The 144,179-nt window shown below is 45.4% G+C and overlaps 3 protein-coding genes across 7 annotated transcripts; all 3 read left to right on the forward strand.

Annotated features, from left to right (window-relative positions):
- Positions 1–5,087: 5,087 nt before the first annotated feature.
- On the forward strand, positions 5,088–56,014 carry LOC144109662 (uncharacterized). Its single transcript, XM_077642471.1, has 4 exons — positions 5,088–5,372; positions 6,553–8,926; positions 39,985–40,310; positions 47,367–56,014. The coding sequence occupies exons 2-4, from the start codon at positions 8,142–8,144 to the stop codon at positions 48,134–48,136; spliced, it is 1,881 nt and encodes a 626-aa protein (XP_077498597.1). The 5' UTR covers positions 5,088–5,372; positions 6,553–8,141; the 3' UTR covers positions 48,137–56,014.
- LOC144110628 (uncharacterized) lies at positions 23,267–44,469 on the forward strand. 5 transcript variants are annotated; one of them, XM_077643662.1, is made up of 4 exons: positions 23,267–23,832; positions 25,081–31,815; positions 35,798–36,209; positions 37,097–37,243. In XM_077643662.1, the coding sequence occupies exon 2, from the start codon at positions 26,398–26,400 to the stop codon at positions 28,111–28,113; it is 1,716 nt and encodes a 571-aa protein (XP_077499788.1). In that variant the 5' UTR covers positions 23,267–23,832; positions 25,081–26,397; the 3' UTR covers positions 28,114–31,815; positions 35,798–36,209; positions 37,097–37,243. The 5 variants fall into 5 exon arrangements, with proteins under 5 accessions (XP_077499788.1, XP_077499792.1, XP_077499789.1 ...); XM_077643663.1 differs by lacking the exon at positions 23,267–23,832 and adding an exon at positions 38,862–44,469 and having other exon boundaries at positions 26,098–31,815; positions 37,097–37,191; XM_077643664.1 differs by lacking the exon at positions 23,267–23,832 and adding an exon at positions 39,817–44,469 and having other exon boundaries at positions 26,098–31,815; positions 37,097–37,191.
- A 5,821-nt stretch (positions 56,015–61,835) lies between the features above and the next one.
- LOC144109663 (uncharacterized) lies at positions 61,836–68,319 on the forward strand. The gene is made up of 5 exons (XM_077642472.1): positions 61,836–61,839; positions 62,442–62,633; positions 66,502–66,622; positions 66,799–67,037; positions 67,867–68,319. The coding sequence occupies exons 1-5, from the start codon at positions 61,836–61,838 to the stop codon at positions 68,148–68,150; spliced, it is 840 nt and encodes a 279-aa protein (XP_077498598.1). The 3' UTR covers positions 68,151–68,319.
- The last annotated feature ends 75,860 nt before the right edge of the window (positions 68,320–144,179 follow it).

Genomic DNA, 144,179 nt, shown 5'->3' on the forward strand with positions numbered 1-144,179 from the left:
TGTTGAGGAGTGCATATTATTTCTTTATTTGCAAAGAGGGAGTGGTTTAAAGATACTTATTTTGCAGTGGCTTCTTTCTTGTGAGCCTGTGGTAGCAGGCAACGCTAATTCGCTCACATTTTGAGTCATAAGTTCTCTCACATCGTGAATTTTGCTGGATTCAAAAAGCTTAACGCCTTTATTCGATTTTCCATATCGAAAGAAGCTTGTAAGTCCATTGACCGGCTGAAACCCCCTGCCTTTACAAACACTCTAGTGGGCAGCGGAGGCGGCCAGTGGCTTCGACCACGCCATCGTCTGCTACGGTACCTGGGTTTGCTTTCGATCACTTATCGTGCCGTTTGAGAACTTTTCATGTAGAGCTGTCTTGGCTGTCCAGTTTGAACGACTGCATCAGTGAGAAAATATAGCGCTTGCTATATTTGCCTTTGGAATGACATTGCACACTTTGTCGGTCATCTTCAAAGTGCTTGCCAACTGTAAATGAATGCCTGGCACCACAAGTAGACTGCGAAACGGAAAAAATTGTTCTGAAGTTTTGTTACGCGTATATTGCACTCATGCTTGGCGCTCCCAGCCAATGGTGACATGCGCTGCCCCGTATTGCGCTGCTTTAAATATATGTCGCCTTTGAAACGACTCTTCAGACTTTCACAATCTGTTCTAACGGAACCCGGCTTTTTTGCGAAGGGACAACATCATCAGAGCACTGTGAAATCGTAAAACTGATTAGAAAATTTTTCTTGGCATGTATTCTTATAGGGCACTGTTATGATCCGGATGCACTCCAGCTTAAGTGGATTAAGGTGCGAACTCCCTCAACAGGGTTGACCACAGCAGTGGCGGGGACAGGCCACAGAGGCAGCGTCAAGTGGCCAGTCTGTGCTTGGGTCGTCAAACAGAGCGATGCTGTTGAAAGGTTGTGCTGAGGATGTTAATTGAAAGACGGCTGCGACCTCGGCAGAAGTCCCGCGTATCGGACAGCGGGCGGAAGAGAACTAGGACGTTCATTCACGTGCTGGGAATGGCGTGGCATTCCTTTCCCACGGAAGCACCGACTGGAAAGTATTGGTGACGTTGACACAACATTGTTCGCAGATTCCCCTTTCCATCGACCGAGCTATGAGAGAGTATCAGCACTGCCTCCTGCTTTCGGCATTATCACATTTGGCCTCTTCGATTATCCGCCGCTGGCTGCCTCCTGGCTGAATTTGGGTTGCAAGAACGCGGAGCCAGGCGCTCGATTTTTTCGGACTGCCCCGCACACTTCCGGTGGGTGCCCAGAACGTGTTCGTTTTTTTTTTTTTTTTATTGTGACAGTGTACCTACTGGCTGGATGAGCGGTTTCGGGCTGCCACCGGGCAGCTAGACTTGCCTGGACGATTTTGTGCTGGCAGTGCTCGGGCAACTAGCAGAGGACGAAGAGGTGGTATGGTAGCGGGAAGCGGTTGCAGTCATTTTGATATAGATTAGAAGGACCACGGTTCTTCGTGCGATGTTTTGCTCGATGCAGGCGCTTGTTTCGACTAGACCACAGGGCTTATCGTCCGTGTCACCAGCAGTGGCCACCTTTTGTGGTATGCCGCTGCGGTGGCTGAGTGGTTATGGCGCTCGGCTGCTGGCCCGAAAGACGCGGGTTCGATCCTGGCCGCGGCGGTCGAATTTCGATGGAGGCGAAATTCTAGAGGCCCGTGTACTGTGCGATGTCAGTGCACGTTAAAGAACCCCAGGTGGTCGAAATTTCCGGAGCCCTTCACTGCGGCGTCTCATAGCCTGAGTCGATTTGTGACGTTAAACCCCCATAAACCAAACCTTTTGTGGTAGTTCTCGCTGTTCATTCATTTGTTTTGCGTACGTGTATGTGATTCAAGTTCAATCGTCTCACCACCTCGGAAGCACAAATTTTCACTTCATATTACGATTGCATAGATATACACAAATATTTCTGCTGTTAATTTCGTGCACCCAGCTGACATTGCGATCCTGTTCGAGGCTTTTCACGCGAGTGACCGCAGATTCCTGCTCCCAGTACGCGCGCATATATGCATGTGCTGAGTGTGTTCAGTGAGTTGTAGCATTGATACGGCAGCGTGTCTGCATTCGCTGCATTCTGCACAGTGGCAAGGCAGATATGCTTTGAGATATGCCTAATTGATTGAAACATGTCCTTTTTTAAAAGCCCTCACAAGCGCATTGCTCGAGGCATCTATGCGGGCATATATGTGGGCACGCAGTTTTCACATTGCAGCAGACGAGGTGCGCTCATTCTGTCGTCGGCCACTGTCGTGCAGCTTGATGCTCAAGCCTTCTGCCACAAATGCTTAAAACATGTGAGAAGTACCGTACGCATGCATCTCCTCGTGCCTGGCTAATAAAGAAATAAAGAGAATTTTCCAGCGCGGATCATCATGCAAGCAAACGCGCCGCCGACACGCAAGGCAGGACTGTAGCACCTTTCATTCGAGTGCTATCATCTCCAGTAAAGCTGCATTACATACAGATACGGCACGCACTAAATTTGTACAGTACAGCCGCTTGCTCCAGATGCGTTCACCGCAGCGGTGGCCAAGCGGTTGAGCATCAGCCTCGCATGCGGGAGGTGCGGGGTTCGATCCCCATTTCTGCCGGGTACCCACTGCTGATACAATGGGTACAAACCTTCCCGTGGTCTGGTGCTCGGCTTTAGAGTGAAATGCTTGGGAAATGGGTCTTTGGCCCGACCTTGAGAAATGAAAAATACCTTGTGCCTTAGTGCTCTTTGGCCGTAGATGCCGTTGCACCATAAAATACCATGCTCATCATCATCTAGGTGTGTTCAACCAGCTGATATGCACTTTTGTCGAGATAATGTGTGCATTCTTGGCTGCCAGCAAAAGATAGCACCTGACAGACTACATTTGAATGAAACGTATCTTGATTATTTCTGATTACAGCCTGAGAAATGAAATTTCGTCAATTCGTGTTTTGGTTCAAGGTAGAGGTCTTCCTTGAAATTTCGGAAGGACTGGGCATTTCAGTAGACCCCACTAAAAAAGAGAAGCGACTTTGGGCAATATGCGGGCGGAGGATTTGACAGTCGAGGAGGCAGACGAGACTTTCAAAATGATTCTGGAGTGAAGGCTCCGCAAGGAGAAAGAACAGGAAAGGCAAAAGCTTCGCGAGGAATGAGAAAGAGGATGGCAAGCCAAGTTTTGTGAGAGATAGGCTGAGCTAGAGAAACTGCATGAACAAGTGCTGAAGGAGCTCACACCTAGAGTTCAGTTGATAAAATGGGAAAAAGCGAGAGCTCGCTTGAGAAGTTTTCGAAGAGGAGAAAGTTTAACAACACCCCTCGCAAATTTCGTGAAAATTTACGCCGAGGAGGAGCTAGACCATGGCTGCTGGTTAAAGACGTTGCTGACCATACTCCTGGGTGATGTCAGCGGTGTATTAGTGCACCTGACCGATGTGGAGGTCAACAACTATGAGACAGCGATAAGACTTCTTTACGGGTATTTTGCCATTCCTGTAGATGCACACTCTAAAGTAAGAATTGATGGAAGCGGGCAGCACGCCCATCCGAGTGTCATGCGACCAGCCTAGGAGCCCCGCTTGGTCAGCTAGTGACACAGCCGTTGCTCAGGAGAGTAATGACACGGCAGGTTTCAGCCCAAAAAGGTACGCCAGTTCGGCAGCTGCAGGGGTAGCATTTGTCAATTTAGAGGCGGAGAAAAAATTTTTCAGCTACCTCATCGAAAACAAAGCCGAGCGACCTGCTTCGTTAGCGAGCACTGATGACGCCAACAAAGCCAAAAAGTGCCTTTCTCTAGCCCCGAAGCTGAGGCTGTTTTTACAAGTGAGGCTGATGCTTTCTTTCAAGAAGAGGGTAGTCAGTTTGCAGGCCAGTTCAGTAAAGGATACAAAGGAGACCCTCCTTCAATGCGGCTGGCGAACAATAGTAGCAAAGTATTGGGGACAACACTTTGCTGTAAAAGAGTGACAGCGAGTCACTTGAATGCACCACTGAAACCTCGGGCCAGAACGCAGCTTTGGTGTAAGAGCGTGGATTAGATCAAATTGCAGGACAGGAAGTTAGGATCATAAGGTCGGATAGCAAGCCTCAGGAGAGCAAGTTGTTAGGCTCAACAGAAAGTAAAGTGCAGTCTAGACAATTTGGGGGAGACAAGTGGGAAATGCGGCTCGGTGCTGCGTCAAAGAGCAGATGTGAAGGATGAGCGCACTGCGAGAAAGGGAGGTGCGCAGCACAGAACAGCGAAGGCAGCGTCCAGAAGGCGGCTGTGTGCAAGGAGAGCCAAGCCATGCGGTAGTCTCCAGAGAAAGGACAAATTACGGGCCCAAAACATTGTAAGGCCAAAGGCCGGTCAAGAGTGTAATCGTCTAAGACTCACCGCGGCTCTCCAGATACGATAGGCACCGCACTAAGGCCGAACTGACCAGACAGGTTCAGAGAAAGCGAAAGCCACCTGCCATGTTGTGGCGACACTGCAGTTTTTGCACGGCAAGTCAAACTTGCAGCAAGCCACAGAGTAGCATGCACTTCTCGCCAGTCAAAATTCCGGAATCGAGAGGAATACATACAAGCATTTCTTTCATGCTGCCCAGGTATTGGGGACATGCGGCCGGAGTGCGGAACAAATTACTGTTCTATGGCATGTGGAGCCCGCAGGTGCCAACGCGCACTTAAGACCTTCAGTATTTCTCATGTCACAGCTGCTGAAGCCTGTCTGCGACCCCACAGGGTGCGGCTCGCGAAAAGACGACCTCTTCTAAGGACTCCTGCGCTGGAGCCTCGCTTTGCAGCGTGCACTTGTACATAGGTTTACCTGCGCATTGTGAGAGTGTCCGCTGACGAGCGGAAATACAGGGAAATAACTAATGGGCCAAAGTGGCGTAGTTTCTTGCGTGGGCACTACGAGATTGCTTCGATGTTTAGTTGTCACCTTTGTTATAAGGCTTTGCAAGTAACGCTTTACCTGCAGTATTTGCTAGTTGCTAGTGTCTACTGACACGGAAGCACAGCCGAGGCCTCCCTTTGACATTGTATCTAAGGGAGCTCGCGACAGCTCCTAGAGATTTGCAGTATGTTGTTGCTTCTGCACTGTCTACATCTGCTCACTTGATTGGGCATCGGAGGCATTCTCATTCGCTCTTACTTGTATATTATGTAAATAGTTGTGTAGAGTTTCCCTTGCCTTTCTCATAATGCCGTCTCTGATCTTCCTCGTCCCTTCTCCAGCCCCGACCACGCTATCTGAATCTCAACAGCACTGTTCCCCTCGGGATGCAAAACTGGAAAACTGGCCACTGGTGGCCCAGTGTAACAGCCTGTAAGCTCGAAAGAGGCGAATTATGATTAGTATGGTCGTATCCGAGTAAGTCTGAAGTGAATCTCTGCCTACATTCATAACCACTGCACAGAATTTTTTGCTTAAGGAAAAGCAATCTGTCAAAGCATTTCTTGTTACTTGAGAAAGCTAATCACACACTAAAAAAACAGTGGGGCACTCTGTGTAACAATGGACGGGACGCTTGGAAGAGATGATTTATGACTGGTATGTTTGGAAAACACTAAGTCAGCAGTGCAACTGGTCAGATTAATGATTGCTGGACAAAATTTCTGTGTGATGAAGATACAGTCTGTTGTTAAAGTGTTTACTTAAGAAAGCTGATCACACGACTTTATTATCAGCTCAAAAGTTTTGATGTGTCTTAATTGTTCAACATAGTAGATCATTAGAAAGCTAATTTTGTTAAATGTTAATATTGGTCAGTGGAGTAATGTGGCACATTTTTATGTTGTACCCAGTGCACATAAATTGCACAGGCCTCTCCAAAAAGTGTTTGATCACTATTAACAATTTTTGTATTGCTATAAGGCCGCAAAACTGCAATAAGTGATTGTGCAGTTGCTTTCATTTGATCATGTCTTCTGTGTTTTGTAGCCCATGCTATTGAGTAGCTGTCTAAAACTGTGCTATTAAGGATAAAAATTAATTGCCTCAAAGTGTGCCATAAGGCTTCATGCTAATTCAAGCAGCTTTGCGGGGATGCTTGTCGGAGATATGGGATGATTGTTAAAAGAGCTTGGGAGGTTACTTTATTCAAATATTGCTATTGTTCTTGCTTTTTTTCTTGCTTATGAGTCGCGTGAGGCACGAAAGAACTGCGATAAAATTTGCTGGTTCCTCGTTTAAATTCACTTTAATGCTAAACCTAGCCTGCCTCAACTGATATAATGACAACGAATGCAGAAGGAGCAATCATATTGCAGTTTTGTCATGCCTCACGTGATCTATATACACACGTTGACGTCACAGTCAGCAGGCAGCTGTTGAAACAGAAGAAGCATGACCGAACAATTTGACTATAAATTATTCACTGTTCATAGGCAACTATCACATGGTGATTCATGCATAGTAGTGTCTTCTGCATCACTGTAGCGAAGAAAACCTGCCATCAAAATTGTGTTTATACTTCTTTAACAAAATACTGTGGTGGGGAGCCTTGCAGTTCTTATTCTGAACAACCTTTTTGTTCTGTTTCGTTTTGCAGGCATCGAAACGAATATTGGCGACCTATGAGTACACAAGCTGCCCAAAGGACCATCTTCTAAAACCACTGCTTCCAGCATTTGCAGGCTGACCTGCTTGATGTTCATAATGTAAAATAGCATAGCCAGTGATCTCGGACTGTGGTGTCATTGCACAAAATCGGACGTATCAGACCCTGCCTTGTTAATGCCTGGAACACTACCTCATCCTTACAGCAACCAGCCAAGGTGTCTCAGCAGTTAGGGTGCTCGGCTGCTGACTCGAAAGACACGGGTTCGATCCCAGCCGCTGTGGTCACATTTTGATGGATGCAAAATGCTAGGATGCCATGTAATATGTAATGTAATGTAATGTGCAGTTTCAACCCTAGGTGGTTGAAATTACCTGGATCTCTTCCCTATGGCATCCCTTATAGCCTGAGTTGCTGTGCGATGTTAAACACTATAAGCAAACCAACTGTCTTTCCAAAGTGAACAATGGATATTGTGAAACATTTTTCAGATGGAATTTTGCATGATTGCTGAGGAAACCTTGTGATCCAGTAGACTGCAGCACAAGTTGCAGACGCAAGCTAGAGGGTACAGAGCAAAAAAAAAACTGCAGTATTAAAAGTGCATCTGTTTGTGTGGCTGTGCCTTTTCTGCATCATACTCTGTCTTGCCTTTTGTGCTGTAGTCTCACCAGTTTAGCTCTTCAGTTTCCGTTGTAGTTCTGTCACCCTTTTGAGCTTCCGTGTCTCATTATTTAATGGCTTATTGTTTTCTGTATGCTTCTGCGTACAACTTCTTTATAGTGTGAGGTGTGCACAGCAGTAGTAATTCCTTTTGGTATGCCTTCAGATGATGTGCGGCGATTTTTATCTCTACTGTTTCATCTGATGTCTATAGAAACTTCTGATGCTTGTGCTTCTGATCCTATTTGCTTTGGGAAATACTTATCTAGTCTGGTCTGTTGTGATTTGCTATTAATGATTCATGTTTATCTTTAGTGCCAAGCTTTATTTTGGTGACGCTGCTGACAGAATTGGTTTTGTCCTTGAGGTTTTCAATGTGAGTGCTTCCGTTCTGCATTTATTTCATCGAACCACCAGCCATCACTATGCTAGATTTATTAGAGGAGTTTCACCTGCATAATTTTTTTACTTTACTTTAATAGAGAGAAGGAATACGCTCATTGCCAGTGTACTGTGTTTCTAGTGAAAGCTCATGGATATTATTTGTCAAAAACTCTTGGGCAGGCTTGGCAGATCTCCATTAAGGCAGGTATTACACGAGCACTTTGTCTAAGTTGCTACGACTTAAGTTGGCTACAGAGTATGCTCGTTGCTCTGAGTAGTTGTTTGAAAGTTAAAATATTCTCCCTCCAGCTTCATGGAAATTTATAAATACTAGCAAATTTTATTTAAAAACTCTTCTTTTTGTTTTGATGGTCAACCCATCCACCTTGAAAAAAAAACTTAAGTTAAATGTGTAATATTGCCAAATTTGTTATAACACGCATGGTCTCGTATTTCTCTGAAAACACCCTGCCTTTCTAGGTGCAGTCCTGGTCACAGCTGATCCCAAGCTCGGAGTGCTGTCTGGGGAGAACATGAGTCAGCAGCTGCACCAGTCCCCCCACTGCAATCGGAGCTTCACAAAGAAAAACCGCCAAGAGCAGCATCTTCCCAACCATTTGGATGACCGTCCCTCCAAGTGTAACCAATACGGAAGTAGCTTTGCTCAAAAGGTCAGCCTGAAAAACCACCCACGTACGAAGACTGGTGGGCATCCATACAAGTGTGGCCACTGTGACAGCAGCTTTGCTCTCAAGAGCACCCTGAGGATCCACCTTCCTACCCACACGGATGAGCGTCGATACAAGTGTGACCACTGCGGGAGCAAATTTGGTCAGAAGCGCCACCTGGGCCAACACCTTCGTACCCACACGGGTGAGCGTTCATACAAATGTGACAACTGTGACAGCAGCTTTTCTCAAAAGTACCACCTGGTGCCTCACCTTCGCACCCACACGGGTGAACGTCCATACAAGTGTGACCACTGTAACAGCAGCTTTGCTTTAAAGGGCAACCTGCAGCAACATCTTCGTACCCACACGGGTGAGCGTCCATACAACTGTGACCACTGTGGGAACAGCTTTGCTGAAAAAGGCACACTGGTGAAACACCTTCGCACCCACACGGGTGAGAGACCATTCCAGTGCCAGCTCTGCCCCATGGCCTTTACACAGAGTACAACCCTTGCTAAGCATGTGCGAGCCCATAAGAGTGAAAGACCTTATCAGTGTCAGTTCTGCACAATGATGTTTAAAGAAAAACAGAGTTTAAAACGCCATGAGAACAACAAACACGCTTCAAAAAATCACAGTTCCTCAAAGTTTTGATACCTTTTCGCAAGATTAGATGTTAAAATCATTTCTAGCTATCTTGTCTTTATTTTTAATTTGCCTTCTTGAGAAAAAAGTTGCAAATTTGCATGCCTTCAAAGTACATCCGCATAGGGCAATCCTTCTGTTGCTTTCACTCCTCCTTAAGAAACCTGAGCATACCAAGCTGGTACTATCATGAATGAGACTGAAATCCTGGCATCTGCAGGTGTGATCGTGTCATAATTTTATTAGTTTCAGCGCATTGAATAATGTGCGTGAATTGTGGTTGCAGTGTTTGGCACTAGCTAGCAAACTGACTTACTTACGTCAGAGCAATTTAGCTTTTTTTTGTGAGTTTGATGCCACCAGAGAAGCATGCTGTTTCATTATTCTTTCCATGCTCATGTTGTGGCTGTAGGGAATTAAGAGCAGAGAAACAAACCTTAGCTGCCTGATGATAAACATTGCTCGCTTTTGTTTTCTGGTTTTCAGAGTTTGCTCTTGGTTTAAGTTTTTAAAAATGAAGGCTTTACTGCACTAGATTATTATTACCATTATTAGAAATACTGTCAACCTTCAGTTGAGGGTCATTACAAATAGGGATGTTACACATAACATTCATACTAACATAAAGAGCCAGATACAAAAAGAAATATGCACATGCACTGCAGTGTCCTATGGATACAACACAGGATACGATATACAGGCTATAAGACACGTATTCAAACGATCAGCCATCTGCCGTACGCACTAAACAGAAAAAAAAACAAAAGAAAAGCACTGCGATATCCACATGGTACAGATGTTAGTAATGGACCTTGAATGCATTTGCAAACAATGCGGTATCAGAACTGCAAACAATTTCTGCAGGCAGCTTGTTCCACAGCTGTATTGCCTCTGGGAAAAACGAACAACCACAGGCATTGGTTTCAGGACAGTTACGGTTGAATCGCTTCACTATGATTTAAGTGGGAGCTCTGTCTGCCTGGAGGTTTTAAGTACAAATTTTTATTATTTTTTAGTTTGCCGTGAATTATTCGAAATAACGTTTTAACTCTGCTTCTTGCACCTATCTTCCAATAAATCAAGACCGCAAGAATTTCTGTCCTTCTATATTTCGAACAAATAAAGCGTGCCGCCTGGCGTTGCACCTTCTCTATCTTGGCCCACAATACCTTTTGATGGGGCGCCCATGCTGCTAATGAATATTTTAGGGAGGGTCGAATAAGAGATCTGTAAGCCAGCAGCTTAACATCTTTTGTTGTCTTTCGCGGTATTGCTCTTAGAAAACCCAGTTTCTTTTGTGCTGCTGAGCATACTCTTTCTACGTGATTGTGCCATTTTAAATCGTGCGACATAGAAACGCCAAGATATTCGAAACAAGAAACGTTAACTAGATTGTATTCTTGAATATCATGCTGAAAAATAAAAATATTCTTTTTTGCAGTGATATGCATGTGTTGTGATTTGCACATTCATGTGCATTATCTGTCGAGTAATCCGCTGTTCTATCATGTGGCATATCTTTATTACAAATTGCATTGCCAGTCTTAACAAACATGCTCTATAGATTTGAAGGCAATCACCTCACTGTCTCAACAGCAGCTGTTGTTCTCATTCCATTTTACAGTGTCAGTTTCGGGATATTTCAGCATTTCTGTAGCATGCCCTTGTATATTATGCTCTGCTTACGGAAATTCAAGACAACTTGCTTTGGTGGCTGGATTTCTCAAGATGCCATTGAGATAAACTATGTCAATTTATAAACAGCTAGCGTAGTTGCATTTGTTAAAAACCAGTAATCTTGAAGAAACATCTACCCCATCCTTAGATTTAGCTAATGTTGTGAGCATTAATACTTTTGAAAACAGAGGCGCCAACCAGAAAAAAGGTCTTACTTGATGCTTCTGCCCCCAGCATGGGGTCCTTCACAGTGAAGATGTAGGCTACTTGTTGGTGCGTCTCTTTGTTTTCAGATGAACCCCCCGTGTAGCCAGTATTCCATTGCACTCTCAGATTTGCTCTTCAGTATTATATCTGCTTTTTTTCATAAGGTTGGTTAGGTCACAAATGGTTTATTTGCTGCTTGGGAGTGTTTTATCAGTTGTAATTGTGTGCTGTAACAGTTTCCAGGATTTGTAATCAAATCAATAAAATTTTTCTCATCCATACAAAGTATAAGGATGTGGTGCCCACAGAAAGCTAAAGATGTCTGCAGCTTTGGTCTCAAGATCACCCTGATGCACCACCTTCGTAACCACATGGCTGAGCGTCCATGCAAGTGTGAGCACTGCAACGAGGTGACTGCCTTTAAACATGGTGGGAGTGCAAGCACATTGTGGACATGACACAGACATACTCCGAATATCAACTGGTCGCTCTATTTATAGTGTTTTTAAATTTATGGGCTGAAAGATATGGCACTAGAAGACAGAGATGAACTAAAAACAAATAAAAATTATGAATTCAGCCGTGCTTAGAGTGCAGATGTTGCAAAGATCGACGGGTCAAAGAACTGAAACAAAACAAAACCAAGCACTGCTACTCTTATTGATGGGATATGATTGCAAGCATTTCCTTCTTTATGGATCCAGAACACTTTAGATAATTTGTGTGCGCACATCTGCACGTTCGTCGTCTTCGTCTCGGCAAGGAATATTTAAGTTTGCTGAAACAGAAATGTTGATTGGGCAGGTTGGTTCATCACTATATGGGGTGGCTGCACTGTGTGAACAGCAGAGCTTCTAAACCTGTTTTAATTATATATATATGTATACATTTATGGGGTTTAACATTCCAACGGTACTCAGGCTATGAGAGATGCGGTAGTGGAGGACTCCGGAAATTTCGACCACATGAGGCTCTGCGTACCAACATCGCACAGTACACAAGCCTTTTGAATTTCGCCTCCATCGAAATTCGTCCATTTCGGCCGGAATCGAACCCGCGTCTTTTGGGTCAGCAGAAGAGCCACCGCATTGGCCATATATATATATATATATATATATATATATAGTTATGAATACCGTTATCCCAGCAGTTCTATAAAATTATCGGCATTTGTTTTCGTTCTCTTCTTTCATCTGCTCACAAATGAGACGTGTTGATTGACAATGCTCTTCACTTTCTTTTCCTGAGGAAAGTGAGTCTTTCTACCACAACCTGATGTGACATGCAAGGAACAAGCAATAAACTAACGGAGAAACTAGTGAAATATGCCTTACACGTTGCATGCAGAAGGTTAAAATCATACACAACCCTGGGGTGGCAGCATCATTTAGGTGGTGTTGCTATTTAGTTTGGCATCCTCATGTTCTTGATGGTTGAAAAAGAGTATTGAAGTAATTAGAGACACCTCAACATAAAGGGTTTATTTGGTGGAATGGTACTCAGCTGTACATTCAAATCAATCGAGCATTAAATTCCGGTTTTACACTACTAAGCACAAATTTGCATGCCTATTCAATAACCAGTTAGGGGTGGCAGAATATTGTAGAAAATAAATTAAGAAGTGCATAGGATTGGGCATGTTGGTCAGACATGCTAAAGGGAAGAATGGCGCAGCATCAAGTAACAAGGACAGCAGGAGTGGACACGTGTGTGGGGCGTGTTGCCTTGTATAAATTGGGTGTAGTGGCAGCCAAACAATGTTTATAAAGTTGGCGTTTTTGTGTGTGTGTACTTTCCCATTGTCTTCATTACTTGACGCTGCATCATTCTTCCCTTTAGCTTTCCAAAAATAGTCATGCAAAATTCATGGAGAGCATGCCATTAAGAAAAGTGAAATGTCAATGAAATGTCGGCCACTGTTGTAGACCACATGGCTTCGCAAATATAGCAGGATAGCTAAATTGTGAAAGCTATAGGTGTGGGATGTAATTGCCATAATGATTGAAGATATTTAAGAAACTTGTGTCACACAACTGCGTAGATATGGGCATGCACTTTTTGCACTGAAGGTTTGTGAGTAAGCTTACTCTTAATTACTACATATAACCTAATTCTGTGTGTCCTTGGACAGTAGTTGAGAGGAGGAAATGCTCCTTTTGCTCTCAAGTGACTTCATGTCCTTTGTGTTAATTTCTGCTCAACATAGAAAAAACAATATTCCAAACAATCATGGTATCGGGCTGGCATATTTCCGAACTGTTGTTGGTACAGCGGATGTAAAGAGCAAAAATGTGAGATCTTTGCCTCCGCCCCTCCCCCCCAAGTCTTCTGGATTTCCCCTTCCCAGCATCTTCCTCCTCGCTCTCTTATGCTGGCCTCGTTAAAGAGAGTGGGGAGCAGGTTTTTCTGCCCACTCAGTGGCTGCAGGCACCAGAATGCCCCTTCACATGTTCACCGTGTCACCAGGAGGTGCAAAAACTTGTTTTGCTTCTTTTTATTTTTACACTGTCGTGATTAGCCTGCATCATGCAGTGTCCGCAGGCACGTGCCCACACTGCGTGTTGTGGTGCTGCTACGTATTTCAATGTTAAAGCGGGCTGGAAAAAGATTAACTTTATTTTGCATTCCTTGAGGGAAACGCGACGAGCTGCTTATAAAACAATGGCCACACAACATAGGAAAGATGGACTTTGTCCCGACGAAAACGACTGTTTTGTGTGAATTACTGTGTATCTCTTTATGTTCCAGAATGCTTTGCGGAGCATTTGCAAAATTTAGAAACCGCATTATATTTGTCTTCTCAGGGTTATTTTTGTTTGTGTGACCATTTTCAGAAAAGTTGATGTCCACTCTGGGTTAGGCAGTATAGTGAGAATAGTAAACCCAGGTGAACTTGCAAATCAGCGGTAGCAAAGCTGCAAACTTTCACCGTTTATGACTCTAATGTGCATATTAATTCATTGTAATCATTGGGCACATCTCTTTTCTGGCTGCTGAGCTCTTATTTATGGAAGTGGGCTTTCTGCGGTTGAGAACAGGGAATCCAGGTGAACTCGCAATTAGTGGTAGCAAAGCTAAAGACTAATATTATTTGTGAATCTAATGCATGTTTTAATTCATTTTAATCATTGGGTGCATCTTTATTTTGGCCTCTGAGCTCTTCCTTACACAAATGGCGTTTCCTCTCAAATTCTTTGTAAATGGCATTCAACATTGCTGGTAATGTCTACATTGTACTAAACTAAAATCTATGAGATGTCTTTTGGACACCAAAATATCCTCACAGTTATATTTACAAAAGCTTTTTTCAGCGACATGTATCATTATCACCAGCAGCAGTAGCAGCAGCCTGATTACGCCCACTGCAGTACAAAGGCCTCTCTCATGTCTCTCTAACCAACCCTGTCCTGTGCCAGCTGCAGCCACCCTATCCCTGCAAATGTCATAATCTCATCCGCCCACGTAACTTTCTGCTGCACCCCACTACGCTTGCCTTCTCTTGGGATCCAGTCTGTTACCCTTAGCGACCATTGCTTATCTTGCCTTCAGTTACATGCCTGCCCAGGCCAGTTTCTTCCACGTGAATAAGGCTATGATGTCGTTAGCCTTCATTTGTTTTCTGACCCACTGCGCCTTCTTTCTGTCTTTTAATGCTACACCTATCGATCTTCTTTGCATAGCTCGCTGCGTTATCCTCAGTTTAAGCTGTAGCCTTTTCGTTACCCCGTTTCTGTACCATACGTAAGTATTGTTAAGCAGATACAGCTGTTATATATGTTTCTCTTTATGGATATTGGTAAACTGTCATTCAATCTGAGAGAACCTGATAAATGTGCCCACCTCATTCTTATAGTTATAGTTACTTCAATCTCGTGATCCAGATCTGCAGTCACTACATGCCCTAAGTAGACATATTCCCTTACTACTTCCAGCACCTTGCTACCAATTGCAAACTTCTATTCTCTTTCGAGACAGTTGAATATAACTTTGGTTTTCTGCATGTTAAATTTTAGACGAACCATTCTGCTCTACCTGTGTAACTCATTGTTCATGTTTTCACTTTATCTCCCGATTTACTTATCAAGACAACATCATCAGCATTTTGCAGATTACTAAGGTATTTTATGTTGACTCTTATCCCCATCTGTTCCCAATCCAGGCCTCTGAATACCTCCTGTAAAGAGGCAGTGAATAGTATTGTTGAGATCGTGTCTCCCTGCCTGAAATCCTTTCTTATAGGAGTTTTATTGCTGACGTTATAGAGGACTGTGATAGCTATGCACCAGTTATGGATGTCTTCCAGAATTTTTATATGATGCTCTTCTACACCCTGTTTCCGCAATGCCTGATTGACTGCTGAATTAGTTTTGACTGTGTCAAAGGCCATTAATCTATAAAGGGGGTGATTATACTCTGCACATTCCTCTGTCACCTGATTGATGGTGTGAATATGGTCTGTTGTCGGCTACGTTTTAAGAAAGCCAGCTTGACCATTTCGTTGATTGAAGTTTAAGGTTGTCCTGACTCTATCAGCAATTAACTTAGTAAATACCTCATAAGAAATGGATAGTAAGCTAATGCATCTGTAACATGTTTTCTTTCCGTTAAGAGTTCTAGCACTGTGTTCCAAATATTAACTGTTTTTCTATGCATTACTTTTGTATTTAGAACTGTTGTATTGGAAGTAAGCTGTATGTATGCGTGACATCTTACAGCCGTTTACAAGGCGACCAGTATTGTGACAATAAAATTAAAAATGCTACTCAGGATTATTTTCTAATCTGTAATAGTGTTTGTCGACACATTTGTTTTGTGTCTGGAACTGCATGTGTTGTAATTATTTTGTACGTGCCATTTCTTACGGTCTTTAAGGGCGACCAGTATAGTGCCAATAAAAAAAGATGCTGTTTCGCACTAGTCACTTTGCTGACCAATAGATTTTTGAGAAGAAATAAAAATGACTTTTTTGCATATGCGCTGCCTCTGATTAGTTGTCGCAGAAGCTTACAGATTGCAAGCTGGAAATGAAACCATGTGACACTTGACGATCTTGCTTCATACATTAGCCAAGTGGGATGTCAAAATCAGCCTGTGTATCGTTCAAGCACATAGATTCAGAAGAATTCTGAAGAGGCTGTTGGCTCCATTCAATGTCTTCTGTCTGTTGCCCAAGACTGAGGGCAGCTTAAGTTCCTACTCAGTTTTACTTTTCCCGATGCCTCAGTGTACCTTAGAATGATACTGAATTGCAAACTTTTCTTGCCATTTAGAGCGTGCCTTCTGGTTTGCTTCTTTGTAGTCATGAGGGAGACGTGCCACTGCAATCTAGAGTAACATTTTAAGGCGATTATAGTACTTGCGCATAGCAGTTATTAAATGAACAGTTTTAAGTGCCAGAACAACACGCCCTGCCATTGACCCTTCGGCGGCGTCTGGTGCATGTAGGCAGGTTTATTGCCGTGCGCAGTGCAGTCGCCGGTGAGAGAGTGTACTTCGAGAACTTAAGAGCGAAGCAGCAGGAAAGCGGTATATGTCACGCGAGAGTTAAGAGGCAGATGGTTGGGACTATACAGAGCAGTAACTCCCCTCTCTGCAGTATGTGATGCATCCTTGGACAATATGCACACTGCAGTCAGATACGTGGCTGATAATGACGGGGAACAGTGGGGTGATTGTCTGTGAGCTGGCAGTATGACAACAGAGCGAATGTCTTTAAACAAAGTTGAAGCTAGAGAATGTTTGCAAGCTCTGTTTGCCACGTGTTGGTCGATGAGTTCACTTGGTGTGTTAAGTTGGGCGAACTCCTGTGGCACTGGTATGAGTGTTAAACGGGCCAAATATTTTATGGCACGCATAGCGTCATGACTGATTGCTTAATTCAAGGGATTCCCACTGTCTGTAGGTGAGATGTTGAAATTGTGCCTGATATATTATCAGTGCCTGAAGGATGAGCGCACAGCCTAGTGGGCCGTGTGAGCATGCGCGCCACCAGAGCACATAGCTATGCAACGAATCAGACCTACAGTAGTGTGAGCCGATTTATGGGTGGCTGTTAGCCATGGGAGCCAGTCCCAGAATTATGAAGAAGGCCAAGAATTCGAACAGTTTCTACCTGAGGAATCGGAGAACTATCTTAAAATTTAAGGAAGAAGCTTTCCGTGAGCCAGCTTTATTTCCATTCCAAATGAAACACTTTTTAGTATGTGAGAGGTTCAGACCTAGAGGTGGGAGGCAAGATTTCAATACATCCAGCGCGGGCTGGAGGATGAACTTATGGATAGTCGCATCTGGATGACAGCACCACAAGGTTATATCATCGGCATACGCAAGCGCACTGATTGGAAGGGACAGTGTCTAGGGCTCGGACAAGACGAATAAAAGCTACATTAAATAATGCAGGGGCAAGAAACGAGCCCTGGGGCACTCCTCTATTGAAAGTGAATTAATTTACCAAAAGTCTTTCCATAGACACGCACACTGAACGTTTGATTTGCTAAAAGGCGTGAATGGAGAGGACAAACTGGTGAGGGAGACTGAGTTCGAAAGGAGGCAGGAATGGCAGAGTGAAGGATGTTATATGCCTTTGTTATATCTGACGATCACATACGATTCGAACAAGACTCTGCGGAGAGTGGTGAAGCACGTCAGCAGCTAAAGTAGCAAGACAGTCCTCCATTCCATTTTGTGGGCGGAAACTGATTTGGAAATTCGGGTATCAATCATGGGATTATAGCCACCATGACAAACGTACGGCGAGAATGAGCTTGCAGATGTTAGGCATGAGGGAAATTGGATGAAGGGCCGAGAAAGATACTGGAGGCTGGCCTGACTTGGGTACTGGAACCACTATGTAATGCTTCTATTCTTCTGGCATGACGCCAGAATGGCACACTTTGCTGAAAGTATATATCAAGTAGGGCTTGCCAAGCAGTCCTTCCTTTACGGAATCAGAAGTTAGGTATATGCTGCTGTGCCCGGGAGTAGTGGTACCCATGCAACTTATAACTTCTATAAAACATCTTCAAACAACTCCAAACATCTAGTAACATCTAACTCTAGATTGAAACATTTAATAGGCATCTCAGGAATAGAGGTTTATCCACAAACATTTTAAAAATGCACTGACAAAAGAGGTTTATTCACAAATGTTTTAAAAACATGACAAAAGAGGTTTACTCATAAACGTTTTGAAAACTTCTCTAAATACACATTTTCCACTCAATGTTTTAAAATTTCTCTGACGAGTTGTTTACCTGAAAACGTATGCAGATATGAAACTGCAGGTATGAAACTTTTCTGTATAAGAGAAGTCTGGAAGGCGGCCCCTGCAAAACAAGCATCCTGCTGCTTCCAGTTTTAATTGGCAAGCATTTTAGTTTTTTTTATTGCACACTTATATAATAAACTATGTTCAGAGACTGATGAAATGGGTTTTCTTGCCTCATTTGCATAGTGTATTTATGCTGCAAAGGGCAGCTTCCCGCCCTTTGCAGTTTGACCTCTGCTGCACATATCTGAGCAAACAAAATCTGCAGCTCTAAAAAAGCATGCGCACTAAACCTAATGAAATAGCCCAGAAAAAAAAAGAACAATGGGTCCAGTAGGGCATACCATTCGATTCCAGTTGGAATCAGTTGGACCCAAATGGTTAGCCAGTTGGGTTCATGAACCCAACTGGGTAGCCTATTTGGTTTCCCTAGTTCCAGTTGGGCATTCCAATTGGTTCCGCGTTTCCAACTGGATTACCCAACTGGTTTGTGAGGTTCCAATTTATTTCGGCACTCCCAGTTGTATCACCCAACTGGAACCATTTGAAACCAATTGGGGTTCCTTGTTGTACCCAAGAGAACCAATTGAAGCTGATCTCCCAACTGGAAGCTCCAGTTGGTTTTAACTGGGTGATCCAATTGGAAAGTCTAAGTCAATGATGTCCTTCATTCTGTATATATATTTAGCTGGCTATAAAACACAACACTAGGCTAATTACGTTCTTGTAAAAGAGATATAGTAGCCGCTTAATCTCTTGAATACTTTTCATTACTTCCATCGTCACTGCCGGCGTTCTTAAATAAGATAGCTTTACTTAATGTTCAGCCACCACTGCCTCCAGCTAGACGGTATATATAAATGACTGCAAAAGTGTGCTTTGTGGGTATACATTAAGACCTTGTGTTTGTATACAGTGTTTGACTCCTTGTGTGTAATGCATGTTTGTTGGTGTCTCTTGATTTTCATAACGATGTGTATTTATAATAGTTCTCTTGTAGAAATGTTGGCAGCAGTCTCACAGCAGTCATAGAAGAAAGGCCATTTGGTTACAATGCAATTATATATTTTTTTGCTGACCAGTTCAAACCATTTGAGTCGAATAGGTATGCCAACTTAGTTGGTGGGCCATTTCGTCTGGTTGGGTGGCCAATTATTTCTAATTGGAAGCACCAGTTGGGCTCAACTGGTCGAGCCCAATGGGTGCTGAAAACACATTTGGTTTTCGACACATTGGTTTCAAGTGGAACTTTTCCAACTGGACCCATTGTTTATTTTGGCTGGGATCCCAATGGTTGATTTTAGAGAGTTCTAAATATATACATAGTGATCTTTAGTCTAGGCTTCATATAAGGAGCCATTTCCAAAAAATAAAAATGTTTAAATGTGTTCTTAAGAAGTTTTTACGAAGAAGTTTTCTAGATTTTTTTTGGCGGGGCATTGCGGCCGGGCACGGCACGCATCCAAACATAGCCTTAAATGTGCTCATCTTTGCCTGTCTGCAGGTTCCGCTACTGAACGGTTCATTTACAATGTCATCTACTATGTTTACTGAGCTGGATCCATGGAGTACAAGCCGATTGCCGAGCCTTAACTTCAGCCGCCATCAGTGACGGCAAAGTGCGCTGTCTAAAATTTAATCCAGAAGCATTCACCAATCACCGTCGACCACGGTTCCGCCGACTGTCTACATAAGCAAGCATCTGGATCCTACTCAGTTGTGGGCACGGCACACATCCGAACGTGGCCTCAAATGTGCTCATCTTTGCCTGTCTGCAGGTAAGACAGAGTGCACCTTCGTTTCGAATCAACCATTTGTCTCTTATTGTTGTGCCGTGCCCATGCACACTGTTCTTGATTTTAGGTGATTGCTGGTTCGTATTTCTTAAGCTTTTAACAAGTGGAGATGTTGAGTTGAACCCGGGTTCCCCTAACGTTGATGAGAAGCTGGAACAAATTCTCCTAACACTAAAGGAACATATGAGAACGTTTGGTGATATTAAGCGCGAGCAGTGCAAAAGCAAGCAGACGAGCGAGCAGTACAAAAGGACGCTGAGGAAAATGGTACTGCTATAAAAAATCTCGGAAGACCGTCTAAATAAACTTGAATCTGCACTTTCCACTGTAACCGAGACACAAGAAGTAGTCAACGACTTAAGAAAAGACATCACTCAGCTTTCCAAAAGGGTTGACGATTTGAAAAATCGCCAGTGGCGTAATAACTTGATCGTATTTGGACTGCCCAAACAAGAAGATGAAACCCCTGATGATCTGTCAAAAGCTGTAAATGAAAAGCTATTCACTGTGGTTGGCGTCAACCCTACCAGTCTAAAACGAATGCATCGCATAGGAAAAAGAGGGGCATAATGCCGGCCAGTGATTTTCTGATTATACGACTTCAAAGAAAAGATTGCAATTCTGCAAAACTGCAAAAAACTTAAATATATGGGCATTTCTGTCAGTGAAGATTTTGCAAATGGTATGATTTATCGCAGAAAATATCTCTGGTAAAGTGCCAAAAATGACAAGCTGAATGGAACACGTGTGTGTCCAGTTCACAAGTTATATGTCAATGATAAGGCGTACTACTGGGACAATGATTCTGCGACGCGTGTGGCTTATCAGGCCTCTCGTCACAGCTCAAACGATAACACTCCGGAGCACACAGAGTCGTCTTCCTGACTTGTTAACTGTTATAAATTTGAATGTGCAAAGTTTAGAGAATAAGACCTTACATTTCGAAAGCATCCTTTTTGAGCATGAACCAGACATAGTCATTGTAACTGAAACGTGGCTAAACGAGTTTGTGGATAATACAGAACTTCTCCTGCCTAATTACACAGCTTGCCGTCAAGACCGGCGGAACCAGAGGTGGAGGTGTTGCCATTTTTTGCAAATCTAGTATTATTTGCATTGAAATACTGTCACCACCAGACCTAGAGTGCGTCTTGTGCAATATGAAAATCGATAATATTTCTTTCACAGTCACTGCGGCGTATAGAACTCCAGGTAGTACTGAAGATTATACACAGTCACTAAAGAATTTTTTAATACCCCTGTTTGCTAAGACAACAAAGAAAATTATAACGGCTGGGGATCTCAATCTGCCCCATATAGACTGGGAAAATTTCAAGGAGAGTACGGTTAATGTGGCACTATCCCATGCCTTTTTAGATCACATATTTTTCCTAAATATGGTTTAGCTTGTCAGCATGCATACAAGAAATGCTGAGTCCGGAAAATCCCTACTTGATCTAGTCTTTCTGAGTCAGTCGGCAACACAATATCATTCACGCTGTGATGTCATGAGTGGTCTTTCCGACCATATGACGGTAATCGTCCGGCTGTCCATCAAGTGGCAGAAACCGCACCCCGCAAATACTGCGCTAGTCTCTGCTTTTTCTAGAGCAGACGATGTAGGAATACGACTGTCTAGAACAAGGCTTCGACGGTTTCAGTAATTTTGTAACTCTTGAATCAACATCTGTAAATCAAGCTTGGGAACAGTTTAAATAAGTATAATTCACAAGAACATAATATCCTTCATTCCTACGTGCATCAAGAAAGTTTGCAAGAGAAACCCGTGGATATCTCTGAGTATTATTCACATGAAGCACCAGTTGAAACGTATGAGAACAAAACGCACAAATCCAACCTCAGATGTAACAAAAGAAAGGATTAAAAACCTTTCCCAGGCATTTAAAGCAGAGATTGCAAGAGCAAAATAGCGATTAGGAATGAACCCTTGACTACATTTATTAAAACATCTCCGGGAAAATTCTGGCAGTACCTGTCAAAACAGAAATCCCCCATTCCATTCTTGAAAACCGCTACTTGTGCAGTTAGTGATAGTAGTGAAATGGCATGCGTTTTTAACGATAATTTCGAGTCAGTATTTACCTGGGATGATGGTACAACACCGCATCTAGAATCACCCGATATACCGTCTTTATCGGATATAAAAATAAGTCAGGACAGAGTTCTTAATCTTCTTCATAATCTCTACACGATAAAATCCGTAGGACCGGTTGAAATTCTATATACCTTCCTAAAATGGTACTCAGAATGGGGTTCTTACTATCTTGTAGAAATAGTTGTCTCTTCTATCTGATGAAGTCCTTGGCGACTGGAAGTATGCCAAAGTAATACCAATAAATAAGCAAAGAGCAATACATGATGTAACAAACTATAGTACCGACCAATATCTTTGACGAGTATGTGTTGCAAAACATTTGAACACATTTTAACTGAACACCTAATGGAATTTGCTCAAGCAAATGGGGTTCTGGGAAGCCACCAGCATGGTTTCCGACGCGGATATTCCACTATTATCATATTAAGTGAAGTTGTACATGACATTGCCAATTAATTGTATTGACGAAAGATGGCAAATAGATATCATCTTTATCGATTTTAGGATATCTCCTTTGGTGGGATATTCTATAATACGCTCGAAATTTCACAACTTATTGAAGAATATTATTGTAATAAAATGGATTGAGGTATACCTAACCCATAGACAGCAGTTTTTTTTCTCTTGACAACGTTGCCAGTTCAAATAAAAAGGTACGATGTTCCACAAGGCTCTGTGATAGGTCCTTTGCTTTTTTCTTTGTATGTTAACGATATGAGCACCGGCTTTTCGCCAAAGATAGCGACTAAACATTACGCAGATGATACTATCATTTATTGTAATATAAAATCTTGTGATGATCACAAGAGACTGAATGACCATCTGGATATAATCAATACCTGGTGCCAACAGTGGCAAATGGACATGAACACAGAGAAGACCGTTTGTATGCATATGATGCGTAAAAACAACCCCTTGTATTTTCTTATAAAATTCGTGATGTCATTCTAAAAGATGTCCCTGCGTTAAGGTACTTGGGCTTGTGTCTCAGACATGATCTAAATTGGTCATCGCAAGTTGATCAAGTTTGTGATAAGGCGATCAGAAAGCTTTGGGTGCTACGGAAGAAGCTTACTGACGCCACGCCAGATGTGAAGTTGCTAGCATCATAGACCTACTGAACTAGAGACCTGTGACGAGTCTGGATGCCCGCTCGCCTCCGCTTTCAGTAGGTTTTGGTTTCGGTTTTCACAGTTTTGCGATTTTTTGCTGGCAACATGGGTACCTCCGAAGCCAAATCCTCATCCATCCAAAGTCTAAGTGTTTTCCTCTCTCTTTTGTGTTCATTGCGACCTCCGGCACATCGGGCTCAACGCATCGTTGCGTCGTGTTCTTGTTACCTCGCTCGCAGTGTATTGATTCAGTGCACACGATGGCAACGCGTCGTGCTCAGTGTGACGCTCGTCTTAAGAGAAGAGGGATCCTGTTAGCTGAAGAGGTCGGGAATTCTGCGGCAGCTGGAAGACTTGACCTCAACGGGTCAACCATCCGAGGATGGCGCCTGCAGCTGGAGGGGCTCTTTAAATGTGAGCCCGACTGCAAAGGATTTCGTGAGCCTCGCCACGGCCATTACGCCCAGCTGGAGAAAAAGTGGCGGACTTTGTTATCGAGCAGCGCAATTGTCTCATGGGGCTCAATGTCGAGCTGATCCGTTGGAAAGTTAGAGACGTTGCTCGGGAGATGGGAAGTTCAGAGCATCTCGTGGTCGGGTGCAGACGTTTATTGAGAGAGGAATGGATACTCTCTGCGGCGAACAACATCGATGCGGCAGAAGTTACCCGGGAGACTTCGATAGCGAAAAGGAGGACTTAGTTTCTGAGAACTCGGCCTGCGAAAGCGAGGAAGGTGAGTAAGCATGTTCGCCACTGTTTTGCGTCCCTATTTATTTTTTTCCCGCTGGGCAGCATGTAAAGTCACCCCTCGCGTTACATTCGAGTAAATACGGTATTTTGAAATGTGAACGTCTGCAGAACATAGCTCAGGTTCACTCATAATGCTTATTCTAGAATGCAGTCAGTTTCAGACCTTAGAAAAACGGCTGGACTAACTAGCCTCTGTTAAGAAGAAAATGGAACACAACAGGATTGTTTTCTTCAATCATATTCTGCGTGGCTATTACAAAGTAAACCTCGAAAGGTACATTATAGCAGACAGTTCCACCCATTCAAGGACAAAACACACTAAAGATATCAAACCACTGACTTGCAGGGCAGACTCTTTTCATTTTTTTTTTCTCGTGAGGACAATAAATGACTGGGAAAAACTGCCGAATGAGGTTATAAATTCTAAGACTACGGGCTTTGAAGCTGCACAACGGGAATATTCTATGAGTGCGTATAAATGTTTTTGTGTGCTAGCCCTGTTACCTGTCATTGCTGTCTGTTTTCTTTTTGTTAACTTCTGACAGTCGGACCTGCCCTTAATTACAATTGTTTGTACTTTGCTATTACGGCCATGCGCCTTCTTGTCACATCGCACCACTGCGGCTGACGTGTGCACTGTTCAAATATTCGTTTCTGTGTGTACATTTGTTTTTCTTGTTTGTCAACATTTTGTCATATCACGTGCTGTCAGTGCCGTGCAAGAATTCCTAGTGTTCAGAGTTCGTAATTTTTTCAGTTTTTGTTGTATTTTGCATGCAACAGTTCTAACAAAATGTGTACTGGTAAAACTGCAACTCCTGCCTTGGCCTGTGCCGGCAGCAGGAATAAATAAATAAATACATATAACACTTCTTTTTGCCTCATTGTTTGCAGAACATCTGAAAACAGATTTCTTCCAGACATAATCGTATACTTTTGCAGACGTTTGTTACACGTTGCGTAGCCCTTCTTGTGCTTCGTGGGGTAGTTTTTAGGCATTCGGTGGAGGCCAGAAGCTCTGCCATGGTTAGGTCAGAAGTAATCCCATCGGAGGGCTCTGTAACGGATAAGTCAGCAGGAGATGTAGACGTGCAGTCGTAGTGTGGAAAAAAACTGACAGGCTGCTTGTTGTGCAAATGTATCCTCATCCACATTCAGCGCGAGGCGATTGCTCTCTGTGTAATCTGGAACCTGAGAATTGGTCGCTCCATGTCTATTGCCCTGCGTACAGGACAAGCGGGCACACCATGCACCCCAGCGTCTCCAGTTGCCTAGCCGCTTTGCAGAGCGCCGTGCACGTGCGGTAGCCCGGTGAAGAGCAGGAAGTGCCGATGGGTCGCCGCGTTGACGAGAAGCATAATGATCTGCCTGGCGATGGAGAGTGCACAGATTCAGGGGGTGTATATCCGGGTTTAGGTAGTCAATTTGCAGTAGTGGTAATATATAGTGGGTCGCAAAAACAGCAGAGTACAGTGCTAAGACGGGTTGAGTGCAAATAAACTATTGTCTGCACGTACAGAGTCCCATGATGTTATGCGTACGCTGCGACATATTTTCCGTGGACTCGAAGTAGTGAGGGAGATAAAAATGAGGTTGTGATCAGAACCCCAAGTATTTGAATCAGCAGCCAAACGAGGGTTAGCGGGGACTAACCACCAAGTCATATCAGGTTGTCACATATATTAAGGAGCCTAAATTATATTTTAAAGGAAAAGGGTGTGAAGAAGACGACGCAAATTAACAGAAGAATAAAGAGGAGGAAGGAGAAGCATTCGGTGAGGTGGAGAGAGATGATTGGTGGAGAAGCATTCGGCGAGGTGGAGAAGAGAAGACTACGGAGGCTATAAAAGGGCGAGTGAGAGCGAGGCATGGGGGGAACAGCTGAGAAGCGGAGGCTCCGGCGGGTCAGGGACACTTTGGCTGGAAGAGAGCGACGCCGGCTACTGCTCCGGTGAGCTCGCGTTCTACGACATCGCATCGTAGACTTCCTGCCGTGCCTGAGCCCGTTCCGGGGAGTCAACAGAGGACGCTACCACCTGCTACGGCCAGGGGTGTCTCCAGTGCTGTTGACATCCATCCGGGTGGTGCCCTAACACCAACAACACCGGCGTCACCTCCACGGGCGCTTGGACCGGGAGCTTGTACGATGCAGCCAGCGACGCCAGCCCAAGCACGGCGAACGCCGCCTCGACGCCGCCTGCTGGATCCATACAACGCTGCAGCCACACCGAACCAACCGTGAGCACGAACGCTGACCGCTAATAGTAGAACATAATAGTAGACGCTAGTAGCAGTGTGTCCGGGTCGTGTGTATTTATAGTCTGTGTTTTGTGTTAGTTTTGTTAGTTTTGTGTTTGTGGGTGTGTGCCACGTAGGGTGTATTAAATGTGCGTTTGTCTGGGTACACCCGTCGCCTAGTCCATCCTTTCGGTCCGAGTGTTCTCCCGAGAGATCCGTGACAAAGATAAGTGGCGAGCCTGCCAGGATACATTTCCTTTTTCTTTTTTGCTTTGTCTCGGATTTTTCCGATCTCTCGACGGCAGAAAGTATGGACTTGGCAAAAACCTTAGAGCTGGCGCTCAAGCTAGGGTTAAGCGAGAAAGAAGCGATGCGTCTCTGTGACGAGGAGAAAGAAGAGGCAAAAAGGCAGATTGAGGAAAGGGCGCAAGCACGCGCAGACACTCATGATGCAGAAGAGCGTGAGGCGAAAAGAGCTCGCGAGGCAGAAGAGTGCGAGGCGAAAAGAGCTCGCGAGGCAGAAGAGCGCGAGGTGAAAAGAGCTCGCGAGGCAGAAGAGCGAGAAGCTAGAAGAGCCCGCGAGGCAGAAGAACAGGAGAAAAGAAGGATAGAATGGGAGAAGGAGTTTATTTTGTGGAAACAGGCACATGTCGCGGGAAGATATGAGGAGATCACGGACAATGATCAGCGTTCCTTAGCGGGTACAGAATCTCCTAGACCAGCCAGAGTTTGCCCACGGAAACTGATGGCTCCTTTTTATGACAAGAGAGATGATTTGGATGCATATCTGCAACGATTCGAGCGGATAGCTTTGGGGCAAGGCTGGGAGCGCAGTGAATGGGCCACGGCATTAAGCATGTGTTTAGTCGGAGAGGCGCTGAATGTGTTTGGAAGGATGCCTGCTGCTGATTCCATGGACTACGAGAAAGTTAAAAAAGCACTCCTCCAAAGATTCAGGCTTACGGCAGAGGGTTTTCGTGAGAGATTTTGCACCGCAAAACTTGAGGATTCGGAAACTGCTAAGCAGTTTTCCTGCAGGCTATCCAACTATTTTGATAGGTGGCTTGATATGTCAAACACAGAAAAGAGTTTTGAAGGGGTGCGTGACAAGCTGGTCACAGAGCAATTTTTAGCGTGTTGCAGCTCAAAGCTGGCGCTATTCCTGAAGGAAAGAAAGTTGTGTTCATTAGAAGAGTTCGCCGACACTGCAGATCAATTCCTCGAGGCTCAAGGGCTAAGAAATTTGAATAAGGCAAAGGAGGAAACCCAAAAGGTCCTAGAGACAGATGCAAGGTGGGACACTGTCAAGGTGGCAAGGCTCTGTGGCAAGGTGGGACACCGTGCAGCTGGCTGTCGGACTAGTAGTGCTGCCCAAAAAACACAGGTTGTGTGTCAAGGTTGTAAGAGGAGGGGTCATACTTTGGATGAGTGCCGATACAGAACACAGGACCGAGCTGCATGTGTTGTCGACTCAAGGGTAGAACTTGTCACGCCACCCGAAGTTCCACAGCTGAAAGGAGAGCAAACGCCGCTGGAAAATGAGGCAGTGAGTGGAACACCCAAGTCGAAAGCAGCAATGCCACTGGTGGTTGGGCAAATAGGGGACCATCCTATATTGGTGCTTAGAGACAGCGGAGCTAACACAGTCTTGGTTCGTAGAAGCCTGGTGAAGGACGAGGATCTTACAGGGAAAGCGTCGGCCGTCACTCTGGTAGACAGCACAGTAAGGTACCTTCCTGAAGCCAGGATCCTAGTGTCCACGCCATATTATACTGGGCAGGTAGTGGCAAAATGCGTAGACCAACCCATCTACAATCTCATCTTGGGGAACATTACGGGTGCAAGAGGTGTCGAAGACCCCGATCCCGAGTGGAGGATGCTCGACGGTGAAGAACATCCAAAAGAGGAAAGGCCTGTGACAGCTCAGACGGGCGCAGTCAGTTTTTCGTCGGCAGTGAGACAAGAGCTCAAGCGACAGCCCGAGCAACGCAGCATCCGCTCTCTGCTTCTGTTACGATGTGCCTGAGCGTAACACCGGGCGAAATTGCAACTAGGCAAAAGGAAGACCCGAGCCTGAAGACCTGCTTCGAAAGAGTCGGGGAAAAAGTGAAAAGAAAGAAGAGTCGCACGTCCTTCGAATATCAATTGGTAAATGGTCTTCTGCACAGGGAGTGCATATTTAGTTCAGGAAGGCGGGTCCAATAGCTGGTGTTACCGAGAGATATGCGAGAGGCCGTGCTGCGCTTAGGTCATGACGCCATTATTGCCGGACTCCAGGGTGTTCAAAAAACGGTGTCTAGGATCACCAAGGAGTTCTTTTGGTCGGGTGTTCAGTGACGTTAAGCACTCTGTTCGCTCATGTGACGTGTGCAGTGCAGTTCCGAAGGGAAGAGTAGGTTCCGTACCTCTGGGCAAGATGCCAGCCATCGACCTACCGTTTCAGCAAGTGGCTATTGACATTGTGGGGCCAGTCTCTCTAGTATCCGCCAAAGGCAATAGACATGTGCTTACTCAGGTTGACGTGGCCACTCGTTATCCTGACGCTATTCCACTGAGAACTATTGACAGTATCCAAGTGGCGGAGGGTCTCGTGGAAATGTTTTCGCGTTATGGGTTTCCGAGGGAAGTTTTGAGTGACCGGGGCTCGAACTTCACATCGGAACTAATGAAGGAGGTTAACTGCCTTTTGTCAGTAAGACAGTTACTGACGACGTCTTACCATCCCATGTGTAATGGGCTTGTAGAGCGGTTCAACGGCACTCTCAAAAATATGATCAAGAAAATGTGCCAGGAGAGACCTACTGATTGGGATAGATATCTCCCAGCTCTTTTGTTCGCTTACTGCAAAGTACCACAAATGAGTTTTGGTTTCTCGCCCTTTGAGATGCTGTATGGGAGAACCGTTAGAGGTCCACTTAATACTCAAGGAGCTGTGGGCTAATAAAGAGATTTCATCAGATCTTAAGACAACATACACATACGTTCTTGAGTTGCGGGACAAGTTGGAAGAAACATGCAGGCTTGCCCATCAAGGCCTGGAAAGGGCGCGCGAACGCTCTAAGGGCTACTATGACAAGAAAGCCACTCATAGGAATTTGAATCCGGGCGACAAGGTTCTCATCTTGCTACTCGCGGATCACAATAAGTTACTGATGCAGTGGAAGGGCCCTTACCTTGTGACGCAGAAGAAAAATGACATGGATTATGAGTTACTGATAAATAACACCAAGAAGGTGTTCCATGCAAACATGTTGAAAAAGTACGAAGAAAGAGTTCCCGTTCAGTGCGCCCCCAAGGTAGCATGCTCGGTAGTAGCCGAGGAGACAGATGATGTTGTCGAGATGCCCACATGCAGTGGGAAGAAAACTGTAGGTTGGGATAAGGTGCTGGTTAACCCCAATTTGAATGAAGACCGAAGTTCACAGATAAAGGCCCTACTCCAAAACAAAGAGGATGTGTTTTCAGATGTGCCGGGCAAAACGGATGTCATATGTTGCAGACTAGATCTCTCTACAGATAGACCAATCAGCATGAAGCAATACCCACTACCTTTAGCAGTTCAAGAATCAATAGAAAAGGAGGTGCGGGATATGTTGGAGCTTGGTGTGATTGAGAGGTCGTGGTCAGCATACAATGCGCCTCTTGTGGTTGTCAAAAAACCCGATGGTACTAACCGACTGTGTGTAGATTTTCGGCGGCTAAATGACATCATAGTACCCGATGCAGAATCCATACCAAGAGCGGACGTGGTGTTCGCTAAGGTGGCTCACAAAAGGTTTTTTTCTAAATTTGACTTAGCTAAAGGGTATTGGCAAATACCAATGGAAGATTCTTCTAAAGAAAAGACTGCCTTTTCGTGCTCGGCGGGTTTATTCCAATTTAAATTCATGCCTTTTGGTTTGAAGACAGCATCTGCAATATTTACGAAGCTGATGAGGGAGGTTTTGGATGGGCTCCAAAATGTAGAACACTATATTGATGACATCCTGGTGGCAATAGATACGTGGGAAGAGCATGTAATTACATTGGAAAAACTATTTGATAGAATTCAGCTAGCCAGGTTGACCTTAAAACCGGCGAAATGTGAGGTGGGCTTTGAAGCCATTTCTTTTCTCGGTCACAAGCTGGGGATGGGCCGCATTGCGATGAAAGACGACATCTTGGACAAAATATAGCAGGCCCAGACACCGATGAACAAGAAGGAGGTGCAGTCGTTCCTGGGGTTAACGGGATACTACAGGGACTTTATTCCCGATTATGCCCACATAGCCGACCCGCTTGTCGAACTCACTAAGAAGGGGGCAAGCAATAAGCTGACTTGGACTGCTGAACATGAAAATGCATTCGTGATGTTAAAAGGGTGTATGGCAAAACCGCCTGTTCTGCTTGCTCCGAATATGGATAAAGAGTTTGTGCTTCACACTGATGCATCAGACCGAGCTTTAGGAGCCGTACTCTTGCAAGAAGAGAATCGCGTGCTACATCCGGTATTTTTTGCAAGCAAGAGATTATCGGCTAGTGAATGCAACTACTCCACTGTTGAAAAGGAATGTTTGGCGGTGGTGTGGGTGGTAAAAAAATTCCACATTTATCTGTATGGGAGACATTTCAGGATTCAGACAGATCATCAGCCGCTTGAATACTTAACCAAGGCCGAAATGAGCAATAGTAAAGTTATGAGATGGAGTTTGGCCTTGCAAGAATACTCATTTCAGGTGGAATGTATTAAAGACAGAGATAACGTTGGAGCGGACTTCATGAGTAGAGCCCACTGAACAGCTCTAGGTATCTCTGTCATGTATCTGGTTGTTGTTGTTGTGTTAATGTATCTCTGGGTCGTATCTTGTTGTTGTTGCTGTTTTTGGTGTTATGTGATTATACAAGGGAGTGTGTTGGGGACACGAACATGTTTATTAAGGACTCTGTGCGGACAGCGGCAGTGGTGTGTTAGCGTTCTGGAAACGCAAATTGGTGTGCTGTGTTAGTGGTGTGCGTTTGGTGTGTGCTGTACCTCTGCGGTGTGGTGTGTGCTGGGTTCAGAATCGCTCAGAAGATAGCCGGTTGGCTGGATGGCTTGGAGAGGAGGGTGACGTGAGCAGTTTTTCATGGAAAAACTCTTGAGAGAGGGGGCCCTTGTCACATATATTAAGGAGCCTAAATTAAATTTTAAAGGAAAAGGGTGTGAAGAAGACGACGCAAATTAACCAAAGAATAATGAAGAGGAAGAAGAAGCATTCGGTGAGGTGGAGAAGCATTCCGCGAGGTGGAGAAAGATGATTGGTGGAGAAGAGAAGAAGACGACAACAAGGCTTACGTGGACTAACACTGAGGCTATAAAAGGGCGAGTGAGAGCGAGGCACGGGGGGAACATCAGAGAAGCGGAGGCTCCGGCAGGTCAGGGACACTTTGGCTGGAAGAGAGCGACGCCGGCTACTGCTCCTGTGAGCTCGCATTCTACGACATCGCATCGTGGACTTCCTGCCGTGCCTGAGCCCGTTCCAGGGAGTCAACAGAGAACGCTACCACCTGCTACGGCCAGGGGTGTCTCCAGCGCTGTTGCCATCCATCCGGGTGGTGCCCCAATGCCAACAACACCGGCATCACCTCCACGGGCGCTTGGACCGGGAGCTTGTACGACGCAGTCAGCGACGCCAGCCCAAGCACGGCTAACGCCGCCTCGACGCCGCCTACTGGATCCATACAACGCCGCAGCCACACCGAACCAACCGTGAGCACGAACACCGACTGCTAATAGTAGAACATAGTAGTAGATGCTAGTAGCAGTGTGTCCGGGTCGTGTGTATTTATAGTCTTTGTGTTTTGTGTTAGTTTTGTTAGTTTTGTGTTCTAGTGTGTGTGCCACGTAGGGTGTATTAAATGTGCGTTTGTGTCGGTACACCCGTCGCCTAGTCCATCCTTTCGGTCCGAGTGTTCTCCGGAGAGATCCGTGACACAGGTGAGGCCACCTCAGAGCGGTATTCGGGCGGCTTGAAAAGTTGACAGGAATGATCTGAAAACCTGCCTTAGATGAGTGCACCCCTTGAAGAATCCTATGGGCAACCCCACGCTCCGTAGTCGGCCGGCGTAAGTGCCATGAGAAAAATATTGCCCAGCTTACACGCTCTATGATCTAACAATGCTTTAGTTGTCACCCAATCAAGAATTTGCAAACTGGCAGCCAGCTTATAGCTTTCACGAGCCAAATGTTGTTGTTGCCTCAATACGATGGCCAAATGTGCAAAACAGAAGAAAACAAAACCATAACCATAGCCCCTGGCAAACCACTTGCAAGGTTGACACAGGAAAGAAAGCTGCATCGCTATGAGCATCAACACTTCCAACAAATCCGAGTCGCGAGGTGCGTGATCATAGAATGCAAAAACTCTCACATTTGCGAGTTTATGCTCTGCAATTTTATTGTGTGCTTATACTGCAGGTGTGGCTTCATACGGCTCAATACATTTCAGGCCGCAGCATGTCGCTGAAGAAATTGTCTTTTGCCTTTGTGTGTGCTCTGCGGGTTCCTGACATGTTCGCACTTTTACCAATTGGGGCAAAGCTCTGGAAATGTCTAGCCACAGATGCAAATAAATTTGCCACGGCCAAAGCTATTCGGGTAACCAGAGTTGAGGCAGTTGACTTTGATGCAGGTTGAATTAAGTACTTCCATTCATACTGGATAATGAGTATCGCGTGCGCCAGCGGACAAGTAAACGCAAGAACTGCTAAGGCACTGACTACACTGGTGTCTAGCTGCTAAAAATTGAATGAATCTCGGTGTTTTTCTCTGACAGTCTTGCTGACACAGTCATGAGTGAGTGTTTCGTAGCTCTGGCGGTCGTGACTATCGATGCACCATTTACTTTGTTCCCTTCTGCCTTTGATCGCACAGCTAGTGCAATGTTGCGATTGCCGCGCTGTTTGCTTTTGCGAGGTGGCCATAAAAGTCCTGGTACACATGCGCCGAGCAACTGTCGTAACTGTCATTGGAAGCTCTGCTGTCTGTTCTGGGGCCCAATGGAGGCGATGCATCCGGCGGTACTAGTAGCCAGCTGATCAATTTCGACAAGAGACTGATTTACATAAAGTTACAATTTCGTTATCTATAGTTTGTTGAAGGAAAGAGCCTAACATATCAACATTGATGTTTCAGCAAAGAAACCAGGCACTCTGCTGTAATGGATTCATGCAATGAATTACGATTGTTTAATAGTCGGAGCCAGGCCAGAACAAATCCTCGATACCTTTCCATTGGAGTATTTATTTTCCCTTCTACGTGCCCTCGAAGCATCTATGGTAATATTGTTAAATGCACGAGGCATATAAACATTGCTGATGGGGCCTTGGAATTTTCATTTGGACTTCTTTGCTCTCTCTCATTTTGCAGGTATCCTAACTGATGTTGAAAACACGAGGACTGCGATTTTGCCAGCATAATCGTAAAGGACTCACTGGTTGATGCTCGTATCCTGTAAAACAGTCTATCCTTTGATCTGAATATGTGTTGAGCATAGTCCAGTGCAGTAGTAGTAGTAATAATAATTTATTTGGGCATACTATACAATATATAATGCGTCCTCGAGGTGAGGCTAAAGGAGAAAGATGAAGCATGCCTCCTGACGAGGCTTACACACCAAATGATACATCTAAAACAACGGTGGCCTCATGGACAACAGAAAAACACTTTCACAATAATAAACAAAATTTATCACAATAGAAATAGCAAACAATGATGAACAATGGAAAACATGCTGAACAACAATTAGCAGTAAATGAAAACACTTTCATGATATGACATTCGGGTAGAAAAGTAAACAGCGCATAAAGTATGCCGAGTTAAAATTTATACACGAGGAAAAAGAATCCAGTTTTTTCTTAAACAAAGATACACTATGATTTTCTACAGGAAATTCTACTAGAGCATGATTGTACATAAGGTTACAGTTTGGTTATCTATAGTTTGTTTTCCATAGTTTGTTCCAGGTCTTGCATTGATGGGGCAACCGCACGTAAACCATGCATAACGTCTCTTGAATTGTAAGCATTTTGGAAAGAACTGAAATCGTGCTTAACTTTATAAAAGCCAAACTGAAATTGTAGGAATAAAATAAATTACAAACATGAAATGTTTCGAAAAGATTTGCTTCGACAGCTGGGCTTGAAAATAATGAACGTAGAGCTGTTTTCAGAAGTGAAAACAATTTATACGAATCGGTTTTTTTGGAATTACCCCACACCAGGTACGAGGCCAAAATATAATTGTTTTTTAACCTGTTGCGGGAACAGATGCTTAATATGATAGGTAACACCAACAGACCTGGCCATTTTCAGTCTAATGCAGTTTACATGATCTGTCCAAACCATATCACTGTAAAAATACACACCTAGAAACTGGCAAGTATGCACTTGCTCGATGTTCAAGTCATTAAAAGCGAATTTGATTTGATGATCTAATGGTTTTTTTCTGTATGCAAGAGCATAAAATTTGTTTTGTTGACGTTTTATTGAAATCGGTTGACAAAGAGCCAAACCGCTAACTCGTTAAGCCAGATATTAGATTGGTGTTCAAATACTTGAAGACTGGAGCCAGAAAAAAGGCATTAGTATCGCCGGCATACAACATTTTTAGGAGTTAATGGAATGTTGACAATGTTATTGATGTATAAAATGTATAAAAGGGGTCCCAAAATTGAACCCTGAGGGACACCTAAATTTAATCTACCAAAACTGGATTTTACACCGTCAATCTGAGTATACTGGATCAGGTATCCTACTTTCCAAAAGTGCATTTCCAACTCGGCAGATCCCATAAGTTTCGAATTTGTAGTGTTGAGTGCTTCACAGATTCAAAGGCTTTGCACAAATCAAAGAAAAATTCTAACAGAAAAAAGCCTATTTTCAAAATTATTAATTGCAGATATTTAATATCTAACAGTGCTGATTGGGTTGATTTACCAGCCTGAAAGCCAACTTTTGGGGGCAGATTAGATGTTCAGATTGTAATAAGTTATGTAGTGGCCTGAAAAGTATATGCTCGGCTAATATTGAAAACAGAGGCAATACCGAATTAGGACGACAATTGTTCAGGTTATTTTTGTCGCCCCCTTTGAATAGCGCAGCAACATGTGCAACTTTTAATTTGCTGGGGAATACACCAGAGAACAGCATTCTATTGCAAATATGAGTAAGGAATTCAGTGATAGCATTAACAGCACATTTTATGGAAAAAACAGCAACTTCATCAACTCCAGATGAGCACGTGCTTCTAAATGCGTTAATGATAGAAATATCTACTCAAATAGGGTACAAAAGTATAGAATCAGTATTGCAGGATGGCAAGTAAGAATCTGCAGTCTGAGCTAAGCGGCAGCTAAGAGAAGATTGGTATGCTCTGGGCAGCTAAAAAGTGTTCGTTGAGTATATTAGCAAGTGAGTCTCTGGCATAATTCACCCCATTGATTGATTCTTAGCTCAGAAGGAAGGCCATTTTCCCTGTTGCCTTTGATGATGTTAATATCTTGACAAAGTGATATTGGGTTGTGTAACACAAAGACTTATTAATATATAAATTTTTGTCAACGAAATTTTTTAGCCTAATTACTGTGTGAGATTGCCTTGTTTAATTACAGGTTACTGCCCGCACTATAAAATAAGCTTTAACATGAGTGCCTCCGCCTTTCACTGAAAGTACCCTGCCTTTCTTGGTGCAGGCATGGTTACAGCTGATCCCATCGTCACAGTGCTTCCTGGGGAAAATACGAAAAAGCAGCTGCACCAGTCCGCCCACTGCAGTCGGAGCTTCATTAAGAAAGACCCCATAGAGCCGCACCTTCTCACCCAAACGGGTGGCTATCACATCCAGTGTGACCACTGTGGAAAGAGCTTTGCACGAAAATATGACTTCATGAGACACATGCGTACCCATACTGGCAAGCGTCCGTACAAGTGCCAGGTTTGCCCCATGGCTTTGCCACCGAATGCAACCCTTGCAAGGCGTGTGTGAGCCCGCAAGAAAGAAAAGCCATATCAACGCCAGTTCTCTACCAAGGCATTCAAAGAAAATCACCTTTTAGAACGCCGTGAACTCAATACACACTCTGGAAAAACCTTAGCACTGTAAAGGTTTGTTGCCTTTTACTGAAATTGATTATGAGAGCCATTGCTAGCTAAGAATATATTAGCCTTATTGGCTAAAAGTATGCTAATTTGCATGGCTTCAAAGTAATCTGGCACTGGGCAATTTTTCATGTCCTTTCTCTTATCCATAAGAAGTGTGATTATACTGAGCTGCTACTGTAATTGACTGAAACTGGCATGGTATGTGCATGTGAAATCTTTCATTGGAACATGGTATTTTGCAGCAAGATTAAAGTTTTGCTGTATAATTTAGTAACAGCTCGTTAATTAAAACTTCAATGGACCAGTAAAAATGTTTGAATTATTCAACCACTTTGAAAAAGACTGACGCACACCGCTTGTATAATAGCAAGTTTACTTGGTAAAAGATTGGGCAATAGTCGCCGGCTTTTGCGATGAAAACAGTGCAAAAGTGATTGTTTTTAACATTTCCATCAACTCATTTTTGCACGTGCTTTGTCGGGGTGGGGTATCAGAGGAGAATAATTCCAAATGGGAAGGGCCTCCCCAAGAGAGGTGTGCGGGCAACTTCGCGGGATGCATTTAGGTTTTAATAGGGCTTTTTTGTCAACCGCTTGCCGTGCTGGTCATTCCTACATACAGCCTGCTTTCGGAGCCCATTCTAACTAACCAATACGAAATTTGTAGCATCCGAATTAGTGGGCATCCGATGCCACAGACTTGCATAGGGATTGGTTCCGACCATGCCAGCAATTCAAAGTATTCGGAGTTCGAAATTAACAAGGGTTTAATTAACAAGCTTTTACTCTGTGCATTACTGACATTATTTCTAGTCCTTCCACCATCAAAAGCATAAGCAGGTGAAAGAAAAGTGTTTTACATTGTGTTGTGTTCTTTTTTGTGTTTTATAGTACCATGAGCGCATAATGCTTGCTGTCTTATTGGGAGACAAGGACAAGGAGACAAAGCCCAACCTCCGAATGATATACGTTTCTTGCTTTTACTGGTAGGTTCTGAGTGTGTTCTTATTGTGTAAATTTTAGAAAAAAGAAAGAAAACTCCGCCACACCAGTCTTGTGCGTTATCATTTGTCAAATACCGTATTTACATGATTGTAAGTCGACTTGTATGTAGGTTGACCCTCCATATCACATTTCAGAAAAAATAAAAATTTGGAGGTTGTTTAAGCTTGGCCTTTGAAAATAGAATGCGATAGCATTATCCTGCGGCCGCCACTTATCACCAGCTGCTATCCGCTGCCGCGTGCGGGCGTGCCCTTGGGCACATTCAAAAATGAAAATGTATCAGTCACTGGAAAACTCCTCCACACTTGCGCCATCGTCCAACTAGCGCTGCCATCGTGATCGTTGTTTAGAGAATTCCCGCACTTCGCAAACAGCCACATCACGACATTGCGCGGAACAGCTGGAAATTTTGCCTCGCTGCAGCTGCCTCACCTGTATTACCCGTTGCAAACGTTGAACTTCCACCCCGGTGCACAGTTTGTTTCTTCAGCGTGAAGAACGACAGCAGTCTTGAATGTAGAAGTGAACGAGTGCCGGTCGGAGCACAATTGACAACTGACGAAGCACTACATTAAAAACTTGTGAAACATGACTGGGAGTAGTCAAATGCGTCAAAGGCAAAGAAGAACTAAGAGTGAGCGGCGTCGGCTCTTCCATATGCTACTGACACTCCCAAGCGCCGCTGCCATTCCGAGTGGCGGTGCCGCCGCGATTGGAACAGCAGCCCTTCCATCAATTATGATGCTCCCTTGAGCGCTGAGTGCGCAGTTAAAAGTGAAAAAACAAACAAACCCAGAGTATGTTTGTTAAGAGTAGAACACGAGTGAGTTATTGGGCCGCCGCCGCTTGTCAGCAGCCGCGATCTGCAACCACATGTGTGGAGTGGAGGTGGCGGGGGGAGGGGTGTGCCGATTTCCTGCTAACCAACGGCCGCCATAGGCCGCCGCACGCAGGACGGGGATGCCGGTTCTGCGCGTTGACATAGCAGCTGCTCAAGGCCAGCACCAAGGGCGATGCGACACAGCCGCGCAGTAAAAATGCTACCATGCTGTAGCATGCCTGATATATCGTTTATCTCGCCTTTATTTATAATGTCATGCTTTGGTTTCGATTGTAAATCAACTTACAATCGTGTAAATACGGTAGTCCTCTCTTGAATGTGGTGCCAATTCTTGTTAGACATTGTATCCCCAGCAAAGTCAGTCTTGCCAAATGTTATTTAAATTAGGCGAAAGGGTTTTGCGTTGCTGTCACAAGAGCACTTCTTGTCTTATTCCATTTGACCTTAGTGACTTTAACATTTCAGCATTTTTGCTGTCAGCCCTAACATGTTGGGCTTATCGAAACTCGGTGAACTTGCTTTGGCGATTAGATTTGGCGGGTGACTATTGACATAAAAATTATCGTAATTTAGAGCAGCTTGTGAAAGTAAATGTTTCAGAAATAGAATTTGAACAAAACATTTTCTCCTGTGCATTTAGATATTCAGCAGTGTGCTGTGGGCTCTAATACTTCAGCTGCTTTTTTCATGTTGCCGGTTAACCAGTGTTTAACTGCATTGTAGTTGGGAATTTTTTATTAGTTGTAACTGTATGTTGTAATTTATGAGATTTTTGTATAAATCAATAAAATATTCTGTTCATCCTTGCAGAGTACAAGAATGGATTAGCCCTAAAGAGCTGAAGCTATTGATAGCTTTGTCAGGCAACTGCCTGTACACGATGACAGTGGAAACACGTTATAGACATATAAACTTGTGTCATGTGGCATTGAAGGTCAATTAGATGCCGATGTATTTAGTATTGAGGAGTGCATATTATTTCTTTATTTGCAATGAAGGAGTGGTTTAAAAATCTTTATTTTGCAGTGGCTTCTCTCTAGGCAGCTTGTGGCAGGAGTCGACGCTCATTCGCTCCCATTTTCAGTTACAAGTTCCCTCACATCGTGAACACTGCTAGATTCAAAAAGCTTAACGCTTTTATTCAAGTTTCCACATCGATAGAAGCCTGTGAGTCCATTGACCCCCAAAACCCCGCTGCCTTTACAAACACTCGAGTGGGCGGTGGAGGCGGCCAGTGGTTTCGTCTGCTCCTTCATCTGCTACGGTACCCAGTTTGCTTTCGTTCGCTTATCATGCCGTTTGAAAACGTTTTATGTAGAGCTGTCTAGGCTGTCCAGTTTCAACCACTGCATCAGTGAGCAACTATAGCACTCGTGGCAGCATGCGGGATACCACTAGAAGATCGGGGTTTGTCCTGCTTCACAACAAGATTGCGGTGTTTTAAAAATATGTTGCCTTCGGATTAGCATTGCACACTTTGTCAGTCGTTTTGAAAGCACACGCCAACTGTTAACGAATGGCGGCCACCGTGAGTAGACTGCGAAACAAAAAATTGTTTGGAAGTTACCCAGTGCATTCTTTCCGAGCGCTCCCAGCCGAAGGTGACATACGCCCCCATATTGCGATGCTTTAAATATTTAAATATGTATACGTATATATATATATAAGGTGTACTCGGCTTTTCTTTACGAAGAGACGATATCTTAAGTGCACTGTGAAATCATAAAACTGCTTTGAAAACTTTTTTTGGCATGTATTTCTATAGGGTGCTGTCACGGTCCGAATGCACTCCTGCCTAAGTGAATTAAGGCGCGGACTCCCTCGACCAGGGTGACCATAGCGGCGGCAGCGACAGAGGCAGCGTCAAGTGGCCTGTCCGCCCTCAGGTCGCCGAGCAAAGTGATGCTGGTGAAAGGTTGTGCTTAGGATGTTAATTGAAAGACGGCTGCGACCTCGACAGAGGTCCCGTGTTTTCAGACAACACGCTGGGGAGTACAAGGACATTCATTCACCTGCTGGGAATCAGGGTGCCATTCCTTTCCCACGCAGGCACTGACCGGATTGCATTCATCACGTCGACACGACAGTGTTTGAGGACTGCCCTTTCCATAGACCGAGCTGTGAGAGTATCAGTGCTGCTCCTTGCCGTGGGTGTTACCACATTGGGCGTCTTCAATTATCTGCCTTGGGCTGCCGACTGGCTGACTGTGGGTTGCAAGATCACGGAGCCAGGTGCTCAATTTTCTCGGGCTACCTCAGGTACTTCCAGTGGCTGCCCAGAACGCGTTCATTTTTCTTTTTTTGTTTTTGTGGCAGTGCACCTACTACCTGGCTGAATAGTTTCGGGCTGCCATCAGGCAGCCAGACTCGCGAGGACAATTTTGTGCTGGCAGTACTCGAGCAACTAGCAGACACGGAGAGGTTGTATGCTAGCACAAAGTGATTGTGGCCATTTTTATCTGGACTAGAAGGACCGCTGTTCTTCGTGCAATGTTTCGCACGATGCGGGCACTAGTGTCGACAAGACCACGGTGCATATCGTCTGTGTCGCCAGCAGTGGCTCCTTTTGAGATAGTTCTCGCTGTTCATATATTTGCTTTGCGTACGTGTGTGTGACCCAAGTTCAATCGTCTGACCACCTCGGAAGCACAAATTTTGGCTTCATATTGCGATCACATAGATATGCACAAAATATTTCTGCTGTTAATTTCATGCACCCAGATGATATTGCGATAGTGCTCGATGCCTTTCACTAGAGAGGCTGCAGATTCCTGCGCCCAGTATGCACGCATATATGCATGTGCTGAACGTATTCACTAAGTTGTAGCATTGATACGGCAGCGTGTGGTATACGCTGCGTTCTGCACAGTGGAAAGGCAGATATACTTTAAGACATACTTGATTGATGGAAACATGTCCTTTATTACAAGCTCTCACGAGCACATTGCTCGAGGCATCTATGCGGGCATATATGGGGCCACGCAGTTTTCACATTGCGGCTTACGAGGCGTGCTGATTCTGTCATCGTCGACTGTCGTATAGCTTGAGGCTCGGGCCTTCTGCCAGAAATGCTTAAAATATCTGATAAGTACTGTACGCATGCAGCTCCTCGCGTATTTCTACAAGGGTGAAGAGTATAAAGAGAAAAGAGATGAGAATTTTTCATCGCGGATCATCATGCAAGCAGAAGCGCCGCCGACAAGCAAGGCCGAATTGTAGCGCCTTTCATTCGAGTGCTAGCATCTGCGGTAAGGCTGTATTATATACAGATATGATACGCAGCTAAATTTGTCCATTACACCGGCTTGCTCTAGATGAGCGTTCAACCATCTGCTATGCGCTTTTGTGGAGATTATTTGTGCTTTCCTTGCCGGCAGCAAAAGATTTCGGCTGACAGACTACATTTGAATAGAACTTACCCCGATTCTGTTTTACAGCCTGGGAAATAAGATTTCGACAATTTTATGTTTTGTTCACTTTAAGCTGAGGCTTGTGTTTTTGCAGAGATCAGCGGCACAAGGTGTGATCCACGATGGATAAGTTCAAGGCAGAGGACCTCCTTGAAATTTTGGAAGGAGTGGGCATTTCAGTAGAGCCCACTAAAACGAGAATCCATTTTGGGGCGTCACGCGGGCAGAATAGGTGACAGTCGAGGAGTGAGACGAGGCTTGGGAAATGATTCTGGAGTGAAGGCTCCAGGAGGAGAAAGAACAGGAAAGGCAAAAACTTCGCGAGGAACAAGAAAAAGAATAGCAAGGCTAATGCCGTGAGAGATGAGCTGAGCTAGTGAACCTGCACGAAAAAGAGCTGCAGGAGCTCACACCTGAAGTTTAGTTGCTGAAATGGGAAAAAGCGAGAGCTTTTTTGAGAAGTTTTCGAAGACGAGAAAGTTTTACAACTTTCCTCACAAATTTTCAAGCAAATTTGCGCTGAGGAGGAGCTAGACCAAGGCTGCTGGTTAAAGACGTTGCTGACCACACTGCCAGATGATATCAGCGGTGTATTAGTGCACCTGACCGACGAGGAGGTCAGCAACTATGAGACGGCGATAAGAGCTCTTTAGGGGTATTTTGCCATTCGTGTAGAGGCACACTCTAAAGTACGAAGTGATGGAAGCGGGCAGCGCTCCCACCTGAGTGTCATGCGACCAGTCTAGGAACCCTGCTTGGTTAGCTAGTGACACAGCCGTTGGCCAGGAGAGTAATGACAGCGCAGGTTTAAGCCCAGAAAGGACCTTTGGCAGCTGCAGGGGCAGCATTTGCCGATTTAGAGGCAGAGAAAAAGAGTTGCAGCTACCCCATCAAAAACAAAGCCGAGCGACCTGCTCCGTTAGCGAACACTGATAACGCGAACAAAGGCAAGGCGCCTGTCTCTAGCCCTTAAACAGAGGCTGCTTTGACAAGTGAAGCTGAAGCTTTCAAGAGGAGTGTAGTGAGTTTGCAGGCCAGTGCAGTAAAGGATACAAAGGATACTTTCCTTCAATGCGGCTGGCGAACAATAGTAGCTAAGTATTAGAGACAACGCTTTGCTGTAAAAAGAGTGACAGCGAGTTACTTGAATGCACCGCTGAAACCTCGGGCCAGAACGCAACGTTGGTGAAACAGCGTGGTTGAAATCAAGTTGCGGGACAGGGAGTTAGGATCATGATGTCGGATAGGAAGCCTCTGGAGAGCAAGTTGTTAGGCTCAGCAGAAAGTAAAGTGCGGTCGAGGCAATTTGTTAGTACGACATGCAGTGACTCATCGAAAGCGTGAGCCAATTGTTAGCAAAAAGCAGATGTGAATGGTGAGGGCAGTGCGATAAATGGAGGCACGCAGAACAGAACAACCTTGGCAGTGTCCGGAAGACGGGCTTGCACAAGGAGAGCCAAGTCATGCAGTAGTCTCTAGAGAAAGGACAAAGTATGGGCTCAAAACATTGTAAGACTGAGGGCTGGTCAACGCTGTAATCGTCTTAAAGTGTCAAAGCGGCTCTCCATATGTGATAGGCACTGCACTAAGACCAAACTGACTACACGGGTTCAGAAAAAACTAAAACCACCAGCCCCGTTGTGGCGACAGTGCTGAAGTTCTTGCATGGCGTGTGAAACTTGCAGCGAGCCACAGAGTAGCACGCCCTGCTCCTGCACGAATGAACGCAGCAGAATGCGTGCCAGTCAAAATTCTGGTATCGAGAGAGGAATACATACAGGCATTTCTTTCATGCTGCTCAGGTGTTGGGGACGTGCGGCCGGGGTGCGGTACAAATCATTGTTGCATGGTGTCTTGAGCTCGCAGGTGTAAACGCGCACTTAAGACCTTCGGTATTCTTCTTGTCGCGGCTGCTGAAAATAGTCTGTGACCGTGCAGGGTGTGGATAACGAACGGACTATCTCCCAAGAACTGCTGCGCTAGAGCCTCACTTTGCAGTATGCACTTGTACATAGGTTTAGCTGCATATTGTGACAGTGTCCGCTGACGACCGGAAGTACAGGGGAGTAACTAATGGGCCAATGTGGCATAGTTTCTTGCGTGGGCACTTCGAGGCGCAGGGTGTCTATAAGTGAATGGCAGGTCGTTGATCTGCTGTAGAAGCATTAAAGACGACAACACGGCACCCTGTGTAGCAACGGATGGGATTGTGGAAAGAGGTTAATTAGGATTGATATGGCTGGATACCTGAGACTGCTTTTCACATCTAACATGTCTTGGTCCAAGCACATCAATCTAACTTGCAGTAAAGCACTTCAGAGACTTGGGTATCTACGGTGCACATTACGTGCTGCACATCGTCATACAAAACTTTCAGCCTGCAAAACTGTAATCCGACCGCTTATCAAATACTGCTCTGTTGTTTGGAATCCGTATCAAGAATTGTACTGCGAGAAAATTGAATCTGTTCAACGCAATTCGTTTTATCTAATGTTGCTTCGACAGTGAATTTTCACCCCTGTCTAATCTCACTATCACTCACTATCTCTAACATCACTGTCAAGGCGTAGTAGGTACTCCGAGTGCCCCAGTCATATATACATATTCATTAGCTGTCTGCACCTCATGGCAATGAGCACCCATGTTAATTCTTCTACTCCATTATCAACTGGGTGCCATCATAGTTTAAATACTTTTCCACTTTACACATGCACTGATACATGTAAATAGAGCTTCTTCCCACATACCATCAAAAGCGGGAAATGCCTGCCGTGCGAAATTCATTCACTTGAACTTCAATATTTTTTTACTGCCATTGAATGTCATTAACACCTATGCTTTGTTCATTTTATATCGTATCTTGTACGTACTCCTATATATGTACGCGTGCATGAATCAACATATATATGCAACTGCCTACCATGTATCTTATGTCTCTACTTCTGCAATATCCCCTTAGGGGCTGCAGTATGTATAAATAAATAAATACGAATAAGTCCACAATGCAACTCTGCCTACGTTCATGACTGCTGCACAGAATTTCTCAATCACAAGGAACTAGTGTCGTTTAAGTGTTTCTTCTTACGAAAGCTAATCACGCCCTAAAGATGAGAGCACGGCACCCAGTGTAACTGGCTGGATGCTCGAAAGAGATGAATTATGATTAGTATGGTCGTATACGACAAAGTCTGAAGCGAATCTCTTCCCACATTCATAACCACTGCACTGAATTTTTTCTTTTAAGAAAAAGCAATCTGTTAAAGCATTATTTACTTGAAAAACTTAATCACAGAGTAAAAAAACAGTGCGGTACCCTGTGTAACAATGGACGGGATGCTTGGAAGAGATGATTTATGACTGGTATGTTTGGAAAACACTAAGTCAGCAGTGCAACTGGGCAGATTAATGATTGCTGGACTAAATTTCTGTGTGATGAAACAGTCTGTTGTTAAAGTGTTTACTTAAGAAAGCTGATCACACAACTTTATTAACAGCTCTTCCGCCTCTTAATTGTTCAACACAGTATAAGTTTGGATAGCTAGATTTGTTTATTGTTTGGATTGGTCAGTGGAGTAATGCAGCACCCTATAGGTAATATTTTTACAAGTTGTACCCTACAACAGTGCACATAAATTGCTCAGGCCTTTCCAAGAAGTGTTTCATCCCTGTTAACAATTTTTGCATTGCTTTAAGGCTGGAAAACTCTGCAATAAGTGATTGTTCAGTTACCTTCATTTTATCATGTCTTCTATGTTTTGTAATTCATACTTCTGTGTAGCTGTCTAAAACTGCTGTTGAGGATAGAAATTAATTGCCTCAAAGGGTGCCGTAAGGTTTCATGTTATACGTTCAAGCAGCTTTGAGGGGATGCTTTTCAGAGATATTGGATGATAGTTAAAAGAGCTTGAGTGGTTACTTCGTTCAAAAATTGCTATTGCTTTTTTCTCGCTTGAGAGTCATGTGAGGCACGAAAGGACTGCGATAAAATCGCTGCTTCCTCGTTTTAATTCACTACAATACTAAACCCAGCCTTCCTCAAGTGACGGAACAACAACAAATGTAGAAGCAGCGATTATATTGCAGTTCTGTCATGTTGCACGTGGCCTATATACTCACGCTGACGTCACAGTCATCGTTCATCGTTCGGCTGTTGGAACTGAAGAAGCAGGATTGAACAATTCGACTATAAATTATTTGCCAGTCATAGCCAAATATCACGTGGTGATTCAAGCATATTAGTGTCTTCTGCATCATTATAGAGAAGAAAACCTGCCATCAATATTAGGTGTTTGTACTTTTTTGCTGTCTAACTTGTCTCACTTTGTTATTCGCCTTGCAGTTCTTATTCTAATCATCTTTATTGCTGTGTTTCATGTTGCAGGCATCAAAATGAATATTGGCGACCAATGATTACACAAGCTGCCCGAAGGACCATCTTCCAAAACCAATTCCTTAAGCATATGCAGGCTGAACTGCTTGATGTTCATGATGTAAAATAGCATAGCCAGTGATCTCAGACTGTGGTATCGTTGCACAAAATAAGACGTATCAGACCCTGCCTTGTTAACGCCTAGAACACTACCTCATCGTTGCAGCAACCAGCCATGGTGTCTCAGTGGTTAGGGTGCTCGGCTGCTGACTCAAAAGACACGGGTTGAATCCCAGCCACTGTCGTCATGTTTTTAGAGGGAAAATGCTAGGAGGCCATGTAATGTGTGGTGTGAGTACATGTTGAAGAACCCCAGGTGGTCGAAATTACCTGGAGGTCTCCACTATGGCATCCCTCATAGCCTGAGTTGCTTTGGGTTGTTAGACCGTATAAACCAACGATCATCGCAACTTGAACAATGGATATCATGAAACATTCTACAGGTGAAATTGTGCATGATTGCTGAAGAAACTTTGGGATCCAGTAGACAGCAGCACAAGTTGCAGATGCAAGCTAGAGTGTACAGAGAAAAAAAAATGCAGTAGAAAAAGTGCATGTGTTTGTGTGGATTTGCCTTTTCTGCATAATACTCTTGCTTTTTGTGCTGTAGTCTCACCAGTTTAGCTCTTCAGTTTCTATTGTCATTCTGTCAGCCTTTTGATCTTTCATGTCTCATTATTTCATGGCTTATTGTTTTCTGTATGCTTCTGCATACAACTTTATAATGTGAGCTCTGCATCGCAATAGTAATACCTTGTGGTGTGCTGTCAGATGTGGGGCGATTTTAATAACTACTGTTTTATCTGATGTCTGCATAAGCTTGTAGTGCCTGTGCTTCTGATCCTATCTGCGGTTGGGAAATACTTATCTAGTCTGGTTCATTGTGATTTCCTGTTAACAATTCATGCTTGTCTTTAGTGCTGTGTATTACATTGGTGACACTGCTGACAGAAATGGTTTTGTCCTTGTGGTTTTCAATGTGACCGTTTCTGTTCTGCATTTATTTTGTCAGACCAGCAGACCTCATTATGCTAGATTTATTAAAGGAGTTCTGCCTTCCTAATATTTTTTGCTTTGCTTCTGTAGACAGAAGGAATACACTCATTGCCGGTGTACTGTGTCACTAATGAAAGCTCATAGACATGTTATTCGTGCAAAACTCCTGGGCAGGCTTGGAAGATCTCCATGAAGCCAGGCATTATATGAGCACTTTGTGTAAGTTGCTGAGACTCTTAAGCTGCCTACTGAGTATGCTTGTTGCTCTGAGTAATTGTTTGAAAGTTAAAATATTCATGCTCCAGCTCTATGGAAATTTATAATTACGAGGAAATTTTATTTTAAAAACTCATCTTTCTGTTTTGAGCGTTAACCCATTGACACTGAAATAGACTTGAGTTAAATATTGTGTAATATTGCCACCACCAAACACGCATGGTCTCGTATTTTCCTAAAAACACCCCGCCTTACTTGGTGCAGGCCTGGTCACAGCTGATCCCAAGCTCAGAGTGCTGTCTGGGGAGAACATGAGTCAGAAGCTGCACCAGTCCCCCCACTGCAGTCAGCACTTCACGAAGAAAAACTGCCAAGACCAGCACCTTCTCACCCTAACGGATGACCGTCCCTACAAGTGTAATCATTGTGGGAAGATCTTTACTCAAAAGATCAGCCTGATCCGCCACATCCGTATCCACACGGGTGAGCGTCCATACAAGTGTAACCACTGTGACATCAGCTTTTCTCGAAAGGGCCACCTGGACCGACACCTTCGCACCCACACGGGTGAGCGTCCGTACAAGTGTGACCACTGTGGAAATAGCTTTGCTCAAAAGGAGACACTGGTGGCACACCTTCGCACCCATACGGGTGAGCGTCCATACAGTTGTGACCACTGTGACAGCAGCTTTGCTCATAAATGCCGCCTGGTGCAACACCTTCGTACCCACACGGGTGAGAGACCATACAACTGTGACCACTGTGGGAACAGCTTTGCTGAAAAAGGCACGCTGGTGAATCACCTTCGCACCCACACGGATGCGAGACCATTCCAGTGCCAGCTCTGCCCCATGGCCTTTAATCGGAGTACAGCCCTTGCTAGGCATGTGCGAGCCCATAAGAGTGAAAGACCTTATCAGTGTCAGTTTTGCACAAAGACGTTTAAAGAAAAATGTGATTTAAAACGCCATGAGAACAAACACGTTTCAAAAACCACGGTTCCTCAAAGTTTTGATACCTCTTCCCAGCATTAGATGTTAAAGCCATTGCTAGCTGACTTCTCACTTTTTAATTTGCTTTCTTGAGAAAAGAATGCAAATTTACATTTCTTCAAAGTACGTCTACACAGAGCAATCTTTTGGTTGCGTTCACTCCTCCATAAGAAACCTGAACATACCAAGCTGGTACTGTCATGAATGAGACTGAAATCGTGCCATGTACGGATATGATCATGTCATTTTATTAGTTTCAGCGCATTGAATGATGTGCATGAATTGTGGCTGCAGTGTTTGGCACTAGCTAGCAAATTGACTGACGTCAGAGCAGTTCTGCATCCTATAGCGAGTTTAATGCCACCAGAGAAGCATGCTGTTTCATTATTCTTTTCATGCTTTTGTTGGGGCTGTATTGTACTCAAGAGCAGAGAAACAAGCCTAGCCGCCTGATGATAAACATTGCTCGCTTTTGTTCTTAGAGTTTTCTCTTGGTTTAGGTATTTAAAAATGAAGGCTTTATTGCACTACATTCCTGTGGATTATCTGTTGTCGAATAATCTGTGATCGTTGCATGTGGCGTATTTTCATTACAAATTGCATTGTCAGTCTTGACAAACATGCTTTATAGATTTGGAGGCAAACAATCATCTCACTGTCTCAACAAAAGTTGTTCTCATCATGGTGGGTGGAACAGCGCGAACAGATGAGAGACGAGAAGAGAAAGACACAGACAAGCGCTGACTTGCAATTAATGTTTTTATTGAGAACATACATTTTATACCACAAAAACACGTGGCATGTCAGTAACATAGCACTTGAGCTGGCACTTTCAAAGGTTACATCGCTACACGCTTATCAGCCACAAGGTACGCTCTCATCAACGAGCCTCCCCCATCTTACTTTCACTTCGTGAAATATCTAAAACCGAAACCTCCTTATCAACCTGAAACAAGGAAGGCTCGCTAACACACAATGCTTGTCTTTTTCGAATGAAATATGCCTCCATTATTTCCCTGATTGTTTTATTTGTGTGGCGAAACAAAATCCTTGTTTTGGTGACCAAGGGGCGGCATTTTTTCTTTTTCCTGTTTTCTGCACTCGCGGCAGTTTTCTCTCAGATGGGAATGACTTGAATCCGAGAGTGAGTTCAAGTGTTCCCACAAACGAATACTAAATGCAACGGCCGGTTTGGCCTATGTAAACTTTCTTACAAGAGAGTGGAAGGTCAGAAACAACTGAGCTGGCGCAATCGACCAACCGTGACCTGTGTGCCACTTGGCGTTGGAACGGGCTAACACTTTTTATTTGTTCATGTTAATTGCTAATGGCTCGGCATAGCCCACACAACTTTTTCGTTGCCGAAAAAAACGACGTCGACTTCGAAACGTCCAGCCACATTTTTCAAATTGTGTGCTATCTTGTGTACATACGGAATAACAGCCAGTTTGTTATGCAACTTTTCGCTGTTTGGTTTCACACATTCCGCCTTTACCAGTCGCAAAAGCTTTTCGCAAGTTGATGAAATAACATTGTGTGGAAAACGTGCGCTTTTTAGCCTGCGGACTTGTGACAGCACACTATCTGGAATACAATGATGACACGAGTTCTGAAGACTAGTGCGAATGAAAGACACAGCAATTTCGTTTTTTACAATTATCGAGTTCCCGTATAAATGGCTTAAAACTGGTTTCTGGGACCTTGCTGAATGCTCCCAACGCACTTGGACATTTTTGAAAAACAATTTGAGGCTTAAAAACTGGATAGCATTGTTTGATGGAACCTCATACATGAATGACAGTCCCTTTGCACTCTCGCGAAAGAGCTTCAAGATTTCCGCTATCCTCCTGCTTAAGTTTTCTTTCTCAACCAGCACCAGAAAATCGTCTACAAATCTGAAAATTCGTATTGCCAGTGCATTGATGTGTTTGTTAATAGTTCTGTCCAGTTGACCTAGAAAAATATTGCTTAATGTGGGCGCCATCTTTGATCCAATACATATGCCCTTTTTTTCCACATACACTTCACCTCGCCACCCAACGTATGTGGACTTTAAATAAAACGACAAGATTTCAAGAAAAGTCTTGACAGATCCTGCAGTGACCCATAAAACGCTTCGTCATTTTCTTCAGCGATGCACTTTTTGACTGCTTCCAACATGCCTTTGTGAGGCAGAGAATAATATAGGTCTTCAATGTCGACACCGAAGCCTGAACACAACCCCAGATTACTAAGCTTTAGGAACTGCACCAACCTATCTGTTTTGTCAACCATAAATGGATCGTCCACAACTGACTTTGAAAGATGCTTTTGCAGCTAACTGAATACCGAGTATTGCCAAGTGCCTGCTTCCGAAACGATGGCTCTGAAAGGAATGTTGCTTTTATGAGTTTTTGCAGATAAAAACAAATCTAACTTATCACCTTCCACTTTTGGGGTCGCCGTCGCCAAGGACCCAAAATTACACTCGTTTAGCAGTGAAACATGGTTTAGAAGAACTTTTTGTTGGGCTAGATGGTGCATTTTGAAACAAAAGAGCTGTAGCGCAACCCAGACAAACACAAGAAAGAGGTACACAGGACTAGCGCAAAACTTCATCTAACTTTATTCACTGGCAGCACAGCAAATATAAGGAAAACCAGATCATGTGCAGATACCAGTTCACACACACCATTATCAACAGAACCGTCTCCGATTTCTGCCGCTTCAGGGCACTCAAAACACTAGCGCAGTGCTGAGGAAGATGCGCACCACTTAGGTCTTTCAGTGAGCGCGCTCACGTTTGAGGCTGCATCAAATGATGCTGTCCAGCTTTTAAGCTTCAAATTGTTTTTCAAAAATGACCACGTGTGTTGGGAGTATTCACTAAGGTCCCAGAAACCTGTTTTAAACTATTCATCCGGGCACTCAAAAATTGTAAAAAACGAAATTTCTATGTCTTGCATTCGGTCTGGCCTTCAGAACACGTGTCATCATTGCATTGCAGATAGTGTGCTGTCACAAGTCATTCGGCTAAAAAGCGCAGGTTTTCCAGACAGTTTTATTTCATCAACTTGTGAAAAGCTTTTGCGACTGGTAAGGGCGGAATGTGTGAAACCAAACAGCGAAAAGTTGCATAACAAACTGGCTGTTATTCCGTATGTACACAAGATAGCACACAATTTGAAAAATGTGGCTGGACGTTTCGAAGTCAACGTCCTTTTTTCTGGCACCGTAAATGTTGAGTGGCTATGCCGAGCCATTAGCAATCGCCATGAACAAGTAAAAGTGTTAGCCTGTTCCAATGCCAAGTAGCACACGGGTCACGGTTGGTCGATTGCGCCTCCTCAGTGTTTTCTGAGTTTCCATTCTTTTGGAAGAAAGTTTACATAGGCCAAACCGCCCGTTGCGTTAATATTCATTTGTGGGAACACTTGAATTCACTCTCGAATTTAAGTTATTCCCATCTGAGAGATCATTGCCGCGAGTGCAGAAAACAGGAAAAGAAAAAGAAAAAAAGCTGCCCCTTGGTCACCAAAACAAAGATTTTGTTTTGCCACAGAGATAAGACAACCAGGGAAATAATGGAGGCATATTTCTTTCGAAAAAGACAATCAGAGTGTGTTAGCCAGCCTTCCTTGCTTCTGGTTGATTATGAGGTTTCATTTTTAGATAATTCATGAACTGAAAATAAGGGGGGTGAGGGGAGGCTCGTTGTTGATGAGAGTGTACCTTGCGGCTGATAAGTGTGTAGCGATGTAACTTTTGAAATTGCCAGTGCAATTGCTATGGTACTGATATGTCACGTGTTTATTGGGTATAAAATGTATGCTCTGCTCAATAAAAACATTAGTTGCGAGTCAGCGCTTGTCTGCGTCTTCCTCTTCACGTCTCTCGTCTGTTTGCATTGTTCCACCCACCATGAACTGTTACCAACTCGCTCAACTTTCCATCCTTCTTCAGTGTAGTTCTCATTCCATTTTACAGTGCCAGTTTCAGGGTATTTAAGGATTTATATAGCAAGCCACTGTATAATATGCTTTGCTTACGGAAAGTCAAGTGAACGTGCTTTGGTTACTGCATTTCTCAAAGCGCCAGTGACATAAAAAATTATTTCATTTTATAAACAGCTTTTAGAGTTGCATTTGTTAAAAAGCAGTCAGCTTTAAGAAACTTCTACTCCATCCTTAGATTTAGGTATGTGTTTTGAGCATTATTAGTTTTCAAAACAGAGGCGTCAACCAGAAAAAAGGTCTTAATTTACGTTTCTGTTCCCAGCACAAGGTCCTTGTTCACAGCGAAGTTGCATTCTACTGGTTGACGTCTCTTTGTTTTCAGGTGAACCCTCTGGCTAGACGGTATGCCATTGCACTCTCAAATTTGCACTTCAGTATTATATTCTTTTTTTTCATGAAGTTGATTAGGTCACAAATAGTTAACTTGCTGCTTGGGAGTTTATTGTCAGTTGTAATTGTGTTCTGTAACAAGTTTCCAGGATTTGTAATCAAATCAATAAAAATTTTGTCATCCATGCAAAGTATAAGGATGTAGTGCCCACAGAAAGCTGAAGCTGTGGGCAGCTTTGTTCTCAAGAGCACCCTGACGCACCACCTTCGTACCCACATGGCTGAGCGTCCATACAAGTGTGAGCACTGCAGCGAAGCGACTGCCTTTACACATGATGGCAGCACAAGCACATTGTGGACATGACACAGACATACACCGAATAACAACTGGTCGCTCTGTATATAGTGTTTTTAAATTTATGGGCTGAAAGATATGGCACTAGAATACAGAGATGATTTAAAGACAAATACAAATCATTATTTCAGCCATTCTAAGATGGAGTGCTCATGTTGCAGAGAGAGACGGGTCAAAGAACTAAAAGAAAACAAAACCAAGCACTGCTACTCTTATTGATGTGATATGAGTGCAAGCATTTTCTTCTTTATGGATCCAGAACACTTCAGAAAATTTGTGTGCGCACTTCTGCATCTTCGTCGCCTTTGTCTTAACAAGGAATATTTCAGTTTGCTGAAGCAGAAATATAGATTCGGCAGATTGGTTCATCACTATTTGGGATGACAACACTGTGTGAACAGCACTTTTAAACCTGTTTTAATTACCCTTATATATATATTCATACTATTATCCCAACAGATCTTTAAAATTAACGGGCCCTTGTTTTCATTTTCTTTCATCTTCTCAAAAATGCGACGTGTTGATTGACAATGCTCTTCACTCCCTTTTCTTGTGGAAAGTAAGTGTTTTTACCACAACCTCCAGTTAATGCAACGAAAAAGCACGAAACTACCGGAGAATTCCCACGAAATATCCAGAACATTTTTCATGCAGAAGGTTAAAATGATACACTTCCATGGGGTGGCAGCATTAATAATGTGGTGTTGCTAATTTAGTTTGGCATCCACATGTTCTTGATGGTTGAAAAACAGTAATATAGTGATTACAGACACCTGCACAGAGGATGTTATTTGGTGGAATGGTACTCATTTGTACGTTCACATCTCTCCAGCAGTAAATGCAGGCTTTACATTACTAACCACATAACTTTATGCCTGTTCAATAAGCAGTTAGGTGTGGTAGAATATTGTAGAAAATAAATTAAGAAACGCATAGGCTTGGGCAAGTTTGTCAGACAAGCTAAAGAGAAGAATGGCGCGGCATCAAGTAACGAGGAGAGCAGGAGAGGACACACTCGTGAGTGTGCATGCACGTGTGTGGGGCATGTTGCGTTGTATGACTTCGGCATAGTGGCATCCAAACAATAAAGTCGACAGTTGGCACTTGTGCATGTGTGTGCTCTCCTGTTGTCCTCGTTACTTGATGCTGGGCCATTCTTCCCTTTAAATTTCCAAAAATTGCCTGCAAAATTTATGGAGAACATGCCATAAAGGAAGGTAAAATGTCAATGAAATGGTGACCGCTGTTGAAGACCACATGGCTTCACGAATATAGCACGAAAGCTAAATTGTGAAAGCTATAGGTGAGGGATGCAATTACCATAATGAGTCAAGATAATATTTAAGAAACTTAAGTCACACAACTGCGTAGATATGGGCATGCACTTTTTGAAAGGAAGATTTCTGAGTAAGCTGATACCCGATAACTACATGTAACCTAATACAGTGTGTCGCTGGATAGTAGTCGAGAGCAACAAATGCTCGTTTTGCTCTCAAGTGACATATCTTTTGTGTTAATTTCTGCTCAATGTAGGAAGAACACATATTACGGTCGTGGCATCAGGCTTACGTTTTTCCTAACTGTTCTTTGTACAGAGCACGTAGAGAGCAAAAATGAGAAATTCCCCCCCCCCCCCCCCCCGCATCTCCTGGATTTTCCCCGCCCTGCGTCTTCCTCCTCACTTTCCTATTGCTGACCTCCTCAAAGAGAATGGGGGCAGGTTTTTCTGCCCGATCGTTGGCTTCCGGGCACCAGAATGCCCCTTCACATGGTCACCACGTCACCATGAGGTGCAAAAACTTTTGTTTGCTTTTTAGTTTTACCCTGTCGGGATTGGCCTGCATCATACAGTGTCCGCTGGCACGCGCCTGCACTGCGTGATGTGGTACTTTGGCATATTTCAATGTTAAACAGGCTGGAAAAAGGATTAACTTTATTTGCACTCCTCGAGGGAAATGCGACGAGCTGCTAATAAAACAATGGCTGATCAACATAGCAAAGACAGAGTTTGTCCAGACGAAAAGGACTGTTTTGTGTGAAGTACTGTGCTTCTCTTGATGTTCCAGCATGCTTTGCGGAGCATTTGTGAAATTTAAGAAACCACATTATTTTTCTCTTCCCACAGTTGGTTTTGTTTGTGTGACCATTTTCAGAAAAGTAGTTGTCTGCGCGGGATTGTCTACGGTGGTTTGAGAACAGTGAACCCAGGTGAACTCGCAATCAGCTTTAGCGAAGCTACAAATTTTTACTGTTTATGGTTCTAATGTGCATCTATATTGATTTTAATACAATATTCTGCATGATCAAAAACAAAATACACATAACAGGCCTGCTGAGGCCACAGAAGACTTCACTGGCAGAATCATTAGGTGCATCTCTTTTCTGGCTGCTGAGCTCTTCTTTATGGAAGCCGGCTTTCTGCTGTTGAGAACAGTGAACTCAGGTGAACTCGCAATCCACGGTAGCAAAGCTGCAAACTTCTATTATTCGTGAATCTAATGCATGTCTAAAATAAATTTAATCATTGGGCGCATCTAAATTTTGGCATCAAGGCCCTTCTTTACGGAAGTGGCTTTTCCTTTCAGCATCTCCGTAAATGGCATTCAACATTGTTGATAATATCTACATGGCACACACACTATGAGATGTCTTTTGGCCTTTAAAAAACCTTTACAGATGCTTTTAAGAGCTATTTTCAGCAACATGTACCATCATCAACAGCAGCAGCAGCCTGATTATGCCCACTGGAGTACAAAGGCCTCTCTCGTAGCTCTGCAACTAACCCTGTCCTGTGCCAGATGCAGCCGCCCTATCCCTGCAAACTTCTTAATCTCATCCGCCCACATAACTCTAACATCTTTTCCTTCCCTTAAGAGTTTTCCGCATTGTCTTCCAAATATGTAACTGTTTTTCTGTGCATTGGTTTTGTATTTTGAACTGTGTGTTCTGAAAGTAATCTGTATACACCACATCTTACGGCCGTTCACAAGGCGGCCAGTATTGTGACAATAAAATTAAACTTGCTGCTCGAGATTGTTTTGCAAATCTGTAACATTGTTTATCGACACATTTGTTTTGTATCTGAAAAACTGTGTGTGATGTAATTATTTTGTACGCGCCATGTCTTACGGTCCTTCAGGGCGACTAGTATTGTGCCAATAAATTAAGATGCTGTTTCGCCCGAGTCACTTTGCCGACCAATAGATTTTTGAGAAGAAATAAAAATGACTTATTTGTGTATGCACTGCCTTTGATTAGCAGTCGTAGGAGCTTACAGTTTGCAAGCTGGAAACGAAACCATGCGACACCCGACACTTTTGCTTCGTACATTAGCCAAATGGGATGCGAAAATCAGCCTGTGTATCGTTCATGCACATAGATTCATTTTTTTTTGTTGGACATAGATTCAGATTTCTTAAGTGGCTGTTGGCCCCATTGAATGTCATCTGTCTGTTGCCCAAGACAATGGCAGCTTAATTTCCTGCTCAGTTTTACTCTTCGTTCCCGATGCCTCAGTGTACCTGAGAATGACGCTGAAGTGCAAAATTTTTCTTGCCATTTAGAGCATGCCTTCTGGTTCACTTCTTTATTGTCATGAGGGATACGTGCCACTACAACCTAACGTAACATTTACAAGGCGATTATAATACTTGTGCACAGCAGTTTTTAAATGAATGCTTTCAAAAGCCGGAACAGCAAGCCCTTCCAGTGACCCTCCCGTGGCATTGTCTCCTGCGCGTAGATGGGTTCAGATTGCGTGCCCAGCGTGCCCGCTGGTGGGAGAGTGTAATTCGAGGAGGAAAGCAGCCGAAGGGAGAGTGTTGCTACTTTCACAAAGATAGAAAGAACAAACCCAACTGCGTCACCTTGTGAAATAGACTATTTCTGAGAACAGATAAGTGCAGTGTTACCAATGGGTCCTGAAAATTGGAAAATTGGTTTTTGAGGAAAGGAAATGACGTAGTAACTTGCTCACGTATCTCGGTGGACACCCGAACCCCCACCGTAAGAAAAGGAAAAAAGGTGGGAATGAAAGGAGAAAGAGGTGCCGCAAAAAATGCCTGAATAATTTCGAACACCTGGGGATATTTAGCGTGCACTGATGTGGCACAGCAGACAGGTGCCTTTTGCGTTTTTCCACCATCGAAACACAGCTGCCGCGGTCGGGTTCGAACCCGGGTACTCTGGGTCAGTAGCCGAGTGCGCTAACCACTGAGCCAGCACAGCGGCCTGCCATTTCCTGTTTAGTGCAGCAGGAAGAGGTAAGAGAGACCTACTGCAACATGACAGCGACATGTGGTTGACCGTGAGGAACTAAGAACGCCGCAGCACGTACCCATAGCAATTTATGCTTTTAGCAGTATGAATCCTTTGCACTTTGCCGTAGTTTTTTGTTTTTATTCGAGAAGCGCGCCATGATGAATGAGTTGAGAAAAGGGGAAGGAATGCAGGAGATAGAAACATAAAAGGAGTGAAGACCCGTTTTGCTGAGTTAGCCAGAGAGGTTGCTGATGATGACGATAAAAGAAATTTCATGGTCCACTTCATATAGTCACGTTCGCAGTTCTGCTGCAGGCCCTCCTCCCAGAGGAGCCGTTTTCTAATAGCAGCCGTCACTGGGCATGTCCACAAGTGCCGCACATCACAAATGTTCAGTGCAGCACCACAGTCAGGGCACCTGTCAGTTGCCGGCAGATCTTTTGCACGCCACCAATGACAGACAGACGATGTCAAAGCCGCCCTTGTCGGAATTTGGTGCACAGATACCTCCGCCTGCCGAGTAAGACTAGGGGGAGAGGGTGCGAACATGAAGCAATGAGAGCGCGTGTTCGTTGGCAGAGAACTTGGGAATCGGCAACATGGGACAGGAACGGATCTGGGGGAAGAGGGCAAGGTGTGCGGTCGTCTAATGTGTCAAGGTGAGTTATAGAATGTTATATGGATCCTGAGCATCGCCGTGAATCAAGAGTATGCGCACAGGACATAGGTACTTTGTGCAGAGCGCATTAATTGATTGTGTAACTGGAATGTACATTGAAAAACATTAAGCTGTTTAAGGGCGGCAAGGGAGTCTGTGTAAACATGAACTGTATTGAATGTGAGAACATGCGAAAGAGAAGCAATGGCACTGTAAATGGCCTGCAGTTCCAATGTCTGGGCCAGACAGACAGAAAAACGTTATTGTTGCAAGTGAGTTTTAGACCGTCTGGGGAGTGCACTATCGGTAGTATATATGTCGCGCGAGAGTTGAGATGTGGATTGGAGGGATAATACAGAGCACTGACTCCCCTTTCTGCTGTATGTGATGCATCCATGTACGATATGCACCATTCAGGCTGATACCAATGGGGAAACAGTGCGGCGATTGTATGTGAGGTCACAGTATGGCTACGGAACAAATGCCTTTAAACTATGAAGTTGGAGAGACTGTTTGCGAGCTCTGTTTACCACCCGTTGGTCGATGAGTTCACTGAATGGATTAAGTTGGGTGAATTCTTGAAGCATGCGTATGGGTGTTAAACGGGGCAGATATGTTATGGCGTGCATAGCCTCATGATTGATAGCTTCAAGGGAGTCCTACTTTATGCGGGTGAAACGTTGAAATTGTGCCTAATATATTATCCGTGGCTGAAGGATAGAGTGCACAAGATTTAAATGGAGAATGCCTATCATATGAACAGTTTCTGCTTGACGAATTGGAGAGCGCACAGATTGAGGGTGTATGTCCGGGTTTGTGCTGAAGGCAATTTGAGTGTAAATAAGATTGTCTGCGCGTACAGAGTCCCATGATGCTATGCGTACGCTGCGGCATATTTTCTGTAGATGCGAAGGAGTGAGCGAGATAAAAATATGGTTGTGATCACTACCCCAAGTATCTGAGTCAGCAGCCCAACTAGGGTTAGTGGGGCCTAACCACACTGTCAAATCAGGTGAGGCTACCTCAGAGCTGTATTCGGGTGGTGTAAAAGTTGAAAGGAATGATCTCAAAACCTGCCTTGGATGTGTGCACCCCCTGAAACATTTTATGGGTCTAGCCGCAGATGCCAATCATTTTGCCGCGGTCAAAGCTATCTGGGTAACCAGAGTTAATGTAGTTGAACGCGTTGCAGATGCAAGTACTTCCATTCAAAGTGGATAATTCATATTGCGTGCACCAGGGGACAAGTAAACACAACAATTGCTAAGGCACCGATTGCACTGACGCCTAGCTGCTAAAAATGGAATGCATCTTTGTGTTTTTTGTGATAGTCTTGCTGACACAGTCGTGAGTGAGCTTTTCGTAGCTTTAGTGGTCGTGACTATTGATGCACCATTTACTTTGTTTATGCGGTCTCTTCTGCCTTTCATCGCACAGCTAGTGCAATGCTCAGACTGTCGCGCTGTTTGGTTTTGCATGGTGGCCATTAAAAGCGTGGTACACATTCGCCGAGTAATTGTAACTGTCATTGAAAGCACTGCTGTCTGTTCCAAGGCCCGATAGAGGCGATGTATCCGGCGGTGCTATTAGCCAGCTGGTCGCGCCGAAAAGTTGTAAGAAAGAGCATTGCATATTAACATCGCTGTTTGGCAAAGAGACCACTGCACTCTGCTCTAATGGATTCATGCAATGATTAACGATTAGGTGTTTAATAGCTGGAGCCAGGCCAGAACAAATCCTTGATAGCTTTCCTTTAGAGTATTTATTTTCCCATTTTCCCTTCTACGTGTCCTCGAAGCATCTATGGTAATATTGTTAAATGCACGAGGCATATAAACATGGCTGATTGGGGCCTTGGAATTTTATTTTGATTTGGACGCCTTGCTCTCTTTCATTTTGCAAGTATCCTAAGTGATGTAGAAAAGACGAGGACTGCAAATTGCGAGCTTAATCTTAACAGACTCCCTGGTTGATGCTCGTATCCTGCAAAACAGTGTATCCTTTGATTTGACTATGTGTTCAGCATAGTCCAGTGTACTAGTAGTAGTAGTAGTAGTAATTAATAGTATTTTATTTGGCCATATAATGTCTGAATGAGCGCTTAAGGGAACAGCAGCGTTCCATGAAATCAGGGACAGGGTCGAATTTACCCCTGCATTGTGGCGCATGCCCGGATGCTACGCGCAATAACCCTTGCCTGCCTTTGCTGACAGATACAAAAGTTTTGAGGAGGAGCCATAACCAGGTGGCGCGTGAGTTAGCGGAGGCGTTTTGTATCAAACAGAAGGATAAAGATTGCGTAAGTGACCCTTCTATCAAACTGTATCAGAATGAAGACAAGTTTTTGGTTTCCACATGTGTGTGATGTGACAGTTTGAAACTATTAAAAGAGTGTCGTGTTGTCAATAAAGTTAGTCGCGAGTCTACGCCTGTTGTGTTATCTTCTTGTCCTTGTCTCTTTGTGCGCAGTACCACCCCCCTTGTATTTACCAATACAATATGCTCTCGAGTATAGGCTACAGGCGGAAGACGAAGCATGCCTCCTGACGAGGCCTACATCCCGAATGATACAGCTGGAACAACGGTGTCCTCATGACAACAAAAAACACTTTCACAACAATAAACAAAATTTATCGGAATTGAAACAGTGAACAATGCAAAACATGCTGAACAACAATTAGCAGTAAACGAAAACACTTTCATGATATGCACATTTGGGTAGAAAAGTAAACAATGCACAAAAACTAAGTATACAGAGTTAGTTGAAATTTATACAGGAGGAAAAAGAAGCCAGTTTTTTCTTAAACATGGATACACTACGATTTTCTGCAGCAATTTCTACAAGAGACCGATAGTACATAAGTTTACAATTTGTTTATCTATAATTTGTTTCCCATAGTTTGTTCTACGTCTTGCAGTGGACGGCGCAACTGCTCGTAAACCATACATAATGTTTCTTGAATTACAAGCATTCTGGAAAAAACAAATGATGCTTAACATTAAAAAAATGTGGACAGCCAAACTCAAATTGCCGAAATAAAAGAAACTGTGAACATCAAATGTTTTGAAAAGATTTGCTTTTACCTCAAAGCTTGAAAATAATGAACGTTGAGCCCTTTTCTGAAGTGTAAAGAATTTATACGAACTGGTTTTGTCGCAGGTTTCCCACACCAGGTTGCAGTACACAAGGGAATGAACAAGTGCAAATTGTTTTTTAACCTGTAGTGGGAGCAGATACCTTATATGATAGATAACACAAACAGACTTGGCCATTTTTAGTCTTGAGCAGTTTACATGATCTGTCCACCTCATATCACTGTATAAATACACACCTAGAAACTGGCAAGTATGCACTTGCTCGATGTTCAAGTCATTAAAAGCGAATTTGATTTGATGATCTAATGGTTTTTTTCTGTATGGAAGAGCATAAATTTGTTTTGTTGAAGTTTTATTGAAATCGGTTGACAGAGAGCCAAACCGCTAACTCGTTAAGCCAGATATTAGATTGCTGTTCAAATACTTGAAGACTGGAGCCAGAAAAAAGGCATTAGTATCGCCGACTTACGACATAATATTAGGAGTTAATGGAAGGTTGACAATGTTAATGATGTATAAAAGATATAAAAGGGGCCCCAAAATTGAACCCTGAGGGACACCTAAATTTAATCTACCAAAACTGGATTTTACACCGTCATTATGAGTATACTAGATCAGGTGTCCAATTCTCCAAAAGGGAATTTGCAACTCTGCAGATCCCATAAGTTTCGAATTTCTGAAGTAGTGTTGAATGCTTCACAGATTCAAAGGCTTTACACAAATCAAAGAAAAATTCTAAAAGAAAAAAAAGACTTCAAAATTATTAATTTTAGCATTTTTAATATCAACCAGTGCTGATTGGGTTGATTTACCAGCCTGAATGGCATACTGTTGGAGGCATTAGAAGTTCAGCTTGTAATAATTTATTATTTGGCCTGAAAAGTACTGGTTCAGCTAATTTTGAAAACAGAGGCAATACCGCAATGAGACGATAATTGTATGGGTCATTTTTGTTGCCTCCATTAAAAAACTTAAATGTTGCACGCCAACACTCAAAACTTTTAATTTTCTGGGGAATACATCAAAGAGCAGCATTCTATTACAATCATGAGTGAGTGCAGTGATAATATTAACAGCACATTTGATAGAAAAAACAGCAACTTCATCATCTCCAGGTGAGCACGTATATCAAAATGCGATAGCTATAGAAACGGCATCTGCTTAAATAGGGGACGAAGATATCGAATCAGTATTGCAGGAGGGCAAGCACGGCTCTACAGTTCAGGTTAAGTGACAGATAATAGAGGATTGGTATGCTCTGGCAGCTAAAAAGTGTTTGCTGAGTATGTTAGCAAATGAGTCTCCGGCATAATTCACCGCATTGATTTTTAGCTCTCAAAGAAGATCATTTTCCCTGTTCCCTATGATGGTGTTAATACCATGACAAATTAACATTGGGTTGTGTAACACAAACAAAGAATTATTAATATATAAATTTTTACCGAGAATTTTTAAATCCATGCATGCGCCCTCTTCATGTATTCCTATGCTGGATGAAAACCATGGTCAGTGAAATTTATTAGCCTAATTACTGTGTGAGATTGCCTTGTGTATTTACAGGTTGCTGCGCACAACAAAAAATGAGCTGCAATATGTGTGGTCATGCATTTCACTGAAAGTACCCTGCCTTTCTTGATGCACGCGTGGTTACAGCTGATCCCAAGGTCACAGTGCTTCCTGGGGAAAACATGAGCAGGCAGCTGCACCAGTCCCCCACTGCAGTTGGAATCCTCATAGAGCCGCACCTTCTCACCCAAACGGGTGACCATCACTTCCAGTGTGACTACTGTGGAAAGAGCTTGGCACGAAAATATGACTTCATGAGGCACATTCATACCCACACTGGTGAGCGTCAACACAAGTGTAACCATTGCAGGAGCAGCTTTCCTCAAAAGCAAATCCTGGTGGCACACCTTCACCCCCACACTGGTGAGCGTCCGTACAAGTGCCAGCTTTGCCCCATGGCTTTTGCACGGAATGCAACCCTTGCAAGGCATGTGCGAGCCCGCAAGAAAGAAAAACCATATCAATGCCAGTTCTGTACGAAGGCGATCAATGAAGAGCACTTTTTAGAACACCATGAACTCAATACACACTCTGGAAAAACCACACTTCTGTAAAGGTTTGTTGCCTTTTACTCAAATTGGATATGGGAGGCATTGCTAGCTAACAATATAATAGCCTGATTGGCTAAAAGTATGCAAATTTGCATGGCCTCAAAGTAAACGGGCACTAGGCAATTTTTCACTTCCTTTCTCTTATCTCTAAGAAGTGTGATGTTACTGAGCTGTTTCTGTAATTGACTGGGACTGGCATGGTATATGAAAGTGAAATATTTCATTGGAACATGGTATATTGCAAAAAGATTTGGGTGTATAATTTTGTTGCAGCTCGCTAACTCAAACTTCAAGGGACCAGTATAAATGTTTGAATTATTGAACCGCTTCGAAAAAGACTGACGCGCGCCGCTTGTATCACGGCAAGTTTACTTGGTAAAAGATTGGGCAATAGTCGCCAGCTTTTGAGATGAAAACAGTGTAACAATGATTATTTTTAACGCTTCCATCAACCCCTTTTTGCGCATGCTTTGTTGGGGGCATCAAAGCACAATGTCTTCAAAATGGGAGGGCCCCCCTGACGGGCCTCCCTGAGAGAGGTGTGCGGGCAACTCCACCGGATGCAGCCAGGTTTAATTAGGGCTTTTGTGTCAACTGTTTGCCATGCCGGTCATTCGTAGATGCAGCCTTCTTTTGGGGGCCCATTCGAACTAACCAATTCCGGATTCATAGTGTCCGAATCAGTGAACATCTGATGCCACAGACTTGCATTGGGATTGGTTCGGACCATGCCAGCAATTCAAAGTATTCGGAGTTACAAATTAATGAGGGTTCAATTAGTGAGCTCTTACTTTGTGCATTACTGACATTATTTCTTGGCCTTCCACCAGCAAAAACATAAGCAGGTGAAAGAAACGTTGTGTTTTACAGTGTGTTGTGTTTTTTTTAGTGTTTTATACTACCATGAGTACATAATGCTTGCTGAAGACAAAGCCCAACCTCCAAATGATATATGTTTCTTGCTTTTACTCGTAGGTTTTGAGTGTGTTCTTTTTGTTTAAATATTAGAAAAAAGAAAGAAAACTCCACCACACCAGTCTTGTGCATTATCACTTGTCAAGTACCATATTTACATGGTTGTAAGTTCACCCTCATATCACATTTCAGAAAAATAAAAACTTGGAAGTTGATTAAGCTTGGCCTTTGATAATAGAACGTGATAACATTGGCCTGCGGCCAGCACTTATCGCCAGCCGCTATCCGCTACCATGTGCAGGCATGCCCGTGGCAACATTCCTAAATTAAAATGTATTATACTCTGTTTCATACATCAGGTGCAATGCTGTGGAAGGTACGGTAGTAGTCTGGATGGGAAAATAAAGGGAGGCGTGTTACTTTGCGCTTGTTTTGTGCCCGAGTGGCCTAAGGCACGCGAAAGGTACAGCGTGACGTCAGCAGTAAGAGTCTATTTGATCAAGTTCATGACAAATGTGTCATGTAGTAAGCCTGCATACAAAGGATTCACCATGTTTCGCTCACCACAAGGAATACACTACTTTTTGGTTGTGGATGCAGGGAGCGCAAACAAGTGCGCTAGCTTTGACAGCATTGCACCTGATGTATGAAATGGAGCATAGTCACCAGACTGCTCCTCCACACTTGGGCCATCGTCTAACTAGCGCTGCTGTCGTTATCATTGTTTAGAGAAATCTTGCACTTCGCAAACAGCCACATCATGACAATACATGGAACAGCGGAAAATTTTGCCTCGCTGCCCATGAAGGGTGCCGCGACCTAATAGGCTTAGCAGTGTATGCTGACAATCTTGCGCCATACAGAACAGCCAGAAAGGAGTACCCAACACCACACAAATCCCTCAACAAGTTAGAAGAGAACACCCTTAGGAGACTACAAACCAACGCCTACCCAACACCAGCTAAATTACACCAGTGGTACCCTACACTATACTCTCCACAGTGTCCACATTGTGGAGCGGTAGCTAACCTCTACCATATGGTGTGGGCATGCCAATATAATCCCTTAGTTGACCCCATTCCCAACCCCTCGGAGGAGCAGTGGGAGGCTATTCTGCTCAGCGATGATCCTGACCGTCAGCACTGGCTGGTGGGGAGGGCCAGCGCAGCAGCAGCAGCCAGTTGGACTACCGGACTAGGCGGTCCACCCACATGTTCGGAGAACATTGAAGAAATAAAGACGTTTGTAATCAATCAATCAATGCCTCGCTGCAGCTGCCACGCCTATATCGCCCGTTGCAAACGTCGAGCTTGTGCCCCGGCGCAATTGTTCATTTCTTCGGCATAAAGAATGACAGCAATCTTGAATGTATCCGAGAACAAAGCACCGGTCGCTTACCGGACCCAGTGCACAAATGACGACTGAAGAAGCACTACATTAAAAACTTGTAAAACGCGACAATTAGTAACCAAATGTGTAAGAACCAAAGAGAAACTATGCATGAGCGGCGGCAGATTTTCCGTAGGCTACCGACTCTCCCAAGCGCCGCTGCCATTCGGAGTAGCGGTGCCGCCGCGATTGGAACAGTGGCCCTTCCATCAACTATCGACGGTCCCTTAAGCACTGAGAGCGCAGTTAAAAGTAAAAAGATGCCTTTTAAGAGTAGAACGCAAATGAGTTATTGGGACGCCGCCGCTCATCAGCAGCCGCGATCTGCAACCACACGTGGGAAGTGGAGGGGAAGGGGGGGATGCCAGTTTCCTGCTTACCGACAGCCGTCTTAGGCTGCCGCGCGCGGTGCGGGGATGCCGGTTCTGCGCGTTGACATAGCAGCTGCTCAAGGCCAGCACCAAGAGCAATGCGACGAAGCCGTGCAGCAAAAATGCAACCATGCTGTAGCATGTGAGATACATTGTTTATTTCGCCTTTTTTTATGGTGTCATGCTTTGTTTTCGATTCTAAGTCGATGCCCCAAACTTGGGTTTTGAAATTTTTAAAAATAGGTCGACTTAAAATTGCGTAATTACGATAGACTTCTCTTGAATGTGGTGGCAATTTTGCAACGTTGCTGAATTCAAAAAAATTAATGCCTTTATTCAAGTTTCCACATCGAAAGAAGCCTGTAAGTCCATTGACCTCCAAAACCCCGCTGCCTTTACAAACACTGTAGCGGGCAGTGGAGGCGGTCGGAGGTTTCGTCCACACCATCGTCTGCTACGGTACCCGGTTTTCTTTCTTTTGTTTATCATGCCGTTTGAGAACTTTTCATGTAGAGCTACCTAGGTTGTCCAGTTTGAACCACTGCATCAGTGAGAAAATATAGCGCTTGCTATATTTGCCTTTGGAATGACATTGCACACTTGTCAGTTGTCTTCAAAGTACTTGCCAACTGTAAACGAATGGCTGCCACCACGAGTAGACTGCGAAACGGAAGAAATTGTTCTGAAGTTTTGTTACGCGTGTGTCGCACTCCCCCCAGCGCTCCCAGCCGAAGGTGACACGCGCTCCCCCGAATCATGGTGCTTTAAATATACATCGCCTTTGAAATGGCATTTCAGACTTTCACAATCTGTTCTAAGGTGCGCTAGCTTGGCTTTTCTTTACGAAGGGACGGCATGTTCAGTGCACAGTGAAATCATGAAACTGGTTAGAAAATTTTTTTTTGGCATGTATTCCTATAGGGCACTGTTATGATCCGGATGCACTCCAGCTTAAGCGGATTAAGGCGCGAACTCCCTCGACTGGGGTGACCACGGCAGCGGCGGCGACAGAGGCAGCATCAAGTGGCCAGTCTGGCCTCGGGTATCCGAACAGAGCAATGCTGTTGAAAGGTCGTGCTGGGATGGTAATTGAAAGACTGTTGCGACCTCGACAGAGGTCCCATGTATTGGACAACAGGGGGGAGTACAAGGACGTTTTTTCACCTGTTGGGTTTGTTCACCTGTTTTCACCTGTTGCGTGGCATTCCTCTCCCACAGAGGCATCGACTGGGCCGGATTGGTGACATCGACCCGACAGTGTTCGAGGATTCTCCTTTCCATCGACCAAGCTGTAGAGAGTATCAGCACCGCCTCCTGCTGTGGGCATTACCACATTGGGCCTCTTCGATTATTCGCCTGTGGCTGCCTGCTGGCTGACTTTGGGTCGCAAGAACGCGGAGCCAGGTGCTCGATTTCCTCGGACTGCCCCACGCACTTCGAGTGGCTGCCCAGAACATGTTACTTTTTTTTTTATTCTGGCAGTGTACCTAGAGTCTTTAGTGACTCTAAAGTGTACCTACTGGCTGGATGAGCGGTTTCAGGCTGCCACCGGGCAGCCGGACTTGCCAGGATTATTCTTTGCTGGCAGTGCTCGGGCAACTAGCAGACATCAGACAATTGGTATGGCAGTGGGAAGTGGTTGTGGCCATTTTTATATTGACTAGAAGGACCGCAGTTCTTTATGAGAAGATTCACGCGACTCAGGCGCTTGCTTCAACTAGACCATGGTGCATATAACCAGATGTGTCGTCAGCAGTGGCACCTTTTGTGGTAGTTCTCGCTGTTCATCTATTTGTTTAGCATACGTATGTGTGATCAAAGTTCAAACATCTGACCACCTTGGAAGAACAAGTTTTCGCTTCATATTACGATCGCATAGATGTGCACAAAATATTTCTGCTGTTAATTTCGTGTGCCAAGCAGATTCCCGCTGTTAAAACATGGGCATATATGCATGTGCTGAATGTGTTCAGCGAGTTCTAGCATTGATACGGCAGCGTATAGTATTCGCGGTGTACTGCGCAGTGGAAAGCCAGATAAGCTTTGAGAAATGCTTGATTGATTGAAACATGTCCTTTATTAAAAGCCCTCACCAGCACATTGCTCGAGGCATCTGTACGGGCATATATGTGGCCTCACAGTTTTCACATTACGGCAGCTGAGGTGCGCTGACTCTGTCGTCGTCCACTGTCGTAAAGCTTGATGCTCGGGCCTTCTGCCACAAATGCTGAAGAGGGGAAGAGGGCCTCATATTTCTCTGAAAACACCCTGCCTTTCTTGGTGCAGGCCTGGTCACAGCTGATCCCAAGCTCGGAGTGCTGTGTGGGGAGAACATGAGTCAGCAGCTGCACCAGTCCCCCCTCTGCAATCGGAGCTTCACGAAGAAAAACTGCCTTGAGCAGCACCTTCTCACCCAAACGGATGACCACAACTACAAGTGTAATGATTGCGGGAACATTTTTTCTCAAACGGTCGCCCTGACAGACCACCCGAGTACGAACAGTGGTGGGCGTCCATACAAGTGTGACCACTGTGACAGCAGCTTTTCTCAAAAGGGCCAGCTGAACTGACACCTTCTTACCCACACGGGTGAGCGTCCATACAAGTGTGACCACTGTGGAAATAGCTTTGCTCAAAAGGAGACACTGGTGGCACACCTTCGCACCCACACGTGTGAAAGACCATACAAGTTCCAGCTCTGCCCCATGGCCTTTAAACAGAGCACAGCCCTTGTTAAGCATGTGTGAGCCCATAGGAGTGGAAGACCTTATCAGTGTCAGTTCTGCACAATGAAGTTTAAAGAGAAACACAGTTTAAAACACCATTAGAACAACAAATACGCTTCAAAAACCACAGTTCCTCAAAATTTTGGTACGTTTTCCCAACATTAGGTGTTAAAACCATTGCTACCTAACTTGTCTCTTTTTAATTTGCCTTCTTGAGAAAAAAATTGCAAAATTTACGTATCTTCAATGTACATCTGCACAGATCAACCCTTCGGTTGCTTTCACTCCTCCTTAAAAATACTAAGCTGGTACTGTCATGAATGAGACTGAAATCGTGGCATGTACAGATATGATCATGTCGTCATTTTATTAGTTTCAGCGCATTAAATGATGTATGTGAATTGTGGTTGCAGTGTTTGCCACTAGCTAGCAAATTGACTTACTACGTCAGAGGAGTTCTGCGTTCTTTTGCGAGTTTAATGCCACTAGAGAAGCATGCTGTTTCATTATTCTTTCCATGCTTATGTTGTGGATGTATTATTGGGACTCAAGAGCAGAGAAACAAAACTTAGCTGCCTGATGATAAACATTGTTTGCTTTTGTTTGCAGGCTTTTATAGTTTTCTCTTGGTTTAAATTTTTATAATGAAGGCTTTACTTCACTAGATTCTTGTGCATTATCTGTTTTCGAATAATCTGCTATCATTGCATGTTGCATACTTTTATTACAAATTGCATTGTCAGTCTTGACAAACATGCTTTATAGATTTGGAGGCAAAAGGCAAACACTCACCTCACTATCTCGACAGCAGTTCTCATTCCATTTTACAGCGGCGGTTTCGGGGTATTTAAGGATTTCTATAGCAAGCCACTGTATTTATGCTGTGCTTACGGAAACTCAAGTGGACGTGCTTTGGGGACTGCATATCTCAAAAGGTGCCATTGACATAAAAAATTATTCCAATTGATAAACAGCTCATGGAGTTGCATTTGTTAAAAACCAGTGAGCTTCGAGAAACTTCTACTTCATCCTTATATTTAGCTGTGTTGTGAGCATTAATACTTTTGAAAACAGAGGTGCCAACCAGAAAAAGGTCTTACTTGACGTTTCCGCTCCCATCACGGGGTCCTTATTCGCAGCGAAGATGCATTCTACAGGTTGACGTCTTTGTTTTCAGTTGAAAACCCTGTCTAGACGGTATGCCACTGCAGACTCAAATCTGTGCTAAATTGGGTTACTTCCTGCTTGGGAGTGTTTTATCAGTTGTAATTGTGTGCTGTAACAGTTTCGAGGATTTGTAATCGGGTCAATAAAATTTTTTTCATCTCTGCAAAGTACACGGTTATTGGGCCCACAGAAAGCTGAAGCTGTCGGCAGCTTTGCTCTGAAGAGCGCCCTGATGCGCCACCTTTGTACCCACATGGGTGAGCGTTCATAGAACTGTGAGCACTGCAGCGAAGCGACTGCCTTTACTCATGATGGCAGCACAAGCACACTGTGGACATGACACAGGCATATGCCAACTAACAACTGGTCACTCTATAATGTTTTTAAATTTATGGGTTGAAAGATATGGCACTAGAAAACAGAGATGAACTAAAAACAAATTTCAGCCATGCTTAGATGGAGCGCACATGTTGCAAAGAGTGACGGGTCAAAGAGCTAAAAGAAAAAAAATCAACCACTGCTACGCTTATTGATGCGATATGAGTGCAACCATTTCCTCTTTATGGATCCAGAACACTTCGGATAATTTGTGCGCGCACGTCTGCACGTTCGTCGTCATCGACTTGGCAAGGAATATTTCAATTTGTTGAAACAGAAATATAGATTCGGCAGGTTGGTTCTTCACTTTTTGGGATGGCTACACTGTGAGAACAGCACTTCTAAACCTGTTTTAATTACCCTTATATATGTATATATATATATATATATATATATATATATATATATATATATATATATATATATATATATATATATATATATATATATATATATATATATATATATATATATATATATATATTAATAATGTTATTCCAATAAGATATTTAAAACTATGGGACCCTTGTTTTTATTCCTTTCTTTCATCTGCTTACAAATTAGCCGTGTTGATTCGCAATCCTGTTTACTTTCTTTTTTTGAGGAAAGTGAGTCTTTCTACCACAACCTCATGTGACATGCAAGGAACAAGCACTAAACTACCGGAGAATTCCGGTGAAATATCCCGTACATATTGCATGCAGAAGGTTAGAATCATACACCTCCATGTGGTGGCAGCGTAATTTAGGTGGTGTTGCTAATTTAGTTTGGCATCCACAAGTTCTTGATGGTTTAAAAATAGTAATATTGTAGAAAGTAGAGACAATTGCACAGAAAGGATGTTATTTGGTAGAATGGTACTCCAGCTGTACATTCACATTTACTATCGAGCAGTAAATGCAGGCTTTACACTACTAAGCACAAATTTGTTTACTTGTTCAATAACCGATCAGGGATGTTAGAATATTGTAGAAAATAAATTAAGAACTGCATAGGATTGGGCAAGTTGGTCAGACATGCTAAAGGGAAGAATGGCGCAGCATGAAGTAGCGAGGACAGCTGGAGAGGACACACCCGCTTGAGCGTGTGTGCATGTGTCGAAGCCTGTTGCCTTGTATAAATTCAGCATAGTGGCAGCCAAACAATAAACTTGAAATTTGGCACTTGTGCATGTGTGTACTCTCCTGTTGTCCTCATTACTGGATGCTGCGCCATTGTTCCCTTTATATTTCCAAAAATAGTCATGCAAAATTCATGGACGACATGCCAAAAAGAAAGGTAAAATGTCAATGAAATGGTGACCGCTGTAGAAGACCACATGGCTTCAAAAATGTAGCAGGAAAGCAAAATATGAGATTTATAGGCGAGGGATGCAATTGCCATAATGATTCAAGATAATATTTAGGAAACTTGTATCACACAACTTCATCGACCAGGGCACACAATTTTTGCACGGAAGATTTGTAAGCTTATTCCCAATAACTACATATAACCTAATACTGTGTCTCCCTGGACAGTAGTCGAGAGCAATAAATGCTTATTTTCCTTTAAAGCGACATCATATCCATTGTGTGAATTTCCGCTCAACGTAGGAAGAGCACAATATTCCAACTGGTCATGGTATAGGGCTTGGTTGTTTCCAAGCTGTTGTTGGTGCAGTGCATCTAAAGAAAGTAGCAAAAATGTGAGATCTTTGCCCCCTCCCTTGGATTTCCCTCGCCCAGCGGCTTCCTCCTCGCTCTCTTACGGTGACCTCCTCGAAGAGAATGCGCAGGTTTTCTGCGCACTCGTTGGCTTCCGGGTGCCATAATGCCCCTTGACGTGGTCACCGCATCACCATGAGGTGCAAAAACCTTTTTTGCTTGTTTTTTAGTTTTATGCTGTCGCGATTTGCCTGCATCATGCAGTGTCCGCTGGCAAGCGTCCACACTGCGTGATGTGGTGCTGCTGCGTATTTCAATGTTAAAGCAGGCTGGGAAAAGGATTAACTTTATTTTGCATTCCTCAAGGGAAATGCGACGAGCTGCTTATAAAACAATGGCTGCACAACATAGGCAAGACGGACTTTGTCCAGACGAAAAGGACTCTTTTGTGTGAAATACTATGGATCTCTTTATGCTCCAGCATGCTTTGCAGAGCATTTGCAAAATTTAAGAAACCACGTTAGTTTTGTCTTCTCAGAGTTGCTTTTGTTTGTGTGACCATTTTCAGAAAAGTTTATGTCCGCGCTGGATTAGGTGGTAGGTTGAGAACAGTGAACCCAGGTGAACTCGCAATGAGCCTTACTAAAGCTACAAACTTTTATCGTATATGACTTTAATGTGCATCTAAACTCATTTTAATCATTGGGCACATCTCTTTTCTGGCTGCTGAGCTCTTCTTGATGGAAGTGGCCTTTCTGCTGTTGAGAACACTGAATCCAGGTGAACTCGCAATCAGTGGTAGCAAAGCTGCAAACTTCTATCATTCATGACTCTAATGCGCATCGAAGTTAATTTTAATCATTGGGCATCTTTTTTTCTTTTCCCCCTGAACTCTTTACAAAACTTGCCTTTCCTCTCAACTTCTTCATAAATGGCATATAACATTGTTGTTAATGTCTACATTTTACTAAACTAAACTCTATGAGATGTCTTTTGCACACCAAAATACCCTTAGTTACACTTAAAAGCTATTTTCAGCAATGTGATCATCATCAGCAGCAGCCTGATTGCACCCACTGCAGTACGAGACCTCTCTCCTATCTTTCCAACTGACCCATTCTTGTGCCAGCTGCAGCCACCCTATCCCTGCAAACCTCTTAATGGCATCAGCCTACATAACTTTCTGCCGCACCCTACTACGCTTGCCTTCCCTTGGGATCCAGTCAGTTACCCTTAGCGACCATCGGTTATCTTGCCTTCATTACATGCCTAAAGTGGAAAATTTTCTTGCCATTTAGAGCAAGCCTTCTGGTTTGCTTCTTTGCTGTCATGAGGGATATGTGCCACTACAACCTAACGTAACATTTAAAAGGTTATTATAATACTTGTGCACAGCAGTTTTTAAATGAACATTTTCAGGAGCCAGAACAACAAGCCCCCCTATTGACCCTTCCGAGGCGTCTTGTCTCTCTCGCGCGCATAATAATAATAATAATTGGTTTTTGGGGAAAGGAAATGGCGCAGTATCTGTCTCATATATCGGTGGACACCTGAACCGCGCCGTAAGGGAAGGGATAAGGAAGGGAGTGAAAGAAGAAAGGAAGAAGTAGGTGCCGTAGTGGAGGTCTCCGGAATAATTTCGACCACCTGGAGATCTTTAACGTGCACTGACATCGCACAGCACACGGGCGCCTTAGCGTTTTTCCTCCATAAAAACGCAGCCGCCGCGGTCGGGTTCGAGCCCGGGAACTCCGGATCAGTAGTCGAGCGCCCTAACCACTGAGCCACAGCGGCGGGGCGCGCGCATAGGCAGGTTCAGATTGCTGTGCGCAATGCGCCCTCCGGTGGGAGAGTGTAATTCAAGGAGAACTGAGGAGGAAAGCAGCCGAAGGGAGGAGAGTGTCGCTACTTTCACCAAGACAAAACCTACAACCACCTAGCGCCACCTACCACCTAGCGGCAACAGCCACCTAGCGGAATACAGACTATTTCTGAGAACAGATAAGTGGACAGTTGACAACAGGCCCTGAAAATTATAATTGGTTTTTTTGGGAAAGGAAATGGCGCAGTATCTGTCTCATATCGTTGGACACCTGAACCGCGCCGTAAGAGAAGGGATAAAGGAGGGAGTGAAGGAAGAAAGGATGAAGGAGGTGCCGTAGTGGAGGGCTCCGGAATAATTTCGACCACCTGGGGATCTTTAACCTGCACTGACATCGCACAGCACACGGGTGCCTTGGCGTTTTTCCTCCATAAAAACGCAGCCGCCGCAGTCGGGTTCGAATAATAATAATAATAATAATAATAATAATAATAATAATAATAATAATAATTGGTTTTGGGGGAAAGGAAATGGCGCAGTATCTGTCTCATATATCGTTGGACTCCTGAACCGCGCCGTAAGGGAAGGGATAAAAATTGATTTTCGAGGAAAGGAAATGACGCAGTAGCTATCTCACATCATCTCAGTGGACACCCGAACCCCCACCATAAGGGAAGGGAGGAAGGTGGGAATGAAAGAAGAAAGGAACAATGCGTTGCGAGTTGGGGTAGTGGAGGTTTCTGGAATTATTTCAACCACCTGGATATATTTAACGTGCACTGATATCGCACAGCCCACGGGCACCTTTTGCATTTTGCCTCCATCGAAACGCGGGTGCCACGGTCGGGTTCGAACCCGGGTACTCCAGGTCAATACCCGAGTGCCCTAAACACTGAGCCAGCACTGCGGCCTGCCAGCTCCATTTTAGTGGAGGTAAGACAGAGCTGCCGCAACGTGACAGCGACACATTGTTGATCGCGAGGAACTAAAAACGCCGCAGCCTGTTCCGTTACATGCACAGCAAATTTGTGCTTTTTGCAATATCAATCCTTTGCACTTCGTGCCGTAGAATATTTTTTTTATTCAAGAAGTGTACCGTGAGGCATAAGTTGAGAAAAGGGGAAGGAATGGAGGAGATAAAAAGTTAAGAGAGTAAAGACCCATTTTGCTGAGGTAGCCGCAGAGGTTGCAGATGAAATGATTGTTCATGGTCCACTTCACGTAGTCACGCTCACAGTTCCACCGCAGGCCCACCTCCGAGAGGAGCCGTTTTCTAATAGCAGCCGTCGCTGGGCATGTCCACAACAAGTGAGGCAAATCACAAATGTCCGCTGCAGCGCCACAGTGAGGGCACCTGTCAGTTGCTGGCAGATCTTTTGCACGCCACCGATGACGGACAGATATGGTGTCAGAGCCGCCCCTGCCCGAATCTGGCGCACAATTACCTTCTCCTGCCGAGTAAGATTACGTGTAGAGGGTGCGAACACTGAGGAACTGTAGCGTATTCGCTGGCGCAGAGCTTGGGAATTGTAAACATGAGACAGGAACGAATCTGGTGGAAGATCGAGGGGAAGTTGGCGGGTCGTATGGTGTGTCAAGGTGCATGAGTCGTAGCATCCACTTGAATGTTATGTGGATCCTGATCATGGCCACGAATCCAGTGTATGCACACAGGACATGTCTACTGTGCCCAGGGCACATATATGACTTGATTGTGCAATCTGGAATGTCCATCGAACAGCCTTAAGCTGTTTAATTAAGAGCGGCGAGGGAGTCGGTGTAAATGTGAACTGTATTGAATGTGGGAACGAGCCAAAGGGAAGCAGTGGCATTGTAAATGGGTTGAAGTTCCAATGCCCGGGGAGTGCACATATATCCGCGGTATATGTCACGCGAGAGTTGAGATGCGGATGCGAGGGACTATATATACAGAGCAGTAACTCCCCTCGCTCTGGAGTATGTGATGCATCCATGTACAATATGCACTGTTCAGTCAGATACGCGGATATACCGACGGGGAAACAGTGGGATGATTGTCTAAGAGCTGGCAGTATGACAACAGAGCGAATGTCTTTAAACGATGAAGTTGGACAGAATGTTTTCAAACTCTGTTTGCCGCCCGTTGGTCGATGAGTTCACTGAGTGTATTAAGTTGGGAGAACTCCTGAGGCATGGGTGTTAAATGGGACAGATATGTTATGGCACGCATACCATCACGACTGATTGCTTAATTCAGATTACCACTGTCTTCTTTTTATGGCCCACACTACTATATGTCTTCGGGTGGGACTAATATTGCCCAATGTCTTCTTTTTATGGCCCACACTACTATGTGGCTTTGAGTGAGACGTTGAAATAGTGACTGATATATTATAAGCGCCTGAAGGATGAGCGCACAACCTGGTGGGTCGTATGAGCATGTGCGCCACCAGACGCATTGCTATGCAACGAATTAGACCTAGAGTAGCGTGAGCCGATCTACGAGTGGTTGTTAGCGGCGGGGCGCCAGTCGCAGATTTATGAAGGCGAAGGCCAAGAATACGAACAGTTTCTACCTGAGGAATCAAAGAACTGTCATAAAATTTAAAGAGGGAGCTTTCTGTGAGCCAGCTTTACTTCCAATGCCAATGAAACACTTTTTAGTAAGTGAGAGGGTTAGACCCAGAGGTGGGAGGCAAGATTTCAATCTGGATGGCATTTGGATGACAGCACCACAAGGTTATATGATCGGCATACGCAGGCACGCGGACAGAAGGGATGGTCTCTAAGGCTCGAATAAAAGGAATGAAAGCTACATTAAATAATCTTGGAGCGAGAACGGAGACCTGGGGCACTCCTCTATTGGAAGTGAAGTTACCAAAGGGCTTTCCATGGACACACACTCTGAAGATTCGATTTCATAAAAAAGTGTGAATGGAAAGGAGAAACCAGTGAGGGAGACTAAGAGTTTGAAGGGAGTCAAGAATGGCAGTGAAGGATGTTATCCTATGGCTTTGCTCCGTCTGTAGCGATCACGGTTCGAACAAGGTGACTCTGCGGAGAGTGGTGAAGCACCAGCAAAGTAGCAAGACCATCCCCCGTTCCAATTTGTTGGCAGAAACTGAGTTGGGAATCCGGGTAACAATCATGGGATTCCAGCCACCAGGCGAATACGGCGAGAATGAGATTGACAGATGGTAGGCGTGAGGGAAATTGGATGAAGGGCCTAGAGAGATACTGGAGGCTGACCAGCTGACTTGGATATTAATTGGAACCACAATGGAATGCTTCCACATCTCCTGGCATGAGGCCAGAATGCCACAGTTCGCTGAAAGAATCAAGTAAGGCTTGCAAAACAGTCTCTCCCAATTTACGAAATAAGAAGTTAGGTATATGCTGTCGTGCCCGGTAGTAGTAGTAGTTTTTAGGCATTCAGTGGAGGCCAGCAGCTCTGGCATGATTAGGACAGAAGTAATCCCATCGGAGGGCTCTGTAACGGATAAGCCAGCAGGAGATGTAGAGGTGCAGTCATGTAGAAAAAAACTGACGGGCTGATTACAGTGCAAATGTATCTTCATCCACATTTAGCGCGAGGCGAATGCTCCCTGTGTAATCTGCAACCTGAGAATTGGGCGCTCCCATGGCGTGAAACACTCTCCAAAGATGTCGACTGCCTTGCGTACATGACAAGCGGGCACACCATGCCGCCCAGCGTCGCCAGCTGCCTAGCCGCTTTGCAGAGCGCCGTGCACGTGCGGTAGCCCGGTGAAGAGCGGGAAAGAGATAAACCTGGATTAGACTTTCCCTGTTTGGATCTGCACCAAACCTTGGCCAATCCCCCACCGTGGGTATGTGCCATCATATTTCAGGTAGCAACAACAACAACAGTGGGAAGCGCCGGTGGGTCGTCGGGTTGACGACGATGGAGGGTGCACAGATTCAGGGGGGTGTATGTCCGGGTTTGGGTAGTCCATTTACAGTATAGTGGTAATAGTGTGCGTCGCGAAAACAGCAGACAGAGTAGAGACAGTGCTGAAGACGGGTTGAGTGTAAACAAACGATTGTCTGCGCGTTCTAAGTCCCATGATGTTATGCGTACGCTGCAGTATATTTTTTGTAGACGCGAAGGAGCGAGGGAGATAAAGATAGGGTTCTGATCACTACTCCAAGTATCTGAATCAGCAGCCTAACGACCTTAGTGGGGCCTAACCACCAAGTCAAATCAGGTGAGACCACCTCGGAGCGGTATTCGGGTGGTTTAAAAGTTGAAAGGAATGATCTGAATGCCTGCCTTGGGTGTGTGGACCCCTTGAAGAATCCTATGGGTAACCCCACGCGCCGTAGTAGTCTGCCGGCGTAAGCAACGTTAATTGACCGAACTTAGTTCCATTAACGTTGGGCGTAAGTGCCATGGAAAAAATATTGCTAATCTTACACGCTGTATGATCCAACAGCGCTTTATTTTGTGACCCAACCAGTAAACTGCATGGCAGCCAGCTTGCAGATTTCACGAGCCAAATGTGCGAAACAGAAGAAAAAGAAACGCTAACCACTGGCACTGGTTGACACAGAAAATAAAGCTGCATCGCTATGAGCATCAGTGATTGCAACAAATTCGAGTGGCGAGGTGCGTGATCATAGCATGCAAAAACTGTCGCATTTGCCTGTTTCTGAGCGACAACTTTTTTTGTTCTTGTACTGCAGATCTGGCTGCATGCGGCTCAATGCATGTCAAGCCGCAGCATGTCGCTAATGAAATTGGGCTTTGCCTTTGCGCGTGCTTTGCGGGTTCCTGACGCGTTCGCGCTTTTACCAATTGGAGCAAAGCTCTGCAAATGTGTAGACCGATTCAGATCATTTTGCCGCGGTCAAAGCTGTCTGGGTAACCAGAGTTAAGACAATTGACTTTGATGCAGGTTGAATTAAGTACTTTCATTCAAAGTGGTTAAATCATATCGCGTGCACCAGCGGACAAGTAATCGCACAGCTAGCGCAATGCTCCGATTGTCGCGCTGTTTGATTTTGCGCGGTGGTCATAAAAAGCGTGGTACATATGCGCCGAGCAACTGTCATAACTGTTATTGAAAGCACTGCTGTCTCTTCCGGGGCCCCGTGGAGGCGACGCATCCGGCGGTACTAGTAGCCACTTGGTCGCGCCGAAAAGTTGAAAGAAAGAGCATAGATTATTAACATTGCTGCTTCAGCAAAGAAACCACCGCACTCTGCTGTAGCAATGAGTAATGAATAAGTGTTTTAATAGCCGGAGTCATGCCAGAATAAATCTTTGATACCTTTCTATTGGAGTATTTATTTTTCCTTCTACGTGCCCTCGAAGCATCTATGGTAATATTGTTAAATGCACGAGGCATATGGACGTTGCTGATTGGGGCCTTGGAGTTTTATTTTGATTTGGACTGCATTGCTTTGTTTCATTTTGCAGGTATCCTAACTGATGTTGAAAAGACGAGCACTGCAAATTGCTAGCATAATCTTAAGGGACTCATTGGTTAATGCTTGTGTCCTCTAAAACAGTGTATCCTTTGATCTGACTATGTGTTGAGCATAGTTCAGTGTAGTAGTAGTAGTAGTAGTAGTAGTAATGGTAATTTATTGGCGATATTATTTAATAAACAATATGCCCTCAAGGTGAGGCTATAGGAGGAAGACGAAGTATGCCTCCTGACGAGGTCTACACACCGAATAATACATAATGAACAACAATGGCAGTGTTCACAACAAAAGAACACTTTCACAACAATAAACAAAATTTGTCACAATTAAAACATTGAACAATGATAAACAATGCAAAACATGCTGAACAACAATTAGCAGTAAATGCAAACACTTTCATGACATGCACATTTGGGTAGAAAAGTAAACAATGCACGAAAACTAAGTATACAGACTTAGTTTAAATTTATACACGAGGAAAAATAATCCAGTTTCTTCTTAAAGGCACATACACAATGATTTTTAACAGGAATTTATGCAAGAGACTGATAGTACATAAGAATACAATATGGTTATCTATAGCTTGTTTTCCATACTTCGTTCCAAGTTTTGCAGTGGATGGGGCGACCGCACGTAAACCATATGTAATGTTTCTTGAATTATAAGCATTCCGGAAAGAACTGAAATTATGCTTAACTTTTAAAAAATGTGAACAGCCAAACTCAAATTGCTGGAATAAAAGAAACAGTGAACATGAAATGTTTGCAAAAGATTTGCTTTGACATCTGGGCATGAAAATAATGAACGCAGAGCCCTTTTCTGAACTGTAAAATTTATATGTATCAGTTTTGTTGCAGGTACCCCAACCAGGTTGCAGTACACAAGGTGGGAGTGAACAAGGGCACATTGTTTTTTAACCTGTAGTGGGAGCAGATGCTTTATATGATAGATAACACAAATAGACCTGGCCATTTTCAGTCTCATGCAGTTTACGTGATCTGTCCACCCCATATCACTGTAAAAGTATACACCTAGAAACTGGCAAGTGTGGACTTGCTCGATGTTCAAGTCATTAAAAGCTAATTTGATGTGATGATCTAATAGTTTGTTTTTTGGATGGAAGAGCATAAAATTTGTATTGTTGATGTTTTATTGCAGTCGGTTAACAGAGAGCCAAACCGCGAACTCAGTTTAAGCCAGGCATCAGATTGCTGTTCAAACACTTGAAGACGAGCCAGAAAAAAGGCATTAGTATCGTTGGCATACAGCATAATATTAGGAGTTAATGGAATGTTGACAATGTCAATTATGTATAAAGTAAATAAACGTGGCCCCAAAATTGAACACTGAGAGAGACCGAAATTTACCGAACCAAAACTAGATTGGATTTTACATCGTCAGCTTGAGCATACTGGATGCGTACAGTTAGATAACTCTCCAAAAGTGCATTTGCAACCGACTCCATAAGTGTCTCCTCTATAATATAGTATGGAATGCTTCACGGAATCGAAGGCGTTGCTCAAATCAAAGCAAAATTCTAACAAAAGAAGCCTATTTTGAAAATTATTAATTATAGCATTTTTATTATCAAACAGTGCTGATTGGGTTCATTTACCTGCCTGAAAGCCATACTGTTGGGGCGGATTAGATGCTTAGCTTGTAATAAGTTATTTACTGGCCTGAAAAGTACGCGCTCAGCTAATTTTGAAAACAGGCAATACCGAAACAGGACGATAATTGTACGGGTAATTTTTGTTGCCTCCTTTGAACAACACAGCAACATATGCAACTTTTATTTGCTGGGGAATACACCATAGAGCAGCATTCTATTACAAATATGAGTAAGGAGTGCAGTGATAGCATTAACAGCACATTTTATGGAAAAAACAATAACTTCATCAACTCCAGATGAGCACGTGTTTCCAAAAGCTTTAATGATGGAAAAACATCTACTAAAATAGGGGACAAAAATATAAAATCAGTATTGCAGGAGGGCAAGTAAGAATCTGCAGTCTGAGCTAAGCGGCAGCTAAGAGAAGATTGGTATGCTCTGGCAGTTAAAAACTGTTTGTTGAGTATATTAGCAAGTGGGTCTTTGGTGTAATTCATCCCATTGATTGATTTTTAGCTCAGAAGGATGATCATTTTTCCTGTTCTCTTTGATGGCCTTTATAGCTTGAGAAAGTAATATAGGGTTGTATAACAGAAATAAAGACTTATTAAATCCATGCATGCGCCCCCTTTCAAGTATTCTTATGCTGGAAACCATGGTCAGCAAATTTTGTTAGCCTAATTACTGCACGAGATTGCCTTGTTTATTTATAGATTACTGGCCACACTACAAAATGAGCTTTAGCACGTGTGGCCCCACTTTTCACTGAAAATACCCTGCCTTTCCTGCTGCAGGTGTGGTTACAGCTGATCCCAAGGTCGCAATGCTTCGTGGGGAAAAGATGAGCAAGCAGCTGCACCAGTCCGCCCACTTCAGTTGGAATCCTCATAGAGCCCCACCTTCTCACCCATACGGGTGACCATCACTTCCAGTGTGACCACTGTGGAAAGAGCTTTGCAGGAAAATATGACTTCATGAGGCAAATTCGTACCCACACCGGTGAGCGTCAACACAAGTGTAACCATTGCAGGAGCAGCTTTGCTCAGTAGCAAATCCTGGTGGCACACCTTCACCCCCCACACTGGTGAGCGTCCGTACAAGTGCCAGCTTTGCCCCATGGCTTTTGCACGGAATGCAACCCTTGCAAGGCATGTGCGAGCCCGCAAGAAAGAAAAACCATATCAATGCCAGTTCTGTACAAAGGTGTTTAATGAAAAGCACCTTTTAGAACGCCATGAGCTCAATACACACTCTGGAAAAACTGCACTTCTGTAAAGGTTTGTTGCCTTTTACTTAAATTGGATATGGGAGGCATTGCCAGCTAACAGCATAATAGCCTGATTGGCTAAAAGTATGCAAATTTCCATGGCCTCAAAGTAAACTGGCACCGGCCAATTTTTCAGGTCCTTTCTCTTATTAATAAGAAGTGTGATCATACTGAGCTGTTTCTGTAATTGATTGGGACTGGCATGGTATGTGCAAGGGAAATCTTTCATTGGAACATGGTATTTTGCACCAAGAGTAAAGTTTGGGTGTATAATTTAGTTACACCTTGCTAATTAAAACTTCATGGGACCAGTAGAAATGTTTGAATTATTGAACCCCTTCGAAAAAGACTAACGCGCACAGCTTGTATCACAGCAAGTTTACTTGATGAAAGATTGGGAAATAGTCGCCTGCTTTTGAGATCAAAACAGTGCAACAATGATTATTTTTAGCATTTTCATCAAGTCTTTTTTGCACGTGCTTTGTCGGGAGCATCAAAGCACAATGTCTTCAAAATGGGAAGGGCCCCCCTGAAGGGCCTCCCCGAGAGAGGTGTGCCGGCCTCTCCACAGGATGCAGTTCACGTTTAAAAAGGGCTTTTTTGTGAACTGTTTCCATGCCGGTCATTCCTAGATGCAACCTCCTTTCGGGAGCCCATTCGAACTAACCAATGCGAGATTCGTAGCGTCCGAATTTGTGGGCATCTGATGCCACAGCCTTGTATAGAGATTGGTTCGGACCATGCCAGCAATTCAAATTATGTTCGTAATTCCAAATTAATGAGGGTTTAATTAACGAACTCTTACTCTGTGCATTACTGACATTATTTCTTGTCCTTCCACCAGAAAAAGCATAGGCAGGTGAAAGAAAAGTGTTTTACAGTGTGCTGTGTTCTTTTTGTGTTTTATACTACCATGAGTACATAATGCTTGCTGTCTTATTGGGAGACAAGGACAAGGAGACAAAGCCCAACCTCCAAATGATATACGTTTCTTGCTTTTACTGGTAGGTTTTAAGAGTGTTCTTATTGTGTAAATTTTAGAAAAAGGAAGAAAACTCTGCCACACCAGTCTTGTGCGTTATCGTTTGTTAAATACCGTATTTACACGATTGTAAGTCGACTGGTATGTAAGTAGGCCCCCTATATCACATTTCAGAAAAAATAAAAACTTAGAGGTTGTTTAAGCTTGCCCTTTGGAAATAGAATGCAATAGCATTATCCTGCGGCCACCACTTATCATCAGCCGCTATTCGTTGCCGCGTGCGGACATGCCTTCGGGGACATTCAAAAATGAAGATTTATTAGTCACTGGACTACTCCACACTTGTGCCATCGTCCAACTAGCGCTGCTGTCGTGATTGCTGTTTGAGAAATCCCGCACTTCGCAAACAGCAACATCACGACATTGCGTGGAACAGCTGAAATTTGTACCTCGCTTCAGCTGCCACACCTGTATCACGTGTTTCAAACGTCGAACTTCCACCCTGGCATGCAGTTGTTTGTTTTTTTCGCGTAAAGAACGACAGGAATCTTGAGTTTAGTCGTGAACGAGCACCGGTCGCTTACCGGACCCAAAGCACAAATGACGACTGACGAAGCACTACATTAAAAACTTGTGAAACGCGGCCGGCAGCAGTGAAATGCGTCAGAGCCAAAGAGAAACTACGCATGAGCAGCGTCGGGTCTTCCATAGGCTACCGACACTCCCAGGCGCCGCTATCATTCCAAGTGGCGGTGTCGCCGCGATTGGAACAGCAGCCCTTCCATCAAATATTGACGCTCCCTTGAGCGCTGAGGGCGCAGTTAAAAACAAAAAAAAACTTCGAGGATGGTTATTAAGAGTAGAACACGAATGAGTTTTTGGGCCGCCGCTCATCAGCAGCCGCGATCTGCAACCACACGTGGGAAGTGGAGAGGAGAAGGTGGGTGCCGGTTTCCTGCTTACCAACAGCCGCCTTAGGCTGTCGTGCGGGGGGGGGGGATCCCGGTTCTGCGCGTTGACATAGCAGCTTCTCAAGGCCAGCACCAGGAACGATGCGACAGAGCCGTGCAGCAAAAATGTAACCACGCTGTAGCATCCCTGATATATTGTTTATTTCACCTTTATTTATGATGTCATGCTTTGGTTTCGATCGTAAATCGACCCCCTCACTTTGGATTTTCAAATTTTGAAAAATAGTTAGGCTTACAATAGTGTAAATACGTTTAATGTAGTTTAAATTTTTTAGGCATTGTATATTCAGGAAAGCGAGTCTTGTCAAATATTATTTCAGTTAGGTGACAGAGTTGTGTGTTGCTGTCACAACAGCACTTCTTGTCTTATTCCATTTGACCTTAGTGGCTTTAACATTTCAGTATTTTTGCTGTCAGCCCTCACAGATGGGCTTATCGAAACTCGGTGAACTTGCTTTGGTGATTGGATTTGACAGGCGACCATTGACATAAAAATTATCGTAGTTTAAACAGCTTGCGGAAGTAAAGGTTTCAGACAGAATTTGAGCAAAAGATTTTCTCCTGTGCATTTAGAATTTCAGCAGTGTGGTGTGGGCTCGAATACTTCAGCTGCTTTTTTCATGTTGTGGGTTAACCAGTGTTTAACTGCATTGTAGTTGAGAATTTTTATCAGTTGTAACTGTATGATGTAATTTATGAGATTTGTGTGTGAATCAATAAAATTTTCTGTTCATCTTCTCAGAGTACAAGAATGGATTAACCCTAAGGAGCTGAAGCTATTGATAGCTTTGTCAGGCAACTGCCTGTACACGATGACAGTGGAGATACGTTATATACATATAAACTTATGTCATGTGGCATAAAAGGTCAATTCGATGCCGATGGGCTTAGTGTTGAGGAGTGCATATTATTTCTTTATTTGCAATGAAGGAGTGGTTTGAAAAAGCTTATTTTGCAATGGCATCTTTCTAGGCAGCCTGTGGCAGGAGGCGACGCTCATTCGCTCCCATTTTCAGTTACAAGTTCCCTCACATCGTGAACACTGCTGGATTCAAAAAGCTTAACGCTTTTATTCGAGTTTCCACATCAATAGAAGCCTGTGAGTCCATTGACCCCCAAAACCCTGCTGCCTTTACAAACACTCAAGCGGGCAGTGGAGGCGGCCAGTGGTTTTGTCTGCTACGGTACCCGATTTGCTTTCGTTCGCTTATCATGCCGTTTGAAAACTTTTTATGTAGAGCTGTCTAGGCTGTCCAGTTTTAACGAATGCATCAGTGAGCAAATATAGCGCTCGCTATATTTGGCTTTGGATTGACATTGCACACTTTGTCATGTCATCTTCAAAGCACTTGCCAACTGTAAGCGAATGGCTGCCACCACGAGTAGACTGTGAAACAGAAAAAATTGTTCTGAAGTTTTGTTATGCGTGTGTTGCACTCACCCCCGGCGCTCCCATCCAAAGGTGACACGTGCCCCCTCCCCCCCCCCCCCCCCCGTTCCGCGGTGCTTTAAATATACATCGCCTTTGAAATGGCGTTCCAGACTTTCGTTATCTGTTCTAAGGTGCACTTGGCTTTTCTTTACAAAGGGACGACATAATCTGTTTACTGCGAAATCATAAAACTGGTTAGAAAATTTTCTTGGCATGTATTCCTATAGGGCGCGGTTATGATCCGGATGCATTCCAGCTTAAGTGGATTGAGGCGCAAACTCCCTCGACTGGGGTGACCACGGCGGCGGCGGCGGCGACAGAAGCAGCATCAAGGTTGTGTTGGGGATGTTAATTGAAAGACAGCTGCGACCTCGACGGAGGTCCCATGTTTCAGACAACAGGCCGGAGGGTACAAGGATGTTCATTCACCTGCTGGGAATCGGCGTGGCTCTCCTTTCCTACGGAGGCATCGACCGGATCGGGACCGTATTGGTGACGTCGATGCAACAGTGTTCGAGGATTCCCCTGTCCATTGACCGAGCTGTGAGAGAGTATCAACATCGCCTCCTGCCGTGAGCATTACCACATTGGGCCTCTTCGATTATCCACCTCTTTCTGCCTGCTGGCTGACTTTGGGTTGCAAGAGCGCGGAGCCAGGCGCTCGATTTTCTCCAACTGCCCTGCGCACTTCTGGTGGCTGCCCAGAACGTGTTCACTTTTTTTTTTATTTTGACAGTGTACCTACTGGCTGGGTCAGCCGTTTCGGGCTACCACTGGCCAGCCAGACTTGCCAGGACGATTTTGTGTTGGCAGTGCTCGGGCAACCAGCAGACAACAGACAGGTGGTATGGTAGCGAAAAATGGTTGTGGCCATTTTTATATAGACTAGAAGGACCACGGTTCTTTGTGCGATGTTTTGCGCGATGCAAGCGCTTGTCTCGACTAGACCATGGTGCATATCGTCTCTGTCGCCAGTAGTGGCCGCCTTTTGTGGTAGTTTTCGCTGTTCATTTATTTGGTTTGCATACGTGTGTGTGATCCAAGTTCGATCATCTCACCACCTCGGAAGCACAAATTTTCGCTTCATATTACGATCGCATGGATATGCACAAAATATTTCTGCTGTTAATTTCGTGCGCCCAGCTCATATTGCAATGGTGTTCGAGGCCTCTTTTGAGAGCGGCCGCGGATTCCTGCTCCCAGTCTGTGCGCAGAATTCATGGGCTGAACGTGTTCATCGAGTTGTAGCATTGACACAGCATCGTATAGTATTTGCTGCATTCTGCGCAAAGGAAAGGCAGATATGCTTTGAGAAATGCTTGATTGATTGAAACATGTCCCTTGTTAAAAGCCCTCACCAGCACATTGCTCGAGGCATCTATGCGGGCATATATGTGGAAACACAGTTTTCCCATTACGGCAGCCTAGGTGCGCTGATTCTGTCGTCGTCAACTGTCGTAGAGCTTGATGCTCGGGCCTTCTGCCACAAATGGTTAAAACATCTAAGAAGTACCATACGCATGCATCTGCTCGTGTTTGGCTAATTAAAAAACTAAAGAGAATTCTCCAGCGCGGATCATAATGCAAGCAAATGCACCGCCGACACGCAAAGCAGGATTGTAGTCCCTTTCAGTCAAGTGCTAGCCACTATGGTAGAGCTGTGTTACATACAGATACGATACGCAGCTAAATTTGTACAGTAAACCTGCTTGCTCTAGATGCATTCAGCCAGCTGATAAGCTCTTTGGTCGAGATTATGTGTGCATTCCTCGCCGGCAGCAAGAGATAGCGGCTGACAGACTACATTTGAACGGAACGTATCCTGATTATTTCTGATTGCTGGCTGGGAAATGAGATTTCGGCAATTTTGTATTTTGTTCGCATCAAGATGGGGCTTGTGTTCAGGAGGCATCACCGGCACAAGGTGTCATCCGCGATGGATAACTTCAAGGTAGAGGACCTCCTTGAAATTTTGGGAAGACTGGGCATTACAGTAGACCCCACTAAAAAAAGAGAAGCGACTTTGGGCATTCTGCGGGCGGAGGATGTGACAGTCAAGGAGGCAGACAAAACTTCGGAAACGATTCCCGAGCGGAGGCTCCTAGACAAGAAAGAACAGGAAAGGCAAAAACTTTGCGAGGAATGAGAAAGGGAATGGCAAGCCAAGTGTCGTGAGAGACAGGTTGAGCTAGAGAAACTGCACGCACAAGAGCGGCAGGAGCTCACACCTAAACTTCAGTTGCTGAAATGGGAAAAGGAAGAACTTGTTTGAGAAGTTTTCGAAGAGGAGAAATTTTTGCAACTTTCCTTGCAAATGTTCAAGTAAATTTGTGCTGAGGAGGAGCTAGACCAGGACTCCTGGATAAAGATGCTGCTGACCATCCTCCCAGGTGATGTCAGCGGTGTATTAGTGCATCTGACCGACGAGGAGGTCAGCAACTATCAGAAGGCGATAAGAGCTCTTTACGGGTATTTTGCCATTCGTGTAGAGGCCCACTCTAAAGTACGAAGTGAAGGAAGCTGGCAGCGCTCCCATCTGAGTGTCATGCGACCTGCCCAGGAACCCCGCTTGGTCAGCTAGTGACACAGCTAGTGGCACAATATTAGGTCAGCTAGTGACACATTATTAGCCAAGTAATGGAGACAACGCTTTGCTGTAAAAGAGTGACAGCGAGTCACTTGAATGCACCTCTGAAACCTCGGGCCAGAACGCAACGTTGGTGAAAGAGCGTGGTTGAGATCAAGTTGCGGGACAGGGAGTTAGGATCATTAGGTCGGATAGCAAGCCTTAAGAGAGAAAGTCGTTAGGCCCAGCAGAAAGTAAAGTGCAGTCGAGACAATTTGGGGGTAAGACGTGCAGTGACTCATCGAAAGCGTGAGCCAATAGTTAGAATTCAAGTGGGATATGCAGCTCGGTACTGCATCAGAAAGCAGATGTGAAGGGTGAGGGCACTGCTAGAAAGGAAGGCACGCAGGACTGAACAACCAGGGTAGTGTCCAGAAGGCAGCTGTGCGCACGGAGAGCCAATCCATGCAATAGTTTCCAGAGAAAGGACAAAGTATGGGCACAAAACATTGTAGCACTGAGGACTGGTCAACATTGTAAACGCCTTAAACTGTCACCGCGGCTCTCCAAATGCGATAGGCACCGCTCTAAGGGCAAACTGACCAGACGGGTTCAGAAAAAGCGAAAGCCACTGGCCCCATCGTGGCAACACTGCAGAAGTTCTTGCACGGCAAGTGAAACTCGGGGCAAGCCACAGAGTAGCTCACACTGTCCGCCAGTCAAAACTCTAGAATCAAGAGGAATACATACAAGGATTTCTTTCATCCTGCCCAGGTGTTGGGGTCGTGTGGTCGGGGTATGGAACATATAATTGTCGCATGGCGTCTGGAGCTCGCAGATGTCGACATGCACTTAAGACCTTTGGTATTTGTCTCATCGCAGCTGCTTAAGCCTGTCTGCGATCGCACGAGGTGCGGCTCACGAACAGGCTAGCTCTTCGAAGAACTCCTGCGCTGAAGCCTCACTTTGCTGCATGCATTTGTACATTGGTTTAACTGCGCATTGTGACAGTGTCCGCTGACGAGTGGAAGTACAGGGAAATAACTAATGGGCCAATGTGACGTAGTTTCTTGCATGGGCGCTACGAGATTCCTTCGAGCTTTAATTTTGTTACCTTTGTTATGTGACTTTACAAGTAAGGTTACCTGCAGTATTTGTTAGTTGCTAGTGTCTACTGACATGGAAGCACAACCGAAGCCTCTTTTGGACATTGTATCTAAGCTAGCTCGTGACAGCTCCTAGAGATTTGCAATATGTTGCTGCTTCGGCACTGTCTACATCTGCTCACTTGATTGGACATCATAGCATTCTCATTGGTCTTGCATTGTATAATATATAAATAGTTGTGTAGAGTTTTCCTTGCCTTTCCGTTGCCGATCTCCCTTGTCCCTTCTCCGGCCCGACAACACCATCGGAATCTCAACAGCACTGTTCTTGTCGGGATGAAAAACTGAAAAACTGGCCACTGGTGGCACTGAACTCACATCGCAGATGGTGGAGGCACCTGGCGGGCACAGGGTGCCTATAAGCGAGTGGCAGGTCGTTGATCTGCTGTAGGAGCATTAAAAAGGATAGCACGCACCGTGTGTAGCAACGGACGGGACACTGGAAACATGTTAATTAGGATTGATATGGCTGGATACCTCAGACTGCTTTTCATGTGCAACATGTCTTGGTCCAATCACATCAGTCTAACTTGCAGTAAAGCACTTCAGAGACTCAGGTATCTTCGGTGCACATTACACACAGCGCCAAGTCATACAAAACTTTCAGCCTGCAAAACTGTAATCCAACTGCTTATAGAATACATCTCTGTTGTTTGGAACCCATATCCACAATAAGTACTGCGAAAAAATTGAATCTGTCCAAAAGAAGGAAATTCGCTTTATCTACCGTTGCTACGACAGAGAATTCTCACCCCTGTCTAGTCTCGGCACACTATGTCCGACCCCACTTTCAAGGCGAAGGTGCTCCGAGTGCCTCAGGCATATATACATGTTAATTAGCTCTGTGCATCTCATGGCAGCGAGCACCCATGTTAGTTTTTGTACTCCATTATCAATTATGCGCAATCATAGTTCAAGTATTTCTCGAATTTACGCATGCACTGATACATGTAAATACAGCTTCTTCCCACATACCATCAAAAGCTGGAGCTGCCTGTCGGGTGAAATTCATTCACTTGCACTTCCATATTTTTTGGCTGCCATTGAATGTCATTAACACCTATGCTTTGTTCGTTTTATATTCTATCTCTTATTTACTTCTATGTATGTACGCAGCAATGAATCAACATATATACGAAACTGCTTACCATCTATCTTGCATCCCTACTTCTGCAGTAGCCCCTGTGAGGCTGCTGTACGTATAAATAAATAAATAAATAAATAAATAAATAAATAAATAAATAAATAAATACGAATAAGCCGGTAGTGAAACTCTGCCTACATTCATGACTGCCGCACAGAATTTCTCAGTGACAAAAAAGTAGTGTTTCGTTTAAGTGTTTCTTCTTAAGAAAGCTATTCACGCCATAAAGAAGACCGCACAGCACTCTGTGTAACTGGCTGGGTGCTCGAAAAAGGTGAATTATGATTTGTATGGTCCTATACTACTAAGTCTGAAGTGAATCTCTGCCGACATTCATAACCACTGCACAGAATTTCTTTGTTAAGAAAAAGCAATTTGTCAAAGCGTTTCCTGTTACTTGAGAAGGCGAATCACACACTAAAAGAACAAAGTGGCATGCTGTGTAACATTGGATGGGACGCTTGGAAGAGATGAATTATGACTGGTATGTTTGGATAACACTAAGTCCGCAGGGAAACTGCTCAGATTAATGATTGCTGGACAAAATTTCTGTGTGATGAATAAACAGTCTGTTGTTAAAGTGTTTACGTAAAAAAGCTGATCACACGACTTTATTATCAGCTCAAAAGTTTTTATGCCTTTTAATTGTTCAACACACTAGAACTTTAGGTAGCTAATTTTGTTTACTGTTGGGATCGATCAGTGGAATAATGTGGCACCTTATAGATAACATTTTTTAAGTTGTACCCTACTACTGCGCACATAAATTGCACAGGCCTTTCCAAGAAGTATTTAATCCCTATTGATAATTTTTGTATTGCTTTAGGGCCGGAAAACTGTAATAAGTGATTGTGGAATTGCGTTCATTTGAACATGTCTTCTGTGTTGTGTAGTCCATGCTGTTGAGTAGCTGTGTAAAACAACTGTTGAGGATAAAAATTAATTGCCTCAAAGTGTGCCATAAGGCTTCATGTTATACGTTCAAGCAGCTTTGAGGGGATGCTTGTCGGAGATATTGGATGATAGTCAACGGAGCTTGGGAGGTTACTTTATTCGAAGATTGGTATTCTTCTTGCTTTTTCTTGCTTATGAGTCATGTGAGTAACGAAGGAACTGTGATCAAATCGCTGCTTCTTCGTTTTAATTCACTGTAATGCTAAACACAGCCTGCCTCAAGTGACGGAATGACAGCGAATGCAGAAGCAGCAGTTAGTATATTGCAGTTCTGTCATGCCGCGTGTGACCTATATGCACACGTTGGCGTCACAGTCATTGTTCAGCTGTTGAAACTGAAGAAGCAGGACTGAACAATCCGACTATATATTATTTACTGATCATAGCCAAAGATCACGTGATGATTCATACATAGTAGTGTCTTCTGCATCATTAGAGACGAAAACCTTCATCAAAATTAGGTGTTTATACTTCTTTAACAAAATACTGTGGTCTGCAGTCTTGCAGTTATTCTAATCAACTTTTTTGCTTGGTTTTATTTTGCAGGCATCCAAAGGAATACTGGGGACCAATGAGTACACAAGCTGCCGGAAGGACCATCTTCTAAAACCACTGCGTCCAGCATTGTCAGGCTGTACTGCTTGATGTTCATGATGTAAAATAGCATAACCAGTGATCTCAGACTGTGGTATCGTTGCACAAAATGAGACGTATCAGACCCTGCATTGTTAACGCCTGGAACACTATCTCATCGTTGCAGCAACCAGCCATGGTGTCTCAGTAGTTAGGGCGCTCGGCTGCTGACTCGAAAGACACGGGTTGCACCCCAGCTGCTGTGGTCGCATTTTGATGGGCGCAAAATACTAGGAGGCCATGTAATGTGTGATGTCAGTACATGTTGAAGAACCCCAGGTCGTTGAAATTACATGGAGCCCTCCACTATGGCATCCCTGATATCCTGACCTGCTGTGCGATGTTCAACCCCATAAACCAACCAACCATCATTTCAACGTGAACAATGGATATCGTGAAACATTCCACAAGCGGAGTTTTTCATGATTGCTGTGGAAAGCTTGGGATCGAGTAGACAGCAGCACAAGTTGCAGACGCAAGCTAGAGCGTAGACAGAAAAAAAAATTGCAGTACAAAAAGTGCATGTGTTTGTGTGGCTGTGCCTTCTGTGCATCATACTCTGTCTTGCTTTTTCCGCTGTAGTCTCACCAGTTTAGCTTCTCAGTTTCTATTGTCGTTCTGTCACCCTTTTGAGCTTCTGTGTCTCATTATTTCATGGCTTATTGTTTTCTGTATGCTTCTGCATACATCATTATAATGTGAGCTCTGCACAGCTCTGCACAGCTCTGCACACCTTTTGGTGTGCTTTCAGATTTTGTGGGGCGATTTTAATCACTACTGTTTTATCTGATGTCTGCTGGAGTTTATAGTGTGTGTGCTTGTGATCCTATTTACTGTTGGGAAATACTTATCTAGTCTGGTTCATTCTGATTTGCTATTAACAATTCATGCTTATCTTTATTGCTATGTATTACATTGGTGACACTGCTAACAGAAATGGTTTTGTCCTTGTGGTTTTCAATTTGACCATTTCCATTCGGCATTCATTTCGTCACACGACCAATCCTCGTTATGCTAGATTTAGTAGAGAAGTTTCGCCTTAGTAACTTTTTTACTTTCCTTTAAGAGACAGAAGGAATACACTCATTGCTGGCATACTGTATCACTAATGAAAGCTCATAGACATTACGTTATTCGTGCAAAACTCTTGGGCAGGTTTGGAAGATCTCCATGAAGCCAGGTATTATACGAGCACTTTGTCTAAGTTGTTCCAACTCTTAAGCTGGCTACAGAGCATGCTTATTGCTCTGAGTAATTGTGTCAAGGTAAAACCTCCCTCCAGCTCCATGGCTATTTATAAATACTAGGAAATTTTGTTTAAAAACTCATCTTGCTTTGAGGCTCAACCCATTGACCTTGAAATAAACAAGTTAAATGTGTAATATTGCCACCACCAAATGTTATACTAACACACATTGTCTCGTATTGCCCTGAAAACTCTCCGCCTTTCTTTGTGCAGGCCTGGTCAAAGCTGATCCCAGGCTTGGAGTGCTGTCTGGAAAGAACATGAGTCAGCAGCTGCACCAGTCCCCCCACTGCAATCGGAGCTTCATGAAGAAAAACCACCCAGACCAGCACCTTCTCACCCAAATGGATGACCATCCCTACAAGTGTAACCATTGTGGGAGCAGCTTTGCTCAAAAGGTCACCCTGATGCACCACCTTCGTATCCACACTGGTGAGCGTTTATACAAGTGTGACCACTGTGACAGCAGCTTTTCTCGAAAGGGCCACCTGGACCGACACCTTCGCACCCGCACGTGTGAGCGTCCGTACAAGTGTGACCACTGTGAGAGCAGCTTTGCTCAAAGGGGCACCCTGGTGCACCATCTTCGTACCCATACAGGTGAGCGTCCATACAAGTGTGACCAATGTGACAACAGCTTTGCTCTTAAGAGCACCCTGAGGATCCACATTCGTACCCACACGGGTGAGCGTCCATACAAATGTGACCACTGCGGGAGTAGCTTTACTCAAAAGGAGACACTAGTGAAACACCTTCGCACCCATACAGGTGAGAGACCATTCCAGTGCCAGCTCTGCCCCATGGCCTTTAAACAGAGTACAGCCCTTGCTAAGCATGTGCGAGCCCATAAGACTAAAAGACCTTATCAGTGTCAGTTCTGCACAGTGATGTTTAAAGAAAAATACAGTTTAAAATGCCATGAGAATAACAAACATGCTTCAAAAACCACAGTTCCTTAAAATTTTGATACCGTTTCCCAGCATTAGATGTTAAAACTATTGCTAGCTAACTTGTCTCACTTTTTAATTTGCTTTGTTGTGAAAAAATGGCAAATTTACATTTCTTCAAAGTACTACCACACAAAGCAATCCTTCGGTTGCTTATACTCGTCCATAAGAAACCTGAATATACCAAGCTGGTACCGTCATGAATGAGACTTAAATCGTGCCATGTGCAGGTATGATCATGTCGTCACTTTATTAGTTTCAGCGCATTGAATGATGTACGTGAATTGTGGTTGCAGTGTTTGGCACTAGGGAGCAAATTGACTTACTTATGTCTGTGCAATTTTGTGTTCTTTTGCGGGTTTAATGGTACCAGAGAAGCATGCTGTTTCGTTATTCTTTTCTTGCTTATATTGTGGCTGTATTATTGGGACTCAAGAGCAGAGAAACAAAGCTTAGCCGACTGATGATAAAGATTGCTCGCTTTTGTTTGCAGGTTTTTAGAGATTTCTCTTGGTTTAAATTTTTGAAGGATTTACTGCACTAGATTCCTGTGCATTGTCTGTGTTCGAATAATCTGCTATCATTGCATGTTGCATATTTTTATTACAAATTGCATTGCCAGTCTTGACAAACATGCTTTATAGATTTGGAGGCAAACATTCACCTCACTGTCTCAACAAAAGTTGTTGTTCTCATCATGATGAGTGGAACAGCACGAAGAGACGAGACGAGAAAGACACAGACAAGCGCTGACTCGCAACTAATGATTTTATTGAGAAGAACATACATTTTATACCCAAAAAACATGTGACATGTAACATAGCAGTTGCACTGGCACTTTCAAAGGTTGCATCGCTACACACTTATCAACTGCAAGGTATACTCTCATCAACAACGAGCCTCCCTCTCCCTTACTTTCAGTTCATGAATTATATAAAAACGAAACCTCCTTATCAACCAGAATCAAGGAAGGCTGGCCAACACACACTGCTTGCCTTTTTCGAATGAAATAGGCCTCCATTAATTTCCTGGCTGTTTTATCTCTGTGGTGAAATAAAACCTTTGTTTTGGTGACCAAGGGGCAGCATTTTATCTTTTTCTTTTCCTGTTTTCCGCACTCGCGGCAGTGATCTTTCAGATGGGAATAACTTGAATTCGAGAGTGAATTCAAGTGTTCACACAAATCAATAGTAATACAACGGCCGGTTTGGCATATGTAAACTTTCTTACAAGAGAGTGGAAGCTCATAAACAACTGAGCAGGCGCAATCGACCAACCGCGACCTGTGTGCCACTTGGCATTGGACGGGCTAACACTTTTTACTTGTTCATGGCGATTGCTAATGGCTCGGCATAGCCCACTCAACTTTTACGGAGCCGAAAAAAACGACGTCGACTTCGAGACGTCCAGCCACATTTTTCGAATTGTGTGCTATCTTGTGTACATACGAAATAACAGACAGTTTCTGATGTAACTTTTCGCTTTTTGGTTTCACAAATTCCGCCCTTACCAATTGCAAAAGCTTTTCACAAGTTGATGAAATAACACTGTGTGAAAACCTGTGCTTTTTAGCCGACGGACTTGTGACAGCACATTATGTGGAATGCAATGATGACACGAGTTCTGAAGGCCAGACCGAATGCAAGACGTAGCAATTCCTTTTTTTACAATTTTCGAGTGCCTGGAAGAATAGTTTAAAAGAGGTTTCTGGTACATTGGTGAATACTCCCAACACACGCGGTCATTTTTGAAAAACAATTTGAGGCTTAAAAACTGGAGAGCATCTTTTGATGGAACCTCTAACGTGAATGTTATTCTCTTTACACTCTCGTGAAAGAGCTTCAAGATGCCCTGGTAGCTTCGCCGGGAGCGTCACGAAGAAGTAAGGACTTACGTTTTCTGGTTGATTTTTTCAAACACAACAAATTGCGGCTTGTTTTGTCCGATAAAGAAGGTCATTTTGTTGCAGCCCCAGAAGGCATATTTGCAGAAAAGGCTTTCGAAGCCGCCGAGAAGTGCTTCAAATGGGTTAATGTAGATTGCAGTGGTGTAAAGTAGCGGGCTGTTTCACTGCTAAACGAGTGTAATTTTGGGTCCCTGGCGACGACGACACTAAAAGTGGAAGGTGATAAGTTAGATTTGTTTTTCTCTGCAAAAACTTATAAAAGCAACATTCCTATCAGAGCCATCGTTTCAGAAGCAGGCACTTGGCAATACTCGGTATTCAGTTAGCTGCAAAAGCATCTTTCAAAGCTGGTTGTGGACGATCCATTTGTGGTTGACAAAGCAGATAGGTTGGCCCAGTTCCTAAAGCTTAGTAATCCGGCGTTGTGCTCGGGCTTCACTGCCGACATTGAAGACCTATATCATTCTCTGGCTCACAAAGTCATGTTGGAAGCAGTCAAAAAGTGCATCGCTGAAGAAAATGATGAAGAAAGTTTTATGGGTCGATGGGGGTTATCTGCCAAGATGTTTCTTGAAATATTGTCGTTTTATTTAAAATCCACATACGTTGGGTGGCGAGGTGAAGTGTATGTGCAAAAAAGGTCATATGTATTGTATCGAAGGTGGCACCCACGTACATTATGCAATATTTTTCTAGGTCTAGTGGACAGAGCTATTAACAAACACATTGTTGGACTGGCGATACGCATTTTGAGATTTGTAGACGATTTTCTGGTGCTGGTTGAGAAAGAAAACTTCAGCAGGAGGATAGTGGACATCTTGAATCTCTTTCGCGAGAATGCAAAAGGACTGTCATTCACGTTTGAGTTTCCATCAAAAGATGCTCTCGAGTTTTTAGGCCTCAAATTGTTTTTCAAAAATGACCACGTGTGTTGGAAGTATTCACCAAGGTCCCAGAAACGTGTTTAAACTATTCATCCGGGCACTCGAAAATTGTAAAAAATGGAATTGCTATGTCTTGCATTCGGTGTGGCCTTCAGAACTCGTGTCATCATTCCATTCCAGATAGTGTGCTGTCACAAGTCTGCAGGCTTTTTTAAAAAGCGCAGGTGTTCCACACAATGTTATTTCATCAACTTGTGAAAAGGTTTTGCAATTGGTAAGGGCGGAATTTGTGAAACCGAAAAGCGAAAAGTTACATCAGAAACTGGCTGTTAGTTCGTATGTACACAGGATAGCACACAATTTGAAAAATGTGGCTGGACGTTTCGAAGTCGACGTCGTTTTTTTCGACGTCGTTTTTTTCGACGCCGTAAAAGTTGAGTGGGCTATGCCGAGCCATTAGCAATCGCCATGAACAAATAAAAAGTGTTAGCCCGTCCAATGCCAAGTGGCACACAGGTCACGGTTGGTCGATTGCGCCTGCTCAGTTGTTTATGAGCTTCCACTCTATTGTAAGAAAGTTTACATAGCCAAACCGGCCGTTGCATTTAATATTCGTTTGTGTGAACACTTGAATTCACTCTCGGATTCAAGTTATTTTCATCTGAAAGATCCCTGCCGCGAATGCGGAAAACAGGAAAAGAAAAAGAAAAAATGCCGCCCCTTGGTCACCAAAACAAAGATTTTTTTTCGCCACAGAGATAAAACAGCCAGGGAATTAATGGAGGCATATTTCATTCGAAAAAGACAAGCAGAGTGTGCTAGCCAGCCTATCTTGCTTCTGGTTGATAAGGAGGTTTCGTTTTTAGATAATTCATAAACTGAAAATAAGGGGGGTGGGGGAGGGTCGTTTTTGATGAGAGTGCACCTTGCAGCTGATATGTGTGTAGCGATGTAACCTTTGTATGTGCCAGCGTAATTGCTATGTTGCCGATATGTCACGTGTTTTTTGGGTATAAATTGTATGTTCTTCTCAATAAAATCATTAGTTGCGAGTCAGCACTTGTTCGTGTCTTTCTCTTCTCGTCTGTTTGCGCTGTTCCATACAACATGAACTTTTACCAACTCGCCAAACTTTCCATCCTTCTTCAGTGTTGTTCTGATTCCATTTTATAGTGGCAGTTTTGGGGTATTTCAAGATTTCTATAACAAGCCCCTTTATAGTATTATGCTTTGCTTACGGAAACTCACGTGAACGTGCTTTGGTGACTGTATTTCTCAAGGCGCCATTATACTTAAAAAATTATGTCATTTGAGAAGTAGGTTGTGGAGTTGCATTTGTTAAAAGCAGTGAGCATCGAGAAACTTCTCCTCCATCCTTAGTTTTAGCTATGTGTTGTGAGCATTACTAATACTTTTGAAAACAGAGGTGTCCACTAGAAAAAATGTCTTACTTGACGTTTCTGCTCCCAGCACGGGGTCCTCGTTCAAAGCGAAGATGCATTCTACTGGTTGACGTGTCTGTTTTCAGATGAACCCTATGTCTAGACAGTATGCCATTGCATTCTCAAATTTGCACTTCAGTATTACATCTTTTTTTCATGAAGTTGATTTGGTCGCCAATGGTTTACTTCCTGCTTGGGAGTGTTTCATCAGTTGTAATTGCGTGCTGTAACAGTTTCCAGGATTTGTAATCAATCAAATCAATAAAAAATTTTTTCATCCATGCAAAGTACAAGGATATAGTGCCCACAGAAAGCTGAAGCTGTCGGCAGCTTTGCTCTCAATAGCACCCTGATGCACCACCTTCGTACCCACATGGGTGAGCGTCCATACAAATGTGAACACTGCAGCGAAACGACTGCCTTTACACATGATGGCAGTGCAAGCACATTGTGGACATGACACGGAGATACTCCGAATAACAACGTGTCGCTCCGTTTATAGTGTTTTTAAATTGATGGGTTGAAAGATATGGCATGAGAATACAGAGATGAACTAAAAACAAATACAAATAGTTTATTCAGCCATTCTTAGATGGAGCGCACATGTTGCAAAGAGCGACGGATCAAACAACTAAAAAAAAAACGAAACCAAGCACTTCTACTCTTATTGATGCGATATGAATGCAAGCATTTCCTTCTTTATAGATCCAGAACACTTCGAATAATTTGTGTGCACACGTCTGCATGTTCGTCGTCTTCGTTTTAACAAGGAATATTTCAGTTTGCTGAAACAGAAATATAGATTCCGCAGCTTGGTTCATCACTATTTGAGATGGCTACACTGTGTGAACAGCACTTTTAAACCTGTTTTAATTAACCGTTTATATATATATATATACACACACACACACACACATATATATATATATATATATATATATATATATATATATATATATATATATATATATATATATATATATATATATATATATATATATATATATATATATATATATATATATATATATATATATATATATATATATATTCATACTATTATCCCAACAGATCTTTAAAATTGTCAGGCCCTTGCTTTTATTCTTTTCTTTCATCTTCTCAGAAATGAGACGTGTTGATTGACAATGCTATTCACTTTCTTTTCTTGTGGAAAGTAAGTCTTTTTACCACAACTTCATGTTAATGCAACGAAAAACCACTAAACTACCGGAAAATTCCCATAAGATATCCAGAACATTTTGCATGCGGAAGGTTAAAATGATACACCTCCATGGGGTGGAAGCATTATTTAGGTGTTGTTGCTAATTTAGTTTGGCATCCACATGTTCTTGATGGTTGAAAAAGAGTAAGACAGTAATTAGAGACACCTGCACAGAAAGGATGTTATTTGGTGGAATGGTACTCAGCTGTACATTCACATCTACTGTCCAGCAGTAAATGCAGGCTTTACATTACTCACCACAAATTTGTATGCCTGTTCAATAACCAGTCAGCGGTGGTAGAATATTGTAGAAAATAAATTAAACGCTTAGGCTTGGGGAAGCTGAATTAGTTTCGACTGAATCAAATGCCATTAATCTATAAAGGCTATATATAGGGGATGATTATACTCTGCGCATTGCTCTGTTACCTGATTGATGGTATGAATATGGTCTATTGTCGAGTACCCTTTACAAAAGACTGCTTGATCATTCAGTTGATTGAAATTTAAGTTTGTGCCGAATAGTAGCGATTACCTTAGTAAATACCTTACGAATAGTAAGCTGATGAACCTGTAATATATTTTCCTCCCATTAAGAGTTTTCTGCATTGTCTTCCAAATATGTAACTGTTTTTCTATGCATTAGTTTTTTATTTGGAACTGTGTTTTGAAAGTAATCTGTATACACCACACCTTACGGCTGTTCATAAGGTGGCCAGTATTGTGACAATAAAATTAAACATGCTACTTGGGATTGTTTTGAAAATCTGTAACATTGTTTATCGACATTTGTTTTGTATCCGAAAAGTGTGTGTGTTGTAATTTTTTTGTACGCGCCATGTCTTACGGTCTCTCAGGGTGACCAGTATTGTCCAATAAATTAAGATGCTGTTTCGCCCGAGTCCCTTTGCTGACCAATAGATTTTTGAGAAGAAATAAAAATGACTTATTTGTATATGCACTGCCTTTGATTACAGTCATAGGAGCTTACAGATTGCAAGCTGAAAATGAAACCATGCGACACTCGACGCTTTTGCTTCGTACATTAGCCAAATGGGATGTCAAAATCAGCCTGTGTATCGTTCATGCACATAGATTGAGATTTCTCAAGTGGCTGTTGGCCCCATTCAGTGTCATCTGTCTGTTGCCCAAGACTGATGGCAGCTTAATTTCCTGCTCAGTTTTACTCTCCATTCCCGATGCCTCAATGTACCTGGGAATGATGCTGAAGTGCGAACTTTTGTTGCCATTTAGAGCATGCCTTCTGGTTCGCTTCTTTGTTGTCATGAGGGATACGTGCCACTACAACCTAACATAACATTTACAAGGCGATTATAATACTTGTGCACAGCAGTTTTAAATGAACGCTTTGAAAAGCCGGAACAACAAGCCCTCGCAGTGAACCTCCCGCGGCGTCTGGTCTCGTGTGCGTAAGCAGGCTCAGATTGCGTGCGCAGCGTGCCCACTGGTGGGAGAGTGTAATTCGAGGAGAACTGAGAAGGAAAGCAGCCGAAGGGAGGAGAGTGTTGCTGCTTTCACAAAGATATAAACAACAAACCCAACTGCGCCACCTAGCGGAATAAAGACTATTTCTGAGAACAGATAAGTGCAGAGTTGACAACGGGCCCTCAAAATTGGAAAATTGGTTTTTGAGGAAAGGAAATGACGCAGTAACTTGCTCACATATCTCGGTGGACACCCGAACCCCCACCATAAGAAAAGGAAAGAAGGTGGGAATGAAAGGAGAAAGGAAGAAAGAGGTGCCGCAAAAAATGCCTGAATAATTTTGACCACCTGGGGATATTTAGCGTGTGCTGACATCACACAACACACAGGTGCCTTTTGCGTTTTGGCACCATCTAAACAGCTGCCGTGGTCGGTTTTGTACCCGGGTACTCTGGGTCACTAGCCGAGTGCTCTAACCACTGAGCCAGCACAGCGGCCTGCCAGTTCCTCTTTAGGGCATGAGGCAGAGGTAAGAGAGACCTGCTGCAGCATGGCAGCGACATGTGGTTGATCGCGAGGAACTAAAAACGCTGCAGCACGTACCCACAGCAATTTTATGCTTTTGGCAGGATCATTCTTTTGCACTTTGCCGTAGTTTTTTGTTTTTATTCGCGAAGCATGTCATGAGGCATGAGTTGAGAAAAGGGGAAGGAATGCAGGAAATAGAAACTTAAAAGCAGTGAAGACCCGTTTTGCTGAGTTAGCCGCAGAGGTTGCTGATGAAATGACGATGAAATGATTGTTCATGGTCCACTTCATATAGTCACGATCGCAGTTTTACCGCGGGCCCACCTCTCAGAGGAGCCGTTTTCTAATAGCAGCCGTAACTGGGCATGTCCACAACAAGTGAGGCAAATCACAAATGTCCAGTGCAGCACCGCAGTGAGGGCACTTGTCGGTTGCTGGCAGATCTTTTGCACGCCAGCGATGACAGACAGACATGATGTCAAAGCCAACCCTGCCTTAATCTGGCGCACGGATACCTACTGCTGCCGAGTAAGACTAGTGGGGAGAAGGTGGGAACATGAAGGAATGAGAGCGCGTGTTCGCTGGCGCAGAACTCGGGAATCGGCAACATGAGACAGGAACGGATCTGGGGGAAGAGGGCAAGGTGGGGGTCATCTGATGTGTCAAGGTAAGTCACAGAATGTTATATGGATCCTGAGCATCGCCCTGAACCGAGAGTATGTGCACAGGACATAGGTACTTTGCGCAGAGCACATTAATTGATTGTGTAATTGGAATGTGCACTGAAAAACATTAAGCTGTTTAAGGGCGGCAAGGGAGTCGGTGTAAATATGAATTGTACTGGATGTGAGAATGTGCAGAAGGGAAGCTATGGCATTATAACTGGCTTGCAGTTCCAATGTCTGGGGACAGACAGACAGAAAAACTATTGTTGCAGGTGAGTTTTAGATCCTGCCTAGGGAGTGCATTATATATCGGCAGTATATATGTCGTGAGAGAGTTGAGATGCCGATGGGGGGCTATACAGAGCAGTAACTCCCCTCTCTGTAGTATGTGATGCATCGATGTACGATATACACCATTCAGGCAGATACGCGGCTGATACTGACGAGAAAACAGTGCGGCAATTATATGTGAGCTGACAATATGACCACGGAACAAATTCCTTTAAACGATGAAGTTGGAGAGATTGTTTGCGAGCTCTGTTTACCACCCATTGGTCGATGAGTTCACTGAGTGTATTAAGTTGGGTGAATTCTTGAAGCATGGGTATGGGTGTTAAACGGGGCAGATATGTTATGGCATGCATAGCCTCATGATTGATAGCTTCAAGGGAGTCCCACTTTTTGCGGGTGAGACGTTGAAATTGTGCCTGATATATTATCCATGGATGAAGGGTAGAGTGCACAAGATTTATGAAGAATGCTTACCATATGAACAGTTTCTACTTGACGAATTGGAGAGCTATCTGCCGTAAAATTTAAAGGGGGAGCTTTTCGTAAGCTGGCTTTATTTCCAATGATAATGAAATGTGATTTAGTTGGTGAGAGGGTTAGACCCAGAGGTGGGAGGCGAGACGTCAATACTTCCAGCACGTGCGGGAGGATCGACTGATCCCAACGGGCACTGAAACTCCCTTGGACGTCCTGGAGATGTTAGAGATGTCCTGCAAACGTGCAGTGGAGTTTCAGTGCCTATTGGGATTGGGATCGATAGACGCATCTGAATGAAAGCACCACAAGGGTATATCATCGGCATATGCAAGCACACGGATAGAAGCAATGGTCTCTAGCGCTCGAACAAGAGGAATAAAATCTACGTTAAATAATGCAGGGGCAAGAACAGAGCCCTAGGGCAGTACTCCTTTATTGGAAATGAATAAATTACCAAAGGGCTTTCCGTGGACACGCACACTAAAGGTTCGTTTTGCTAAAAAGACGTGGATGGCGAAGAGAAACCGTTGAGGGGGACCAAGAGTTTGAAGGGAGGAAAGAATGGCAGAGTGAAAGATGTTATTATATGCCTTTGTTATGTACATCTGTAGCAATCATGGTTCGAATAAAGTGACTCTGCGGAGTGGTGAAGCATGTCAGCAGCCAAAGTGGCAAGACCGTCCTACGTTCCAATTTGTGGGGAAAAATTGATTTGGGATTCCAGGTAACAATCATGGGATTCCAGCCACCACAACAAGCGTACGTCGAGAATGTGCTCATAAGCTTGTAGATGGTAGGCGTGACAGAAATTGGACGAAGGGCCGAGAGAGATACTGGAAGCTGACCTGACGTGGGTATTGGAACCACAATAGAATGCTCTCCAGGCATGACGCCAGATCGCCACACTTCGCTGAAAGTATCAAGTAGGGCTAGCGAAGCAGTCCCTCCCAAGTTATGGAATAAGGAGTTAGGCATGGCGTCGTGCCCGGGAGTAGTGGTTGCTAGTTTTTAGGCGTTCAATCTGAGGAGGCCAGCAGCTAGTAGCTGCCATTTCTAGGTCGGAAGTGATCCCATCGGAGGGTCGGAGGGCTCTGTGACCGATAAGACGGGAGATGTAGAAGTGCAGTCATATAGTATGCAGAAAAACTTACGCCATGCACACCATACAGCCCAGCGCTGCCAGCTGCCTAGCTGCATTGCATAAAGCCGTGCACGTTCGGTAGCCTGGCGAAGAGCGGTGAGAGCCGATGCGTCCTCGGGTTGACGAGAAGCATAATGATCCGCCTGGCGACTAAGAGTGCACAAATTGAGGGTGTGTGTCCGCGAGTTTGTGCTGAAGATAGATTGAGTGTAAATAAACTATTGTTTGCATGCACAGTGTCCCATAATGTTATGCGTATGCTGCGGCATATTTTCTGTAGACGCGAAGGAGTGAGGGAGATAAAAATAGGGTTGTTATCAATACCACAACTATCTGACTCAGCCGCCCAACGAAGGTTAGCAGGGCCAAACCACCACGTCAAATCAGGTGAGGCCACCTCGGAGCGGTATTCGGGTGGTTTAGAAGTTGAAAAGAATTATCTTAAAACCTGTCTTGGATGCGTACACCCATTGAAGAATTCTTTGGGTAGCCCGACACGCCGCAGTAGTCTGCATGCCGGCGTAATCGCCATGGAAAAAATATTGTCCAACTTATGCACTTTATGATACAACAGCACTTTAGTTGTGAGCCAACCAGGAAATTGCAAACTGGCAGCCAGATTGCAGATTTCTCGAGCCAAATGTGCGAAACAGAAGAAAACCAAACCATAACCACCGCCACTGCCAGACCACTTGCAAGGTTGACACAGAAAAGAAAACTGCATCGCTAAGAGCATCAATAATTGCATCAATTTCGAGTGGTGAGGTGCGTGATCATAGCATGCAAAAACTTTCACATTTGCCAGTTTATGCTCGGCAATTTTTTTCTTGAGCTTATACCGCGGGTTTGGATTCATACGGCTCATTGCATGTCAAACCGCAGCATGCCGCTAATGAAATTGGGCTTTGCCTTTGCGCGGGCTTTGCGGGTTCCTTACCCTTTCGCGCTTTTGCCAATCAGAGCAAAGCTCTGCAAATGTCAAGCCACAGATGCAAACCATTTTGCCGCGGTCAAAGCTGTCCGGGTAACCAGAGTTAAGAGAGTTGACTTTGATGCAGGTTGAATTAAGTACTTCCATTCAAAATCGATAATTCATATCGCGTGCACCAGCGGACAAGTAAACGCAACAAGTGCTAAGGCAGTGATTGCACTGGCGCTTGGCCTCTAATAAGTGAATGCATCTTTGTGTTTTTCTGTGCCAGTCTTGCTCACACAGTCGTGATTGAGCTTTTCGTAGCTTTGGCGGTCGTGACTATTGATGCACCATTTACTCTGTTCATGCGGTCCCTTCTGCCTTTCATCGCACAGCTAGTGCAATGCTCCGACTGTCACACTGTTTGCTTTTGCGAGGTGGCCATAAAAGGCCTGGTACACAAGTGGTGAGCAACTGTCATAACTGCCATTGAAAGCGCTGCTTTCGGTTCTGGGGCCTGATGGAGGCGATGCATCCGGCTGTAGCCAGCTGGTCAAGCCGAAAAGTTTAAAGAAAGAGCCTAGCACATCAACATTGCTGTTTTGGCAAAGAAACCACCGCATTCTGCTGTAACGGATTCGTACAATGAGTAACGATTCAGTGTTTTATTAGCCGAAGAGAGGCCAGAACCTATCTTTGATGCCTTTCTATTGTATTATTTTTCCTTCTATGTGCCCTCGGGGCATCTCTGGTAGTATTGTAAATACATGACGCATATAAACATTGCTGATTGTGGCCTTGGAATATTTTTTTTATTTGGACTGCTTTGCTTTGTTTCATTTTGCAGGTATCCTAACTGATGTTGAAAAGATGAGGAATGCGAATTGCAAGCATAATCTTCAGGACTCATTAGATGTGAACAGCCAAACTCAAATTGCAGGATTAAAAGAAACTGCAAACATGAAATGTTTGCAAAAGATTTGCTTTGACATCTGGGCTTGAAAATAATGAACGTAGAGCCCTTTTCTGAAGTGAAAACAATTTATTTGAATCAGTTTTGTTGCAGGTACCCCACACCAGATTGCAGCACACAAGGTGGGAGTGAACAAGGGCAAATTGTTTTTTAACCTGTTATGGGAGCAGGTGTCTTATATAATAGATAACACAAATAGACCTGGCCATTTTCAGTCTCATGCAGTTTACGTGATCTGTCCATCCCATATCACTGTAAAAATATACACCTAGAAACCGGCAAGTATGGACTTGCTCGATGTTCAAGTCATTAAAAGCTAATTTGATGTGATGATATAATGGTTTGTTCTTTCGATGGGAGAGCATAAAATTTGTATTGTTGATGCTTTATTGAAGTCGGTTAACAGAGCCAAACCGCTAACTTGTTAAGCCAGGCATCAGATTGCTGTTCAAGTACTTGAAGACTGGAGCCAGAAAAAAGGTATTAGTATTGTCGGCATACAGCGTAATATTAGGAGTTAATAGAATGTTGGCAATGTCACTGATGTATAAAATAAATAAAAGTGATCCCAAAATTGAACCCTGCAGGACACCGACATTTACTGCACCAAAACTAGATTGGGTTTTACATCGTCAACCTGAGCTTACTGGATCCGTACAGTTAGATAACTCCCCAATAGTGTATGTGCAACTCGGCGGATCCCATAAGTCTCTAATTTATAAAGTTGTATCAAATGCTTCACAGAATCGAAGGCTTTGCACAAATCAAAGAAAAATTCTAACACAAAAAAGCCTATTTTCAAAATTCTTAATTTAAGCGTTTTAATATCTGGCAGCACTGATTGTGTTGAATTACGAGCCTGAAAGCCATACTGTTGGAAAGATTAGATGCTTAGCTTCTAGGAAGTTATTTAGTCTGGCTTAAAAAAACATGACGTGGTCATTTTCAGTCTAATGCAGTTTACAAGATCTGTCCACCCCATATCACTGCGAAAATATACACCTAGAAACCGGCAACTACGGTCTTGCTCGATGTTCAAGTCATTACAAGCTAATATGATGTGATGATCTAATGATTTGTTGTTTGAATAAAAGAGCCTAAAATTTGTGTTATGCCTGTTTTGCGAAAACTGGACTGGATTTTCATCGTCAGTCTGAGTATACTGGATCCGTGCAGTTAGATTACTATCCAAAAGTGCATTTGCAACGGATTCCATAAGTTTCTGATTGATAATATAGTACTGAATGCTTCACGGAATCGAGGGCACTGCACAAATCAAAGAAAAATTCCAACAGAAAGAAGCCTATTTTGAAAATTATTAAGTAAAGCGTTTTTAATATCAAACAGTGCTGATTGGGTTGATTTACCTGCCTGAAAGCCATACTGTTGGGGCAGATTAGATGCTTAGTTTGTAATGAGTTGTTTAGTGGCCTGAAAAGTACATGCTCAGCTAATTTTGAAAACAGAGGCAATACCGAAATAGGACGACAATTGTTCGGGTTTTTTTTGTCACCCCCTTTGAATAGCGCGGCAACATGGTCAATTTTAATTTGCTCGGGAATACACCAGAGAGAAGCATTCTATTACAAATATGAGTAAGAAGTGTAGTGATAATATTAACAGCACATATTATGGAAAAAACAGCAACTTCATCATCTCTAGGTGAGCACGTGTTTCCAAAAGCATTAATGATAGAAACAACATCTGCTCACATAGGGGACAAAAATATAGAATTAATATTGCAGCAGGGCAAGTATAAGTCTACAGTCAGAGTTAAGTGACAGCTAACAGAAGATTGGTATGCTCTGGCAGCTAAAAACTGTTCGCTGAGTACATTAGCTAGTGTATCTCTGGCATAATTTACCCTATTGATGTTTAGCTCAGAAGGAAGATCATTTTACCTGTTCTTTATGATAGCCTTAATACCTTGAGAAAGTAATATAGGGTTGTGTAACACAAATAAAGACTTATTAAAATATAAATTTTTACCGAGAATTTTTAAATCCCTGCATGCGCCCTCTTTCGTGTATTCTTATGCTGGAAACCATGGTCAGGGAAATTTGTTAGCTAATTACTGTGTGAGATTGCCTTGTTTATTTACAGGTTACTGGCCAGTCTACAAAATGAGCTTTAACTCGTGTGGTCCAGCCTTTCACTGAAAGTACCCTGCCTTTCTTGGTGCAGGCATGGTTACAGCTGATCCCAAGGTCACAGTGCTTCCTGAGGAAAATACGAAAAACCAGGTGCACCAGTCCACCCACTGCAGTCGGAGCTTCACTAATAAGAAGCCCCATACAGCGCACCTCCTCACACAAACGGGTGACCATCACTTTCAGTGTGATCAATGTGGAAAGAGCTTTGCACGAAAATACGACTTCATGATACACATTCGTACCCACACTGGTGAGCGTCAATACAAGTGCAACCATTGCAGGAGCAGCTTTGCTCAGAAGCAAATCCTGGTGGCACACCTTCACCCCCACACTGGTGAGCGTCCGTACAAGTGCCAGCTTTGCCCTGTAGCTTTTGCACAGAATGCAACCCTTCCAAGGCATGTGCGAGCCTGCAAGAAAGAAAAACCATATCAATACCAGTTCTGTACAAAGGTGTTCAAAGAAAAGCACCTTTTAGAGCGCCATGAACTTAACACACACTCCGGAAAAACCGCAATTCTGTAAAGGTCTGTTGCCTTTTACTGCAATTGGTTACGGGAGACATTGCTGGCTAACAATATAATAGCCTGATTAGCTAAAGGTATGCAAATTAGCATGGCCTCAAAGCAAACTGGCGCAGGGCAATTTATCAGGTTCTTTCTCTTATCCATAAGAAGTGTTACCATACTGAACTGCTTCTTTGATTGACTGGGACTGGCATGGTATGTGCTAGTGAAATCTTTCATTGGAGCATGGTATTTTGTAACAACATTAAAGTTTGGCTGTATAATTTAGTAACAGCTCGTTAATTCAAACTTGAAAAGACCAGTAGAAATGTTTGAATTATTGAACCGCTTTGAAAAACACTGATGCGCAGCGCTTGATTCACAGCAAGTTTACTTGATGAAAGATTGGGCAATAGTCGCCTGCTTTTGAGATGAAAACAGTGCAACAATGAATATTTTTAACATTTCCATGAACTCCTTTTTGCACGTGCTTTGTCGGGGGCATCAAAGCACAATGTGTTCAAAATGGGAAGGGCCTCACCGAGAGAGGTGTGCGGGCAACTCCACAGAATGCAGTTCAGGTTTAAATAGGGCTTTTGTGTCAACTGCTTGCCATGCCGGTCATTCCTAGATGCAGCCTCCTTTCGGGAGCCCATTCGAACTAACCAATGCAAGATTCGTAGCGTCCGAATTAATGGGCATCCGATGCCACAGACTTGCATAGTGATTGGTTCGGACCATGCCAGCAATTTAAAGTATTCAGAGTTCCAAATTAATGGGGGTTTAATAAACGAGCTCTTACTCTGTGCATTATTGAGACTATTTCTTGGCCTTTCAGCAGCCAAATCATAAGCAGGCGAAAGAAAAGTCGTGTTTTACAGTGTGTTGTGTTCTTTTTGGGGCTTTATACTACCATGAGTACATAATGCTTGCTGTCTTATTGGAGACAAGGACAAGGAGACAAAGACCAACCTCCAAATGATATACGTTACTTGCTTTTACTGCTAGGTTTTAAGAGCGTTCTTATTGTTTAAATTTTAGAAAAGAGAACGAAAACTCCGTATCATCAGTCTTGTGCATTCATCATCATCAGCCTTACTACACCCACTGCAGGGTAAAGGCCTCTCCCATGTCTCTCCAATTAACCCTGTTCTTTGCCAGCTGCATCCACCCTTTGCCTGCAAACTTCTTAATCTCATCCGCCCACCTAACCTTCTGCCACCCCCTGCTACGCTTACTTTCTCTTGGTATCCACTCCGTTACCCTTAAGTACAAGCGGTTATCTTGCCTTCGCCTTACTGTCACATATATTAAGGAGCCTAAATTAAATTTTAAAGGAAAAAGGTGTGAAGACGACGCGAATTAACCGAAGAATAAAGAAGGGGAAGAAAAAGGATTCCTTGAGGTGGAGAGAGATGATTGGTGGAGAAGCATTCGGTGAGGTGGAGAGAGGTGATTGGTGGAGAAGAGAAGAAGACGATGACATGGCTTGCGTGGACTAACACCGAGGCTATAAAAGGGCGAGTGAGTGCGAGGGACTGGGGGGAACAGCAGAAAAGCGGAGGCTCCGGCGGGTCAGGGACACTTTGGCTGGAAGAGAGAGACGCCGGCTACTGCTCCGGTGAGCTCGCGTTCTACGACATCGCATCGTGGACTTCCTGCCGTGCCTGAGCCCGTTTCGGGGAGTCAACAGAGGACGCTACCACCTGCTACGGCCAGGGGTGTCTCCAGCACTGTTGCTACCCACGCCAACAACACCGGCATCACCTCCACGGGCGCTTGGACCTGGAGCTTGTAAGACGCAGCCAGCGACGCCAGCCCAAGCGCGTCGAACGCCGCCAGCGACGCCATCCCAAGCACGGCGAACGCCGCCTCGACGCCGCCTACGGGATTCATACAACGCCGCAGCCACACCGAACCAACCGTGAGCACGAACGCCGACCGCTAATAGTAGAACACTAGTAGTAGACGCTAGTAGCAGTGTGCCCGGGTCGTGTGTATTTATAGTCTTTGTTTTGTGTTAGTTTTGTTAGTTTTGTGTTCTAGTGTGTGCGCCACGTAAGGTGTATTAAATGTGCGTTTGTGTGGGTATACCCGTCGCCTAGTCCATTCTTTCGGTCCGAGTGTTCTCCGGGGAGATCCGTGACAAAGATAAGTGGTGAGCCTGCCAGGATACATTTCTTTTTTCTTTTTTGCTTTGTCTCGGATTTTTTCCGATCTCTCGACGGCAGAAAGTATGGATTTGGCAAAAACGTTAGAGCTGGCGCTCAAGCTGGGGTTAAGCAAAGAGGCGTTGCGTCTATATGACGAGGAGGGAAACAGGCAGAAAGAAGAGGCTGATAGGCAGAGAGAGGAAAGGGCGCAAGCACGCGCAGACGCTCGTGATGCAGAAGAACGCGAGGCGAAAAGAGCTCGCGAGGCGGAAGAGCGAGAAGAGAAAAGAGCTCGCGAGGCAGAGAGAACAGCTCACGAGGCAGAAGAACAGGAGAAAAGAAGGATAGAACGGGAGAAGGAGTTAATTTTGTGGAAACAGGCGCATGTTGCTGGAGGGTATGAGTAGATCACGGACAATGATCAGCGTTCCTTAGCGGGCATAGAATCTCCTAGACCGGTCAGGGTTTGTCCAAGGAAGCTGATGGCTCCTTTTGATGACAAGAGAGATGATTTGGATGCATATCTGCAACGATTCGAGTGGATAGCTTTGGGGCAAGGCTGGGAGCGCTGTGAATGGGCCACGGCATTGAGCATGTGTTTAGTCTGAGAGGCGCTGAATGTTTTTGGAAGGATGCCTGCTGCTGATTCCATGGACTACGAGAAAGTCAAAAAGGCACTCCTCCAAAGATTCAGGCTTACGGCAGAGGGTTTTCGTGAGAGATTTCGCACCGCGAAACCTGAGGATTCGGAAACCGCGAAGCAGTTTTTCTGCATGCTGACCAACTAATTTGACAGGTGGCTTGATATCTCAAACACAGAAAAGAGTTTTGAAGGGGTGCGTGACAAGCTGGTCACAGAGCAATTTTTAGCGTGCTGCAGCTCAAAGCTAACGCTATTCCTGAAAGAAAGAAAGAAAGTTGTGTTCATTGGAAGAGTTCGCAGACACTGCAGACCAATTCCTCGAGGCTCAAGGGCGAAGAAATTTGAGTAAGGCAAAGGAGGAAACCGAAAAGACCCTAGAGACAGATGCGGCAAAACCAAGAGCATATGGCAGTGCATCTAAGGCGCCAGTAAGGTGTTTTCTATGCGGCAAGGTGGGACACCGTGCAGCTGACTGTCGGACTAGTAGCGCTGCCCAAAAAAACAGATTGTGTGTCAAGGTCGTAAGAGGAGGGGTCATACTCTGGATGAGTGCCGATACAGAACGCAGGACCGAGCTGCATACGTTGTCGACTCAAGGGTAGAACTTGTCACGCCATCCGATGTTCCACAGCTGAAAGGAGAGCAAACGCCGCTGGAAAATGAGGCAGTGAGTGGAACACCCAAGTCGAAAGCAGCAATGCCAGTGGTGGTTGGGCAAATAGGGGACCGTCCTATATAGGTGCTTAGAGACAGCGGAGCCAACACAGTCTTGGTTCGGAGAAGCCTGGTGAAGGACGAGGATCTTACAGGGGAAGCGTCGGCCGTCACTCTTGTAGATAGCACAGTGAGGTACCTTCCTGAAGCAAGGATTCTAGTGTCCACGCCATATTATACTGGGCAGGTAGTCGCAAAATGCGTAGACCAGCCCATCTACGATCTCATCCTGGGAAACATTACGAGTGCAAGAGGTGTCGAAGACCCCGATCCCGAGTGGAGCATGCTCGACGTTGAAGAACATCAAAAGGAGGAAAGGCCCGCTGCAGTTCCGACGGGAAGAGTTGGTCCCGTACCTCTGGGCAAGACGCCAGCCATCGACGACTCTGTACGGAGGGTGGCAGTGGTGTATTAGTGTTCTGAAAACGCAGTTTGGTGTGCTGTGTTAGTGGTGTGCGTTTGGTGTGTGCTTGACATCTTCGGTGTGGTGTGTGCTGAGTCCAGAATCGCCAAAGAAGACGGTCTTCTGGCTGAATGGCTTGAAGATGAGGATGACGTGAGCAGTTTTTCATGAAAAAACTCTTGAGAGAGGGGGCCCTTGTCACATATATTAAGAGCCTAAATTAAATTTTAAAGGAAAAAGGTGTGAAGAAGACGACGCGAATTAACAGAAGAATAAAGAAGAGGAAGAAGAAGCATTCGTTGAGGTGGAGAGAGATGATTGGTGGAGAAGCATTCGGTCAGGTGGAGAGAGGTGATTGGTGGAGAAGAGAAGACGACGACAAGGCTTACGTGGACTAACATCGAGGCTATAAAAGGGCGAGTGAGAGCGAGGGACTGGGGGGAACAGCAGAGAAGCGGAGGCTCCGGCGGGTCAGGGACACTTTGGCAGGAAGAGAGCGACGCCGGCTACTGCTCCGGTGAGCTCGCGTTCTACGACATCGCATCGTGGACTTCCTGCCGTGTCTGAGCCCGTTCCGGGGAGTCAACGGAGGACGCTACCATCTGCTACGGCCAGGGGTGTCTCCAGCGCTGTTGCCACCCATCCGGGTGGTGCCCCCACGCCAACGACACCGGCTTCACCTCCACTGGCGCTTGTACGACGCAGCAGCGACGCCAGCCCAGGCGCGTCGAACGCCGCCAGCGACGCCATTCCAAGCACGGCGAACGCCGCCTCGAGGCCGCCTACTGGATCCATACAACGCCGCAGCCACACCGAACCAACCGTGAGCACGAACGCCGACCGCTAATAGTAGAACACTAGTAGTAGACGCTAGTAGCAGTGTGCCCGGGTCGTGTGTATTTATAGTCTGTGTTTTGTGTTAGTTTTGTGTTCTAGTGTGTGTGCCACGTAGGGTGTATTAAATGTGCGTTTGTGTGGGTATACCCGTCGCCTAGTCCATTCTTTCGGTCCGAGTGTTCTCCGGGGAGATCCGTGACACTTACATGCCCTGCTCAAGCCCATTTCTTCCTCTTGGTTTCGACTAGGATGTCATTAACCCGAGTTTGTTCCCTCACTCACTCTACTTGCTTCCGGTCTCTTAACGTTACACCTATCATTTTTCTTTCCATGGCTCGCTGCGTTACAGTCCTTAATTTAAGATGAACTCTTTTCGTTAGCCTCCACGTTTTTGCCCCCTAGATGAGTACCGGTAACATACAGCTGTTGTACACTTTTCTCTTGAGAGAAATTTGTAAACTGCCACTCATGATCTGCGAGAACCTGCCATATGTGCTCCACCCCATTCTTATCCTTCTAGTTATCTCCCTTTCATGATCCGGATCAGCTGTCACTACCTGCCCTAAGTAGACGTATTCCTTCTCAACTTCCAGGCTCTCGCTGCCAATCGTGAACTGTTGTTCCCTTGCTAGACTGTTGAAAATTACCTTGGTTTTCTGCGTGTTAATTTTTAGACCCAGCGTTCTGCTCTGCCTGCCTAACTCATTGATCATGATTTGCAGTTCACCTCATGAGTGACTCAGCAAGGCAATGTCATCAGCAAATCGCAGATTATTTAGGTATTCTCCATTTACTCTTATTCCCAACTGCTCCCAATTCATGCGTCGAAATACCTCCTGTAAACAGGCGGTGAATAGCATTTGCAAGATCGTGTCTCTTTGCCTAACGCCCTTCCTTATTGGGATTTTATTGCTGACTTTATCATTTGTCAAATACTGTATTTGCACAATTGTAAGTCGACTCGTATGTAAGTCGACCCTTCATATCACATTTCAGAAAAAATAAAAACGTGTAGGTCGTTTAAGCTTGGCCTTTAATAATGACGCGGTCTGTGCGCACTAATAATGACGCGGTCTGTGCGCACGACATCGTGATCTTGAACTGGAAAAGGTATGCGCATGACGCGACCCTAGCGCCCTCAGCAGCGGTGGCGGCAGCAGCACCGCACGCTCGAAGAATGTTCGGCTCGCCCGCCGGCCGTCGTTACTTCAAACTTCAAGGGGCCAGTAGAAATGTTTGAATTATTGAACCGCTTCGAAAAACACTGACACGCAGCGCTTGTATCACAGCAAGTTTAATTGATGAAAGATTGGGCAATAGTCGCTTGCTTTTGAGATGAAAACAGTGCAACAATGAATATTTTTAACATTTCCATCAACTCCTTTTTGCACGTGCTTTGTCGGGGGCATCAAAGCACAATGTCTTCAAAATGGGAAGGGCCTCTCCGAGAGAGGTGTGTGGGCAACTCCAAAGGATGCTGTTCAGGTTTAAATAGGGCTTTTGTGTCAACTGCTTGCCATTCCGGTCATTCCTAGATGCAGCCTCCTTTCGGGAGCCCATTCAAACTAATCAATGCAAGATTCGTAGCGTACGAATTAGTAGACAACCGATGCCACAGACATGCATAGTGATTGGTTCGGACCATGCCAGCAATTCAAAGTATTTGGAGTTCCAAATGAATGAGTGTTTAATAAACGAGCTCTTACTCTGTGCATTACTGACACTATTTCTTGGCCTTTCAGCAGCCAAAGCATAAGCAGGTGAGAGAAAAGTTGTTTTACAGTGTGTTGTGTTCCTTTTTTGTGTTTTACACTACCATGAATACATAATGCTTGCTGTCTTATTGGAAGACAAAGACAAGGAGACAAAGCCCCACCTCTAAATGTTATACATTACTTGCTTTTACTGCTAGGTTTTAAGAGTGTTCTTATTGTTTAAATTTTAGAAAAAAGGAAGAAAACTCCGTAACACCAGTCTTGTGCATTATCATTTGTCAAATACCGAATTTGCACAACTGTAAGTCGACTCGTATGTAAGTCGACCCTTCATATCACATTTCAGAAAAAAAAAACTTTGAGGTTGTTTAAGCTTGGCCTTTAATAATGACGCGGTCTGTGCGCACGACGTCGTGATCTTGAACCGGACAAGGTATGCGCACGACGCGACCTTAGCGCCCTGAGCGGTGGTGGTGGCAGCGGCGGCGTGCGCTCGAAGAATGTTCGGCTCGCCCGCCGGCCGCCGCGACTACTCGAATCGGCGGCCGGACGTATTGCTCGGCGCGGCGACGTGAGCTGCTGCTGGCGTTGCTGTCTGTAAATAAAGCGATGTGCGGTGGCAATGCTTTTACGGGGGTACCCGAATTGCTGGCAGCGAGATTCGTGGCAATTGCGCTGAAAAGCACAACGCCGTGCTCGTGCCGTATTGCTCCGCATCACAAGTGACACCCCTTACAACAGTAATAACCCGACCCTAATCATCGTCGGGCTGACTCGCGCGGGACGTCTCGATCTTAGGTTGGTGCTCCTTATCACATTTAACAGCACTCATAGACTGTACGACATCAGCCTATAACTGCTTTTCTAGCAGTGCTACATTCTCTGTTCGGCGAAGTGGCTGCCTGCCTGGAATCGTGTGAATTGCAACTTTAAGTATTGAAGACTGCCACATAAGTTCTACGTAGTAGTTCACAATGAAAAAGCATAGCTAGTTCACAATGAAAAGGCATAGCCAGGCATGCGAGGAAAAAGTGGTAAAGTAGAATTACAATTTTCCGGCAAGTTATGAGAAGAAACAATAATAATCATTTCTTTTCATTAAGTAAAAGTGCAGTGTGTGGCATAATAAGTCGTAACCAAAACTCCCGTGCCCGGTGGGTCCAAACTCAATTTGCATGTATCCGGCTTTCGTAAGTCCGCTGCTACTGCGGCCGAATATGTTTGCAAAGGAAAATTGGATGTGCGCAAGGTAACGTTGCACAAGGAAGAGGGCGAGCATCACGGTGCTGAGCGCACCCGCGATCGATCAGCATATATCGCCAGTATGGACAGCGGTAGCGGCACACAACGCCGCGCCATCCGGCCGCCGAATTAAGTAACGTGACTGCTGGTTTCCTGCTTACTGACAACCGCCATAGGCCGTCGCGCACGGGGGTGGGGATCCCGATTCTGCACGTTGACATAGCAGCTGCTCAAGGCCAGCACCAAGAGCTATGCGATGGAGCCGCGCATCAAAAATGCAACCACATTGCAGCATGCCTGATATGCCATTTATCTCGCCTTTATTTATGGTGTCATGCTTTGGTTTCGATCGTAAATCGACCCCCCACTTTGGATTTTCAAATTTTGAGAAATAGCTAGGTCGACTTACAGTCGTGTAAATACGTTGAACGTGGTGGCAATTTGTTAGACATTGTATCCTCAGCAAAGTCGGTCTTGTGAAATATTATTTAATTTATATGATAGAATTTCGTGTTGCTGTTACAACAGCACTTCATGTCTTATTCTATTTAGCCTTAGTGGCTTTGATATTTCAGCATTTTTGCTGTAAGCCCTCACAGAGTTGGGCTTATCGAAACTCAGTGAACTTGCTTTTGTGATTAGATTTGGCGGGTGACCATTGACATAAAAATTATTGTAATTTAAAGCTGCTTGTGAAAGTAAAGGTTTGAAAAACAGAATTTGAACAAACCATTTTCTCCTGTGCATTTAGAAATTCAGCAGTGTGCTGTGAGCTCCAATACTTCAGCTGCTTTTTTCATGTTGCGGGTTAACCAGTCTATAAATGCATTGTACGTAGTTGAGAATTTTTATCAGTTATAACTGTGTGCTGTAATTTACAAGATTTGTGTATAAATCAATAAAATTTTCTGTTTATCCTTGCAAAGTACAAGAATGGAGTAACCCTAAAGAGCTGAAATTATTGATACCTATGTCAGGCAAGTGCGTGTACACGATGACTGTGGAAACATGTTATAGACATATAAACTTGTGTCGTGTGTCACATAAGGCCAATTAGATACCGATGGGTTTAGTGTTGAGGAGTGCATATCATTTCTTTATTTGCAAAGAAGGAGTTGTTTAAAAACACTTCTTTTGCAGAGGCTTCTTTCTAGTCAGCCTGTGGCAGGAGGCGACGCTAATTCGCTCCCATTTTCAGTTATAAGTTCCCTCACATCGTGAACGCTGCTGCATTGAAACAGCTTAATGCCTTTATTCGAGTTTCCACGTCGAAAGAGGCCTATGAGTTTATTGACCGGCTGAAACCACGCTGCCTTTAGAAACACTCTAGTGGGCGGCGGAGGCGGCCAGTGGTTTCGTCGGCGATTTGCGCTGCAGCCGCAACGGGAGTCATATTTTGAAAATCTAGAAACGGATGCGGATATTACGGTCAGCTATAATTAACCTTTCATAAATAAGACACATTACTGTGATTGGTAAAAATTAAATCTTGTATATTAGATTACCAGCCTGCTGGTTAAATAACACATATTAGCTTTATTTTTATGCACTCTTTTAACACACAAAAAAATCTATTTAAAATTGTCACGTCTTTGGAGAAAGACCATCAGTTTTTGAGGGATTATAGCATGTAGAGTACCTTCTAGAAGATAAATTAGTCTTGGTATATATATATCTTCCAAGTGAAAGCTCTCACATGCACCTGCTGAATGGCATTTATTTTTGTTTTGTGCTGCATGCTTCACTTATTTTCTTCTTCCGTAACTACTACATATTTCACATAGCAATAAAAACTAGTTCAATTGCAACTGTGATTGCACACACTGATATGCATTTCTCTAGTGATTATTTCTGTTTCAAGCGATCAACTTGCATCAGCTCGCCCTGTTACCCATTCTTCTGGCCGAAAACCTTCGCTGTAGCCATGGAATCAGTATTCTTGGGCATGTGTGCCATCTGTGTTCATATCATCTAGGTGGCGATGTACGTGATTTGTGTGCATCAGGGAGAGGATGGCCCTGTCGGCCATGAACACCTGATATCTAAATATAAGATTTTTTGGTATGCTAGTGTGATGAATCATATAGATAAAATTTGGTATCCCAAAGATGGTTTGATCTCATTAGATATGCAGCAAAACATTAATTATTTTATTTAAAGTTCCAGAGTCAATATGAAGTTCAATTTTTAGGCTGCATGTACAACCTAAGGTGAGAGTTGAGCGTGCACTCGTGTTCATATACAATTGTTAAATGCACCAAAGCGTAGAGTGCAACAGAACATTGTCGTCGCGTTTTTCATGGGACCGCGAGAAGAAAAAAGCAGAACAGCCATGAAACGTAGTAGCCAAATGTTTAGCGCGAAAAAAATTGTGCAGCGTTGCCTGCAGTTTCTGATTATTGCGACATATATGCACCATATGCTTCTCTGGAATTAGCAAGGCTGTGTGGTTATCACGAACGTTCTGCATGCGCAAAGCTTCAGAAACGCACTGCGATGAGTCTTGGTTAGCCTGAGCAGCTGTCTGTGGAAGGGATTTAGCAATGAAGAGGGAGCATGCCTGGAGCGTGCGAAGATGCGGTACGCGTGTGCTCCTTCGCTGCTATCGCGGTGGCCGCATTAATCCCGTAGAATCATCGCCTATTGTAATCTAGAAATTATGTATATTAAGGTGCAGGTAACAAGAATAAAGTGGATGGCAGAAACAAAATTGTTGGAGCCAACCCACGCAACCGCATTTCGTACAACGCTGCTTGTGCCGTCTGTCGCGGCATAGTTTCGTTTTTGTGCTGTCGTTCGCGCTAGTGTCGCAGCGGCGAACAACCGCTATATAGAGTACGTGTATAGTCTCGCTTTTTCTGGCCGGCGTCGCCATTGTGCGCGCATTGAACGAATTCCGGGACGGTGTGAACTACCATCGCGAGATGACCTTTTGAGCGAAGCTGCTGTCATATTCGTCACACTTGTATGGATGCTCACCTGTGTGGGTAGAAAGGTTCTACAGGTGGCCCTTTCCAGCAAAGCTGCTGTCACAATTGTCACACTTGTATGGATGCTCACCCTTGTGGGTACGAAGGTGTTGGTTCAGTTTGCTCTTTTGACCAAAGCTGCTGTCACAGTGGTCACACTTGTATAGATGCTCACTCATGTGGGTAGGAAGGTGCTACAGGTGGCCCTTTTCAGCAAAGCTGCTGTCACAATTGTGTGGATGCTCACCCTTGTGGGTACGAAGGTGTTGCTTCAGGTAGCTTTTTTGAGCAAAGCCGCAGTCACAGTGGTCACACCAGTATGGATGTTCACCAGTGTGGGTAGAAAGGTGCTAGAGATGGACATTTTCAGCAGAGCTGCTGTCACAATTGTCACACTTGTATGGATGCTCACACATGTGGGTACGAAGGTGTTGCTTCAGGTTGCTCTTTTGAGCTAAGCTGCTGTCACAGTGGTCACACTTGTATAGATGCTCACCCGCGTGGGGACAAAGGTGTCGCTACAGGAGGCCCTTTTCACCAAAGCTGCTGTCACAGGGTCAGACTTCTAAGGACCCTCACCCAAGTGGGTACAAAGGTGTTGCTTCAATTGGCCCTTTTCATCAAAGCTGCTGTCACAGGGTCGGACTCCTATGGACGCTCACTCGTGTGGGTACAAAGGTGTTCCTTCAGGTTGCTCTTTTGAAGAAAGCTGCTGTCACAGTGGTCGCACTTGCATGGGTGCTCACCCATGTGGGTATGAAGGTGTTGCTTCAGGTTGCTCTTTTGTGCAAAGCTGCTCTCACAGCGGTCACCCTTGTTTGGGTGCTCACCCTTGTGTGTACAAAAGTGTCGCTCCAGGAGGCCCTTTTCAGTGAAGCTGCTGTCACAGGGTCTGACCTATGGACACTCACGCATGTGGGTACAAAGTTGTTGCTCCAAATGGCCCTTTCCAGCAAAGCTGCTGTCACTGTGGTCACATTTGTGTGGACGCTCACCCGTGTGAGAACCAAGGTGTTGCTTCAGGTTGCTCTTTTCAACAAAGCTGCTGTCACAGTGGTCACACTTGTATGGACACTCACACGTGTCGGCACGAAGGTGTCGCTCCAGGTGGCCCTTTTGAGAAAAACTGCTGTAAGTGGTCAAACATATGGATGCTCACCTGTGCGTACGATGGTGTTCCTTCAAGTTGCTCATTTGAACGAAGCTGCTTTCACAGTGGTTACACTTGCATGGATGCTCACCTGTCTGGGTACGAAGGTGTTGCACCAGGTGGCCTTTTCGAGCAAAGCTGCTGTCACAGCGATCACACCTGTATGAATGCTCAGCCGTGTGGGTATGAAGTCGCCCCAGGTGGCCCTTTTGAGCGAAGCTGCTGTCACAGCGATCACACTTGTACGTACGCTCACCTGTTTGAGTACGAAGGTGATGCTTCAGGTAGCTCGTTCGAACAAAGCTTCTTTCAGAGTGGTCACACTTGCATGGACGATCAGCTGTCTGGGTACAAAGGTGTTGCTCCAGGTGGCCTCTTCGCACAAACCTGCTGTCACAGCAATCAAACCCGAGAGGATTGTGGCCATGCGGGTATGAAGGCGTCACCCCAGGTGGCCCTTTTTAGAGAAGCTGCTGTCATAGTGGTCCCACTTGTATGGACGCTCACCCGTGTGGGTACGAAGATGTTGCTCCTGGTGCACCTTTTGAGTAAAGCTGCTGTCATAGTCGTCACACTTGTATGGATGCTCACCTCTGTGGGCAGAAAGGTGCTACAGGTGGCCCTTTTCAGCAAAGCTGCAGTCACAATTGTCACACTTGTATGGACGCTCACCCGTGTGGGCATGAAGGTGTTTCTTCAGGTTGCTCTTAGCAAAGCTGCCGGCACTGTGGTCACACTTGTATGGATGCTCACTCACGTGAGTACAAAGGTGTCGCTCCAGAAGGCCCTTTTCAGAAAAGCTGCTATCACAGGGTCACACTTGTATGGATGCTCACCTGTGAGGGTATGAAGGTGTCGCTCCAGGTGGCGTTTTCGAGCGAAGCTTCTGCCAGAGCGATTACACTTGTTTGGATGCTCACCCTTGTATGTTCGAAGGTCTTGCTTCAGGTTGCTATTTTGAGCAAAGCTGCTGTCAAAGAGGTCACACCTGTATGGATGCTTACCCGTGTGGGTAGAAAGGTGCTACAGGTGGCCCTTTTCAGCAAAGCTGCTGTCACAATGGTCGCACTTGTATGGACTCTCACCCATGTGGGTATGAAGGCGTTTCTTCAGGTTGCTCTTTTGAACAAAGCTACTGTCACAGTGGTCAAAATTGTGTGGACGCTCGCCCGTGTGGGTACGTTGTTGCTTCAGGTTGCTCTTTGAAGCAAAGCTGCTGTCACAGAGGTCAGACTTGTATGGACGCACACCCATGTGGGTACAAAGCTGTCGCTTCAGGTGGCCGTTTTCAGCAAAGCTGCTGTCACAGTGGTCACACTTGTATGGACACACACGTTTCGGTACGAAGGTGTCGCTCCAGGTGGCCCTTTTGAGCAAAACTGCTGTAAGTGGTCAAACTTATATGGATGCTCACCTGTGGGTATGAAGGCGTTGCTTCAAGTTGCTCATTTGAACAAAGCTGCTGTCACAGTGGTGACACTTGCATGGATGCTCACCTGTCTGGGTACGAAGGTGTTGCTCCAGGTGGCCTTTTCGAGCAAAGCTGCTGTCACAGTGGTCGCAATTGAATGGACGCTTACTCGTGTGGGCACGAAGGTGTCGCTCCAGGGACCCTTTGGAGCTAAGCTGTTGTCGCTGTGGTCACACTTGTATGGACGCTCACCTGTTTGAGTACGAAGGTGCTGCTTCAGGTAGCTCGTTTGAAAAAAGCTGCTGTCAGAGTGGCCACACTTGCATGGATGCTCATCCGTGTGGGTATGAAGGTATCGCTCCAGGTGGACTCTTTGAACGAAGCTGCTGTCATAATGGTCACACTTGAATGGATGCTCACCCCTGTGAGAACGAAGGTGTCGCCCCAGGTGGCCCTTTTGAGCGAAGCTGCTGTCAGAGTGGTCACATCTGTATGGATTCTCACCCGTGTGGGTAGAAAGGTGTTGCTCCAAGAGGCCCTTTTCAGAAAAGCTGCTGTCACATGGTTGGACTTCTAGGGACACCCACCCGTGTGCGTACGATGTTCCTTCAGGTTGCTCTTTTGAACAAAGGTGCTGTCAGTGGTCACACTCGTTTGGACACTCACCCGTGAGGGTAAGGTTTTGCTTCAGGTCGCTCTTTTGAGCAAAGCTGCTGTCACAATGGTCAGACTTGTATGGATAATCACCCGTGTGGGTACGAAGGTTTTGCTTCAGGTTGCTCTCTCAAACAAAGCTGCTGTCTCTGGTCAAAGTTGTAAGGCCTCACCCGTGTGGGTATGCAGGTGTTGCCCCAGGTGACCTTTTTCATCAAAGCTGCTGTCAGTGGTCACGCTTGTATGAATGCTCACTTGTGTATGTACGAAGGTGCCGCTCCAGGTTGCCTTTTGGACCAGAGATGCTGTCACAGTGGTCATAATTGTATGGACGCTCACTCGTGTGGGTACGAAGATGTAGCCTCAGGTTGCTCTTTTGAGCAAAGCTGCTGTCACAGTGGTCACACTTGTATGGACGCTCACCCGTGTGGGTATGGTGTTTCTTCAGGTTGCATTTTTGAGCAAAGCCGCAGTCACAGTGGTCACACTTGTACGGATGCTCACCCGTGTGGGTAGAAAGGTGCTACAGGTGGCCCTTTTCAGCAAAGCTGCTGTCACAATTGTCACACTTGTATGGAGGCTCACCCGTGTGGGTACGAAGATGGTGCTTCAGGTTGCTCTTTTGAGCAAAGCTGCTGTCACAGTGGTAACACACTTGTATGGATGCACAGTCATGTGGGTACAAAGGTGTCGCTCAAGGAGGCACTTTTCAGCAAAGCTGCTGTCAAAGCCTCAGACTTCTACTGACGCTCACCCAAGTGGGTACAAAGGTGTTGCCCCAAGTGGCCCTTTTCAGCAAAGCTGCTGTCACAGGGTCGGACTTCTATGGACGCTCACTCTTGTGGGTAGGAAGGTGTTCCTTCAGGCTGCTCTTTTGAACAAAGCTGCTGTCACAGTGGTCACACTTGCATGGATGCTCACCCATGTGGATATGAAGGTGTTGCTTCAGGTTTCACTTTTGAGCAAAGCTGTTGTCATAGCTGTCACACTTGTATGGATGCTCACCCGAGTGGGTACAAAAGCGTCGCACCAGGAGGCCCTTTTCAGCAAAGCTGCTGTCACAGGGTCGGACTTCTATGGACGCTCACTCGTGTGGGTACGAAGGTGTTCTTTCAGGTTGCTCTTTCGAACAAAGCTGCTGTCACAGCGGTCACACTTGTATGGATGTTCTCCCGTGTGGGTACAAGTTGTGGGGACCTGCCCTGCAGCCAACTGAGTTTGCTTTTCCGCGAGGCACCGTGCCGCGGCGGTCTCACCTCGAGGCTGAGCGCAATCCCTTGTGAGTTACATTAACTGGCAAGAAAGGGCGCCAGCATCGCTGGCGGAATCTGCCAAAGCCCGCGCGCGGTAGAGGGGGCTTGGGCTGGAATCGTCGGGCGCGACCGGACGTGCCGCTCGCGGCTCCGTTCTTCGCCGGCGGGGCGAGGAAGCGACGGGGAGACAGGCTCCCGTACTCGTCCCGTACGGCCTGCGGAGTTTATATTCCTTGCCCTAGCGCGGGCGAACATTCGCTCGGAACCTTGCTGGTGAGTCGGACGACCTCGATTCATTAGCATACCTTGTTGCTAGCTGGCGTTGTTGCTGTAGCAGTAAATGCCTGTTTGTGTCAGCCAATGTGTCGTTCCTTTGTTCCCTCAGAGCAAGGCCCACCGTGGTTGGCGTGCGCTCGGTAGCGTACGCGATCACGGGTTGGGGTCCGTGCGGCTTTGAACCGTGTAAGCCGCGATTGAGTGGGGAGAACGTATTTATCTCCCAATTCAAACCCGCATTTGGCGCTTTGAACCGTGTCAGCCGCGATTGAGTGGGGAGAACGTACTTATCTCCCCATTCAAACCCACAAAGTGTCGCTCCAGGCGGCCCTTTTCAGCAAAGCTGCGGTCACAGGATCAGACTTCTATGGACGCTCACCCAAGTGGGTACAAAGGCGTTGCTCCAAGAGGTCCTTTTCAGCGAAACTGCAGTCACAGGGTGGGACTTCTATGGACGCTCACTCGTGTAGGTACGAAGGTGTTCCTTCAGGTTGCTCTTTTGAACAAAGGTGCTGTCAGTGGTCACAATTGTTTGGACACTCACGTGCGTGGGCACGAAGGCATTCCTCAGGTTGCTCCTTTGAACAAAGCTGCTGTCAAAGTGGTCAGACTTCTATGGACGCTCACCCCTGTGGGTATGGTGTTCTTTCAGGTTGCTCTTTTGAACAAAGCTGCTGTAACAGTGGTCACAATTGTATGGATGCTAACTCGTGTGGGTACGAAGGCGTCGCTCCAGGTGGCCCTTTCGAGCGAAGCTGTTCTAACTGTGGTCACACTTGTACCGACTCGCAGCTGTTTGAGTACGAAGGTGCTGTTTCAGGTAGCTCGTTTGAACAAAGCTGCTGTCCAAGTGGTCACACTTGCATGGACGCTCACCTGTCTGGGTACGAAGGTGTTGCTCCAGGTGGGCTTTTCGAGCAAAGATGCTGTCACAGTGGTCACACTTGTATGGATGCTCACCCATGTGGGTACGAAGGTGTTGCTCCAGGTGGCCTTTTCGAGCAATGCTACTGTCAAAGCGATCACACTTGTATGGATACTCACCCCTGTGAGTACGAAGGTGTCGCCCCAGGTGGCCCTTTTGAGCGAAGCTGCTGTCCAAGTGGTCACAACTGTATGGATGCTCACCCGTGTGGGTAGAAAGGCGCCCAGGTGGCCAATTTCAGCAAAGCTTCAGGTTGCTCTTTTGAACAAAGCTGCTGTCAGTGGTCACACTTGTTTGGACACTGACCCGTGAGGGTAAGGTGCTGCTTCAGGTTGCTCTTTTGAGCAAAGCTGCTGTCACAGTGGTCAGACTTGAATGGATAATCACCCGTGTGTGTATGAAGGTTTGGCTTCAGGTGGCTCTCAAACAATGCTGCTGTCTCTGGTCACAGTTGTATGGACTCACCCGTGTGCGTAGGCAGGTGTAGCCCCAGGTGACCCTTTTCAGCAAAGCTGCTGTCCGTGGTCACACTTGTATGAATGCTCACTCGTGTAAGTACGAAGGTGCCGCTCCAGGTTGCCTTTTGGACCAGAGATGCTGTCACAGTGGTCATAATTGTATGGACGCTCACTCGTGTGTGTACGAAGATGTTGCCTCAGGTTGCTCTTTTGAGCAAAGCTGCTGTCACAGTGGTCCCACTTGTATGGATGCTCACTCATGTGGGTACAAAGGTGTCGCTCCAGGAGGCCCTTTTCAGCAAAGCTGCTATCACAGGTCACACTCGTATGGACGCTCACCCGAGTGGGTATGGTGTTTCTTCAGGTTGCATTTTTGAGCAAAGCCGCTGTCACAGTGGTCACACTTGTATAGATGCTCACTCATGTGGGTACAAAGGTGTCGCTCCAGGATTCTCTTTACGTAAAAGCTGCTATCACAGTGGTCACACTTGTACGGATGCTCACCCGTGTGGGTAGGAAGGTGCTATAGGTGGCCCTTTTCAGCAAAGCTGCTGTCACAATTGTATGGATGCTCACCCTTGTGGGTACGAAGGTGTTGTTTCAGGTTGCTTTTTTGAGCAAAGCCGCAGTCACAGTGGTCACACCAGTATGGATGTTCACTCGTGTGGGTAGAAAGGTGCAGAGATGGACATTTTCAGCAAAGCTGCTGTCTCAATTGTCACACTTGTATGGATGCTCACACATGTGGGTACGAAGGTGTTGCTTGAGGTTGCTCTTTTGAGCTAAGCTCCTGTCACAGTGGTCACACTTGTATAGATGCTCACCCGTGTGGGTAGGAAGGTGCTATAGGTGGCCCTTTTCAGCAAAGCTGCTGTCACAATTGTATGGATGCTCACCCTTGTGGGTACGAAGGTGTTGTTTCAGGTTGCTTTTTTGAGCAAAGCCGCAGTCACAGTGGTCACACCAGTATGGATGTTCACTCGTGTGGGTAGAAAGGTGCCAGAGATGGACATTTTCAGCAAAGCTGCTGTCTCAATTGTCACACTTGTATGGATGCTCACACATGTGGGTACGAAGGTGTTGCATCAGGTTGCTCTTTTGAGCTAAGCTCCTGTCACAGTGGTCACACTTGTATGGATGCTCACCCGCGTGGGAACAAAGGTGTCGCTCCAGGAGGCCCTTTTCACCAAAGCTGCTGTAACAGGGTCAGACTTCTATGGACACTCACCCAAGTGGGTACAAAGGTGTTGCTCCAATTGGCCCTTTTCAGAAAAGCTGCTGTCACAGGGTCGAACTTCTATTGACGCTCACTCGTGTGGGTACGAAGGTGCTCCTTCATGTAGCTCTTTTGAAGAAAGCTGCTGTAACAGTGGTGACACTTGCATGGGTGCTCACCCATGTGGGTATGAAGGTGTTGCTTCATGTTGCTCTTTTGTGCAAAGCTGCTCTCACAGCGGTCACCCTTGTTTGGGTGCTCACCCTTGTGTGTCCAAAAGTGTCGCTCCAGGAGGCCCTTTTCAGTAAAGCTGCTGTCACAGGGTCAGACCTATGGACGCTCACGAAAGTGGGTACAGAGTTGTTGCTCCAAGTGGCCCTTTCCAGCAAAGCTGCTGTCACAGTGGTCACACTTGTGTGGACGCTCACCCGTGTGGAAACCAAGGTGTTGCTTCAGGTTGCTCTTTTCAACAAAGCTGCTGTCACAGCGGTCACACTTGTATGGACACTCACACGTGTCGGCACGAAGGTGTCGCTCCAGGTGGCCCTTTTGAGAAAAACTGCTGTAAGTGGTCAAACATATGGATGCTCACCTGTGCGTACGAAGGTGTTCCTTCAAGTTGCTCATTTGAACGAAGCTGCTTTCGCAGTGGTTACACTTGAATGGATTCTCACCGGTCCGGGTACGAAGGTGTTGCACCAGGTGGCCTTTTCGAGCAAAGCTGCTGTCACAGCGATCAGACCTGAATGGATGCTCGCCCGTGTGGGTATGTAGTCGCCCCAGGTGGCCCTTTTGATCGAAGCTGCTGTCAGAGCGATCACACTTGTACGTACGCTCACCTGTTTGAGTACGAAGGTGATGCTTCAGGTAGCTCGTTTGAACAAAGCTTCTATGAGAGTAGTCACACTTGCATGGACGATCAGCTGTCTGGGTACAAAGGTGTTGCTCCAGGTGGCCTCTTCGTGCAAACCTGCTGTCACAGCAATCAAACCCGAATAGATTGTGCCCGTGCGGGTATGAAGGCGTCGCCCCAGGTGGCCCTTTTGAGAGAAGCTGCTGTCATAGTGGTCCCACTTGTATGGACGCTCACCCGTGTGGGTACGGTGTTGCTCCTGGTGCACCTTTTGAGCGAAGCTGCTGTCATGGTCGTCACACTTGTATGGATGCTCACATGTGTGGGTAGAAAGGTGCTACATGTGGCCCTTTTCAGCAAAGCTGCTGTCACAATTGTCACACTTGTATGGACGCTCACCCGTGTGGGCATGAAGGTGTTTCTTCAGGTTGCTCTTATGAGCAAAGCTGCTGTCACTGTGGTCACACTTGTATGGATGCTCACTCACGTGAGTACAAAAGTGTCGCTCCAGAAGGCCCTTTTCAGAAAAGCTGCTATCACAGGGTCACACTTGTATGGATGCTCACCTGTGAGGGTATGAAGGTGTCGCTCCAGGTGGCGTTTTCGAGCGAAGCTTCTGCCAGAGCGATTACACTTGTTTGGATGCTCACCCTTGTATGTTCGAAGGTCTTGCTTCAGGTTGCTATTTTGAGCAAAGCTGCTGTCAAATAGGTCACACCTGTATGGATGATTACCCGTGTGGGTAGAAAGGTGCTACAGGTGGCCCTTTTCAGCAAAGCTGCTGTCACAATGGTCGCACTTGTATGGACTCTCACCCATGTGGGTATGAAGGCGTTTCTTCAGGTTGCTCTTTTGAGCAAAGCTACTGTCACAGTGGTCACAATTGTGTGGACGCTCGCCCGTGTGGGTACGTTGTTGCTTCAGGTTGCTCTTTGAAGCAAAGCTGCTGTCACAGAGGTCAGACTTGTATGGACGCACACCCATGTGGGTACAAAGCTGTCGCTTCAGGTGGCCGTTTTCAGCAAAGCTGCTGTCACAGTGGTCACACTTGTATGGACACACACGTTTCGGTACGAAGGTGTCGCTCCAGGTGGCCCTTTTGAGCAAAACTGCTGTAAGTGGTCAAACTTATATGGATGCTCACCGGTGGGTATGAAGGCGTTTCTTCAGGTTGCTCTTATGAGCAAAGCTGCTGGCACTGTGGTCACACTTGTATGGATGCTCCCCCCTGTGAGTACGAAGGTGTCGCACCAGGTGGCCCTTTTGAGCGAAGCTGCTTTCCAAGTGGTCACAACTGTATGGATGCTCACCCGTGTGGGTAGAAAGGTGCCCAGGTGGCCAATTTCAGCAAAGCTTCAGGTTGCTCTTTTGAACAAAGCTGCTGTCAGTGGTCACACTTGTTTGGACACTTACCCGTGAGGGTAGGGTGCTTCTTCAGGTTGCTCTTTTGAGCAAAGCTGCTGTCACTGTGGTCAGACTTGAATGGATAATCACCCGTGTGGGTATGAAGGTTTTGCTTCAGGTTGCTCTCAAACAATGCTGCTGTCTCTGGTCACAGTTGTATGGACTCACCCGTGTGGGTATGCAGGTGTAGCCCCAGGTGACCCTTTTCAGCAAAGCTGCTGTCCGTGGTCACACTTGTATGAATGCTCACTCGTGTAGGTACGAAGGTGCCGCTCCAGGTGGCCTTTTGGACCAGAGATGCTGTCACAGTGGTCATAATTGTATGGACGCTCACTCGTGTGGGTACGAAGATGTCGCCTGAGAATGCTCTTTTGAGCAAAGCTGCTGTCACAGTGGTCCCACTTGTATGGATGCTCACTCATGTGGGTACAAAGGTGTCGCTCCAGGAGGCCCTTTTCAGCAAAGCTGCTATCACAGGTCACACTCATATGGTCGCTCAACCGAGTGGGTATGGTGATTCTTCAGGTTGCATTTTTGAGCAAAGCCGCTGTCACAGTGGTCACACTTGTATAGATGCTCACTCATGTGGGTACAAAGGTGTCGCTCCAGGAGGCTCTTTACCGAAAAGCTGCTATCAGAGTGGTCACTCTTGTACGGATGCTCACCCGTGTAGGTAGGAAGGTGCTACAGGCGGCCCTTTTCAGCAAAGCTGCTGTCACAATTGTATGGATGCTCACCCTTGTGGGTACGAAGGTGTTGCTTCAGGTTGCTTTTTTGAGCAAAGCCGCAGTCACAGTGGTCACACCAGTATGGATGTTCACTCGTGTGGGTAGAAAGGCGCCAGAGATGGGCATTTTCAGCAAAGCTGCTGTCACAATTGTCACACTTGTATGGATACTCACACATGTGGGTACGAAGGCGTTGCTTCAGGTTGCTCTTTTGAGCTAAGCTCCTGTCACAGTGGTCACACTTGTATGGATGCTCACCCGCGTGGGAACAAAGGTGTCGCTCCAGGAGGCCCTTTTCACCAAAGCTGCTGTAACAGGGTCAGACTTCTAAGGACACTCACCGAAGTGGGTACAAAGGCGTTGCTCCAATTGGCCCTTTTCAGAAAAGCTGCTGTCACAGGGTCGAACTTCTATTGACGCTCACTCGAGTGGGTACGAAGGTGCTCCTTCAGGTAGCTCTTTTGAAGAAAGCTGCTGTCACAGTGGTGACACTTGCATGGGTGCTCACCCATGTGGGTATGAAGGTGTTGGTTCATGTTGCTCTTTTGTGCAAAGCTGCTCTCACAGCGGTCACCCTTGTTTGGGTGCTCACCCTTGTGTGTCAAAAAGTGTCGCTCCAGGAGGCCCTTTTCAGTAAAGCTGCTGTCACAGGGTCAGACCTATGGACGCTCTCGAAAGTGGGTACAAAGTTGTTGCTCCAAGTGGCCCTTTCCAGCAAAGCTGCTGTCACAGTGGTCACACTTGTGTGGACGCTCACCCGTGTGGAAACCAAGGTGTTGCTTCAGGTTGCTCTTTTCAACAAAGCTGCTGTCACAGTGGTCACACTTGTATGGATGCTCACCTGTGTGTGTAGAAAGGTGCTACAGGTGGCCCTTTCGAGCAAAGCTGCTGTCACAATTGTCACACTTATATGGATGCTCACCCTTGTGGGTACGAAGGTGCTGGTTCAGGTTGCTCTTTTGAGCAAAGCTGCTGTCACAGTGGTCACACTTGTATAGATGCTCACTCATGTGGGTACAAAGGTGTCGCTCCAGGAGGCTCTTGACCGCAAAGCTGCTTTCACAGGGTCACACTGGTATTGACGCTCACCCGTGTGGGTATGAAAGTGTTTCTTCAGGTTGCTTTTTTGAGCAAAGCCGCTGTCACAGTGGTCACACTTGTATTGATGCTCACTCATGTGGGTACAAAGGTGTCGCTCCAGGAGGCTCTTTACTGAAAAGCTGCTATCACAGTGGTCACTCTTGTACGGATGCTCACCCGTGTAGGTAGGAAGGTGCTACAGGTGGCCCTTTTCAGCAAAGCTGCTGTCACAATTGTATGGATGTTCACCCTTGTGGGTACGAAGGTGTTGCTTCAGGTTGCGTTTTTGAGCAAAGCCGCAGTCACAGTGGTCACACCAGTAAGTATGTTCACTCGTGTGGGTAGAAAGGTGCCAGAGATGGACATTTTCAGCAAAGCAGCTGTCACAATTGTCACACTTGTATGGATGCTCACACATGTGGGTACGAAGGTGTTACTTCAGGTTGCTCTTTTGAGCTAAGCTCCTGTCACAGTGGTCACACTTGTATGGATGCTCACCCGTGTGGAAACCAAGGTGTTGCTTCAGGTTGCTCTTTTCAACAAAGCTGCTGTCACAGTGGTCACGCTTGAATGGACACTCACACGTGTCGGCACGAAGGTGTCGCTCCAGGTGGCCCTTTTGAGAAAAACTGCTGTAAGTGGTCAAACATATTGATGCTCACCTGTGCGTACGAAGGTGTTCCTTCAAGTCGCTCATTTGAACGAAGTCTTTCACAGTGGTTACACTTGCATGGATGCTCACCGGTCCGGGTACGAAGGTGTTGCACCAGGTGGCCTTTTCGAGCAAAGCTGCTGTCACAGCGATCAGACCTGAATGGATGCTCGCCCGAGTGGGTATGAAGTCGCCCCAGGTGGCCCTTTTGAGCGAAGCTGCTGGCACAGCGATCACATTTGTACGTACGCTCACCTGTTTGAGTACGAAGGTGATGCTTCAGGTAGCTCGTTTGAACAAAGCTTCTGTCAGAGTGGTCACAATTGCATGGACGATCAGCTGTCTGGGTACAAAGGTGTTGCTCCAGGTGGCCTCTTCGTGCAAACCTACTGTCACAGCAATCAAACCCGAATGGATTGTGCCCGTGCGGGTATGAAGGCGTCGTCCCAGGTGGCCCTTTTGAGAGAAGCTGCTCTCATAGTGGTCCCACTTGTATGGACGCTCACCCGTGTGGGTACGGTGTTGCTGCTGGTGCACCTTTTGAGCGAAGCTACTGTCATAGTCGTCACACTTGTATGGATGCTCACCTGTGTGGGTAGATAGGTGCTACAGGTGGCCCTTTTCAGGAAAGCTGCTGTCACAATTGTCACACTTGTATTGACGCTCACCCGTGTGGGCATGAATGTGTTGCTTCAGGTTGCTCTTATGAGCAAAGCTGTTGGCACAGTGGTCACAATTGTGTGGACGCTCGCCCGTGTGGGTACGTTGTTGCTTCAGGTTGCTCCTTGAAGCAAAGCTGTTGTCACAGAGGTCAGACTTGTATCGACGCACACGAATGTGGGTACAAAGCTGTTGCTTCAGGTGGCCGTTTTCAGCAAAGCTGCTGTCAGTGGTCACACTTGTATGGACACTCACACTTGTGTGTACGAAGGTGTCGCTCCAGGTGGCCCTTTTGAACAAAGCTGCTGTCAGTGGTGACACTTGCATGGATGCTCACCTGTCTGGGTACGAAGTTGTTTCTCCAGGTGGCCTTTTCGAGCAAATCTGCTGTCACAGTGGTCGCAATTGTATGGACGCTTACTCGTGTGGGCACGAAGTGTCGCTCCAGGCGACCCTTTCGAGCAAAGCTGTTGCCGCTGTGGTCACACTTGTATGGACGCTAACCTGTTTGAGTACGAAGGTGCTGCTTCAGGTAGCTCGTTTGAAAAAAGCTGCTGTCAGAGTGGTCACACTTGCATGGACGCTCACCCGTGTGGGTATGAAGGTGTCGCCCCAGGTGGCCTTTTTGAGCGAAGCTGCTGTCACGGCGATCACACCTGTATGGATGCTCATCCGTGTGGGTATGAAGGTGTCGCTCAAGGTGGACTTTTTGAACGAAGCTGCTGTCATAGTGGTCACACTTGTATGGATGCTCACCCGTGTGCATATAAAGGTGTTGCTCCAGGTGGCCCTTTTGAGCAAAGCTGCTGTCACATCGATCCCACTTGCATGAATGCTCACCCCTGTGAGAACGAAGGATTCGCCCCAATTGGCCCTTTTGAGCGAAGCTGCTGTCAGAGTGGTCACACCTGTATGGATTCTCACCCGTGTGGGTAGAAAGGTGTTGCTCCAAGTGGCCCTTTTCAGCAAAGCTGCTGTCACATAGTTGGACTTCTAGGGACACCCACCCGTGTGCGTACGGTGTTCCTTCAGGTTGCTCTTTTGAACAAAGCTGCTGTCCGTGGTCACACTTGTATGAATGCTCAATCGTGTAGGTACGAAGGTGCCGCTACAGGTGGCCTTTTGGACCAGAGATGCTTTCACAGTGGTCATAATTGTATGGACGCTCACTCGTGTGGGTATGAAGATGTTGCCTCAGGTTGCTCTTTTGAGCAAAGCTGCTGTCACAGTGGTCCCACTTGTATGGATGCTCACTCATGTGCGTACAAAGGTATCGCTCCAGGAGGCCCTTTTCAGCAAAGCTGCTATCACAGGGTCACACTGGTATGGACGCTCACCCGTGTTGGTATGAAGGTGTTGCCACAGGTGGCTCTTTTGAGCAAAGCTGCTGTCACAGTGGTCCCACTTGTATGGATGCACACGCATGTGGGTACACAGGTGTCGCTCGAGGAGGCCCTTTTAAGCAAAGCTGCTATCACAGGTCACACTTGTATGGACGCTCACCCGAGTGGGTATGGTGTTTCTTCAGGTTGCATTTTTGAGCAAAGCTGCTGTCACAATTGTCACACTTGTATGGACGCTCAACCGTGCGGGTACGAAGATGGTGCTTCAGGTTGCTCTTTTGAGCAAAGCTGCTGTCACAGTGGTCACACTTGTATGGATGCACACTCATGTCGGTACAAAGGTGTCGCTCCAGGAGGCACTTTTCAGAAAAGCTGCTGTCATAGGGTCGGACTTCTATGGACGCTCACTCTTGTGGGTACGAAGGTGTTCCTTCAGGCTGCCCTTTTGAACAAAGCTACTGTCACAGTGGTCACACTTGCATGGATGCTCACCCATGTGGATATGAAGGTGTTGCTTCAGGCTTCACTTTTGAGCAAAGCTGCTGTCACAGCGGTCACACATGTATGGATGCTCACCCGTGTGGGTACAAAAGTGCCGCTCCAGAAGGCCGTTTTCAGCAAAGCTGCTGTCACAGTGTCAGACTTCTATGGACACTCATCCAAGTGGGTGAAAGGTGTTGCTCCAAGTGGCCCTTATCAGCAAAGCTGCTGTCAGATTGGTCACACTTGTATGGACGCTCAACCGTGTGGGTACGAAGCTGTTGCTTCAGGTTGCTCTTTTGAACAAAGCTGCTCTCGCAGTGGCACAATTGTGTGGACGCTCGCCCGTGTGGGTACGAAGATGTTGCTTCAGGTTGCTCTTTTGAGCGAAGCTGCTGTCCAAGTGGTCACAACTGTATGGATGCTCACCCGTGTCGGTAGAAAGGTGCTACAGGTGGCCAATTTCAGCAAAGCTGCTGTCACAAAGGTCACACTTGTATTGGATGCTCATCCTTGTGGGTACGAAGGTGTTGCTTCAGGTTGCTCTTTTGAACGAAGCTGCAGTCACAGTGGTTACACTTGCATGGACGCTCACCTGTCTGGGTCCGAAGGTGTTGCTCCAGGTGGCCTTTTAGAGCAAAGCTGCTGTCACAGTGATCGCAATTGTATGGACGTTCACTCGTGTGGGCACGAAGGTGTCGCTCCAGGTTACCCTTTCGAGCAAAGCTGTTGTCATAGTTGTCAAACTTGTATGGATGCTCACCTGCCTGGGTACGAAGGTGTTGCTCCAGGTGTCGTTTTTGAGCAAAGCTGCTGTCACACAGCGATCACAGCTGTATATATGGATGCTCAGCCGTATGGGTAGGAAGTCGCCCCAGGTGGCCCTTTTGAGCGATTCTGCTGTCACAGCGATCACATTTGTATGGATGCTCACCCTTGTGGGTACGAAGGTGTGTCTTCAGGTTGCTTTTTTGAGCAATGCCGCTGTCACAGTGGTCACACTTGTATAGATGCTCACTCAGGTGGGTAAAAAGGTGTCGCTCCAGGAGGCTCTTTTCAGAAAAGCTGCTATAACAGTGGTCACACTTGTATGGATGCTCACCCGGGTGGGTAGGAAGGTGCTGCAGGTGGCCCTTTTCAGCAAAGCTGCTGTCACAATTGTATGGATGCTCACCCTTGTTGGTACGAAGGTGTTGCTTCAGGTTGCTTTTTTGAGCAAAGCCGCCGTCACAGTGGTCACACGAGTATGGATGTTCACCCGTGTGGGTAGAAAGGTGCTACAGGTGGCCCTTTTCAGCAAAGCTGCTGTCACAATGGTGGCACTTGTATGGACTCTCACCCATGTGGGTACGAAGGCGTTTTTTCAGGTTCCTCATTTGAACAAAGCTGCTGTCACAGTGGTGACACTTGCATGGATGCTCATCTGTCTGGGTACGAAGGTGTTGCTCCAGGTGGCGTTTTCGAGCAAAGCTGCTGTCACAGTGGTCGCAATTGAATGGACGCTTACTCGTGTGGGCACGAAGGTGTCGCTCCAGGTGACCCTTTCGAGCAAAGCTGTTGTCGCTGTGGTCACACTTGTATCGACGATCACCTGTTTGATTACGAAGGTGCTGCTTCAGGTAGCTCGTTTGAAAATAGCTGCTGTCAGAGTGGTCACACTTGCATGGACGCTCACCCGTGTGGGTATGAAGGTGTCGCCCCAGGTGGCCCTTTTGAGCGAAGCTGCTGTCACGGCGATCACAACTGTATGGATGCTCATCCGTGTGGGTATGAAGGTATCACTCCAGGTGGACTTTTTGAACGAAGCTGCTGTCATAGTGGTCACACTTGTATGAATGCTCACCCCTGTGAGTACGAAGGTGTCGCCCCAGGTGGCCCTTCTGAGCAAAGCTGCTGTCAGAATGGTCACACCTGTATGGATGCTCACCCGTGTGGGTAGAAAGGTGTTGCTCCAAGTGGCCTTTTTCAGCAAAGCTGCTGTCACATGGTTGGACTTCTAGGGACACCCACACGTGTGCGTACGGTGTTCCTTCAGGTTGCTCTTTTGAACAAAGGTGCTGTCAGGCGTCACACTTGTTTGTACTCAGCCGTGGGGGTACGAAGGTGTTGCTTCAGGTTGCTCTTTTGAACAAAGCTGCTGTCAGTGGTCACACATGTTTGGACACTCACCCGTGAGGGTAAGGTGTTGCTTCAGGTTGCTCTTTTGAGCAAAGCTGCTGTCACAGTGGTCAGACTTGTATGGATAATCACCCGTGTGGGTACGAAGGTTTTGCTTCAGGTTGCTCTCTCAAACAAAGCTGCTGTCTCTGGTCACAGTTGTATGGACTCACACGTGTGGGTATGCAGGTGTGTCCCCTGGTGACCCTTTTCAGCAAAGCTGCTGTCAGTGGTCATAATTGTATGCACGCTCACTCATGTGGGTACGAAGATGTTGCCTCAGGTTGCACTTTTGAGCGAATCTGCTGTCACAGCGGTCACACTTGTATGGATGCTCACCCGTGTGGGTACAAAAGTGTCGCTCCAGAAGGCCCTTTTCAGAAAAGCTGCTATCACAGGGTCACACTTGCATGGATGCTCACCTGTGGGGGTATGAAGGTGTCGCTCCAGGTGGCGTTTTCGAGCGAAGCTGCTGTCACAGCGATCACACTTGTATGGATGCTCACCCTTGTGGGTACGAAGGTCTTGCTTCAGGTTGCTATTTTGAGCAAAGCTGCTGTCAAAGTGGTCACACCTGTATGACTGCTCACCCGTGTGGGTAGAAAGGTGCTACAGGTGGCACTTTTCAGCAAAGCTGCTGTCACAATGGTCGCACTTGTATGGACTCTCACCCATGTGGGTATGAAGGCGTTTCTTCAGGTTGCTCTTTTGAGCAAAGCTGCTGTCACAGTGGTCACACTTGTATGAATGCTCACCCGTGTGGGTACAAAGATGTCGCTCGAGGAGGCCCTTTTCACCAAAGCTGCTGTCACAGTGGTCACAATTGTGTGGACGCTCGCCCGTGTGTACGTTGTTGCTTCAGGTTGCTCTTTGAAGCAATGCTGCTGTCAAAGAGGTCAGACTTGTATCGACGCACACCCACGTGGGTACAAAGCTGTCGCTTCAGGTGGCCGTTTTCAGCAAAGCTGCTGTCAGTGGTCACACTTGTATGGACACTCACACGTGTCGGTACGAATGTGCCGCTCCAGGTGGCCCTTTTGAGCAAAACTGCTGTAAGTGGTCAAACTGATATGGATGCTCACCTGTGGGTATGAAGGCGTTGCTTCAAGTTGCTCATTTGAACAAAGCTGCTGTCAGTCGTGACACTTGCATGGATGCTCACCTGTCTGTCGTACGAAGGTATTGCTCCAGGTGGCCTTTTCGAGCAAAGCTGCTGTCACATTGGACGCAATTGTATGGACGTTTACTCGTGTGGGCACGAAGGTGTCGCTCCAGGTGACCCTTTCGAGCAAAGCTGCGATCACAGGGTCACACTGGTATGGACGCTCACCCGTGTGGGTATCAGTATTTCTTCAGGTTGCTTTTTTAGCAAAGCCGTAGTCACAGTGGTCACACTTGTACGGATGCTCAACCGTGTGGGTAAAAAGGTGCTACAGGTTGCCCTTATCAGCAAAGCTGCTGTCACAATTGTCAAACTTGTATGGACGCTCGCCCGTGTGGGTACGTTGTTGCTTCAGGTTGCTCTTTGAAGCAATGCTGCTGTCACAGAGGTCAGACTTGTATCGACGCACACCCATGTGGGTACAAAACTGTCGCTTCAGGTGGCCGTTTTCAGCAAAGCTGCTGTCAGTGGTCACACTTGTATGGACACTCACACGTGTCGGTACGAATGTGCCGCTCCAGGTGGCCCTTTTGAGCAAAACTGCTGTAAGTGGTCAAACTGATATGGATGCTCACCTGTGGGTATGAAGGCGTTGCTTCAAGTTGCTCATTTGAACAAAGCTGCTGTCAGTGGTGACACTTGCACGGATGCTCACCTGTCTGTCGTACGAAAGTATTGCTCCAGGTGGCCTTTTCGAGCAAAGCTGCTGTCACAGTGGACGCAATTGTATGGACGTTTACTCGTGTGGGCACGAAGGTGTCGCTCCAGGTGACCCTTTCGAGCAAAGCTGCGATCACAGGGTCACACAGGTATGGACGCTCACCCGTGTGGGTATCAGCATTTCTTCAGGTTGCTTTTTTGAGCACAGCCGTAGTCACAGTGGTCACACTTGTACGGATGCTCACCCGTGTGGGTAAAAAGGTGCTACAGGTTGCCCTTATCAGCAAAGCTGCTGTCACAATTGTCAAACTTGTATGGACGCTCACCCGTGTGGGTACGAAGATGGTTCTTCAGGTTGCTCTTTTGAGCGAAGCTGCTGTCACAGTGGTCTCACTTGTACGGACGCACTCATGTGGGTACAAAGGTGTCGCTCCAGGAGGCACTTTTCAGCAAAGCTGCTGTCATAGGGTCAGACTTCTATGGACGCTCACCCAAGTGGATACAATGGTGTTGCCCCAAGTGGCCCTTTTCAGCAATGCTGCTGTCAAAGGGTCGGACTTCTATGGACGCTCATTCTTGTCGGTACGAAGGTGTTTTTTCAGACTCCTCTTTTGAACAAAGCTGCTGTCACAGTGGTCACATTTGCATTGATGCTCACCCATGTGGATATGAAGGTGTTGCTTCAGGTTTCACTTTTGAGCAAAGCTGCTGTCACAGCGGTCACACTTGTGTGGATGCTCACCCGTGTGGGTACAAAAGTGTCGCTCCAGGAGGCCGTTTTCAGCAAAGCTGCTGTTACAGGGTGGGACTTCTATGGACGCTCACTCATGTGGGTACGAAGGTGTTCCTTCAGGTTGCTCTTTCGAACAAAGCTGCTGTCACAGTGGTCACACTTGCATGGACTCTAACCCATGTGGGTATGAAGGTGTTGCTTCAGGTTGCACTTTTGAGCAAAGCTGCTGTCCCAGCGGTCACACTTGTATGGATGCTCACCCGTGTGGGTACAAAAGTGTCGCTCCAGGAGGCCCTTTTCAGCAAGCTGCTGTCACAGGGTCAGACTTCTATGGACACTCACCCAAGTGGGTGAAAAGGTGTTGCTCCAAGTGGCCCTTATCAGCAAAGCTGCTATCAGAGTGGTCACACTTGTATGGACGCTCACCCTTGTGGGTACGAAGCTGTTGCTTCAGGTTGCTCTTATGAACAAAGCTGCTCTCGCAGTGGCACACTTGCGTGGACGCTCGCCCGTGTGGGTACGAAGATGTTGCTTCAGGTTGCTGTTTTAGCAAAGCTGCTGTCACAGGGTCGGACTTCTATGGACACTCACTCGTGTGGGTACGAAGGGGTCCCTTCAGGTTGCTCTTTTGCGCAAAGCTACTGTCACAGCGATCACACTTGTTTGGATGCTCACCCGTGTGGGTACAAAGGTGTCGCCCCAGGTGCCCCTTTTGAGCGAAGCTGCTGTCACACGGTTGGACTTCTAGGGACACCCACCCGTGTGCGTACGATGTTCCTTCGGGTTGCTTTTTTGAACAAAGGTGCTGTCAGTGGTCACACTTGTTTGTACTCAGCCGTGGGGGTACGAAGGAGTTACTTCAGGTTGCTATTTTGAACAAAGCTGCAGTCACAGTGGTCAGACTTGTATGGATAATCACCCGAGTGGGTACGAAGGTTTTGCTTCAGGTTTCTCTCTCAAACAAAGCTGCTGTCTCTGGTCAAAGTTGTAAGGCCTCACCCGTGTGGGTATGCAAGTGTTGCCCCAGGTGACCCTTTTCAGAAAAGCTGCTGTCCGTGGTCACACTTGTATGAATGCTCACTCGTGTAGGTACGAAGGTGCCGCTCCAGGTGGCCTTTTGGACCAGAGAGTCTGTCACAGTGGTCATAATTGTATGGACGCTCACTCGTGTGGGTACGAAGATGTTGCCTCAGGTTGCTCTTTTGAGCAAAGCTGCTGTCGCAGTGGTCCCACTTGTATGGATGCTCACTCATGTGGGTACAAAGGTGTCGCTCCAGGAAGCCCTTTTCAACAAAGCTGCTATCACAGGGTCACACTGGTATGGACGCTCACCTGTGTTGGTATGAAGGTGTTGCCACAGGTTGCTCTTTTGAGCAAAGCTGCTGTCACAGTGGTCCCACTTGTATGGATGCTCACTCATGTGGGTATGGTGTTTCTTCAGGTTGCAGAGATTGACATTTTCAGCAAAGCTGCTGTCACAATTGTCACATTTGTATGGATGCTCACACATGTGGGTACGAAGGTGTTGCTTCAGGTTGCTCTTTTGAGCTAAGCTCCTGTCACAGTGGTCACACTCGTATGGATGCTCACCCGCGTGGGAACAAAGGTGTCGCTCCAGGAGGCCCTTTTCACCAAAGCTGCTGTAGCAGGGTCAGACTTCTATGGACACTCACCCAAGTGGGTACAAAGGTGTTGCTCCAATTGGCCCTTTTCAGAAAAGCTGCTGTCACAGGGTCGAAATTCTATTGACGCTCACTCGTGTGGGTACGAAGGTGTTCCTTCAGGTAGCTCTTTTGAAGAAAGCTGCTGTCACAGTGGTCACACTTGCATGGGTGCTCACCCATGTGGGTATGAAGGTGTTGCTTCATGTTGCTCTTTTGTGCAAAGCTGCTCTCACAGCGGTCACCCTTGTTTGGGTGCTAACCTTTGTGTGTCCAAAAGTGTCGCTCCAGGAGGCCCTTTTCAGTAAAGCTGCGGTCACAGGGTCAGACCGATGGACGCTCACGTAAGTGGGTACAAAGTTGTTGCTCCAAGTGGCCCTTTCCAGCAAAGCTGCTGACACAGTGGTCACACTTGTGTGGACGCTCGCCCGTGTGGAAACCAAGGTGTTGCTTCAGGTTGCTCTTTTCAACTAAGCAGCTGTCACAGTGGTCGCACTTGTAAGGACACTCACACGTGTCGGCACGAAGGTGTCGCTCCAGGTGGCCCTTTTGAGAAAAACTGCTGTAAGTGGTCAAACATAAGGATGCTCACCTGTGCGTACGAACGTGTTCCTTCAAGTTGCTCATTTGAACGAAGCTGCTTTCACAGTGGTTACACTTGCATGGATGCTCACCTGTCTGGGTACTAAGGTGTGTCACCAGGTGTCCCTTTCGAGCAAAGCTGCTGTCACAGCGATCAGACCTCAATGGATGCTCGCCCGTGTGGGTATGAAGTCGCCCCAGGTGGCCCTTTTGAGCTAAGCTGCTGTCACAGCGATCACACTTGTACGTACGCTCACCTGTTTGAGTACGAAGGTGATGCTTCAGGTAGCTCGTTTGAACAAAGCTTCTGTCAGAGTGGTCACCCTTGCATGGACGATCAGCTGTCTGGGTACAAAGGTGTTGCTCCAGGTGGCCTCTTCGTGCAAACCTGCTGTCACAGCAATCAAACCCGAATGGATTGTGCCCGTGCGGGTATGAAGGCGTCGCCCCAGGTGGCTCTTTTGAGAGAAGCTGCTGTCATAGTGGTCCCACTTGTATGGACGCTCACCCGTGTGGGTACGGTGTTGCTCCTGGTGCACCTTTTGAGCGAAGCTGTAGTCATAGTCGTCACACTTGTATGGATGCTCATCTGTGTGGGTAAAAAGGTGCTACAGGAGGAACTTTTCAGCAAAGCTGCTGTCACAATGGTCGCACTTGTATGGACTCTCACCCATGTGGGTATGAGGGCGTTTCTTCAGGTTGCTCTTTTGAGCAAAGCTGCAGTCACAGTGGTCACAATTGTGTGGACGCTCGCCCGTGTGGGTACGTTGTTGCTTCAGGTTGCTCCTTGAAGCAAAGTTGCTGTCACAGAGGTCAGACTTGTATCGACGCACACCCATGTGGGTACAAAGCTGTCGCTTCAGGTGGCTGTTTTCAGCAAAGCTGCTGTCAGTGGTCACACTTGCACGGACACTCACACGTGTCGGTACGAAGGTGTCACTCCAGGTGGCCCTTTTGAGCAAAACTGCTGTAAGTGGTCAAACTTATATGGATGCTCACCTGTGGGTATGAAGGCGTTGCTTCAAGTTGCTCATTTGAACAAAGCTGCTGCCAGTGGTGACACTTGCATGGATGCTCACCTGTCTGTCGTACGAAGGTGTTGCTCGAGATGGCCTTTTCGAGCAAAGCTGCTGTCGCAGTGGACGCAATTGTATGGACGCTTACTCGTGTGGGCACGAAGGTGTCGCTCCATGTGACCCTTTCGAGCAAAGCTGTTGCCGCTGTGATCACATTTGTATGGACGCTCACCTGTTTGAGTACGAAGGTGCTTCTTCATGTAGCTCGTTTGAAAAAAGCTGCTGTCAGAGTGGTCACACTTGCATGGACGCTCACTCATGTGGGTACAAAAGTGTCGCTCCAGGAGGCACTTTTCAGAAAAGCTGCTGTCATAGGGTCAGACTTCTATGGACGCTCACCCAAGTGGGTACAAAGGCGTTGCCCCAAGTGGCCCTTTTCAACAAAGCTGCTGTCACAGTGGTCACACTTGTATGGACACTCACAGGTGTCGGCACGAAGGTGTCGCTGCAGGTGGCCCTTTTGAGAAAAACTGCTGTAAGTGGTCAAACATATGGATGCTCACCTGTGCGTACGAAGGTGTTCCTTCAAGTTGCTCATTTGAACGAAGCTGCTTTCACAGTGGTTACACTTGCATGGATGCTCACCTGTCTGGGTACTAAGGTGTGTCACCAGGTGTCCTTTTCGAGCAAAGCTGCTTTCTCAGCGATCACACCTGTATGGATGCTCACCTGTGTGGGTATGAAGTCGCCCCAGGTGGCCCTTTTGAGCGAAGCTGCTGTCACAGCGATCACACTTGTACGTACGCTCACCTGTTTGATTATGAAGGTGATGCTTCAGGTAGCTCGTTTGAACAAAACTTCTGTCAGAGTGGTCACACTTGCATGGACGATCAGCTGTCTGGGTACAAAGGTGTTGCTTCAGGTGGCCTCTTCGTGCAAACCTGCTGTCACACCAATCAAACCTGAATGGATTGTGCCCGTGCGGGTACGAAGGCATCGCCCCAGGTGGCCTTTTTGAGCAAAGCTGCTGTCACAGCGGTCACACTTGTATGGATGCTCACCCGTATGGGTACAAAAGTGTCGCTCCAGGAGGCCCTTTTCAGCAAAGCTGCTGTCACAGGGTCGGACTTCTATGGACGCTCACTCGTGTGGGTACGAAGGTGTTCCTTCAGGTTGCTCTTTCGAACAAAGCTGCTGTCACAGTGGTCACACTTGCATGGATGCTCACCCATGTGGGTAAGAAGGTGTTGCTTCAGGTTGCACTTTTGAGCAAAGCTGCTGTCACAGCGGTCACACTTGTATGGATGCTCACCCGTATGGGTACAAAAGTGTCGCTCCAGGAGGCCCTTTTCAGCAAAGCTGCTGTCACAGGGTCGGACTTCTATGGACGCTCACTCGTGTGGGTACGAAGGTGTTCCTTCAGGTTGCTCTTTCGAACAAAGCTGCTGTCACAGTGGTCACACTTGCATGGATGCTCACCCATGTGGGTAAGAAGGTGTTGCTTCAGGTTGCACTTTTGAGCAAAGCTGCTGTCACAGCGGTCACACTTGTATGGATGCTCACCCGTGTGGGTACAAAAGTGTCGCTCCAGGAGGGCCTTTTCAGCAAAGCTGCGGTCACAGGGTCAGACTTCTATGGACACTCAGCCAAGTGGGTGAAAAGGTGTTGCTCCAAGTGGCCCTTATAAGCAAAGCTGCTGTCAGAGTGGTCACACTTGTATGGACGCTCACCCGTGAGGGTACGAAGCTGTTGCTTCAGGTTGCTCTTTTCAACAAAGCTGCTCTCGCAGTGGCACACTTGTGTGGACGCTCGCCCGTGTAGGTACGAAGATGTTGCTTCAGGTTGCTCTTTTGAGCGAAGCTGCTGTCACAGTGGTTACACTTGCATGGACGCTCACCTGTCTGCGTACGAAGGTCTTGCTCCAGGTGGCCTTTTAGAGCAAAGCTGCTGTCACAGTGATCGCAATTGTATGGACGTTCACTCGTGTGGGCACGAAGGTGTCGCTCCAGGTTACCCTTTCGAGCAAAGCTGTTGTCATAGTTGTCAAACTTGTATGGATGCTCACCTGCCTGGGTATGAAGGTGTTGCTCCAGGTGTCGTTTTCGAGCAAAGCTGCTGTCACACAGCGATCACACCTGTATGGATGCTCACCCGTGTGGGTATGAAGTCGCCCCAGGGGGCCCTTTTGAGCGAAGCTGCTGTCACAGCGATCACACTTGTACGTACGCTCACCTGTTTGAGTACGAAGGTGATGCTTCAGGTAGCTCGTTTGAACAAAGCTTCTGTCAGAGTGGTCACACTTGCATGGACGATAAGCTGTCTGAGTACAAAGCTGTTTCTCCTGGTGGCCTCTTCGTGCCAACCTGCTGTCACAGCAATCAAACCCGAATGGATTGTGCCCGTGCGGGTATGAAGGCGTCGCCCCAGGTGGCCCTTTTTAGAGAAGCTGCTGTCATAGTGGTCCTACTTGTATGGACGCTCACCCGTGTGGGTACGAAAGTGTTGCTCCTGGTGCACCTTTTGAGCGAAGCTGCTGTCATAGTCGTCACACTTGTATAGATGCTCACCTCTGTGGGTAAAAAGGTGCTACAGGTTGCCCTTATCAGCAAAGCTGCTGTCACAATTGTCAAACTTGTATGGACGCTCACCCGTGTGGGTACGAAGATGGTTCTTCAGGTTGCTCTTTTGAGCGAAGCTGCTGTCACAGTGGTCTCACTTGTACGGACGCACTCATGTGGGTACAAAGGTGTCGCTCCAGGAGGCACTTTTCAGCAAA

The sequence above is a fragment of the Amblyomma americanum genome, chromosome 11, assembly GCF_052857255.1.
Source record: "Amblyomma americanum isolate KBUSLIRL-KWMA chromosome 11, ASM5285725v1, whole genome shotgun sequence".
NCBI classification, from domain to species: Eukaryota; Metazoa; Arthropoda; class Arachnida; order Ixodida; family Ixodidae; genus Amblyomma; species Amblyomma americanum.

Bases quoted from the DNA above. Each gene is read 5' to 3' on its own strand.
- LOC144109662 (XM_077642471.1), top strand. From the start codon at position 8,142: ATGAGTCAGCAGCTGCACCAGTCCCCCCACTGCAATCGGAGCTTCACA. The intron at 8,927-39,984 runs GTTTTGATACCT...CTTAGGATGTTA, and splicing joins AAAAATCACAGTTCCTCAAA to ATTGAAAGACGGCTGCGACC. The intron at 40,311-47,366 runs GTACTTCCAGTG...TACTTGGTGCAG, and splicing joins ATTTTCTCGGGCTACCTCAG to GCCTGGTCACAGCTGATCCC.
- LOC144110628 (XM_077643662.1), top strand. From the start codon at position 26,398: ATGGACTTGGCAAAAACCTTAGAGCTGGCGCTCAAGCTAGGGTTAAGC.
- LOC144109663 (XM_077642472.1), top strand. The intron at 66,623-66,798 runs GTATCCGAACAG...CCTCTCCCACAG, and splicing joins AGTGGCCAGTCTGGCCTCGG to AGGCATCGACTGGGCCGGAT. The intron at 67,038-67,866 runs GTTACTTTTTTT...TTCTTGGTGCAG, and splicing joins CGAGTGGCTGCCCAGAACAT to GCCTGGTCACAGCTGATCCC.